This window comes from Miniopterus natalensis, chromosome 1, assembly GCF_054644295.1.
Source record: "Miniopterus natalensis isolate mMinNat1 chromosome 1, mMinNat1.hap1, whole genome shotgun sequence".
NCBI lineage: Eukaryota > Metazoa > Chordata > Mammalia > Chiroptera > Miniopteridae > Miniopterus > Miniopterus natalensis.
This window is the reverse complement of record NC_142081.1, coordinates 37,664,204-37,772,978: the sequence shown is the minus strand read 5'-3', so window position 1 is coordinate 37,772,978 and position 108,775 is coordinate 37,664,204. Positions and strand designations below refer to the sequence as shown.

General features: G+C 41.7%; 3 protein-coding genes across 7 annotated transcripts; 1 reads left to right on the top strand and 2 right to left on the bottom strand.

Annotated features, from left to right (window-relative positions):
• Positions 1-2,488: 2,488 nt before the first annotated feature.
• L2HGDH (L-2-hydroxyglutarate dehydrogenase) lies at positions 2,489-34,224 on the bottom strand. Of its 2 annotated transcripts, XM_016198089.2 has the most exons (10): positions 34,085-34,224; positions 30,491-30,606; positions 29,676-29,827; positions 27,508-27,639; positions 23,518-23,680; positions 22,320-22,354; positions 15,990-16,157; positions 14,906-15,063; positions 13,431-13,562; positions 2,489-3,945 (listed from the first exon to the last, which is right to left on the bottom strand). In XM_016198089.2, exons 1-10 carry the CDS (start codon positions 34,222-34,224, stop codon positions 3,750-3,752), a joined length of 1,392 nt encoding a protein of 463 aa, XP_016053575.2. In that variant the 3' UTR covers positions 2,489-3,749. The 2 variants fall into 2 exon arrangements, with proteins under 2 accessions (XP_016053575.2, XP_087676720.1); XM_087820594.1 differs by lacking the exons at positions 29,676-29,827; positions 34,085-34,224 and having other exon boundaries at positions 30,491-32,615.
• Positions 34,225-34,930: 706 nt separating this feature from the next.
• DMAC2L (distal membrane arm assembly component 2 like) lies at positions 34,931-43,314 on the top strand. Of its 4 annotated transcripts, XM_016198091.2 has the most exons (6): positions 34,931-35,389; positions 39,221-39,403; positions 39,800-39,911; positions 41,256-41,464; positions 42,037-42,208; positions 43,106-43,314. In XM_016198091.2, the coding sequence occupies exons 3-6, from the start codon at positions 39,808-39,810 to the stop codon at positions 43,236-43,238; spliced, it is 618 nt and encodes a 205-aa protein (XP_016053577.1). In that variant the 5' UTR covers positions 34,931-35,389; positions 39,221-39,403; positions 39,800-39,807; the 3' UTR covers positions 43,239-43,314. The 4 variants fall into 4 exon arrangements, with proteins under 4 accessions (XP_016053577.1, XP_016053578.1, XP_016053576.1 ...); XM_016198092.2 differs by lacking the exon at positions 39,221-39,403; XM_016198090.2 differs by lacking the exons at positions 34,931-35,389; positions 39,221-39,403 and having other exon boundaries at positions 39,746-39,911.
• A 921-nt stretch (positions 43,315-44,235) lies between these two features.
• On the bottom strand, positions 44,236-94,332 carry CDKL1 (cyclin dependent kinase like 1). The gene is made up of 10 exons (XM_087820568.1): positions 94,296-94,332; positions 93,414-93,700; positions 71,197-71,318; positions 61,531-61,603; positions 59,159-59,249; positions 58,379-58,579; positions 56,252-56,334; positions 52,959-53,015; positions 48,095-48,250; positions 44,236-46,458 (listed from the first exon to the last, which is right to left on the bottom strand). Exons 2-10 carry the CDS (start codon positions 93,579-93,581, stop codon positions 46,351-46,353), a joined length of 1,059 nt encoding a protein of 352 aa, XP_087676694.1. The 5' UTR covers positions 93,582-93,700; positions 94,296-94,332; the 3' UTR covers positions 44,236-46,350.
• Positions 94,333-108,775: the final 14,443 nt, after the last annotated feature.

The window sequence follows — 108,775 nt, the reverse complement described above, 5'->3', positions numbered from 1 at the left end:
AGTGTAAACTAGTTCAACTTCTATCAAGGACAACTTTACAATATGAAAGTTGCAAAGGCACATACCCTTTGACCTAGCAAACTCTAGGAATTTGTCCCATAGGTATACTTGCTCAAATGTGAAATGACTTACCACAAGATTACTCATTGCAGTACTGTTGTAGCAAAAACAAAACAAAAATACCCTGGAAATAAACAATTTAAATAATCATCAGTAAGAATAAGGGACTGGTTCAACAAAAAATAGTAAATCCATAGAATGGAACCTATCAAGTCATTTTAAAAGAACCAGATCACTGTGTTCAGGCCACTTGAATGTTCTCAAAGTTACACTACAAAGTGAAAAGAGCAAGATGTATAATATAGTATTCAGAGTATGCTACCACTTACATCAAAAAATGAAGGCAATGTATTTTATTATATATAAATATTTCTGCGAAGTTGCACAAGATAGTGACAATTCTTGTTGCCTCAGGAATGAGGACCAGGTGGCTTGAGGAGGGAGGACTTTTCACTGTGAACTTTCTTGTGATTTTCAACCATACGAATGTTGTATTTATTCAAAACATTATTTAAAAACCTTTTTTTTTTTCTCTCTCCCCATGCCCCAACTTGTGCCAGTGTTATAACTCACAGTGTGTCTTTACACACTGGATAAAAGCTATTTTTAAGTAAAAATTTTCTAACCTCATTATAAGTACCTATTCCAAGTGTTAAAAAAAAATGCAGCTATTGCCCTGGCTGGGTGGCTCAGTTGGTTGGAGTGTCATCCCATACACCAAAAGGTTGCAGGTTCGATTTCTGGTCAGAGTACATGCCTAGGTCGTGGGTTCAATCCCTGCTCAGGGTGCTTGCTGGAGGCAACCAATCTATGTTTTTCTCACATCAGTGTTTCTCCCTCTCTCTCTCCTGCTCCCCCACCCCGCTTCCTCACTCTCTAAAATCAATGAAAACATATCCTTGAGTGAGGATTTTAAAAAATGCAACTATTAAACACACTAATACTATAAGAGGGAGGGCCTGTGGATATATAACAAAAAGCTCAATCATAAATTTGAATTAAAATTAATATGCTATCATAGTAATAATTTGATAGTAATTTTAACTTTTTAAAATTTAGAATATCTTTTGGGAGACAACTTGAATGACCCAAGCACATCTCAGATTTTAAAAGGCAGTTGAAATTTTACCACCAATATTCTCCCACTGAAAGCATTTTCGAGAAGTACTTACTCAACATTTCTCCCATGTACTCTCTCTTCCTCAATTTATTTAAAGCTACAAGTGCTGTCAGTCAGTAGCAAACCAAAGCAACACCACAGGAAACAATAAATGTCATTGTCACTCACTTTCATGGTTCGTTGCTGTAGCTAACTTTGGTTCTCTTACAGTCCACCTGCTGGAAATAATTTGGAACAGGTAATCAGACAGATTGTTTGCCCTGTAATGGGAGGCTGATGCCCAGAAGCCCAACCCCCTGTAAGAGATAACATGCCAGAAATGTCTTCCCAAGAACTTTAATTTTTAATAAATTTCCAAAAGATTGATTATTTAACTCTCTTCCCCCCAACCTCCACCCAACAGAAAGCACTGTGTGTTTATATGCTATAGACATTCTGCTATGAAACAAAAATAATGTCCTTTGGTGCTCTGCGGTATAAAGATGACAGAGGTCAGCCAGATATTGCCACCATCAGAAATCCATTTTTGTAAGTGGGCAAGTGCTCCACTTTTTACCCAAAATATCAACTACTCTACCTCATTTCTATATTATATTCAAATACAGAAGGTTTTTGTTTTTACTTTTAAGATTGGCTGCTATCTAAAGCTAGTTCAAGTTTTACACACAAAACATTTATTTGAATCAGAGTTTTTATGAAACTAAAACTCATGTTCACAACACCAAGGCTCATTAAAATATTTTTAATATTAATATACATTTTCTTCTCTTTCAGTAATACACAAAACTTTTAAATATTTTATTAGTGTTACATAACAAAACCCAATTGACATAAATACAAAATGTTTTACAAGAGAATAACACATATTCAAGACACTTTAATTTTTTTCACTTGTATTTTTGGGAGGTATAGTACAGACCCACCTGGAATGAGGGTTGCTTTAATTAGGGCAGTTATTTTTGTAATTTCAGTCTTTCACAGCTTAGTGCATATGCAATCTTACTGTTGGTGAAATAGAGAATTGTAATATTTTCCATTTCTTAACAGTCTTGTTATGGAACAGAAAAATATCCTGTCACATTTCTTGCAGGAATCAGTTGTTATGAAGAACCATTAGGGCTTGTTTCTTCTGTGAATGGTTTCTGAATGCTTTAAATATGCTCATCCCAAGTTTTGAATAATTGCCTAGCCTATTTACCTGGGATGCGCTTCTTTTTGAACATAAGCAGATGATGTGTAGCCTTTCAAATTAATGGGTGAGGTAGTTCGATCAGTGTAATCAAGGAGGCTTGATGTGAAAGGAAAAAAACAAAAAAGCTTTTTCTATCAACCAAAGTGCACATACCTCTAACTCATCCATCACACGTCTTTGGAGTGATAAGAGGAAAGAAATAACAAAGAGGGTATGGTTAACCCTGAGAGAGTACAGGTGAGGGAATGGGTGAAAATCTCACCTAAGAGGTGGTTCCGTAATAAGTTTCCCCAATCAGTAGGCAGCCTTATTTTCATTTATATTTCTATTTTCCAACTTTCTGAATTGCAAGAATCCTTTCAACAGATACCACACACATTACACAGTATATAATATAAAGTATGGCACTGGCCAACGATTTAAAATACTCATGAAGTACACATGAATGTAAGGCACTTGCGCGGTTTATAAAAGTGAATGCCTCAAAGTCAGGTATTTTCCAAAAATGAAGAAATATCCTCATAAAGTTGACAGGAGCCCTGAAAAACCAAGTTGGCATGAATTGTTAGTGACCTTGGCCAACATCTGAGAACCTTGGTGTAACTCAAGAGCAGAGATAAGAGGTAAATGGTTTTTAAATTAGAGTTCTGTATATCAGTGCCAGGATTCTAAAGCTGTTCTCATAAAAACCTATTGGTTCTATGTTCTTTCAGCTTCTCAACAACAGAAAACTGACGAGTCGGCAACAACCATTCATAGTGTACTGCTGCTGTTTAGATTTGGTGATGACACCACCCCAAGTCAGTTATAAAGAGACTGGCAATAAAAAAGGCTTTGAGTTTCTCTGCAAATATTACAGCTCAGTAGAATCTTACTCAAACTACTTAAAAATGTGAAATTTCATGTATTTTTTTAAAATCAAGAATTCCCAAGTACAAATATTGTTGCTCTAAATATGAGCTTTTCTATAACTTCAAAATTAAAAGGTTTGCAACTTATAATACATTATATTTTCCTGCCTATAAGAGACAAAAAAGCTTAGACATTATATAGGCAAAAAGTTAAGGAAATATGCAAATCTCTATGCCATCATTCGGAGAAATTCCAAAAGAGCCAAATCTCTAGATCATGGTTAGTGAGGACAGGTCATTAAAAAAGTCAAGGATTCAGGACAGATGCCACTGTACCTTTCCTCTTTATTCACAAAGTAAAAGAGCATGGATTTTAAAGTTATTACTATGTTACATCAGTTTAACAATTCAGTGGTTATTAAATGAGATAACTAAATATGCTATTTTCAAACCATTTTTCTTAAAGAATGTAATTAGTACATTCTTGTGGATGTTGCTGAATGTGGAGACTAGCTCCTTTCATTATTTACAATTTAAATCTTTGTTGCACTTCATCTGCAATCATTCCAGAAATTGCAAGGGAAGAAGTTGCAGCAGGGGAAGGTGCATTTCTCACATGAAGAATGCGTTCTCCAATAACCCCAACTCCTCCATCAAATACAAAATCTTCTACAAGATTTCCATCTTGATCCAGAGCTTGGGCTCTTACTCCAGCTGGACCTCTGCAAAACCAAGAGTGGCAGTCAACTTACTGGAAGAGACAGGATACTTTATAAGTCAGTGATCTCAAAGTATTCTTAAAGCATTAAAATCTTTATTCTTCTAAATGCACAATCATGTGGAAACCCAAGAGGTTTGTCAGTCATAGCCTGTAAAACTTATGTCCTCAGTCTACAGCATAATGCCTGCCACACAACAGTGCCAATAAATGCTTATTGAATGAATATACAAATGGGTTAGTTATAAATATCTGTTCTTTCCAAAAGTAGCAGATAAATCCATATTTAATTAGAATAAATGTACTTTTATTTAAATTTATAAAATGAATTTATTATAAAACAAATCAATGAAAATAATAAGGCTCTTCTGATTAATACAAAGCAATTAAAAATAGGAGATATGTATATCTGTGCATTCTTATATCCACTACAGAATTCTATTTTTGTGTTTTGTTTTGATTGTACACTATTACAATTTATGGAGAAATATATTTGGAAATGGCAGCAAGTTCTTATTTTGTAGTTTGTTTAAATTTTCAATAGTTTAGCCTTCAATATCAGGCTAACCTTCAATTAATTAAACAGAAGTAACAGGATAAGGTAAAAAATAAATTAACTTAATAGTAAGTTAATACAGTAAGAGTCTTTATTACTAAAAGTGCTGTTTTATAACACTTGAGTTTACAAATTAGATTTTTTGTTTTTAAAATAGTTTAAAAATTTACAGATGAAATCTGAATAAAATATTTCTGGAATCTAAAAGTGCCTTCATTGAATCTGCTCAAGAAAACAGAGTTTGAAAACATTGCCTTATACACACCACCAAGACTCAAGAAATCAGACAATAATATGAAACATTTTTATTGATTCTGGACCAGTGTAGATAAGTACTTGAGGAACATACAGAGAACAATATGGGAACACTGCCCTCTAAGACCTTGGCCTGGCTGAGAGAGAGTGATAATAATAGCTATTATTTACCAAGTGCTTACTCAGTGTTAGGAATTCTTTCATTTAATCCTTGCAACAACTCTAAGAGGCTGATAACAGTTTATATTTAACGGTGAAGAAACACAGAGTGATTAAGTAACTTGTCTGAAGTTACACAGCTATACCATTCAGTTGTAGAGAAGTAAGTAAAGATTACAACAAGGGTGAAAGTTTCTACAATAAAAGTAAGGAATCTGCCCTATAGAAGCCTGCAGGGAATCTGGACAAGAGAGTTTTGAGCTTAAGGATTTCCAAGAAAGAATGAGATACAATACTTAGAACACAACAAGATACAGATGGCCAACAGACATATGAAAAGATGCTCAACATCACTAATAACCTGTGAAATGCAAATTAAAACCACAATGAGATACTAACTCACACCTTTCAGAATGGCTATCATCAATAAATCAACAAACAACAAGTGCTGGTGAGGATGTGGAATAAAGAGAAACCTCGTGCCTTGTTGGTGGGAATGAAGATTGGTGCAGTCACTGCATGGAGTTCCCTCAAAAAATTAAAAATAAAACTGCCTTTTGACCCAGCAATTCTACTTCTAGGAATATATCTGAAACACTAATTTGAAAGAATTATGCACCCCTATGTTCACTGTAGCATTATTTACAATAGCCAAGATTTGGAAGCAGCCCATATGCCCATCAGTAGATGAGTGGATAAAAAAGCTTGGTACATTTAAAAATGGAGTACTACTAGGCCATAAAAAGGAGAAGGAAATCTTACCCTTTGTAAAAGTATGGATGGACTTGAAGAATATTGTAACAATGGTGATTGTAACCCTCCCAATCATTCTTTTGACATTGTTTATGTAAATACTGACTCTGACTAATGTGTAGCTTGTAGATAAACAGCATGTTTGTATAAGAATCCTAGAAACTAACTTCAGAAGATAGAGATATGCTGACCTTCAAATGTAAAACCAGGATGACCTAGAACCAGGATGACACAGAAGCAGACAGACATCAGACCATCATGTGACCAGATTCAAGGTCCTTATTGGAATGGACTGTGCTAGACTGCACATAGAGAACTTTTCACCCCCCTCCCCTTGGTTTCTTTGTTCTGCTTTCCCTCTCCCTCCTTATAAAAACCTCTGCGTGCACTGATATGTTGAGATGGGCTTTGCAACAAGAGTTCCCCATCTTCTCAGGTAACTGGCACTTAAATAAACCACTTTCCTTTTTCACTAGCATCTGTCTCATGAGTTTGGTTTTTGTGGCAGCAGACAGCCAAACTTGGGTTAGGGTTACAGTATTATGCTAAGTAAAATAAACCAGTCAGAGAAAGACAAGTACCATATGATTTCACTTATATGTGGAATCTAATGAACAAAATAAACTAACAAAATAGAAACAGACTCATAGATACAGAGAACAGACTGACAGCTGTCAGAAGGAAGGGGATAGAGGGCTGGGTGAAAAAGGTAAAGAGATTAAGGGGGGAAAAATAAAAGCCTCATAGACTAACAACAGTACGGTGATTACCAGAGAGAAAAGGGGGTGGGGGGAGGTAGGAGAGGGTAAGGTGGAGAGAAATAGTGATGGAAGGAGACTTGACTTGGGGTGGTGAACACAGTACAATACACAGATGATGTATTATAGAATTGTACCCCTGAAATCCATAATTTTATTAACCAATGTCACCCCAATAAATTCAATTAAAAAAAAAAGTCACATCTTAAGACACCATTTAAAAAAAAAAAAGAACACAGCAAGATGGAATGGGACTGAAGCTAAAATTTCTTAAGGTAAGGATCCATATCAGTGTATCATTTTGTACATTCTGTATTTGAAGCTCATCTCATCAAAGCAACATTTCTCCCCTTTTCCTGGAAAATGCAGCTGTTTCTATTGAGAGTATCACTATGAGTTACTTGTCGCTCTCCTTTTATCTGACAGAAGACCAACATGTAGGGGATACACAGTGCCATAACCAGGCACTGATGTTGTGTGGAAAATTTCCTTTATACGAAGGTTTAGTTAGAACATTCCCCTTAGTCCTTCTAAACAAACAGAAGTTAATAGTCATTAACTACAATTAAAAATGTATCTACTTTTGCCCTGGCCGGTTTGGCTCAGTGGTTAGAGTGTCAGCCCATGGACTGAAGGGTCTCAGGTTTGATTCAGGCCAAGGACACGTACCTAGGTTGTAGGCTCGATCTCCAGCCCTGGTCAAGGCACGTGCAGGAGGCAACCAATAGATGTGTCTTTCTCACATCGATGTTTTTCTCTTTCCCTTCCACTCTCTCTGAAAACCAATGGAAAAATCCTCAGGTGAGGATTAAAATAAATAAGTATATATATATATACACACACACTTATTTTTCTTGCAGCACCAATTATGTTCTCAATACCCCCTACATTCCTGCCCAAGTGTTCAAAAGACCTATAATCCAAACTGTAAAAAACTATGCAATATTAAGTTTTTCTAAGGATCTCACTTTAGTTCAAACTAAAGTAACTATATAACATGAAATATTTAAGCTACCAAATTCTTCAGTTCCCTATTCAGCACTTGATGCAACTTCAGTGTTGTTGTTGTTTTGCATGACTACATACAGGCTTTTTCCCTCAAAACACCTCAGCTTGAGGTATTATAATTTGAAATTTCAGGTTAAGAGAAACCATAATTGTCTTGAGGGCCAGTACAGGATCTTGTACAATCCCACTATTTCACCCCCATGTCTAGATGTGTACCTTGTATATAGTAAGCATTCAATAAGGCTAGAAACTTTTAATTTTTGAATTTCTAATTTTAAAAATTCTATTTTAATAGCTGAAAGAATAACCCATCAAACTTAATATATGTGAATTTCACCACATTTTTTTAGTGTTTATAGCCGCGTATTTTATTATATTGGTAGCTACATTTAATGCGAATGTACATCTTAGACCTTAAACATGTCCAGAAACAACAGGTGAATATATAACTAATGGCTTCACTCATCAGAGAAGTACTGTATTTACTGTTTTATCATTCTGTGGCAGGCATTATCCTGTGGGCTGGAAAACAGCTATGACAGGCTACAGCTGACATCTTTGGCCAGTTCCAAATAGGCCAATTTAGTATTTTACAAAACTCACCATGGGATCTGTTAATCTAAAAGTAGAAGTTCACATGAGCATATTTAAAGTAGGAATGGTGGTATGGAGAAAGTAAACCATTCCATCTTAATTTCCAAACATAAAGGAAGGATATTTTGGCTACTAATCTTCAACCTAACTGGATTATGACAAGAGAACTTGGTTTTTTTATGCCCAATTTTTGAATTTTGTTGAGAACTTGGCTTATGACTTAGAACACTTTGAGCCTTTGTAAATGTTTTGTGAGGGTTTGAATAACACAAGTATTCTGTAACAGGGGTGGGAGAGTTATATGAATCCACTAAATCAAGTGTTATTTAAATCTGTATTTTACCTGCTTGATCTCTTCTACCAATAGACATAAAATCATCCACCACAGTTGTGCATTTGTTGATTTCTGCTTGCAGTTATGCCAATTTTTGTTTCCTGTACTTCATATTATGTATATGCAATAAGTTTATGGTGACCCTCTTTATCTCTAATAATAATTTTGGCCTTATGGTGTATTTTATCTGAAATGGACCTAGTACTCTATTAAGTACATTTACATTTGTAATTACTGATATGTTTGATTTCTACCATATTATTAGGCTTTCCCATCTCCTTTCTTGACTTACTGAATTTTCTATATTCTTTTTTCCTCCTTTACTGACTTGGAAGTTATATAATCAATTTCCATTCTTGCATTTAGTTTTATTTATTCAGATGGGACTCACTGTGCATCCTGAATTTTGTCTTTTTTGTCAACTCTAGAAAATTCTCAAATATTCTTCAAAGTACTGCCTCTTCTCAATTTCTCTGGAACCCTTATAAGATATAGCCTAGAATCTTTTCATTTTCTTCTTGATATCTTTTATTATCCACATGATGCATCTGTATCTTGCAACACTGTTCTCTAAATGCTTCAGATTTTAATTTACTAGTATCTCTTAGGGTCTAACTCAGCTGTTTAAGTTTTAAAATTTAAGAACTATACTTTTATTTCTAGGAATTCTAATTACTTGGTTTCCAAAGTTGCCTGAGGTTTTGTTGTTGTTTTTGGTTGTTTGTTTTATTCATGTTTTCCATTCCTTTTAATTCACTGAAGCACATTTGCTTTACGGTTTCTAATATTACTATTACCCACAGTTATGAGGGGTCTCATTCTGATATTTATTCTATCTACTTACTCTCACTTCTGGTGTTTTGTAACTTTTGATGGTGAGTTTCTGTTCGGCAGGACTTCGTCTGGGAGAATACTGTGGGATCTGGGTTGAGGTTTTGTCCCTCCATAGAGGTCTTACATTTGCTTCTACCAGGTGCTCCAGGGATATTACCAGCCTGGGAACACTTATTTTTTAAATGTACAAAAATAGAATGAACAATATAATAAACTCTCATGTATGTATTACCCACATTCAATAATAATCAACACAGCCAATCTTGTTTTATCTATATAACCACTCACTGTCCATCTCTCTCCCCTGTACTATTTTAAAGCAAATCCCAGGTGGCACATCGTTTCACTTCAATGTTTATTTCTTTTAAAAGGATTCTTAAAATAATAATAATAATAGTAATCAAGTAATTGCTGCTTAGTATTATCAATAATCAGTCTGTGGTCAAATTACCGATTTTCTCTCTCTCCCTGTGTCTCTCTCTTGGTCTGTCATTCTCTCCCTCTCTCCCTCCCTCCCTCTCCTACTTAAAGTGAGAGAAGGAGTAAGAGAAAGAAATAGTTTGAAGGAGGATCCGAACAAGTCTGGACCTACTTTTTAAATCAGTTTCTCAGCATAAAGTTCCTAGATCAAACTGGGTGGTATAAATTCAAACTACAAGCACTTGTGAGGAGAAGCCTAGGGTTCTAGATTTTTAGGAGATTCTACCAGCCCTACTTTCCCTCTTCCCTCAAGATGAGGACAGGCAAAATTCCTTAACACTTCCTGGTGCCAAGGGGAGTTTTTTTTAAGGCTTCCTTTTCACTGAGAGTGTAGCCCTTCAAGAGTCCCTGGATTAACACAGGGGTCTCAGTTCCAACTTTCAACCTTTTATAGGCCCATGCCTCCCTTCCAGCACTTGGGTGGCAATTAAAATATAAGTCCCTAATGTTTGGTATCTTGTTTTGTGTGGTTGATACATGAGTTTATACAACTGTCGAAATTCAGTGAACATTTAAGATCTGCATTATTTTACTGTATGTAAATTACAAAGCAATTAAAAATAAAAGTTATATTGATATAAAAATCAGCAAATCCTTCCACCCCTCCAGGACAGCATCAGCACCAATTCTTCTCAGTATTTGGGTTTTCTACTTCCCCTGCATTTTTGCTCCTGGGATTCCCTTTACTTTCTTGCACTCTCAGCAATATGTATTTCAAAGGATTTTTATTGTATTTTCTCCAGACTTTCTTAGTATTTTGTAGTATAAGGGTTAGCAAATTCCCTAGATTAGTGGTTCTCAACCGAGGGAGATTTTGCCCCCTAGAGGACATTTGGCAGTGTCTGCAGACACTTTAGGTTGTCATAACTAGGGAAGTACTGCCGGCATCTAGTCAATAGAGGTTAGGGTTGTTGCTAAACATCCTACAATGAACTGGACAGTCTCCCACAACAAAGGCTTATTTGGCCCCAAATGTGAATAGTGCCAAGACTGGCAAACCCTGGTCTAGATCACCTCTATTGTGGGAATATTTGGCTTTCACTTTTATATTTCACAATGACACAGTATAGCCTTTAGCTACCACTTGGGATGAAAACATCTTGCCTAAAAATTTACTCTAGAATTCCCCAAATAAGAAATTTTTCAAAGTGAAGAACAGGGAAAGAGGAGATCTTAATATATATGTTTTCATCTTTTACATCCTTACAATGCTAACAGATACAAACTACTATTAGATTTCCATGTCCAAATTAATCACAGAACAAATTAAAGGACTTTAGAGCTAAAATTAAGTATCTTAGAAATCATGATTTAACAATGAGTTTATATGCCGGATGCATATATTTGACAGATTATAACTTTACATTCCAATCTAATGTTCACCGGTAAATTACTGTCCAAGTTACTGTCAAGCTGGATTCCCATTGCTGGTTACGGCAATTGAAGAACATCACCCTGAGCTAAATATCCCACTAAAAGTGCTGCTTCAGTTCTCTTTGACTATCTACAACTGCTTAATAGGCTTCTGCCTCAATATTAATGACAAAGCATCTATGGTTTTAATAGACTGGGTAGCAAGATAAGCAAGAATTGGACTTCAAAATGTGGGAAAGGCTAAAGGGACATCTGTAATATTTTAAACAAAAATAAAATTTAAAAAAAAGTGAGAAAGGCTACTGATCTTTATTATTATTATTATTATTATTTAATATTTCAGGCATATGACAAGATACAAAGAATAATATAATGAACACCTGTTTTCTTACCAAACATCTTAAGAAATAAAGCATTATAGATATGATAATAGCCCCTGTGGAACTCTCTGGATCCCATTCTCTTTTCTCCCCAGAGGTAACCGCTCTCCTGAATTAGGTGTTTATCACTATGTTTGTTTTCATTTTCACATTACATGTACAATCCATAAATAATATGAGGTTCTGTTTAAACCTATATAAATGGTATCAAACATATCTTCTACAACTTCCTTTTTGTTACTGATAATTTCCCACATTTAATAGCTATAGGAATGGAATAAAAGGGAAGGAGTAAATGGAATTGCTAAATGTGCTTAGCTTCTCTATCTCTAAAGAGAAACTTATCTGTGATTGGGTTGAATTAGTCCCCAAATGCACCTGCCTACAGTGCTGTGTACCCTTGTCTACTGCATGCTAATGAAACTGGTAACTGAAATTGACACCTTTACAGGCAGAGACAGAGGAGTGGTCACCAAAACCCACAGGCCCCAGTCCAGCTCTACCATATGAAATCCACTGGTCTAAAGAGTTTTCCTCAGGCTTCTACAAAAGGGTGGCAATCAAATATGAGTAGTGAATTCACTGCAACTGCTTATACACAGGATTTGTTATCCCCACCTATTGTATTTTCCAAGGAATATTAATAGCAGTAAGACACCAGATTTGACCAACCTTTTTTCAGATATAATACATAACAAGTTGGCTAAAGCAGACCACTGAAAACATAATAGCCTTTATTTATAGGTGAGTGAAAGAAAATAAAGCCTAGGTTTTTTATCCCTTCCATTTCAGAAGGTAAGTAAAGGGGTGAGAGAGATAAGAGTAAAAACATGAGCTGGGTTTTAACAGTTCTAAAGATTCAAAGAGACAGCTCTGAGATGATATATTAGAGTGAGATTTAGACCAAGACACTCCCCTAAGGTAGACAGCTGACATGATTATTGCCCTCTTCCCAGATAGAGTCAAGCTGCTGACATTTTACACCGGGCAAGTTCAGCAGCTGTTACTGAGGTGACAGGCACTTAGTTCTCTAGTGATTCATGGGATGGATGCATGGAGGGGGAGTACCTCAAAGTATACTGCTGATTAGGCTTGTTCAGGGAAAAAGGTGAACACCCTAAAAATATCACCAAAGAGAAAAGGAAATAGGCTTGGGTAGTATTTAGAACAATTTACAGATCAAGCCCAGAAAGCCTTTTACCTTTAAGAAAAAAAAATTTTTTTAAGTAATTCTTCTCTGCCCCACATCCTTGTTACCCCTGTAACAAGAACTCAGATTGATGGTTACCACACTACTTCCCACTTCTGTCCTGAAAGTAGAGTCCCTGAGTGGAGTAGGACCCAAACTAGAAAAGAAGCAGTAGAGAAGCAGCAAGGTAAGATGCCAAGTACAGGAGTGTGTTTCTAAAAGGAAACAGCCCATCAATGTTTCTTTCTCATTGATGTTTCTCTCTCTCTCCCCCTCTCCCTTTCTCTCTCTCTAAAAATCAATAGAAAACAAACACAGAAAAACATATGTAAAACATAAAAAGAATCAATCAAAATAGAATGTTTTGATGTGTTTCTTACCTAATTAGTTAATATGGTGCTCAACGATCTTATACACAATTAAAGTCAAGAGGCTTTGGAATCACAACAGATAGAGGCCAGGGAGAGTTAAAAAATTTCAGGCAAGATGTTTTTTATCATGAGTGATAGCTAGACACAAAGATGAAGGTGGAATATCAATATAGCAGCAATGGAGATTTCAGTTTAATGCTGTAAGGTAGTCTAGATAATTATAAATGGTAGATGCAGTTCAAGCACTAAGGGTCGTGATGCAGCAATGCCCAACTCATGCACTGCAAAGGGAATGCAACAACTTGTTGGGAAAGAGAGAGCACACAAAGATTCAGTGCACACGCTGACTGAAAGGGTGCCTATGAATCACCAAGTCAGACCCACCTCCCAAGTTCACTGAAGTCATGACTGGATGTATTTACAATCCTTATGGCTTTTCCTTACCTAAGTATATCACTGACAGTAATTTCAGGAATAAACTTTTGAAGGTGCTTCACTGTTGCACTGAGAAAACAGGCTTTATACATTTCACTGACTCCATAGGAGAAATTCTGGGACACCAGTTTAATCAGGCCACTGAAAGCAAAGAAAATAAAATCTTTATGAGAGAAAGGAATCCTTTATTACTATTAAACAACTTTACGACTATTAGATGTGGGCAGGGAGGGCTCACATAAATCTAGGCAAAGTCAGAAAAACCACGTATTAAAAGAAAATCAATAAAAGAAGGAAACTTCATCAAAGGAATACTCTCTGAAGTCCAAAGGCAAACACCTTTCAAACTCAAATTACCAGGGAATGCTGGTTTCAAACTAGGATTCTATAAAGCCTGCCAACAAAAAGGCTTTCTGATACAAATGTTACATGCTTTCAAAATGCACCTAAAAGGCATAAGCAGATGTTTAAATCAGGACATTAAAGAAGTAAGATAGATTATTTACCCTACTTTTTTTTTTTATCAGCCAGAGGTAAGATACTCTACTAGTGATTCTCAATTATCTTAATGACAGCAATTTCTCCAGTGGAGCCTATGTATATACTTATTTTTAAAAGCAGACATGCTAGCCTGGCCAGTGTGGCTCACTTGGTTGAGCACTGTCCCATGCAACAAGAGGTCGCTGGCACAATTCCCAGTCAGGGCACATGCCCGGGGTTGAGGGCTCAATACCCAGAAGGGGGCATGCAGGAGGCAGCCAATGGATGTTTCTGTCTCATCGATGTTTCTATCTTTCTCTCCCTCTCCCTTCTCTCTAAAAAAATAAAAAATAAACCTATATAAAGCATATTTAAAACAACAACAAAAAGCACACATGCTTGAAAATTCTATCCCAAACCTGTTTCAGAATCTGTAGAAAGTGAATCTCAAGTATGCCTTAAAAAGCTTTCTAGTAATTTTGATGTGAAACTCTCTGGAGCGCAACACTGCTGAAAGGACCAAAAAACAAAAAAACAAAAAACCTCACTGAGCTCTTACAATACAGTAAAGATTCTGTGTCCAGGGTCAATGCATTGTTATTTTTCCACAAAAGGAAACAACTTTGGTTATCAGCAATTTCTCCAGTGGTTTTCATAATGATGGTGACTGGCTTGAAATCACTTTATCAAAGTGAGCCATCTACTGATTTTGAGAGAAACAATTTTTTTCAAACGCAGCTAGGTTAGCAAAACAGATCTAGATTGTCAGATATATGACTGGGTCTTGTTCTTTTTAACCAAGACTTCAGCCTGGATCATCAGAATTTTCTTGAAGTAGTTAAACATTATGCTTATTCCATAAAGCTCTTAATTTGGATTAATAAAATCAATGTTAATCACAAATGCGAGGATTTACCCAATAAATAGACTATCAAGAAAGACAAAATTTCCCACATTAAAAATATAAACACATGAAATCATTTTTTTTAAGTAAATAAAGTTACCTCTTGGTAATTACATCCATAACATCTCTGGCACTGAAGTCAAAGGGTTTGTAGCCCTCTCGTTTAAAGGCAAGAACTGCATTAGGCCCTAGCCAAATACTGCCATCCATCCTCGGCGTGAAGTGAACTCCTAAGAAAGGAAACCGGCTATCTGGGACCTACAGATTTAACACAGCAAAGAACAGTTAGCCCCACTTCATACTGCATTTTACTATGCATTCAAATAATCAACTGGTAATATAAATCACTTTCTTCCCATGCATTTAATTTGTATTATTTTGACCTGTACTGAGATACATTTTTCATTTACATGCTTCAGCCTAGAAATGCCACATAGGAAACACTGATGCTATTGACACTAACATACACTCCCATCTACTCCTCTTTCTGGGTAAAGAAAAAAAAAAGAACTGCCCTGCTTCAGGTTATTCCCCCCCGCCCTCCCACCCTGCCCCCAACGAGGGATGTATGTGGCTGGCAAGTAAAATCAGAGCTGCCAAAAAAAAAACCACAACGCACTCATAGCACAGGTTCTTGTCAAGTTGGAATGTATTGGGTTGGAGCACATGAAATGGTTATTTTGGCAAGGTCAAAAACATTAAGTAGCTGAATATTGGTACTTTCATCTGGTTCAATCTAGTAGTTCCATACAGAATGAGCTCTTCTTAAAGGGCTCTGTGTTCTACATTGTGAAACTACAGAGTGGCCACAACCTCTTTTCTGCACCTGTAGGCAGTGAGCTGAGAAAGAGGGCTGAGTATCTGGGCATGCAAAAAGGGAAAGTTCTCTTTTGAGTGCTCCTTCTACCAGACAGGAGGAAGAATTGGGTTCTTTCTTGAGAGCCCTTCCCATGGTGTACCCATGCTTTCTGAAGACATGTACTTGTGGACAATTAAGTATAAGTTAATGCCTATGATATCAGAATAAAGAATTAGGACTCTAACCATAAGGGAAAAACACGAAATGCTTGCACAAAAAGCCCTTCAGAATATCTTAGTTCTGACCTGGATAAGAGTTTTTTGTTTCATTCCCTTTCTGCCCAGTCATTATGAGAAGGATGAGCGAGCAAAAGCATCACACCTACCGGATAAATATTTCCTTTCACAAGATAGCATTTTTCTGGCCTCAAGAGCAGGTAATCTCCCCGGAATGGTACAATTCGAGGATCGGGATTGCAGCCACTCAGCTCGGAAATACGGTCTGAGTAAAGTCCTGCACATGTCACAACATACTGACATTGAACTTCCTCTCCCTAAGAGAAGAGCAGTGATATGAGTACGCAGATTGGAGAACAGGTCAAGGGCAGAAAACAGGTGATAGAAGAGACAATAAGGACACAGAAAAGGACTTTTTTTCTTTTTAATCCCTTTTAAATGAGGAAATTAAATACAAGTATCAGCAAAATAAATTCTTCAGCATTTAGGTGGTGGCTAGAAACTTAGGGTAGTGGTGTGCAAGAGGATGCCACCTTGAATTCTGTACTTTAAATTAAATTAGGTTCAGGATTCAATGGCTGACCTACCAAGTGAGGATATTTAACAAGACACACACACACTTTACTAAGATCATGGAAATATTCTTAACTATTTATTGCATGAAGAAACAAACTTCATGTAGATGGCCCCCACCAATTTGGCGTCCTCTGTATTTCGGACAGCTTCTCCTGTCTTATCTATGAGTAATTATCCTGTTATTCTCAGGTTGCTTCATACTACAACTGTAACCCACCACCAGCCAATTTCTCCTTCCTGATCAATATCTACTTTGCAGACTGAGGCTACTTTCAAAACCCCATTCATTCAATACACATTTACTCAGAACACACACTACAGTCAAGGTTTGCTTTAACAACCAGGAGACTGCCAATCTTAGGCTGTTGCATTTTCCTACAAGTTTTATTTTGTGATTATTATCTACATACTTTTAGATTAGCCCTATTAGGGTTAGCCAATTTACCACCCTATTTCCTAAATAATTTCATTTAACCCCGATTCACCACCACACTCCAATTCCCATCTCTTTACTTCTTACACAGTAAACAACCTTGCTCCAGGTAATTTTTTGTTCTTAGATTTCCTCCCAGAAGACCTGTTTCTGAAGCCTCGGAGTTCTCACCTGTCTCAATAGTCCCTTTCTTTTCAGCCTGTAGTGATTCAACTTATTCCATCTTTGTATGCATCCTATTTTTGCCTAGTTACAAAAGTAAGCCTCTTTTCAAGAGTTATTCAAGTCACACTTCTGACAAAAATCAGATGAAACTTCTCTGCAGTGAGTTCAAATTAGCTAGACTAAACCATGATAGTTTAAAGACACTTGAAGTCAAAGAGTTATGCCAACAAGAAAAACATGACTTCTAAATTGGTTAATATCTTTCCTGTTCATCTAGAGTTATATAACAGAAGTACAAGAAATAATTTTTATGTGATATAAATCTACTAGTCCTTACTTGAAATGTCAGCAATTCTTTTATTCTTAGAACATAAAATGTAGATAAGCCATATGATAAATGTAATGATAAGAGAATTTGTAGAATGGTACCGGTATGCTAATAATGCAAAAGTTCTCTTTAAAAACTCAAGGAACAGTTTCAAAGGAAGAAATGATTAAACACTATCACAAGCCTCTGAAATCATTTTATGGTATATAAGAAACAATAATTAAATTCAGTAACACACTAATTTCACATTGAAAATGTAAATTTAGATAAACGTTGAATGATACATTTGTTAAAAAATACATTTCTTAAAAAAAATTAAACAATGAATCTGTACTGCTATTTAAAAAAGTGAAACAGACTTTTCTCCTATATGCAATCTATAAATTTTAGCTTCTAAATCCTCTCCCCAAAACTTTATTTTTTAAAATTCCTTTTCTTTTAACCTCATAAAAGCATAGATGTTCAACTCAATAAGTTGACTCAAATTCTTAAATTATCATTTAACTATACTAAAGGAAAATGCCAAAATAAAAGGCAGCAACTATAGCAACTGTGGGTGAAACATATTTCCATTGGTATCCCATAGGCCCCTATACATCATTCATCATATGATGCCATATTCTAGTGAAAATATCCCTTAAATGAGGGTAGGGGCAGAAACAGACTTTTAATTCTTTGTTTTTGTTTTTTAAATCCTCACCTGAGGATATTTTTCCATTGCTTTCCGGACAGAGTAGAAGGGAGAGGGAGAGGGAGAGGGAGAGGGAGAGGGAGAGAGGGAGAGAGGGAGAAGGGGAGAGAGAGAGAGAGAAACACATCAAGTGGTTGCCTCCTGCAAATCAAGCCTGTAACCAAGGTACATGACGTTGGCCGGAATCGAGCCCAGGACCCTTTGGTTCAAGGGCTGATGCTCTAACCACTAGGCCAAACCAGCTAGGGCAATCCTTCTTTGAATGGAGACCCTGGTTGCTCTGCCAGCACATCTGATAGTAATCAAAGTGTCTGTGGTAGATAGGGATATTTTATAGAGACTTTGGTAGGCCCCTGTAGGCGAAATCCAAGCACAGAACTTTAGGACTTTGGAGGAAAGTTATACCATCCTCTGCAGATAACTATCCTCCTTTTGAGAAAGTGCTTCTGGCTTTGAGTCAACACTTGACCACAGGTCACTGAGTTACCATGTGAACTACCCGTTATTAAGAGGGTATTGTCTGACTCACCAAAGCCACAAAATCGGGTGTGTACGGCAGCACTCTGTCATCAAGAGGAAGTAGAATATACAAGATTAGGGTTGTATAGGTCCTGAAGGCACAAATAAGTTGCAGAGGCGAGTGGCTGAAATTCCCACGATCCCTACTCCTACTAAATTACCTCCTCCTGCCCTGCTCCGTGTGGCTTAACGGTTAGAGTGTCGCCCCATGCACCAAAGGGTCTCGGGTTTGATTCCCAGTCAGGGCACATACCTGGATTGCAGGTTTGACCCCTGGTCCCTACTGGGTTGCATGTGGGAGGCAACCAATTGATATGTCTCTCTCACATAGATGTTTCTCTCTCTCTCTCTAAAAATCAATGGAAAAAATATCCACAGTGAGGATTAACAACAACAAAATTACCTCCTCCCTCTCAACTTGCCCCTGTGGCCCCATGGGAAGTTCTCTATAATCAGTTGGACAAGGAAGAAAAAATACAGGCCTGGTTTACAAATGGTTCTGCACAACATTCTGGCCCCACTTGAAGGTAAACAGCAATAGCACTATAGCCCCACTTGGGAGTAGCCCTAAAGGACTGTGGTGAAGGGGCCTGCTCCAAGCACGCAGAACTTTGAATACCATATGGTTGTTTATCTCACCTAGAAGGAGAGATGGCTACAAGTATGCATCTACACAGTTTCATGTGCAATGACTAATGGTTTGGCTGGATGGTCAGGAAAAGCAGCTCTGGAGAAGAGGTATGTGAATGGACTTCTCCAAACACGCTAAAGGTATTTCAGTTCCATATGAATGCTCACTGAAGAGTAACAGGGGCAGAGGAAGATTTTAATAATCAGTAGGCAAGATGAACTGCTCTGTGAACATTAGTTAGCCTCTTTCCCCAGCCACCCCTGTCCTTACCCTATGGCTTCTCAAACTAAGTGATTATGGCAGCAAGGATGGAGGTGATGTGTGGGCTCATCAACATGGCCTTACTCACTACAGCCCCTGCTGAATGCTCAATCTCCCGACAGCAGAAATCAAAAGAGCCACTGATATGATCCCTGGACCACTTCAATTTAAAAAAAGGGGAGAGGGGTGCAGTACTTAGTCCTTGCTCTGGATATAGATCTGTCTTCCTTGCCCACAATGCTTCTGGGGAAACCACCATCTGTGAACTTACTGGATGCCTTGTTCAACATAATGGTATTTTACCCAGAAGCATTACTTCTGATCAGTGAGGTTATTTTATAGTAAATGAAGTGTAACAATAGGCTCATGCTTACGGAATTTACTGATTTTATCATTTCCCCCACCATTCTGAAGCTACTGGGTGACAAAGTGGAATGGACTTTTGAAGATTCAATTAACAACACTAGCCAGCCGGCAATACCCTGCAGGGCTGGGGCAATGTCTTCCAGGACCTTCTATATGCTCTAAATCAGTGACTAATATATGGTGTTTCTCTCACAGCCAGGATTCACAGTTCTGGAAATCAAGAGGGGGAAATGGGAGTAGCTCCTTACAATAATCCACTAATTTCTGCTCCTAATCCAAATTTCTGCTGCCTAGGCCCACAACTTTGGGCTCTAATGGTTTAGAAGTCTTAGCTGCCAAGGCAAAAATGCTTCCATTATGGAAGCAATGGTTCCATTATGCTAGAAGTTGATACTATCACACCTGGCCACTTTGGGTTCCTCGTGACAGTGAATCAACAGGCAGAGATTACTGTACTGAATGGAGGTTACTGATCCTGACTCACAGGAGCAATAGAGTTGCTACCACACAGAGAACTTGGGGATGATAAAGAGGAGTGTGTCTGGAATATAGATCTCCTAGGCTATCTCTTTGTATCCCCACGCATTGTTATAAAAGTTAATGGAAACCACTACAACACAAAACAGGCAGGGCTGCTAATGGCAGAGACACTTCAGGAATAAAAGTTTGAGTTACCATACCAAACTAGGAGCCATAACCAGCTGAGATGCTTGCCGAGGGCCAAGGGACTATGGAATGGATAGTGGAAGAAGGGAATTATAAATATCAGTTATGATATGCCCACATGATTGGTGAAATAAATGAGGAATGTAGTAGTTATTTCTTCCTTACTGTGAAACAAATATACTTGTCTATAATTATCCAAATCTTTTTCTTCATTGTTATAATATGAATCATGTCCCCCTCCCCCCCAAATTCATATGTTGAGGCCTTAACTCCCAATGTGACTATATCTGGAGACAGAGCTCTTAGGGAGGTAATTAAGGTTAAATGAGGTCACAGGAGTGAAGCCCTAATCTGATAAGATGGTGTCCTAATAAGAGAGACACCAAAAATTGTGAATGCTTTCATTCTCATTCTCTCTCTCTCCTCCCCCTTCCCTCTCCCACACGAGCACGCAGAGAAGACCATGTGCGGACACAATGAGAAGGCAGCCATCTATAAGCCAAGAGAGTTTTCACCAGAAAGCAACCCTGATGGCACCTTGATCTTGGACTTCTAGCCTCCAGAAATGTGACAAAATAAACTTCTTCTGTTTAAGCCTATGATACTCTGTTATGGTAGAAAGCATGTATGTCTTCAGTTGTATGAAAGATAGTTGAACCTTGTAGGTGGAAGCATAATTTTACTACTGCCTTTATTTGGAAATTAAATGTGGTTATAAGAAGTGCGAATGGATGGTAAATTGGAAAGGGATCGAGTGTGGGGGTTTATACTGTGTCAATTTGGTTACCCTGGAAACTACCCTCGACAGAATCCCCTTCCCTATATGGTTCCAACTTAAAGTTGACCAAAACAAGAATTGCATATGATTTGACAGGCAGAAGTAAAACTGTAGCCACTATTCTCTGAAGGTGATTCTAGGCCAATGTGGTGACAAACACCCACTGCCAAGTGAATTATAGCTCCATATCCAGCTCTGCTTCCCATTTACTGATCCTACTGACCAACCGCTGCCCTCGCCTACTACCTGGGTGTAGAAAAGGGCTCCCCCAGATCTCCTCATGAGCTTCTGATTTGCAGTTTCACTTCAGCAGCTGGATACACTTGGTTCTCAGTCTAGCTGGATACACTTCTGATCTACCAACTCTCCTTCTAAACCTTGGCTTTCCCAGGTCCTTTCACAATTGTGTGAGGCCTAATTCCTGTGATAAATCCTGCTACACTCATTAAATACTCAGAAACCTAAGCATATACGTCCTTTTTTACAGGCAAAAGGAAAGAAATCATTATTTGTACAGTTGACCCTGGAAAATATATGGAGTTTGTATGATGCTGTCTTTTAAATGCCGTCTTTTAAAGGTTAACGACTCTGCTTTCCTGGCTGAACTCTGAACCATTCAGTGAACACGCAGTGAATGCAAAACTTCTATGCCATTCAATAGTTGTTTTAGATTATGTGAAGATGAAAGGAAGCAGTCCATCTCCCTCTGTACAATCTGTGTCACCCAACCCCACCTAAATTTTCTCATTAGTAGAGAGCTAAGTTAATGTAGAAGAGCAGGTAGAACAATCAAATATCCATCAGTTTTGCCTTAAAATTAAACACTCCAAGTACTTAGAATCCTATTCCTTGCTGGCACTGTCACTATATGAATACATTTCCAAGTTGAAACCCTTCTTAGAATGAAAACTTTTACACTGCTCTCAAAGAATTTCTCTCAAAATAACTTTACACTAGACAAATTTCATTCAGTGACAGAAAATAAAGCACTGTGGCTAATTCAACTTTTTAAGAAAGGAGAGGGAATGAATATAGATATAAGGAATTTTGCTTAAGAATCTTTACCTTTGTATTCCTTATAACAATTGGATATTTCATCCCTGGGGGGGGGAAAAAGGAATTAGTGATTTATTTTTAGTAAAAAGAAGGCTTACAGTATTTGAAATATACTAATAACAAATTTAAATGAGTTTCTTCAGTCACAACCATGATTACTTTCCACATTTCATTCTGAAGCTTTTACCAAGCAACAAGATTAAACTAGTTCATATTTGACAATATATAAAACTCTGGCATGTTTTTTAGATTATTTTATATGAATTTATTTAATCTATGATTATCAACCTTTCCCCACTTCAGCTCCAACAGAGGCAGTCCCAGCTTTTCTCTGAACCACAAACCTAGAAACCATGCTATAAAATGCATCATTGTAAGTCAATATGTATTTTCCCCCAGAACTAATGCTATGACATTTGTTGTTCAAATGCTGGTTGCTGAATCTTTGTAGATTCCAGGTTGTGAAACGAAGCAAGAGTTATTAAAACACTAAAATTTCCAATAATAAAGTATTTAAAAAATTAGTTTCCAATCAGATAGTGGGGATCTCAAAGTCTTATAAAGCACATGTACAACAGGTAAAGAATATAATCTACTTGTACCATAAACAAATTTGATTGATTATGCTACCTACCTATAAAAATCTTAATTATTTAACAATTTTGCTCATAATCTTAGAATTTAGTAGGACACTAGGAGAATGATTCGTATGGCCTAAATCTCCTAAAAAGAAAACATGTTAAGTAAGAATAAACTCAGCACTACATTTTTCTTCATTCAAATTTCCCAAAAGCAAATTCAAAATTTACATTTCTTTTTTTTTTTTTTTAAAGAAGTCTCCAAAGTTCAGAATGGCTAAGTCATGCCCTAACCCCAGACAGTCTGATTCAGTAAGACTGGGTATTGCTAAAGTCTGCATTTTTAACAAACATCTCCAAGGAATTCTGACCCTAACCTACATATAAACAGGCTTGGCAGCTCAGGTTTTAGCACTAGTCAGAAGTGTCTGATCAGTGTCTCGTTCTATCAACACTCAACTCACTGGAAGTCCCAGTTCACCCACATCTAGCCTTACCCTCTGCACCTGCCTCCAGCTCTGTGCCCTACTCTAGCCCAGCTCCTGGCAGACTTCTCCCAGCCAAAAACAGTCCCCAATTTGTTTAGAAGTCAATACAAACATTCAAAAGAAAAGACAAGGATGGCTTACCATCTTCGCATCTTGAAGGACTTTCTCTAGCCATTTCAATATCTTTTACTTCAAAATTGGTCAAGACAGAGCCACCTGCATCTTGGAAATCCTGGGCAAATGACAAAGCCACCTGACGATAGTCCACAATGCCAGTATAAGGGCAATCAATGGCCATTAGTCCCTGGGACAGAATTATGTAAAAGTCAAGATAATACAACTAAAAATCATTAAGAACAGTTTGTTCAATAAATTTTATTTTGTGCTGAAAATTTTTACTGTTTATTTTGATGGGTAACACACATTATGGTTCCTTAGAAAAAAAATCTCATAGTTTTAAAGAAAAGTAAAATAATAACTTGCTCTGTAGTGCCTGAATTTAAACTTGAGTACACTGGCTGGGGCAAAAGTAGGTTTACAATTGTTCCTATGGAAAATAATACAATAATTAAGAATATATACAAGAATAAACTCTGTGTTTCACAACCTCACAACTGTAAACCTACTTTTGCCCCACCCTGTATGATGTATGTATACAGACACACACACAGTATGTCTAATAGATATACGAGTTAAATAAGAAAATCTCTATAATCAGAAATAATTCTCCTGCTTAAAGAGTTCATTTTGCCAGGCTCCTCCAACTACTACAATGCCTTTTTCAGTTTTATTCATCCTTCATCCTATCTGATTCCAATTCATATCTGATTGAGTCGAATTCTATATCACTAAACAATTATGTTTTAAATAAACTCCACTGAGTTTTCCCAGTAGTGGATCGTATGCCATACACGCTCAGTGAGAAAGCTGAATCGCTCACACATTTGCAGAGCGTTGATCTGATTTGCTGCAGACTCTATTTTCAAGACTGCAAATATCGAATGGAGGTTGCATGTGGTTAATTCAAACTTTCTCTTCAGGCAACATGAGAAATTAACAGCGTGGGGTTTTTGTTGTTGCCAAGATATGTTCAAACTCTACAGATAAATGATCTACAAGAATACTTACTTAATTTTTTGGAATAAATGTATCCTTTCCTAATTCTGAAGAAAAGGATAAGAATAGAATTCCACACACGAAGTACTGATTACAATTTGGGGAATCCTTTGTAATAGTTACATTTTCTCTTGCCTTATTGTGCATGAGAATATCAGTTTTGCCAATCAATCTCCCCCCTAAGAGGGCTGCCTGGTTCCCAGGATAACTAAGACCCAGAAGCTGAGTGCAACCAGCAAATGCTGCCGTCTTCTTGTTTGGCCAGCACAGCATGTCATTGTTGTGGTTTTGAAGTAATATTTTATAATAGTATTTTAAATATTTTATTCCTATAGTGCCCCACCCCTACCCCCAATACATTTACCTACTTATCCTTTCAAAGCTTTAGACTTTGCCACCCACCCCTGATCGCCACATAACCAGATCACACTAAGGCTCACAAAACACCCAACAGTTTCTTTTCATGCTTTTCAGTCTTGAAAGCAACATTTGAAAAACTTCACCATTTTCCTGATAATCTGCTTCCAGAATATGAGAGCATTTGCCCAAGTATAGGAAATCACTCCTTTTGTTTTGATATAGTAGATACACGTGATATTTCATTAGACCTCATGTGGTCTGACAATCCCTAAATTCACAGGTCAATAGCTATAATTCAATTTCAACCTATAAATAGTATTTTGGGTACAATAACCTTGGAATCTAAATTAGGAAAATACCAAGAGTTCAGTCACAAAAACTTCCTTGCCTAGCGTAAAACTATGTGACAAGTATAAGAATGTAAAGGTACTCCATATCAATAGTTTTTTGGAATCCCGAATATCCTCCTTATTCATATTATATTTCTATCACCTAGCACAATGCCTGACACATAGAAGGCACTTAAACATTTACTGAATGAATGAACTTTTGAGAGCTGTCTTTTTAAACATACTAGATTTTCTCCCCTCTAAACCTTTCCTAAAAGGTCTCCCTTCTTTTCTTTCCCTTTCTAGTTTTGGCTCTGCCCCTCTTCGTGAGATGCTGGTGAGCCCTACCTATGCATGTACATTGGGGAAAGGTGGAAGATGTCACTGCTGCCAAGCAATCCAATGCCCTGGCCCAGGACGGGGCTGGCGGACAGGCTAGCCCTCAGCCAGGAGCTGGGCATGCACTGTCCAGATTACCAGGTCAGAACCTGAAATCTGAGGCCACAGCAGGTCAGATGGCTAGAAAACAACCGGGCAAGCAAACAGGGAACAGAGTTAGAAGTCAGTCAGGAAGACAGAGGAATAGATAAACATGTGGTTGACCAATTAAAGAAAAGGCAGACAGATCAGTACAGCTTAGGTCAGAAGAAGCAGTCAGGATCTGCCCAGAAAGAGAGCTATCAAGAGCTATCCTTCAGAGTCAAAGTTCACAGAGGCAGTTTAAAATTTTCCAAGATGCTCCCCCGGGAGTACTTAAATCTTCTGCTGAAAGGAATCCAGTCCAAGAAGCCCTTTAGAACTGCCTTAATATGCTTTTTCTTTCTGGAGGTCCTGGAAGAAAAAGAAGTAACTCTGTTCTATATAAAATTTGCCCACCATTCCTGGTAGTGGTGGTGAGGTTAGGGGAGAAAGGAGGAATTTATTCAAGACACCTTTATGAAATAACCAAGCTATATTTTTCTACTATATATTGCCACCCCTAAATAGGCACTGAAAATTACAATGTGGCATTACATAAAGCAGGTCACTTCTTCAGTGGCCTCAGAGAAAAGCAGGATTCCTCTTTTACAAGTTACACTCCTTAGTCATCTTCCAAGTGAGAGTTCACCTCCGAGAAGGCTTTCCTGAATTCTTGGACTAAACTAAAAGCTTCCGATAAGCACTGCCTTGCAGTGACTTCAAAGTCAGACTCTTTAACACAGGTACCTGGAGTCCAGCTATTGCATAGTCAATAAAGGGTCAGTGAGGAGAGAACAGGAGATATAGCCATTCACTGAAATAGCCAGTGGAACTGGTGTTGAACTGATAGCTTCTGAAAGGCTAGCAAAGAAAGTTGATATGCAGAATATTATTATTCATGTTTCTTTCATGAATAAAAAGGAAGATCTGCTTTCCCCCACAGCATATTTTGAGCAAGATACTCTACAACCCACCCTTCATACTCATGCCAGCCTTATCTTCCTGAAATACAGATTGGATATTATAGCCACTCTCCTCAAAAATTTTCAGTGGCTTCTATGCCTACAGGATAACCTTCAAAGTTATTAGCATGAATATCAGGCCCTTCATGCAGGCCTAATCCTGACTTTCTGGTCTCACTTTTTATATTTCCCTACACGCCCTGTGACCAACCACACCTCACCACTCAGTGCTTTCCAAACATGTCATATGGTCTCAGACCTCCTCTTGCCTTTGCTTACGTTCTTCGGACCTGGTATTTTCTCATGAGTGAGAACAAAAACAGAGGTTCCATGGAAAGTAACCTCACAAGGTGATCTGATCATAAATCCCTAACTGGGCGGGTCCTGGTGGGTAGTCACGCCCCAGGAATATAACTTCTTTAGTAAAAGATTTATCTTTGCCTTGGGCAAGCCCAGTCTATTGTTCTTGTGCATTTAGGTTAACACACCATAAAAATAAACTGTAACGACCTTGTTACATAACATAATCTTGTTAACTACCATGTTATCCAATCCCTGCCTGCTTTCTCCCACCTTCCTATAATCTTCCCGCAAAATTTATTCTTCAGAGCATTTGAGATCTTGCTTCCTGGCATGTGTCGGCAGTTTGGCTCAAATAAACTCTTACAAAAATTCTCTACCAGTTTGGACATTCCTTACAACTTAGGGGAAGAAGAAATCAGGTGTCCAGAGTTTGTGGCAATGTCCTCTTCTGTTGGTCACCTTGCTGCTTTTGTGACAGGATTATCTGTTTCTATATAATTCCTTCCTCTTATAAATTCACTCTCAGCCTCCATGTTCACAAGGCTGAGCCCTAAATGAAAATATGAAAATGTCCCTGTGTGTGGAGTCAGTGAGTCACTTACCCTACAATATGGCTCCTTCTTTTTTATATCTTCCTGCTGGATCAGCCTCAGGCCCTGAACACCATTCTGCAGGCCTCTTTCATATAGGGCCTGAAGTCTGGGGATTTCTTCTTGTTCGACAGCTACTATAAGCTTCAAAAAATGATAATATGAATAAAGTTAAACATACCATCAGCTATGAAAGATAAAGTGACTAGAAAACCATAAATTGTTGCAGGACTCAAATTGGGTTGATTTAAAAAAATTTTTTTCTTTTACGTGTATCTACTTCAACCTTTCTTCATGACTTCACTGTCGTCCTCCACTGAAGAGAGTTATCTTTGCATGCCCCCTGCTGGGGATCAAGCCTGAAACCAGGGCATGTGCTCTGACCAGGAATTGAACCGTGACCTCCAAGTTCATGGGTCGACGCTCAACCATTGAGCCACGCTGAGCGGGCTGAAAAAAGTTGTCTTAAGAAAACTGCATTAAAACAAATTTTCCTTACCCAGCCGGTATTGCTCAGTGGTTGAGCATCGACCCATGCACCAGGAAGTCACAGGTTTGACTCCCAGTCAGGACACATGCTCCGGTTTTTGGCTTGATCCCTAGCAAGGGGTGTTCAGGAGGCAGATGATCGATGTTGATGTTTCTCTCTCTAAAACCCATGAAAACATATTTTTTAAAAAGTAAATGTTTTAAAAAGAAAAAGACATATAACCCAATTTAAAAAGTGGACAAATTATTTGAATAGACATTTTTTCAAAGAAGACAAATGGCCATTAGCCATTTGCAAAGAAGAATGGCCAATAAGCATAACTAGGGAAATGCAAATCAAAACCACAATGATATACGACTTCACATCCTCTAGGATGGCTAAATTTAAAAAGACAGATAATAATAGGTGTTGGTGAGAATGTGGAGGTATTAGAATCCTCATTAATTGTTGTTGGGAATGTAAAAAACAGTGCAGCACTTTGAAAAACAGTTTGGCAGCTCCTCAAATGTTAAACATGGAGTTACCTATAACCCAGCAATTCCACTCCTAGGTACGTGTCCGAGGGAAACGAAAACACAGGTTCACACAAAAACCTGTACATAAATTCCATAGCAGTGGTATTTACAATAGCCAAAAGGTGAAAACAACCCAAATACCCATCAACTATTAAATGGATAAACAAACTTTGGTATACCTACACAATGAAATTTAAGAAGGATGAAGTACTGATTCATGCTACAAGATGAATGAACCTGGGAAATATTGGGCTAAATGAAAGAAGCCACTCACAAAAGACAACATATTGTGTGATTTCATTTACATACAATATCCAGAATAGGCAAATCCAGAAAGTATATCAATGCCCAGCTGGGCGTGGCTCAGCGGTTGAGCATCGACCTAGGATCCAGGAGATCGGGGTTCGATTCCCTGGGTTGTGGGCTTGATGCCCAGTTGGGGGTGTGCAGGAGGCAGCCGATCAATGACTGTCTCATCACTGATGTTTCTCTCTCTCCCTCTCCCTTCTTCTCTCTGAAATCAATAAAGATATGTTAAAAAAAAAAAAGGAAAGTATATTAACAGTAGCCAGGGTCTGGGGAGAAGTAAGACTAGGAAGTAGGGGGAATGGGGAATGACGATTAATGGGTATACAGTTTCTTTCTGGGATAAGGAATATGGTCTAAAATTTGTGATGACAGCTACACAATTCTGTGACTACACTAAAAACTGAATTGTATACTTTAAAAGGGTGAATTATACGGTATATAAATTATGTCAATAAAGCTGTTACTTTAAAAATTACATGGAGTGCCCTGGCCAGTATGGCTCAGTTGGTTGGAGCCTGGTCCCATACACCAAAAGGCTGTGGATTTGATTCCCGGTCTGGGCACATATCCGGGTTGCGGGTTCAATCCCTGGTCGGGGTGTGTACAGAAGGTGACCAATCAATGTTTCTCTCACATTGATGTATGTTTCTCTCTCCACCCCCCTCTAAAATAAATAAAAACATACCAAAAAAATTTTTTTAAATTACATGTAGTCACACCATCTTTTTTTAAGTTATTCTCTAATTTTAGATTTTGCAAATTATATTGATATGAAGAAAGAAAAGCCCTTTTTAAAAATTCAACATTAAATATCACTAAGAAAAAGCTAGTTATAAATAAGTCAAGGTCCTAGTAAAATACCATACCTTGCCACACTGCTTGTAAGAAATTCCCTTTTGATTACAGTACTCATAGATGAGGGCTGCACCTTGTACACATAATTTAGCTTTCAGAGATTCAGGTTTATAATAAATCCCACTATGTATGACACCACTGTTATGTCCAGTCTGGTGAACAGCTACCAAACAAGAGAAACAGGATAAGAGAAAGTACATGACTCACACAAAACCTAAGAAGCAGGGGAACAAATATAGTTGAAGTGATCAGAGACCACGTTATTTAAAATTCTTACAGACAGAGCACTGGTAACTTCCTCTAGCCACCATCCCTGGTGCCTGTGTCACATTCCTCCAGTTCATCTTTGATTTCAGTTACAACTCTGGTGCACAAACTCACCTCTCACTACCAGAAAACCACTTCAAGGGCCCACTATAGCTCTCTGCATTCTGTCCCAGGGCCTTTTCTAATGTAGGGAAGGAGAACTCAACATCACTAGGGGCAATCCTCAACCAACAGGGACAGGAACTGATTGATAAATGAGCATGATCCTGGGACATGTTTATGTAGCATCTCAGAGGTCACAACGGAATCAAGCTCGTAATAGCAACTTCAATAATGTACCCTCATGTGGCTTTTTCTCCTTCCCTGTTTACTATCCCCACCTCCCTCACTCCTGTCTCCTAGATAACCTCTCAAATAAATCACCTATATCCAAGTCCTAGGCCCAGGTTCTGCTTTATAAGAATTCAAACTAGCGTTGACACTCAGCATAAACAGATGCAGAATTGAGAAAATGAGCAGGTGCTCAGGTTAAGCCCAAAGAGCAGCATAACATACATACCTAAATCTTTTTCCTTTTCCAGAACACCAATAGAAAGTGCTGGATGTCGCAGGATGAGTGCTCTGGCAGAGGCAAGCCCCACAATTCCGCCACCAATAATGACTACATCAAATGAGCTTCAAGAGAAAGTCACCTTTAGAGTAATGCACATTTACAGTAGACCTCATCAAACTTCACATGCAAAGTTTTCGTCATCTATGAACAATTAAACTATTATTTTATAATCATTAAAAACAAATATTTATTGGACTTTGTGTTATTTGGCTTCATACTCATGAAGATACCTTTAAAAGTTCCATGCATTGCTGGTCAGGAATATACCCAGCTACATGCAGCAGGCAGGGTGGCTAGTTGATTAAGTTGCTCTAAATCTCCACAGTACTCTGCCTGGGCTAGCTACATGTGTTAAGCATCATGCTCTTCTCTACCATCTATTCTTTTAATATTTGAGTACAGTGTTCTTGAAGACTAGCTAAATACATTAAGTTTTTAACACCTTAGTGCGCAAGAATTTATAATTTTTTTCTGTTGAAAGGAAAACAGCCAATTGTTTCAGAAATAGGTTTGGAACCACAATTTTAGCCACGATAAACCCTGATTATACAACCATTTCAAAAATTAGAAAGGGCTTGTATAGTCTAACTTAGCAATGAAGAGTAGAAAAGATTCCCTTTGGCACTGACCTTATGGTAAACAAATCTAGGTTTTATAGGAACATGGCCACTCTTGCTTCTTCTATACCCCGCCTATTTTATACCCTCCTGTATTAAATTATTTTGATGCAAATCCTAAACATCATCTATAATTACTTTAATATGTTATTTCTAAAAGGCCTCTGCAGAATACACACACAATACCATTATTCTAACTAAAAAATTTAACAAAAAATGTTTTATATCATCAAATATACACTATAAAACTTTTGGAGGAAAATAGAGAAAAAAATCTTTGGGATATAGGGCTAGGTGAAGAGTTTATACCAAAAACATGATCCATAAAAGAAAAAATTGATAAACTGGACTTTATAAAAATTAAAAACCTCTTCTTTGCAAAAGATCCTGTTAAAAGGATAAGAAAACAACAAATCAAGGGAAAATACTTGCAAACCACATATCTGACAAAGTATTCTTTCTAGAATATCTATAAGAACTTTCAGCCCTGGCCGGTATGGCTCAGTTGGTTGGGTGTCGTCCAGCGCACCAGGAGGTTGCCAGGTGGATTCCTGGTCAATGGCACATGCCCGGGTTGTGGGATCAATCCCTGGTAAGGGGGCGTGCAGGAGGCACCTGATCAATGCTGAGCCTTCACATCAATGTTTCTCTCTCTCTCCTTCTCCCTTCCTCTCTCTAAAAATCAATAAATTATTCATTTAAAAAAAACAAAACTTTCAAAACAAACAAACCATTTAGAAAATGGGCAAAATATACAAACAAACATATCATCAAAGAGGACAGAAATACAGATGGCAAATAAGCACATGAAAAGATGTTCAATACCATTAGTCATTAGGGAAATGCAAATTAAAACTACAATGAGATATCACTACACTCGTATCAAAATGGCTAAAATTTTAAAAAGTGATAATACCAAATGCTGGTGAGGATGAAGAAGAACTGGATCACTCATATATTATTGGTAGGAATGTAAAATAGCAGTCACTCTGGAAAAAGAATATGGTAGTTTCTTAAAAGACTGAACATGTGCTTAGTATTAGTCTTAGCGCCTACATTTATCCTAGAGGAAGGAAAAATATATTCATACAAAGACCTGTACATAAATGTTTATAGTAGCTTTATTCATAGCCAAAAACATGAAACAGCCCAGATATGCTTCAAGTGGTAAATGGTTAAACAAACTGATAGATCCATATCACATAATGCTACTTAACAATTAAAAAGAACCTCACTATCCATATAGGTAACACCTTAGATGGATCTCAAGGACATTATGCCGTGTGAAAAAAAGCCAGTCTCAAAAGATTACATACTGTGTGATTCCACTTATAGAACATTCTCAAAATGACAAAATTATAGAGCTGGGGAACAGGGTAGTGGTTGCCACAGGTTAGGAAGGTTGTAGAGATGGGATGCGAATGTATCACAGTAAATAACACAAGGGATATCTTTGTATTGACGGTACATTTCTGTTTCTGAATTGTGGCGGTAGTTACACAAATTCACACATGGTTAAGCTGCATAGAAACACACACATACACACACACAAATGAGTGCATGTAAAACTGATGAAATCGGAATAAGGTCTATGGATTGTGCCCAAGTCAACTTCCTGGTTTCAATATGGTACTATCCTTACGTAAGACGTTATCGTTGGGGTAAATTGGATGAAGGGTACATGAGAGCTCTGCTTCCTTGAAATCTTTTACGAATCCATATTATTTCAAAATAAAAAGTATAAACAAAACCATCACTAACCCTACTTCTTTTTTTAAACACTTGTATTTTTTAAAAAAATATTTGTATTGGTTTCAGCGAGAGAGGAAGGGAGAGGGAGAGAGAGATAGAGAAACATCAATGATGAGAGAGTCATTGATCAGCTGCCTCCTGCTGGGGGTGGAGCCCGCAACCCAGGCATGTGCCCTGACCAGGAACCGGAGATCTCCTGGATCATACAAGTCGAAGGTCAACCGCTGAGCCACGCCCATCCGGCTAACCCTACTTTTCTTCCCTTAAGAAAAGCTTCCCAAAATAATTGTCCACATACCCCATGATGACTTACAAACTCTATGCCATTCTAATCACCCTTCAATACAATAACATACAGCAGAGTAAATTTTTGAAACATCAGCATTTAACCACTCCTTCTTCTTAAAAACCCTTTAAAGGCCTCCCAATGTGCTTAGAATAAAGTCCAATGTGTAATTAAAATAAAAATCCTGATGTGATGTAGCCCCTCTCCTGGTGTCATTCCACATCATCTGTGATGCTAAGCTCCAGTCACACTCAACTTCCCCACTTTCTTCCTAGTTCTAGAAATAGCCAAGCTTTCCAGCTTTAAAGGCTTCGCATAAATCATCATCTCTACAGAAAGCAGGGAAAGACAGTGGTTTCCAGTGTGACCTCCAAACTTTAAGTCACAGAACACTGACTTCTGCAGGCTTTGATAAGCAACTGAGCTGTTTCGCACTGAGGTAACTCTGCAGTGTCTGCCTAGAGCTTATTTAAGACTGGTTTCAGATTTCCCAAGTAACACCAAGGATGCCAGCTAATAAACAGCGTTACTTGATTGCTTGCAGTGGGCTTGGTCTCAAAGCGATCACCTGCGGAAAAGCCTAGGATCCAATTCACAACTGAGCCTTTAAATAGCTCAAGTTAAATAGAAAGGGGGGGGGGGGGTTGTATTCAAAGACAGACTGTTGCAGACCTGTATTCAACACTCTTTTTTCCTCCAGCCCACAAACACAAAGAATAAATCCTGCAGGGAGCTCCTGAAACCCGAGCTTGGAGCCCGTGCTCCACAAGATCCCGACCTTCTCCCGCGCCTGGGGCGGGGAAGTGGAGCAAGGGCACAGGTCTAGCACGAGGCACCTCGGAGAAGATGCAGCGCAGGCGGTGGGGGCGGGCCACGGCGACTCACCTCGTGCTGGCTCTGCGGCCACCCTGGCACAGCGGCCGGGGTCTCCCCAGCGCGGGCCCGCACGCCAAGGAGAAGCCCCCGGGGAAACCTCTGCGGGCCCGTCCGCAGGCACTGCCCAGGTAACGCAGCGCGGGCACCATCGCCGGCGCCCCCTCCTCTGCCTTAGCCCCAGCTTGGCCACCTGAGCTAGGCGCTCACCGCGGGGACGCCCTCTAGCCCCGCCTCCTACGCAGGGGCCAATGAGGCGCGCGCCTTCGCCCCACGTGGGAGCGGCGCCAGTGACCAATGGGCGCGCGCGGCGGAGGGCGAAGGGCAGGCCGGCGCTGCCGTACACGCCCGGGACGTTCGCTCGCTCCCTTCCTGCGACGCTGTGAGTTGAGGAGCTAGGCCCGAGCGGGGCGGGACTAGGGTGGTGGTTACACTCGCCCTTTCCCTTCTCCCCTCGCTGGGCTTAACCGAAAACCGTCCCGCCGAGTCGCGCGTCTCTGACCGTCGCCGTCCAGTGGACTCGGGGCAGTGGGAGAAAATCTGGGATGATTACCGTGAAAACTCGTTCGCGCCGGCCCAGCGGCCTCGCTTCCGCCCGCTCGGCCCCGGCCCCGGCCCCGGCCCCGGTCCCGGTCCCGGCCAGCTCGAGGCGGGTTGCTGAGCACACGCGGTCTCGACTCCGGCCCCCGCCAAGCCGGGTGCCCACTGAAGGGGGCGCGCCGACCGCCTTAGCCTTTGCTTCAGACCGAGGCTCTTTGTCACCGCAACTCCTGACGGCCTGCGGTCTTCTGGGCTTATTTTTGTGGGGCTCCTGGTGCGGTCATTCATTCGGTTATTTATCGGTCCTGTAAATATCGTCTGTGTGAACCGGATCCCGCTCGGTCTCTGCCATCATTTAGGGATCTGTTTCCCTATCTTTAATACTGGGCCGAGATACAGCTTTAAATATGCTGTTGGGGCCTGGGAACACCGACTCACCTGTACAGGTCACATCTCCCCCGCTTCCTTGTCTGTAAAATGAGGGAGGTGGGCTATGTAATCTCTAAAATACCTGGCTACTCTAAAATTACATGGTTATCACCGTGCCAGTTTAACACCCGTTCTCTGTGCTTAATGGCAGTTAAAATTGTTTTAGGGTCAGAACAGCTGAACCGAAAAATAGAATGATACAACTTCACTGCTGGAAGGACTTGACTTGCCCGTTTGGATTTGGTGTCAGGCGGCTTCGGGAAGTCATTTCACCTCTTGGCCTGAGAGACCCCCCCGCCCTCGCCCTCGTGAACTAGGTTCTTCAGTGTTAGCACAGTGACGTGCTCGGTAAATGCTTTTATTATGCTCAAATGGTTTTACCGCCTGGGTAGTTGTACATATTTTGTGTTATTTGTGAAAACAATGTGGAATGTTACCTGCTTGTTCCATCACAGTTTTTTTTTTAAAGAGATGGTTATTTTTGAAATTTTAAAAAGTTTCGAGATAATTGTAGATTCCCATGCAGTTGTAAGAAACAATAGAAATTCTGTGCGCCATCTACTCAGTCTCCCTCAATGATGACATCTTGCGAAACTATAGTACATTACAACCAGGAAATTGACATTGACACAGTCCATGGATCTTATTTCGTTTTCCCCGCTTTTACATTTATGTGTGTATTTAATTCTGTATAGTCTTTATCACGTGTATAGGTTCTTGTATCCACCACCACAGTCAAGCAACAGCACAGTTTGGTCACAAGAATCCCTCCGTTGCCCTTTTATAACCACACTGCCCTATAGCAGGGCACCTCTTCCCCATCTGTTCTCCCTTTCCAAAATTTTTGTCACTTCAAGAATTTATATAAACAGAATTATACAGAATGTAACTTTTGGGAATTGGCTTTTTTCACTCAGCACAATCCCTTGAGATCTATCTCAATTGTTGCATGTACTGATGGTTCATTTCTTCTTATTGCCGAGAGTATTTCATGGTCCCACAGTATGGTTAACCGTTCACCCACTGAAGGACATCAGAGTTGTTGCCAGTTTTTAGCTATTTTTCTAATAAAGCTGCTGTTAACATTAGTGTATAGCTTTTTTGTGTGTGAACCTGTTTTTGTTTCTCTGGGATAAATGCCCAAGAGTCCAGTTGCTGGGTCATATGATAAGCACACATTTAGCTTTGTAAGAAACTGCCAAATTGCTTTTCCAAAGTGGCTGTACCTTTATACATTCCCACCAGCAATATTCAAGTGATCCAGTTTCTCCTGGTCACCAGCATTTGGTGGTGTCACTATTTTTTACTGTAATCATTCTGATAGGTATGTAGTGGAGATGGTTATTTTTTAGTTTGTACAGGATGTAGTTGATTTGTTACTAGATTGAATACAGAATTAAACCTTTTAAGGGTCTGTGATCAGACTTTCATGGACCATAGTAACTTTTTTACTGTTGTGATTTTCAGCACTTTCTTCTTAGTTTAGAAAGAACTCCAATACCCATGCTCTTTTTATAATTTTTTTTCTGCTTACCCTCTCCCCTAGGATTGTACAATTTGTTTCAATTAAGTAATTTCGAATCAAGGGCTCACCTTACATTTATACACCATGTAGTATCTTTGGCTAGAGACATTTGTGTTCATGATACTACCCTCAGCTGAGAGGTCTGGCCTTCTCTAAGTCACAAACATAATTGCATCTTTTAGAAACATCAGTTACAAATTTATGGCTCTAAGCCATGTTCTGATATAAGAAGTTTGTTTTTTAAAATGATTTTAATTCCTGAATTATTTACAACAGCAGTAACTTAGTGGTGGTTATTTTTAACTTGGTTTTAACTGGTTTCCTTTAATTCGTTAGAGTTAAATTCACAAATTCACCACTAGAGGTCTCCTCTTTCCCAATAGAAAGCATTTCCCCGGGTAGCTGCTTGAATTAATCAGAAATTGCTCAACTTAATTAGCAAAGTCACAGTTGAGAATATAAAAACCTACCGATTTATTTTACCTTTATTGCTAGATAAAAATTTGATTTTCATGTTTAAATTATTTTAACATAATACCCAGTATTTTTAGAGATCATAACTAAAGTAGTAAATTTGGCCTTTTCTTTAAGTTGAATTATAAGATGGGCCAAAATAAATCAAGTAAAAGAACTTCAGTTTCCACAGACCATTCAAGTTTACCTGCTTAATAGGAGTTTCACTGGTTTTACTTTTCTCCATGGAAATATATCAACCACTGAAGACTATTAGCAAATATTTATTAAATTCTTGCATTAGGGGTATGGCACTATGCTAGGTGCTAAGCAAAATGAAAATGAAAAAGATGTGACCTTTGCTCTTCCCTTTGCTCTGCATACTCTTCCTTTTTCTGCCTAACTGGAAACTTTTCATCACCCTTTAAGAGCCACCCCAAAGAAAACTAGTGTGAAGCGTTCCCTTACTCCTTTAGGCTCTGACAGAACCTTCTCACACCGCCGCTAAGACACCATGTTGCGTGTTATCTGTCTGTCTTCCGCCTTCTTCATTGGACTGTACATCCTGTGAGGACGGCAACCATGCCTTTGTCTCCTGTTTTGTTTGTTTTTTCTATCTTTCCATTGTATCTCTTGCACTAGGTATAGCAGACATTCAATAAATATTTATTGAGCGCATGAATAGATGGGTGGATGAAGATCGCATCCGAATAAGGTCTTGAAGTTGGGTAAGATTTCCACAGGCAGGATTGGGTGGGCGGGGAGGGGTGGCAAATAGAGGGCACAGCCTGAGTTGAAGCTGGAAAGCCCAGATTTATAAGTGAGGTTGGCAGCCAGCGGACTTATTAGAGGTGGGCACAGATGGAGGGAGCTTTAACAAAAAGCTGGAAAGGTCTAAGAATGTGAGAGTGATAGCAGGGTTGGGGCAGGAAAGTTTGCAGTAATGAAGGCAGTGTGATGGTGGGCAGGGGAGGAAGAGGGTAGGTGATTCTAGGTTCTGTCCTCAGATCTCCTCTCTCACTGGTCCACAACCTCAGCATCCTAAATCTCTTCCTCGGCTCTGAGGTGGTTCCCACTCAGGCCTCTTTCCAGTCCCCTTTTCCCCCCTGAGTTGCAGAACCATCCTATGACTAAGGAAAGAGCCCTGGACTGGTAGCAGCCAGAACTAGGTTCAAGTTTCAGCACTGCCACCAATTAGCCGTGAAACATTGGGCAAGTCCTTTTAAACACCTGCATTTATTAAAACCCCACCTTGTTCTGGAAAGGATGTAGGGTGTCAGCAAGTTACTTAATATCAGGGCTTCAGTTTCCTCATCTCTAAATGAGAGGTTTAGTAGAGGTGGTTTGAGTTTCTTCCAGCTCTACCATTTTGTGACTCTGTTTCTAATCATTTGTTGGTCATCTCCTCTTAGTAGTTCTGCCAACACTTCATATTTAGAATATGAAAAACTGGGGAGTAAAAAAACCCAAACCCACAACCCTGTCCTCTCACATTGATTTCTTAATGGCATCATTATCTGACCAGTGACTCAGGAGCAAAACTTAGTGTCATCTTCAGCTTCTCTGGCCCTTGCCCCTACATCTCATTTACTGAGTCATGTGGAATCCATTCTGTAATGTCTTTCCCGTTCTCCCCCGACTCGGCCCTTTCCCATGGCCACATGTAGTTGAAACCCTTGTTAGCCGTCTTTTCTGTCCTGTCCTGGTGTACTCGATCTTGATGTTGCTGTCTGAGTAATATTCCTGAAGCGTATCTCTAACAATGCCAGTGCTCTGGGCTAAAACCTGCAGAGGACAGTCCAAATTCCCTGGCTGGTTATGCCAGACCCTTTCTGATGTGACTGTGTAAATTGTCTGTCTCCTCTTCTCATTACCCCCATATGCTAACCAAACTGAAGTACATCATGCCTTAAATGTCCCTGCCTCAGCTAATTCCCTGGATTATTAAAATCCTGGTCTGTTGTTATTTTTACTCTTTTGAAGTATTTCTCAGGTTCTATATTTTAACTACTTAGTAACTTGTTTTAGCTCACTCCGCTCTGCCTTAACTTGTTATTTCCTCAAAGGCAGAGACCAAGTTTCATTTATCATTGTTTCCCTTCACACCTGGCACACTACTAGAGAAACTTGAGTTGACATAAATCAGATTGAGACCCAATTCCAAAATCATTTTCTAAACTCGTGGTTATACATTTTTACAGCTGGAAATCATCTGAACACATCATCTCATTTTACAAATGAGAAAGCCAAGGGTCAGAGAGGTGAAATTACTTACCCAGTCTTTCCCAGCTGCCCTTCCACAGTTCTTTGCACTGCTCTGGTGACACTATTTGCAGCCTTGTCATAAGAAGATCTGTTGCCATGTCATCTTTTCCTTCCTGGATGTAAGTGTGTTGACTTCGACACATTGCTCTCTAGGTGGTTTTAGTTTTCCATTTTGATACTGGAAATGTAGATTGGGAGTGGGGCTAGTTTCAATAAATTTGTAGGTGCATTTCCTGAATGAACACCAGGTGGCAACAGTGCAGACACCAGTTGAGGGTAGAACAATGGAATTTAATGTCAAGGCTGAAAGGAACCATAGAGCTCCTTGTTTTTTTTCAGTAAAAGAAAGTGGGAAACTGAGACAGGAGTGACTTGTTCAATAGCTATGGAGAGGCAAGTGAATCATCAGCTTTACTGGCACAAGAGCATTGACTTTCAAGTTGTGAAGTGACTATACGTATGTGACTCTGATCGCCAGCTGATGATCTAATATTAATACTGTTTTATGTGTCTAGATCAAAAGATGCTGTTTGGAAAAATTTCCTGGCAGTTGTGTGGCTTAAAGAAACTCCCATGGTCATGTGACTCGAGATACTTCTGGGGCTGGTTGAATGCAGTGTTTAATAAGTAAGTTACTCTGCCTGGCCGGGCGTGGCTCAGAGGTTGAGCATTGACCTAGGATCTAGGAGATTGCAGTCCGATTCCCGGTCAGGACACATGCCCAGGTTGCGGGCTGGATCCCCATTCAGGGGCGTGCAGGAGGCAGCCGATCAATGACTCCCATCATTGATGTTTCTAGCCCTCTCTCTGAAATCAATAAAGACTTTTTTTTTTTTTAAAGTAAATTACTCTAATTAAAGTGAAGAAACGTGGAGATTATTAAAGTTAAATGAATTCCCAATAGCTATTTGGTTATTTCTTGTATTTCAAGGGGGGTTTTTTGGTACAGTATGTGCAGTATTAGCCTCATTTTGTTTAAAGACAAATAAAATATATACACAAGCACTGAATAAAGACCAAATATAGATTTAAAAATATAAACGTGACTGGGTTGCAGGATTTCAGTGATTTTTATTTTATTTGGTTTTTCCATGCCTTTCAAATTTTCTAAAATGAGTACTGCTTTTATAATCAGAAAAGCTTAGTAATTATAATTTTAGAATATCTTATTTTTTTGGCTTCTTAAGGGATGTAGTTAGCCTTTTGAATACTATCAAGGGAACTCAAATATTGATTTTTATTGATTTCAGAGAGAGGAAGGGGGAGAGAGAGAGAGAGAAACATCAATGATGAGTCATTGATCGGCTGCCTCCTGCACACACCTCCTACTGGGGGTGAAGCCCGCAACCCGGGCATATGCCCTGACCGGGAATCGAACCACAATCTCCTGGATCATAGTTCGATGCTCAACCACTGAGCAACACTGGCCTGGTAGAACTCAAGTTTTTAAAAAGTTAATGATTGGCATGCTTAGAAGCATCATTTTTAAGTTGGTGAAACTAACCCCATTGCTTAATATAGCATTAACACCATAAACTAGAGAAAAAGGAGTATATAGAAATTAATAAATATCACTTAAGATTAATTTGAACATAGATCCAAAATTATTCCCTCTTTAATCTTTTATCATTAATAAAAACAATAACCAAATGTATCATTCTTTGGATACATAGTTATTGAGTACCTCCTAGTGTCAAGCACTGTGCTGCCTATGAATCAATGAAGACTCACGTCTGCCTGATAAACTCATATAAAAATAATACACTTTGACAGAGTACACTTGGAAACAAAAATAAAAGCAGGAAAGGTAGCAGGTAGAGCTATCATATGTTTTTTTACATGGAGCTCACTAATATACTTGTCTTTCTCAGTCATTTGGAAGGAAAAGTTGTTGCTATTCTGTGTTTATGTTGGTGAATACGGTTAAGCTAATGACTATAGTAAAAGCTGTTTTTGTTCTCTTTCCAACAGAGTAGACCATGAACGCATCAGGGAGGTTGGCCCCGAAAGGGCGGCCTCTGAGTGGTTGCTTCGCTGTGGGGCCATGGTACGCTACCATGGCCAGGAGAGGTGGCAGAAGGACTACAACAACCTCCCAACAGGCCCTCTGGACAAATACAAGATCCAGGCCATTGATGCCACTGACTCTTGTATCATGAACATTGGATTTGATCACATGGGTAACTACCCTATCATTTGCTTATGAAAAATGCAGGTGATTTATAGTGAGGGACATTTTGTTGCAGTTAAATATTATAATCATAGATGTGTCCTTTTTGCCTTTTCAGTTTAATCCAGTTTGTTTATTCCTACTTTTTTTTTTTAATTAGAGGTTACAAACTCCTTCCTCTCCTTTCTCCCCTTAGTAAGCTTGTCTCTACATGATTTTATTCTGTGGTTTATTTACTTAAAATTGAAGCCTGTTTGTCAAACTGTCTTTGTCAAACTTTTGTCATTGAGAAATCCTCAGTGATATAGGAATAATTATATCCACATATTCTTCTGCTTGGGTGGACATTTCTTTCCTCCAATGGATGTATGTCTGACTGCAAAATGGTCCTATGAGCACAACCTGTATAGTGAATAGTTTGTATGGTTAATAAGATGATTAATCGTTCCTGTTTTCCTGGGACTGAGAGGTTTCCCAGGACATAGGACTTTCAATCCTAAAATCCGAACAGTCCTGGGAAAACTAGGATAGTTGGTTATTTTAATGCTAAAGCAGATTCTTAAACTGCACTTTTTCCCCCAGAGGGCCTACAGTATGTTGAAAAAATAAGGCTATGCAAGTGTCATTATATTGAGGATGACTGTTTGGAGAGAATTAGTCAACTTGAAAATTTACAAAAAAGCTTGTTGGAAATGGAAATAATTTCGTGTGGGAATGTCACAGACAAAGGCATCATTGCTTTGCATCATTTAAGGTAGGTGGTCAGTGCCAAAGTGGAAACTTCATAATGATGTTAAAGTGAAAAATCAGAATTTAAAACTGTTGAGGGGTGGTATCTTGTTTTAATTCTGAAAAATATAAGAAAATGACTTAAGCCTGGCCAGGCATGGCTCAGAGGTTGAGCATTGACCTAGGATCCAGAAGATCATAGTTCGATTCCCAGTCAGGGCACATGCCCAGGTTGCGGGCTTGATCCCCAGTGGGGGGTGTGCAGGAGGCAGCCGACCAATGACTCTCTCATCATTGATGCCCCCCCCCCCTGAAATCAATAAAGATATATTTTTTAAAAAAGGGAAGAAAATGACTTTACTTTCATCTGTAATACTTTAAAACAGTTGAAATTATCAACCTTAATACATTATGATTTTATTGCATTTTTTAGGGGGCATCTTTTTAAAAAATTAAATCTACCTAAAGCACCTAGCATGGTGCTTGCTACAGTAAGCTCTCAATAAACATTAGCTATCATGCTTCCTCTCCATCGTTTAAATTAATTTCCACCACGTTCTGCCAATAACCTATACAGGAAGCTGGAGAAATTTTAAACATTAGAACCAAAAATACTAGATTGTTTGTTTCTTACATTAGTTGAGGCTTAAGGCTTCATCTTGAGTTCCTTTAAGAACTTTCGTAATTTATTTCCCTTTCTAGATTAAGACTCATATTTTCTCTCTCTCATGCAAAAGTGTCATATGCCGTAATATACATATAGTATTTGGAAAGATTCAGCTAGAATTATCGATGTAATTCGGAACTATGTACACATTCTGTGTGTAATTTTTTTTCTAAAAATCGGTAAGTTGAGGTTAGTTTCAATGCTGTAAGAGTGAAGGCCAAACTGAAGTAGCTTCTTTTCTTTCTCTTTGTGCAGAAACCTCAAGTATTTGTTGTTGTGCGACCTTCCTGGAGTAAGAGATCAAGCGCACCTTGTCCAGGTCTTTAAGGCATTGCTGCCCGCTCTGGAGCTGAAATTGGACTTGAAGCGAAACGGTGATAATGAATAAGTGCCGTGTTCAATATAAAGTGTCGTTTAAAATTGTTGATCCTAAATAGCAACAAGTAGTATGTAATCATCAATAGAACTATCATATCATGATCTTTTAAAAGCAGAAAATCCATCATGTAGAAAATAGATATTCAGACGAGACTTACTAAAATCACTAAACTGGCAGTGATGCAAACCAGGTGACATTTTAATTATAATACTCTCCTCATTTTATATAGATATCTATATACATATCTCTTGATGTAGATACTTAGAGTTCTTTAAAGTGATTTAAATGTGCAACACATATCCTTTATTGTATTTTAACAGTAATTTATGTTGCATTTTACTTTAAAGTTATTGAAGCATGTTACTATAAATGTATGTACAATTATGAAAAATTGAAAGATAAATTTCAGATTAATTGATGAGGTCAATTACGTCTAGTCAGTGATTGTTGGGGCATTCAAGTTGCCTCCCAGGATTTGTATGCCTGTCTCATGATCCTGCATTCCTGTGTTTTTTACAACATACACTCTTTCTCTGAATGAGTATTTTCTGGCTAATTTGTCTATTTGCTAAACTTAGTCTGGTGTTTTATTAAAAGTAGGTGTAAATACTTGGTTGAATTCAAATAGTTGTGCTGATTGCAGTATAACAGAGGAAACAGTCATGAAGACCAGCACTTTTTGCCTAAATTAAAAAATTGCTTTAAACAGAAAATTTTAACATGCCAATTAGAAACTGATTTTTATTCTCCCATATATGTTGGATACTATTTCCTGTGAGCTCAAGAGACATCATGAAGAAGTATAAGCACAAAATTCATTTTATATCTAGAAAACAGTGATAAAGAATATCATTAAATAGATAAAAACATATATTTTTACCTGCTTGAAGTGGCCCTGATTCAATTATTGTTAGTTATATGCCAACTTGTTTGTGGATTTCTATACATTTTGTTTGAATATAACTTTGGAAATAATTTCAAAATAAACACTTTCTATGATACAGCATTCAGGTAGAAAAATCAATTTTAATTGTATTTAGATTTAGAAACCAGTTTAGGTAAATAACACATACCATAAATGATATACTGCTTACTAATATAATTGCCACTGTGGTTTTAAAAAAATCAGAAAATAGTACATTTTTTAAAAAGATGATATAGAACAGTCTCATGCGAAACAGTGATGATCCCATGTGAAGAAAGAACTGTAAATATGATTAAGCGTACATTTCATAGAACTCATTAGAAAAAATAAGCACTTTTGTCCCAAGTTTGATTACTGTGTAATGAGGCAACTGATTCACCACAGTTTAGCCTGGAGCTACTTTTCTATTCTGAATGCTTTTCTGTAAAACTATTAGATGAATTAGGCAGTTATAGTCATCTGCCTTGTCAAGTGCATTGTTTTGGGTTAAGGAAAAGAAGAAAAACACAAAATGTAAACTATTTACAGAAGTTGGATATCCTCCTTTGTCATTTGAATCAAGACTACATAACAAGAATTAGATAATACTGGGATTAGTAGTCAGTTTACTATCAGCTCTATGCAAGAAGCTACATACATCAGGAAGACTTTGGATATCATTAAACTAGCTGGGGTAACCAAAATGATTGAACAGTTACCAGAATTTGACGGATTACTTAGCTGTATGTGGATAAGGTCGAATGCTCTCATGAACAAAATTAACATAGCAGTAAACAGGGTCCAGAAGAAATGTTCCAAAGATACAGTAAAATACAACTTTCCAAAACCGTGGCTGAGAACTGCTAGAAAATAGTAGCAGCACATCAACCAAAAATGGCTTTGAGTTATAAGAAACAGACATGACCTTTACATCGCCCTTGTGTCCTGGTGGCAGGGATGAAAAGGCTGTTTGCATAGGAGCAACAGGCCAAATCAAAGCTAACTATGTCATCATTTAAGTATCACTGCAAAGCTAGGAATCCTCAATAATATCATTTTGGACTACATTTTTATTATTAATTGTTAGCACAGTATACACAAACACATATACAGGGTGGGGCAAAAGTAGGTTTACAGTTATGAGTACGGGAAACTCAGTTTATTCTTATATTATGACTTATTATTGTATTACTTTCCATACAAACAACTTTTGCCCCCCTCCCAACACACACACATGATATTTCAGGGAAAACATCAGTTTACAACCTAATGTCTTTCATGACCCAAGTAAAAGCTCACAAGCAATTTCTTCCAAAACCCAGATCACTACAGTCCTGCCTGTAGATCTGTCTCGAAGTCTGAGGCTGAGCTGGAGAGAATGAAGTTCTAAATACTTTTAGGCTGGCACGCTCAGTTCCTGCTAAGCCTGTAAGTTTTGTTCTACCCTTGATCACCTTGGTCAGCTGCCAATCTTCATGCCATTGTTCGCAAGGAGAATTGAGTGAACAAATGTAGATGGAGTACAGTAAATCTATCTTGCCTGAAAAAGTGACTAAGATGCAGCCTTTACTAAAGGTAAAGACAAAAGTATATGTGAGAAATGTCTATAAACATATCATTAAGTATATAAGCATCTAAGTCTTTTTACAATAATCCATGATTTTAAATATTTTGAACAACTTAAATGTTCCAAAAAATGTTTTAAAATGTAAAAACCAAGAGATAGAGCAAGCATGAAATGGAATTTTAAATATTTTGATTTCAAGAACTAAAACTCGCCTTAAATATGATGTTGAAACAATCTGAAAAGGTAGGAGATAAGACTCAAGGCAACAGAGATCCAAGGAAATACATATGGGTGTTTTGTAATCCATTTTTAACTTGTTGCATATGGTAAATTGAGGCATAAATCTCTTTTACTTGTCTAATTTTGCCAGAGGAATGGGCAGTGGATACCATTTATATATCTGTCCGTAAGTTCAGCTACTTAGATACAAAAACACAAGTGGAAATCCAAACGAGTTTTTCCTTTTTGTTCTGGATACCATCATCGAGCATGGAAGACTGCTTCTGGAATTTCCCTTCAGATCTTGACAAGCGGTCTCCCCCAGTTAGTTATTTATGTTTTCTCAAAATTGTGATGGTTTTCAATCAAATGTATGTTTTATTTTCTTGGAGTTACGATCAGTTCTTTTCTTATCATCAATCTCTAAGCCCTTAAATGTTTGGGAAATGGTAGTTCAGTTTCTTGGTATTATAATAGTACCTCTTACTATCCAATGCTGGAAGGATGCTGCTGCTAGTCAGCTGAGGTAGGTACTGCAACTGAAAATACAAAACGCAGAATTAGGTTCGATGCCATGCACTTTTTTCACTATTGATAACGCATCACAAAAGAGGTAAATAAGTACAATTTTCAGCACAGAAATACTTTCTCTGCAGAGAATCCAGAACTTGAGAAAGGACGAAATGTTTAAATTTGGTCTCCACTTTTCCTTTTAGAGGTTTATTTCATATTAAAAAGAAAAACATGCCCACTAAAGAAAATTTAGGAAATACAAAAAACGAAAAATCTACATGTTAACATTGGAAAAAAGCATATATGCACAGGACCAAGCATATATTCACAGGACCTTAGGGATCATTTAAGCCAATGCCTTGTTTTATAGCAAAGAAAACTGATGCCTGGAGCACTTCGGCGATTTGCCCACTTACTCCTTAGTTAAAAAGACTAAACTCCCTTCATGCTGCCAAAAAATGTTTGAATTTATTGTAAATGTCAAGTGAAAGTAAGAACACACATATATTTTTTGTATTGTACTATATGGCCTTAGATATCTAAAAAGCAGGTACTTTTTATTACTTTTAAATAAAACAGTTGAGCCCTTCAGTACTTACAAGCAATACACAAATTAGTGGGATTCCCATATTGTTTCAAGTAAAAATATTTCCACCAAGACCTTTTACTCTTGGAACACAAAGAAACAGCAAGATAAGGGGTAACTCTGGGGAGAAAGTCTATTACCAGCCTGTTTTGCTACCTGGATCACATATGATAGGGAATAAAAGCATTCTGAATAGTGCAACTCTGGTCTATCTCAGGGCCCTGGAGTTCATGCAGTACCTGTTCCTAATGGCCTGTACACCCTCTTCCCTCCTCCAAGCCTCACGCACACCACCAGACACCGCTCAGTGTGCTATGTGGTGGAGGCTGCAAAAGGAAAGTTTAAGGCAAGATCATATAGCTTAAGGAGTATCTAGACAGTTCCAGTTACCAGGGGCAGCCAGCTCATCTTAGTTGTGGTTCCAACTACAGTCCATTCTAAATTATTACAGCTTTCAGCTTATGACAAGACACTTAATGTAAGGCCACTCTGCCAGTTTACACCAATTATGATTCTGCACAGGCTCCCAGTGTACAGTTTGGGTGCTATTCTTTGGTTCCATGTACTGTTCTGCTGCTGACACTGAAGGCACTCATCACTGCATTTGCCTGAGCCAACTCTGACAAAGGACCAGGATGGAAAACAGTTCCTTTTGGGGATAAGCCTGGAATGTCAATTAATACTGAAGGTAAACAAGATGACAGAGAGCTGCCTGGGATAAATCTGGTTTCATTTTCCAAAGCACAAGAGGCATGCTCAGCTAGACTCACACCCAGGCACCTGGCTGAAACCTGTGCTCATGCATGCCCCAAACCCTGGCCCGCGTGGCAGCTGGGAACTGCAGGGCAAGGACACCTATAGGACTCAGGGAGAAGGGACCTTAGGAGGCTGCTGCCTCTGGGGCCCTAGTTGGTAAATCATGCGACCAGTGTCCTGGGGCTGGAAGGAGGTGCTGGAGCTGCAAGCAACAATTCCCACCCCAAATATAGGTTCAGACTCTTTAACCAGGTGGCAGGTATGAGGTCATTTGCAGCTGCAACCTTGGATGCTTTTGTAAAGCAGTGCCCCATTTTTACCCCAGGAAGGTGCTTTCGGTTCTGTCTCAGAGTCTTCTTTGTTGGTTTGTCGTGATCTTTTGCCAAATCCCCTATTTCTCTGATGCTGTCAAAATATGGGTGCTGCAACAGCTGTTCACACGTCAGTCTCTCAGCAGGATTCATGTGAAGACAGCCCTAGAAGAAGAGAAGATTCCATCTTCTTACTCTTGAAAAATAATACTAACTTATTAATATCATTTTTTTCTTCTTTATAAGATTAAACTTACAGTTTAATTGGTTGGTAACAAGATGTGGGGGGAGGGTAGAGAGAAAAAAACAATCATGATTTTAGTTCCTTCCATGATCATTCCTAAATGGGTAACCACATAATAGTTTCTAGAAATAGTAACAAAAAATAATTTTCACCACTTTATTCTCTTCTTGAGGCAGTTGGTGCTCTGCCGTGAGAGAGAGGGATACAGTTCATCTCAGTGTCCACTTAGCTTGTTTGGTCCCTTCTATATATACTTTGTAAAAACTAGGTGTTTTTGTTTTTTTTTTAATCTATTTAACAAACAATACCTACATATGGTAAAAATAAAATGCCTACAAGATTCAGCAAAGCCTCTCTACCACTCTAGTTCTTCCATTCCCCCTTCTAAAATCAGATTTATTTTTGTATAGTCTTTTTTTTTTTTAATATGTCATTATTGGTTTCAGAGAGAAGAAGAGAGAGAGAGAGAGAAACATCAATGATGAGAGAGTCATTGACTAGCTGCCTCCTGCACGCCCCTGACTGGGGATCCAGCCTGCAACCTGGGCACGTGCCCTGACTGGGAATCGAACCTCGATCTCATGGATCCTAGGCTGATGCTCAACTGCTGAGCCACGCCCAGCTGGGCTATTTTTGTATATTCTTTCAGAAATAGTATATGCATTACAAGCATGTGTCTGCATGGAAGGAGGTATAATATACACCCCTTTACATTACACCATTCTTTTTTTTTCTTTTTAATATATTGATTTCAGAGAGAGGAAGGGAGAGGGAGAGAGAGAAACATCAATGATGAGAGTCATTGATCAGCTGCCTCCTGCACCCCCCCAACTGGGGATCAAGCCTGCAACCCAGGCATGTGCCCTGACCGAACCATGATCTCCTACATCCTAGGTCGATGCTTACATCATTCTTAATTATTTGCTTTGCCAGTAAGTAGGCCGTAGGCTCATAATTGTATGATAGTCAGTTAGACAGACATGAGCAGAGCAAGGATGATGGGTGAAGTACAGAAGGTCACGAGGATGGAAAGCCCAGGTGCCTAGCCAAGACAATTATAGGGTGGGACCTCGCCCCCAGGGTGGCCTTTCCTCCTCTAGCATATCGGTCAAGCGGTTTGGACCCCCTGACCTTCCCTCCCTAGAGATAACATCCTAGGCCTCAGTTGTTTCAGCTCCAGGCCCAGAAGAGCAACAAAACCAGCCACAGCTGACCTCAGGACCAGCTTGAAGGACATAACTGTGATCTCTTTCCTCCCTGCATCTTGTCCTCTGGCCTTGGGGTTGTCTCTCTAGTTCTTTCTTTGTCTCCTCCCCCCCCCCCCCCCCAGCAGATTGCCGCACTGTGTGGGCACAGGTCCAGCATTTAAAAGCCGTTAGGGCACTAGCCGCTAGAAGACGCCAGTGACGGGTCATGGGCTGGAGAAGTTTGCACTAGGCACCCGCCAACTGCAAGACAAAGCCCACGCACCCAGGAACACTGTAAAATCACATGAGGCCCTTCCCCTCCGCTTTCCCGGGTCAGGTTACTCGTTCCAATGGAGAGAGAGGGAAAGATCCTCGCCCTTTGGCTGGAAGGAAGTTCTTTTCTTCCCTTTCTCTTCCTTCCTTTGTGTCGAGTTAAATTCAGGCTGGCTGAATTTGACCTTTTTGAAATTCTCAAGGTGGAGCTAAGGGTTAAGTGGGGAGAGACCCTAGACTATAGATAAGGGTCCAAATAACCAAGGACAGGAAAAGAAAAACAGATGGCTGCCTTTTAACTTTGGCTTTTCAATTGGAATTGCTTTATGAGGGTCTGAACAGAGACTTTTGCTGGATAAATGAGAGCCTAAACTCATGTGGATGGAAAATAAGGGACACCTGGCATTTTCTAATCTTCCTAGAGAAGGCTAAGAGGATTTGCACTCAGGGCCCGAGGTGGTGTCTCCATCTCTGGCCAGCTAACATGCATAGGTCACTAGGAATCTTCTCTGGTCCCTGAGACCAACTTCTATTAGAGCCTCAGGGATAACTTAACAGGGGCTCTCCCTTCCCTTCGAGAGGTGGCTGCTGCTCTCTCTCCCAGGCCTCTTAAAGGACCGGTGCTTTTGGGAACATGAAAGGAAGGGCAACACAGCCCAAGTACTAAAGACGAGACTTGTGGGACCAGTTTTCTAGGTACCCCTTGTAAGAAGAGATACCACAGGGGGACCTCCGATGGCTGGCTAAGTCTGGAGGCAGACGGCAGGGACGCCTTGCTTGGGACTGGTTTCGTGTACAGCGGAGGCCACCTGTCTGAGCGGAGTGAGTCCATCGTTACAGTGCCCAGCCATCGCTGCAACCGCTGGTAAGTCTGCCCTCAGGACACAGGGTAAAACTACGTCTGGGTGGCACCCAGATGGCAGGATATCCCTGTGGAGTGGAGTCCATCTTCCCGATGACTGGCCATCACGAGGACCACTGGTAAGCCCGCTGTCAGGGCACGGGCATTTCCACACCCTGGGTATTTCCAGGGTGAGAGGGAACCCGTGATACTGTGGTACTCGGACCACAGGACAACGACCCAGGACAGCCCAGAGACTAGCAGGGACACCTCTAACGCTCGGCTGGGAATTTATCTGTCTCTGTATATGGAAAACCAGTCCACAGTGTTTCGAGATACCCCTTTGAGTGAATCTTGACCAGGTCCCTCAAGCTTCTTTTGCAACATAGCCTGGCCCCACTATAAAGTGGGCAATAGAGAGGTCTGGCCAGTTAATGGCACCATGAAGTTTAATACTATCCTCAGTTAGACCTGTTTTGCCATTTCCAAGGGAAGTGGAAGGAGGATGAGGCCTCCTTACATCAATGTCTTTTCCATATATGCAAGCTCTTAGAAACGACCCTCGGCTACCTGTAAAAACACACCCGGATGGAAAGAAACATTCCAAAGAAAGGATGAATGAATTCGTTAGTCCTTTGCCAACATTTGCCAATCCTTGAGGAATTAAAAATGACTGTCCTTGTTTTACAAATAAAGTCTTTACAGGGCCAGAGGTGTGGCTCCAGAATATCAAAGTCCACTAAATCCTTTTACCTTCCCAATGCACACCCCCCCCCCTTCCCTCAAAATGCTTATAGATGATTGGCTTTATGAAACCAAAGTCCTAGGACCTTTGAAACGCAAACACCTGGTCAAAAGCTCTTATCTAGGTCATCTTTTAAAATGCAAGTTTCTGGGAAGTAACCCTTAATGAAGGGAAAAAGTCTTAGCCATTGAAGTAAATCAATGTAATTTATTTCAACTGTGTATTCCTTTTTAAATTTGTGAATTTTTAATTAAAGTTTTTGAATATCTAGATATTTTGAAATAACATGAAACACTGAATCACTGATTGCTAGACAAGTCTTGGGTTCATCTGCTTTTGGCTTTTTATTGGGGAAAGCCTACAAAGTGGATTTGGCGATGTTGATGTAATTAATGTCTTGTGCTTTGTTGAAGGTGTTTCTTAAAACTGAGGGTGTGTTTAAAATGTCATAAAAGTCAATCTAAAGAATGCTAATTGTTAACTTTATAGTGGTCACTAAAAATCAAAAGTTTTTAAGAGTTAAGAATTTTAATTAATTAGAAAAAAATTATATGGTTTTGGTAATAGAAGGTACAAGATATGGAAAGATATTTTAAAGGAAAAAGAAAGTGAGTTCTAAAGCTGGTTATTTCTCAATAGGTAAAAAAGATTTGTGAAAGTTATAGAAGTTTGTAAAAGAGAAATGTTAAAAGGAAACTGTGTAAGTGAGACAGGCCAGTGAGCCAGGACAAGCAGAATAGGAAAACAGAGACATAGTACCAAGGTTGCTGAACCCAAGCCCGGTCTGACCCCACTGGACTAACACCCAGTGCTGTTCCCACCACCTATAACAACTGGATAGATTAAATCTCATGACCCTATATCCCAAGGAACTGTGTCACTTTTTAAATTACATTATAAATGCATCAGTAAATGTATTAAATACTTTTTGAAATGGGTGGGACATTGATAGTAACTTGCAAATATTTTAATTGGTACCTCGTTTACATAAAACCTATATATTTCTGAAAATATGTAAGTATATAAAGTTTTAAAATCAAAATCTACTTCAAGTACGCTAGGAAGTTGGCTCTTTAAAAGGATCCTATGGCTAAACATTTTTTGAAGAAAAGGATCCTTTTTTAAAACAAACACCACTTCTCTGCAATTTCTATTTTGTGTAAATTTATAAGTCAAATACAATGTTATGTTTATTTAAAGTGAAAAACATGCCCCGGCCAGTGTGGCTCAGCTGGCTGGTGTCACCCTGTGTACTGAAAGGCTGCTGGTTTGATTCCTGGTCAGCGCACATGGCGGGGTTGCAGGCTCGATCCCCACTAGGGGGCGCGCAGGAGGCAGCCAACTTGTTTCCTCTCACATAGATGTTTCTCTCCACCCCCCCCAAAAAAAATCAATAAAAAAATTCTCTAAAGTGAAAAACACAGATGTTTGTACTATAATAGAATATAACCCATTTTAAAAACTGAAAATATTTATACTTTTCAAAGGGGAAGAATTCTAAAAGGAACACTTTTCAGTCTGTGGGTTGCTCAATGACTACAGCTGCTGTGTGCTTCCTGGTCAGCTGGAAGCCATGATTTTACCTTCAAGAGCCCCAGGGCAGGATAAGAGATGTTTGGAAATTTTAATTCAAGTGGTTCCTGTTTAAAAAAAAGAAAAGGGAGGTTTTATTTACAGCATGCATTCAAATATGAGGTTATTTCAGATTGCATTTCTTTTGAGTGAGAGAAGCACCTTCCTGGCCTCCTCCACTCTCCACCCACCAAACCTGTCACCTGCCACAACCTCCCTATGCCTATTTCACAAGCTCTTTCTCTCCTCTCCCCACCTCCAAACTGCTTTCCAAATTTTCTTCCTAACCACTCCTTTCACTTCCTGAAGAACTGATACAGGTAGCAAATTATGAGGAAACAAGACTAGTGAAAGAAAAAAAAAAACTGTCGAGCAACTGTTATTTCCTTTTTTTCGGCCTTAATCTATATAACTTGCTTTGCCTCAGAATAATTTTTCACACTGATTTTGGCTTTTATATAAAGGGGCCCAATTATTGCATTTATTGACATTCACAAAAATGGAGCTTCAAAATAGATTTTTTTGTTACCCAGGTGAACAGATGTTTCTTGGTTTTCTGAAATAAACACTGTTGTCTCCTCCTGCAAGAGCCTGCTGTTTCCCTAACCGCCCTGCTGTTTAAAGTGTCTCCCAAGCAGATATTCATCAAACTCTGGCCACATAAGACTATTTTACTCCAGTCACATGCTGGAGTCAGTGAGAAATAACAAACAGGATAAAGTGGGAGGAATGCCCAATGTCAGACAGATGGACAGGCCAGTTAGAGAGATATACTATTGACAAAGAGGCTAACCAGAGAGGGGAGCTGAGAAAGTAAGAGCCAGCAAGCCGCGTAAAACAGATGACAGCTGTGCCGAGTGTACAAAGGTGGCAGCGGGGGGCAGGAGGCTGGAGCGCTGGCCAGGCTCGGGAAGGAAACGCGACCCCTGTGCGGCCAGCACTGTTACTCTGGAGAGGGAACCGGCCAACAGCCACCAGTTCCCAAGTGTGCACTTATCAATCACTGATAAGAGTAAGAGACAAGAGCCTCGGTTTTGGAATTCCCTATGATATACAGGGAGAAAAAAACTTAAAGCAGAAAACATGTGATACCTGACTATTCAGTCAGGAGCACTGACCTCTTTCCTTAGATTGTTTAAAAAAAAAAAAAAAAAAGTAGAAAGGACAGCCCTAGAGGCCTGGCTCAGTGGTTGGAGCATCGGCCTGGGGACTGAGGGGTCCAGGGTTCAATTCCGGCCAGGGGCATGTGCCTCGGTTGCAGGCTTAACCCTCGGCCCCGGTCTGGGCCTGCTGTGGGGGGCAACCAATTGGTGTGTCTTTCTCTCTCTCTCTCTCTTCCGCTCTCTCTGAAAAGCAATGGAAAAAATATCCTCGGGGGAGGATTAAAAAAAATACAAATAGCATCCGACACAACAATAGCCACCCGGTGTGAACCAATCAAAATTACACCTATTTTTTTGGTCAGATTGGCAAAAAATATGTATTTTTTGATGTGCTGCAGAATTTTAGTAATTAGCTTATGTGTGTTATGAGATGAAAAAGGTTGAAAATCGCTGGCTTAAGTATTTCTCTTGCTCTTTCTGTGTGTTGAACCTGAGCACGGCTGGGGATTGATCTGCCACCGCTGCCACCGAGCTCTGCTGTCTCAGCAACACGCCTGCGATGAGGCCGGCTGGCTGGACAGTGCGCCCATCCTGCCTGCTGAGCCAGTTTTCCCGGGCCCAGAAGCAAGCAGGTCCCTCTCCAGCAGGGTTACTGACCGGCAGAGGGACTCAGGCACAGCTGTTAAAGCAGCACATCCCCTCTGCTGCGTCTTCCTGTGTTTCTGTCAACAGGAAATCCCCTGCAGGACAACCTCTGGGAATCCATGGGAAGCCTTTTACATTTATAAAACCTGGGTTGTTTCTGAGGCCTCACGGGTAGACCAGGGAACAGGAAATCCCTAAGGGATATTTAGTGTGGAACTGGGAATGTCCAGGTCACTAGGGAGCCACTTGGGTCACCTCCCATATGCCAGGTGTCATTCCTGCCTCTGTCCCAGTGTGCTCCCAGCATGACCCACTTTTCCTCTTGCTAGTGGCTGCAGGAGTGGGGAGAGGATGCCTTCACTGTGAGATAAGCCAAGGGGCTGAGGGAACAGACAGCCCAAATGGAGCCTGATGGAACTTCCATGTGGAAACTGAGCAATGGGAGGGTTAGTTTCCATTTGAAAGTACCTTTCTTAAACAGAAGAAACTCAGGATTTCACAAACCTTAATTGTGCTCTGAAATGTTTTTTATTATTATACAAACTCATAAAAAATATTCAAACTCACAAAGACATAAAAAATATTCAAAAGCCATAAAGAAAGAAAAAATTACCCCACCACAGAGAGATATACACTGTTAATATTTTTGTATATATCCTTGCAGCCATTTATTTCACAAATGTAAAAAGCTTTGCATGATTTTCCAAAGGTTGTCTTATTATTTTATACTTATATATAAATATATGTATTGTGTATTACTTATTAAAATTATGTCAAATTATATATACTGTTTTATAACCATTTTTTTCATTTAGCAATATGTTGTGAACTTATTTTCAGGTGAATACATAAAAATGTATTTTTACTGGCTATGTGTATTTCTATTGTAAGGATATACCATAAGTTATTTAATCCCCTACTGATGGGACACTAAAGGAAATTATTTCTATTAAAGAATGCTATGTCTTTGTCTAATGATTTCATTGGAATAAATTCTTGAAAGTGGACTGAGGCTATGCACATTTTAAATTTTTCATTTTTTTTTTAGAATGAGTGTGTTCCCCACGTTAGCTATAGAGGACAGGAACCAGAGTGAGGCTGGCCATGCAAGTTCATTACTTTTTCCCCCCATGGTCCTGGGAGTAAGAGCATAGTAGAGTAGGGGATTTGGTCAGTGCTGGATTTTCCTGGATAAGTCATTGTCTAAAAGTTGATTGGCTCTGAGCTATCTAGCTTCAACTGCTGAAAATGATGAAAGAAGGTGAGGCTAGGGCAGACACTCAGCATTCCCGTCCATCATGCTTGCTAACCTCTGCTGTCAGCAGCCTCTACATTAGCACTGACGGCCAGGGTCTTGCTAGCCAATCTGCCCCAATTTTTTTTTTTACTCTTAGACTGACTTTCCAGGGTAGACTGGGCCATGGGGCTTGGGCAAGTGAGTAACTGACCAAACTAGCTGGCCTGCAGCTCCCCATGGAAACACAACGATCACCACTTAAACACCCTGGTAACCTCAGCCCTGACATGCAGAATTCTTTCCAAAATGGGTCACTCACCATATCTTCAGGGTCTGGGATTTTCACCCCACTGAAGTACTGATTGGTGCTAAATACTTGCTGGTGCCTAGGAATGAGATCTCCTTTGGAGAAAAAGGAAGGTAAAATGAGCTGGGTGAGCAAGCACTGACCTGTGATTTCCGTCGCTGGTGCTGTGCCTGTCTGCCTACACCTACCGAGGCTGCAGTGCACAGTCCCACTCGGGGAGAGGCCTCCAGGCAGCCTCGACAGCCTGTACTGAGACCCGCAGGGCGCCGAGTGCCAAGCTCTGTTAGGCACGGAGGAGGAGTGCACAGAAACGGAAGGCTCCAAGGCTCCTGCCCCTCAAGGCTCAGAGTGTATTCAAGGACTCCAAACCAAACAACTCAGAAGCACACACACAAATCAAAGAACATCCCCCTTTTTAAACAGCAAAAGTGCAACAACGATAAATCAAAATCATGTTAACTGAATCCTAATGGGTTAAGACAAAAGTGTATTAGCCCAACAGAACAGTGCCTGACACACAGCGAGCACTCAATAAATATTTGAGGAAGGAAGGGAGGGAATAAAAGGGGAAGGAAGGAAGGGAGGAAGGAAGGGAGGAAGAAAAGGAGGGGAACAATGGAAGATGGAGCCAAAAAGAATACATTTCTAAACTGGAACCAACTTTCCTTGTTTCACCAAGTAGCTATCACCTGAAAATCCCATTTTCTCTACTGTTTAGAAGCACTTACGATGTGAAGCAATGAAACAAAAGGAGCATTTCTATATTCTGGGGATTGTGTGAGGCTCATTCTACCCACATTTCAGCCAAATCAGCTGAAATCGCCCTCACATAAAATTCTAAGGATAGTACACTCGAAGAGGAATTTTGTTTAGAGAACACAAGGAGATGCTCAGAAAGGGCATCCCTGAGGCACACCCAGGCCCACTTCCCAGAGCAGAGTGGACAAAACCCCTCCAAACCAGGACCCAGAAATGCTGCTATTGAACTGTGCTGGAGTTCCTACCCCAGGGTGTCAAGTTGTCTAATTTTACCAATTTGGTTTGGAACTTTACCTCTCACTCAAATCCAAAAGCTGCTGTCCAACCGCTATTTTGGATGAGCAGCCAAAATATACTCTGTAATGCCTTGCCTGAGACCTCAGAGAGCTTCCTTCATCATGATCTCAGTGCCTGGACCTTAATAACCGTCTTCCATCAGAGCTTGGGTGGGGGTGGGGAGTGGCATGGAGAGGGTGTCCTAAAATCACCAGGGGAAGCAGAGCACAGGAAGGCTGAGTGCCCCTGGCAGGGCTCCCAGGTCCCTTACACGTCCTCAACGAAAGCCACCAGTAAATATTTACTGCCTACTCTGTGTAGACGTTGATGGACAGAATGAAATAAAAGACGTGATCTCACCCTCAGGCAGCTTACAGCACATTTGGGGAGGTAAAAGGACAGGACATGATGGCAGGTGCTACAAGAGGGTAGGAGAGGACAAGTGGCCTTTAAATTGGGACACTCGGGGAGCCGTAGCTAAACTCCCTGACTTTTGAAGAGGACAATCACTGCCTCCAGGTCTTTTCACCCGCCCCTCTCCTGCCCTCTCTCCTCCTCCCCTTGCCTCCTCCACCCCAAGAGTAGAAAGAACGGAAGGGGGCTGGGGTGGGAAAGCAAGGCGAGAAGAGTCACATTAGAAGAATGACTTTCTTCCTGACACACAGAAGGCTGAGAACCTTTCTCTATAGCATCAGAATAATCCACACCAGCCTGGCAGGCTGGAGTCCCAGACAACCCATGAATGAACTGCCCCATCGTCCTAAAGGAAATGAAACCCACCAGCATTCCGTAAACTGCTAGGCCCTTAGAGAAATCTATGTTGTTATTGTTGCTATGATCACTGTTCAGAGTTTAACTTGATCCAAACTATGCGAAGAGAGAACCGTGTCTTTTTGGACAATTAGTACATACTCAAAATTGTGGATTCTTTCCATTAAAACAAATGTGGATACATTTAATGGAGTCATTTAAATGAGACGTTGAGAGTGTCCCTCCTTCGTAACAGTAAAGGGCGTTAGGTGAGACTAGGAACTTGGCTCTACCCTGCACTGCTTGGGTAAATCTACCCAGCTTCCCAAAAGGTGGGACAGAGGCACCACTTACCTAAGGTTTTCCTGATCAGATAGAGCTGATCCACGTCTGATTTTCCTGGCCACAGAGGCAGCCCTGATAGCAGCTCAGCAAAGACACAGCCAATTGCCCAAACATCTACTGGGGGGCCATACTGCGTGTCCCCGACCAACAGCTCTGGGGAGCGGTACCACCTGGTAGCCACGTAGTCGGTGTAGTAGTCACTTGGTCCAGCTGGCCAGGGATGAGACGTGGGAAACAGAGAGAGCAGTCGAAACAAGGACTCAAAACCGCGAGGGGGAAGACCTAAGACATCCAGCTTGTGCCCCATCTTGTGGCTTTTCTAAATCAGTGCTTCTCCATACTACTTGCACATTAAAATCCATTGGAATGCAGAATTTTTAAAATTACTGACGCTTGGGCCCCACCCACGTCTGATTAAACCACAATCCCTGGGCGGGAGAATCAGTATAGTTTTCACAGTTACAGTTCCCCATGTGGTTTAAACCTGCAGCCAAACTTAAAAACCACTCTTCTAAAATATTACTTTTCAGAAGTACTGTTTTAGCAAAAAATGGTAGAAACCAGGAGGGTAACATACTTTTTAATAACCTCTTCGCTGTGGTATAATTTACATATAGCAAACATTTTAAACCACTGTATGTATCGACATGTTTTCAGTAATTACATCTTTGTAATTTATAGCAAGCTTAGGCCCTAAACATCCAGGAACTAGCTTTCCATAGCATTTAGATCCTTTATTATATAAAGAATCTTTTCATCTTTCATACTTAAGAGAAACTTCATACTCACTCAAAAGCCGAGCAAATCCGAAGTCACAAAGCTTAATCACTGAATGTTTTGTGATGAGGATGTTTTCTGGCTTCACGTCTCTATGTATGCACTAGTCACAAAAATCGAACCAAAACAGATCATTAAAGAGCAATTATAATATGTGGGATAAATAGGACACACAAATAACTAGTAAATAATTGAGAAATTATTTGAATCTCTCACTGGCCTTTTGGATAATAGGCTGCAAAATACCCAAATTTGCAAAACAGCAGCATGAAATAAATCTAATACATTACCTATCATGGCCTGAGTCATTCCAAATTCCTGAAGGGCCCCAAAGGCCCAACAAGGATACCCAGGTAAATTTAAATTTTAGTTAAAAAATTATTTAAAAAAAAAATTGTTTAGTATGTCTCATGTAGTGTTGGGCATGTATTTAACCTGGCAACCCCAGATGAAAGGGAAATGTCAAAAGGCTCTGGACGAGGCCTCCACCACCATGGCTGGAGCTGCAAGTTGGTGCCTAAGCAGGATTCACAATTCAGTTGTTTAACAACAGAACACAGTCGCCTGGTAAACAGGACAAGCCCTGGGCCTGCTGAGATAAGCTGGGGAAGAGAAGGGCGGGAACCGAGTTGCTGAGAGACCTCCCTTCCAGCTCTGACATTTGTCCTGACGAGATAAACAAGAGCAGGCTGCACTCACCCTCTGGAGAGTGTCGCTAGATGTCAGCTCCGTCCCACACACAAGTGTTCTTAGAGCTGCATCCCCGCCACAGTTTAGACTCAGATCACCTGTGGTTCCCAAACCACAGCTGTGTGGTTCCCAAACATTCTTCTAACAGGGAGATGTTAGAAGAATGTTTAAGAATCTTCACATGATTTTCTTATTAAATAATTTTCTTGGCAAAGAACAAATCAACAACCTGATTAACAATTACATAAAAACAGCTGGGTTAAAATACTTCTCAGGGTTCCTAATAACTTTCCCCTCTTCCAAGCCTTTTCCTCTCTGGGGAAGAATGCTGGATCCTTCTGCAATGAGAGACCCCCTCTGGCTCGCAGCTGAAACCCTGGGGCATTCTTGACTTTCTAGAATTTGGAAAGAGGGCCCTGCCTAGTACTCACTCCAAAAGACCTTTGGGGTGAGAGGTCAGTGTCAGTGTTTCCCCAAAGGGGTATTCATTACTCCGGAAAAAATCTCAGGAGACAATTTCTGAATTATTTTATTACAATCTATCTGGTTCTCAGCAATTAATGGCCCTGAGATCTCTCCCCTCTTTTACCACTGGCTTCACATGTTACTATAAATGGGTAAGACCGTGGATATCATGGTGACAAATGGTCAGCAGTACTTGTAAGCAAGAATGTGCTCCTACTCTGTTCTGGGAATTCTTTACAAGTTTCTACACCCTCCCCCATCAGCACATGTGGCCAAACAGAGTGGTCAGGGGCTCTCCAGGGAGCTGTGGTATGCATTTGTCTTCAGTGTCTCTGATTTTCCTCACAAGGGCCTGTATGTAGTTTCTCTTGTTCCCCTATCCTGAGACTTACTCTCAGGAAGGCACTAACCCTCACTCCCAGAAAAGAGCAATATAAGGCGTCCATGCTCCCTGCTCTGCATGCATTCTGACAAGGACTGTAGCCTTCAGTGAGGTGGAGACTCAGTGGAAGAAGTGCTGACTACTGTCATATTTCCTGCTTCTGGGAAGGCAAAGTCGGGAAAAATCATGTAGGACAGCTTAAAAACGAGGATTCAGTCCCACCAGCTAAACTGACCCTGGCGGCCGGTAGATGGACATATTGCAGTCAGACTGCCCTTGTGGCCAAAATGAAGCTCTAATACCGGAATCTGGCTTCTGTGTGCAGGGAGTGGGCAGTGTTGTGTTCAAGGGGGCAGCAGGGTTCTCAGCATCTGTGAAGTCACACCAGCTGGGGCCACTGCCTCTGCCAGGCCTTGCTGTGGCCGGGAGTGTCACAGGCTTCCACTGGCACTCGTATCTCAGCAAAGCAGATGCTACCATTTGGGCGTCCTGCTTGGCACTCCACCTACTGCCACTGAACAGGCATGAGTCACATGGGGTTCCCCTCCCCAATTTCAGAGCCTTTGGAGGGTAGCAGACCTATACAAACTCCAAGTGGATGGGATGCCACCTTAAATCTGCATAGCTTCTGATAAGTATAAAACATAAAAATACATCTTTTATGTGACCTGAACAAGAAAGAATAGTTAGGTTGGCATTTTTAACTTCTACTTACCCCAGCCAGGCTTAAGAAGATTTGGATAAAAAATTATACCCACAAAAGCATGATATAAACTTTGAACAAAGGCTCCACCTCAGGTCAAGGGCAGCCTCCTGATTTTTTTTTAACGGAGATCATAAGACTTACATTGCGTTTATGGCAAAAATTTACAGCTTGCAGTGTCTGCCAAGTTATGCTCTTCACGAGATGTTCTGGTACCCTAGTGAAAGTAAAGAAGCAACACAAACACATTCTTTAGTGTAGCCATGGAATTCAGCTCAAAAAATAAAAATAAAAAAGTAAACTAAGACAGACTTTCATAGTGGAAAATCCTCGGTGGCACGTAGAGTCATCTAACTCATTGAGATGGCATTCCACAGGTCCAAAAGAACATGTGACCCGCACACTGCTGAGCTCAAGGGACAGCAAGCTCACAACAATACAATCATCTGCTTCTACAGGGAGGGACCGTGAGGGCCCACTGGGACTTCACCGACCTTAATATCTGTGACACCCCTGGGAACCTGCCTGCTAGCTTGAGCTCCATTTCTATAAGAAGTTTTTTGTTGCTGGAAAGTTAGTTAATATACAGCATAAAATATGTTGTTTGTTTTTTCAAGTTGCCCCAAACTAATGGCCTTGCAGCAGAACTTATCGTCTATGTGTGGTTTCTCCAGGCTCCCTAGGCAGAATTTTTTTTTTTAAGGTAATGAAGATTTTGCTGAAGACAGGGAAGAGGTTTACATTGTACATCATGTAACAAAAGTTAACAACAATTAAAAACTCACATAGACAGCTTGGTTCTTTCCCCACTGCTCCCCCCGGTAGCTGACTGCATCCCCCCCTCATCTTTCCGCATCTAAACTTGATGTCACATTCCCAGCACTTCTTCCCTGACTTTAAACTTATAATTGGGCAGCCAGTAGTCCCAGCAGCTCCTCTGTGCAAATCAGAATAAAGCACCTCCTGGGGGAGAATTTGTTTTCATTCGGCAGTGAGTGAAATGGGCTACAGAAAGTGTATGTTTATTTTCAGAGGCCCCCATCCCCAGCTGGACCTAGTGTTCTTGCGAATCAAACATTAAACAACGTTGTTGTGCTCCTCGGGCAGAAGGAAGAACCAAGCTGGGGAGGAAACTCTTGAATAGTTGTGTTGCGGTGACCAAAAAAAGGGCACTTCCAGCCTCTGCGAGGAGCTGCAAGGTCACTGTTGTCACAGAGCAGATGTTTAGGAAATCCTTTCGGGCAGATAAGAGGATGCTTCGACAGTGGGACGTGGAAGAGGCCACGTCCAGGAAGACTAGTGGGGACATTCCACACCAGAACTATGTCCCTGGGCTTCAAGCAGCTTCTCTCCAGTTTCTCTTCCTTATTCTAGGGGCACAGGTGCTAGAAAAATGCCCCTGTCTAGAAAAATACAACTAAGAAGGGAACATTTCAGGGGAAAAGCTTTCCTTCAGCCTCCAATTTTTGGCCAGAAAAATGGATATATTTTGATTATTTATTGAATTAACTATTAATAGAAGGTTATCAATCCCAGGCAACTTTAGTCTCTAAGAATGTTTCCCGAAAGAAATTATTTAAAAGGAGCATTTACAACTAAGTTATAATAGCATATCATTAATGTTCCTCTAAGGCTGAGGAACATTACACAATTCCCAAGTGTGAAAGCTCTGTACAATCTACCTCGTGTTGTTCTGGGTTCGCTACTCATTTCACTTTTTTAGTACTCCATTTCTTTTCTTGTCTTTTTTTTTTTTTTTAAATATATCTTTATTGATTTCAGAGAGAGGAAGGGAGAAGGAGAGAGAGAGAGAGAAACATCAATGATGAGAGAGTCATTGATTGGCTGCAGCCCGCAACCCGGGCATGTGCCCTGACCAGGAATCGAACCCCGATCTCTTGGATCTTAGGTCGATGCTCAACCGCTGAGCCACGCCCGGCTGGGCTCTTTTCTTTTTTTTAGTTGATTTTTTTAGAGAGAGAGGAAAGGAGATGGAGAGAGAGAGAAACATCAATGTGAGAGAGAAACATCGATCGGTTGCCTCCCATATGTGCCCTGCCTAGGACTCAAACCTGCAACTTTTGGTGTATGGGACTGTGCTCCAACCAACTGAGCCGCCCGGCCGGGGCAATCCCTAAGGTTCTTGTTAGCTGCTGATGACAGGAGCCAGGTTTTTCACTGCCTGAGAGGGGAGTAGCAAACATGGAAAGGGAGGAAAGTGGGATCTATTCTGTGGTGCTGGACTGGAACTGGAGGCACACACATGCACAGAGGTGCTGCGCTGGAAGGGCTGCTGTTTCACACAGTGTTCCAGGGAGCTTCTCTCCGTCACTGCATCAGCCACAGCGGTTCAGTGATGGGACCAGACTTAGGCTATGTTTTAAAAATGGTCTTCAGGATTTTCTGGGGGACTGGATGTGAGGAAAGGAGAGAAAACAGGGAGCCCGGCCAGGCGTGGCTCAGCGGTTGAGCGTCAACCTAGGATCCAGGCGATTGGGGTTCGATTCCCAATCAGGGCACATGCCCGGGTTGTGGGCTCGATCAATGACTCTCTCATCATTGATGTTTCTATCTCTGTCTCCCTCTCCCTTCCTCTCTCTGAAATCAATAAAAAAGATATATTTTAAAAAAAACAAAAAAAAAAACGGAATGACGAGGGTTAGTGTGAGTAGCTGGTTCGTGATGGGCCTTTCACTTAGGAGAATGCCAGGGGGTGGGGGGGTACCTGGTTCAGGGGAGGGGGGGGATAAAATGAGATGGTTTGGGGACATCCAAGGGAAGGCTCTAAGGAGGCGGCTCTGAATTCAGGAGGAAGGTCCTGCTGGAAGTATAAATTTGGCAAGTACATGCACACCAATGGCACTCAGGACCCTAGGACTAGAGGGGGCCACTTGAGAAGTGAATACAGAAAAAAAGGAGGAGACTGAAGCCCAGAGGCCCTGAAACTTGTAGAGGTCACACAGAGCAGGGGGGACCCAGCAAGAGACGAGAGCTGAACCTCAAGAGAACTAAGGCGACACTCAGGAGAATGGTGTCACTGAAGCCCACTGAAGAGAGTGTTTCGAGGGACTTCTGAATTAAGGCGGTGGAGTGGACAAACCCATCTAATTTCACTCCCTCCCCAAACCTGATTAGAACTACATTGAGAGATTTTTTTTAAGCTTTTATTTGTTAATCCTCACTGGAGGATATTTTTTCCATTGATTTTTATTTTTTAATTTTTATTTACTTTATTTTTTAAATTTTCCATTGATTTTTAGAGCGAGTGGAAGGGTAGGAGGGAGGGGGAGAGAGACAGACCAGTGTGAGAGAGCCACATCGACTGGTTGCCTCCTGCACGTGCCCTGATGGGGGGGATCAAACCTGCAACCCAGGTACGTGCCCTTGTCTGGGAATCAAACCCACGGCCCTTGGGTGCGTGGCATGATGCTCTAACCACTGCGCAACACTGGCCAGGGCATGGAGAGCTTTAGAAAACCCTACATGGTCAGAGAGAACAGAAAAAGAGATAACACCACATTTTGGAATCCAAAAGCAATCAGATGACTGATGACTGAAAACAGATCCTAGAAAGCTGAAAGCTAAGCCCGGAGAGCGGAGTGTGGAGGACCAGCCGGTTTACCCCAGTGAATCCTCAGAAGGCTCAGGAACCAGCGGCTAAGGTCTCCATGGAAGCGGGAGGAAGGAGTGTGGGAAAACCTGTTTGGGAAACAAACCCCCAGACTCCCTCCCCTAGTCGAATCCAGTAGGGGATACTCCTCCCCTCCTTAGTAGAAGGCGACAGTTTTGTTTTCTGGGGGGGACAAAACAGAGGGCACCCGGTACAGTTGAGACCGTGGATACTGCTCCACAAGCAGGGGTTAAGTGACTGTAAACATATGAAGTATGGAATGCGGAGGCTCCCCAGCCCCCTTCCTGCACTAGGTCCCGAGAAAGCTGACAGCCAGATTTTACTCTTTAGGCAAAGTATTGGAAGGCATGCCCTGCCCTGTTTGGCTCAGGGGGTTGGATGTCATCCCATGCACTGAAAGGTCACTGGTTCGATTCCTGGTCAGGGCACATGCCCAGGATTGAGTGCTCGATCCCTGGTAGGAGGCAGACAGTCAATGTTTTTTTTCTCCCTTTCTCTCTCCCTTTCTCTTCCCCTCTCTCTGAAAATTAAAAAAAAAAAAAAAAAATCTTTAAAAAAAGACTTTTTTAGTGGAAGCTCAGGAGGAAAAATCTGAAGATTGGTGCTTCCCCAGCAAATGGCCCAGCCAGATGACCCCATAGTGAAGTCGAGAGCTTCCAAGGGTTCCCTACTGTAAGCCATAGACAAACAAGATTACATTTGCCCAAGAAAGTCTCAAATAAGAAAGAGAAACAAACAAAAAGAAAGCAACTCAAAAGAAACAGAAACTATGGAGAGTGAAGAGAACATTGGAAAAACAACAACATTAATATCCTTAGGGAGGACGGCAACAGGAAAGCTGTTGCATCTGTGGAAGAAGAACAGGCCATTATAAGGAAACAACAGGACCAGAGTCAGACCTCCGAATAACAGAAGGTCCCGGAAAAGAGAAAACAGAGGATAGGAAATCAGTAACAAAACAATTCAAAAAATGTTTTTTCTCAGACAGAAAGGGTCCACCAAGTGCCAGGATAATGGGTGAGAAACAAGGCCCAGGATTTTCACCAAAAACAAACAACATACAAGTCAAGTGTGAAGAGAAAATACGTTTTAAACATGCAAGAGAACGGTCCCAGTCTCTCCCTCCCTCCCTCTCTCTCTCTCTCTCCCCCTCCCTCCTATGCCCTTTCTCGGGAAGGCCCCTGGAGGATGCACTCCAACAAAAAGGCGTAAACTATCAGAGAAGAGGACAGGACGCAGGGAGGCCGGAGGCCTGGCGCCGGATGGCAGCCGCAGGAGCTTCCAGGAGGAGGAGACGGTAAGTGACAGGACAACGGCTGCATCCCGGGCGCAGAAACAGCCCGTCCAGACAGGAACAGCGTGACTCAAGAGCCAGGCACGTCGAGGGTTGTCATCACCGTGCCCTCTGCCTTATACCATCTTAAATAAATAGGAAAATACTTAACAAACAAACTCAGAAGCTTTGGGAGGGCCTGGGTGTCTGGCCAGACCCTTCAGGCTGATGCAGACGTTCTGCAGGCTGCAGCTTATGCTGGCGAGGGAAGGAATTCCCTCCACTCCACAGTGTGTTTCCCAACTGGTGGCAGATGGTGCTCGTGCCGGGCCCTGGGGCCGAGCGAGGCAGGGAAGGGGCCGTTCTCTCTCCCTCTTCCCTGCCTCTAAGAGCCCCCGTTGGGATTCTAGCTCAAAGACAAGCTGTCCCTTCAGAGGAACCATGTAGAAGCTCAACCGCAGGCTGCGAGGAAGTGGAGTTTGAGGTTTTCTCCTGGGCCTGGGTCTCCTCCCCCGTGAGATCAGGCGCGTGAACAAACCAGGTCCCCATCTCCTCCTCCCAGGGAACAGCGCTCCAGGGGCGCGTCCAGCCTGGGCCTCTTGGACTCCCAGGCAGCGGCCGGCCTCCTGGGGCTTGTACTCCTGAAGATGTCAGCTGCCCAGACCTAGACACGCAGGTCTAAGCAGGGTCTGCGAAAACTGACCAAGGACACTCGCTATATTTTCTGTCCCAAACCAAGGCGGGAGGGGCTCAGCAAGGCGGGTCTTCATTGCCTGGGTCGCCACCCTGCTGGGTGGCCTCCCTGGGGCTCTTTAGTCAGCTGGCTCATGGAGCTGCGACTGCTCCTCCGAAGCCCACTGGGCGCCCCTGGGCTCAGCAGGGGCGCTCCTCCCCGGGAGCGTGGAAGGGGACCCACTTCCACTGGTAGGAAGGGTGGAGGGGCGTGCTCCTGAGCCCTCGCCGTGTGCCCTCCTGCCTGCTTTGGGAATTGTTTCACCTCCAGGAACAGGAGGGGATTCCGAGTGACTGACTCCAAGGGGAAATGAGGAGCAGGGGATGGGATATCGTAGAAATGTCTGTAGTCTAGATTTCTGTGTGACTGTGCCATCTTTTTAAAGGATTGGAGATGGATGTACTTGGCCAAAATAAGTAAATAAACCCAGAAAGAGGAAGACAGGAGATCGGGGAAGCGGTAAATCCAACCATAGAGAAATGCAGTGGGATTCCAAGGATGACAGCAAAGGGAAGCCTCAGGAAGACAGCTGGATGACAGGCTTTGAGCACAAGCCAGGCAGAGGGAGAATGGGTTTTCTAAAGACAGGAGGTCGCAAAAAGAAAAAGAAAAAGAAAAAGAAAAAGAAAAAGAAAAAGAAAAAGAAAAAGAAAAAGAAAAAGAAAAAGGAATGAATGGATTATGTGATGTGATTATCCTGTGGGAAAGTATATTGAGAGGCTAATAGAGAGAGTGAGAAAAGTTAGCAATAGGGTTAAAGGATATTAAGCAAATTTAAAAACCATGGCAAATATTAATTTGCAGAAAAAGTACGAAAGGAAACCCTGTACGGTAAGATGCTCAGCCGTAAGTAATATTTACATAGGCATCATAATGGAAACAGTGAATACTGAATTAATAAAATCTTAATGTAACTATTTTGGGGGAGTAGAAAAGGGAAACAGAGTGTAATGGTGTAAGAAAGTTAAATTCTCATCTATCATGAGACGAGAGAGATGAAGAGAGAACACGGACCTCTTCCTGGCATTCTCCATACAGCACCGCTGTTTCCACTACTGCTTTTCTAACACTGTGACATTACAAGAAGCCAAACAACCAAAGCTTCACTTCTACACAAGACTACAAGAAAGTTGGAGAAGAAAGGGCTGGCTAAGCTCCTGTAGAAATAATATGTTCTTAGGAATTTATCCTATAAAACTACTTATGCAAGTGGTTGTTTACTGTAGAAAACTAGAAACAATCTAAATATTTATCAATGGGGGATTGAGTAAAGAAATTATGGTATATTTGTACAATGAAATTCCATACAGCCACTTAAAAAATATAAAAGAAAATATGCATAAATAGGGGGACAGCTCCCAAATACACATAAAAATGCAGAATAGTATGTAGAGTATAATTTTTTTAGATATATATGCATAAAAATAATTAAAATAAAATTTTAAACTAATTATGTTTCTTTCTAGATGTCGCTGTGGTACTTTAAAAATTTTACAACAAACAATGTATCACTTTTAATTAGAAAAAAGAGAGAGCCCGGCCAGCATGGCTCAGCGGTTGAGCATTGACCTATGATCCAGGAGATGGTGGTTCCATTCCCGGTCAAGGCACATGCCAGGGCTGCGGGCTCGATCTCCAGCAGGGGGTGTGCAGGAGGCAGTCAATCAATGACTCTCTCATCATTGATGTTTCTCTCTCTCTCCCCCTCTCTCTGAAATCAATAAAGATGTATTTTTAAAAAAGAGAGAGACTTTTAGGGCTCTATAAAGTTTGGGAATTCTACTGAAGGAGAATGAAAATTTGTAGTGACAACCTTTACCCACCACATGTTCTTTGAACAAACTATACCAGAGACAGAGGAGGAGCTGGTGGTAATAGAATCTGCCCAGGGGAGAATCTGTGAAGTATTGCATCTGGCTGCATTTCTAGAGGAGCAGAAAAATAAGGAGAGAATGCTTAAACTAGTCATTTATGAAACTTTGAGATATGAGAGAGCAATAGTTATATAATAGTAAGTACAAAGCATATTAAAGCCTACAGAAGATAAGGAATGGTAAGATTCTTGTATGAGAGCAAATATGAACAACAGAAACACAGCACTGGAAATTATAATAGATACATATTTGTGTCAGTGCAGCAGGATACCTATTCTATCTTGTGGCATAAATTGGCTTGTTAGTATCAACATGAATCTGAATCTTCTCCAAAATAACTCTAATCATTCTTGTCCTATCCCTTTTTCCTTCTGCTCAAACTGTATGCCAAAAAGAAGTGACTCCCTATTGCTTTCAACCTCCCACTAATCAGTGTTTCCAGGTGACTCAATCTAATGTGATTAATCAAACTCCCTGCAACACCTCCCTTGTACCAACCACAAAGCCACAAGTAACTTATACTTATAAATTTCATTGAAATGTCACTTCTAAGCATCCAAAGAGCAAATATCAACAATACTCAAGGTTTTCTCCCTTGAACACATTTCTCTGTATCAATGACTTTCTGAAGGGAGGTGTCTGTTCTCTTGGCTCTCTGGTTGTGTAAATTAACATGAAAAGCCTATGCCATGGTCACTAACAAACTATAAACCACTTTAATCCCACTTGCCTGGAGGTCATGGTAGATAATATATAACCGCCACTACATGGCCTTGGGCCAGGCTTGAAAGCATTGTTAAAAGAGCCTCAGCCTCCAGCCACTGAGTGTGAGTGTGACTGGGATGGGACCTCATTCCACCATTCTGATCTACAATACACTCTGCATATTGTCCCCAGCCAAAGTTGGGCTCCCAGGAGCAGAGCAAAAGGAGAGATGGAATATCCTTTCCTGCTTAACTTCTCTTAAATCTCCTCATCTTTCAACCCAAAGGCCACCTCCTCCATGAAGTCTTCCTTGACTGACCTGCTTTGAATCGTATCTCTCAGGGCATGCTAATCATTGCACTCTTTCCTTCTGGCCACAGGGATAGTTGCATCACCTGAGCTGAGCCACTTAGAGTCTTCCACTGGACTTTATATGTAGATGCTACCTTCTTCTAGAACTTCCTTTCTTCTAGAATGGCTATATAGGTTGATAAAAGCTTGCAGCCATGCTTTCTATCATATTTTCCCCTTCCTAACTCTTCCCATCCCACACCACACACTCCTCACACACACCCTCCAAAATTCACCTTATAAGGGAGACTCTCCTGCAAAGCAGAATGAAGCCAACACAAAGAAGAGTTGAGCCCAGCCCGTGTGGCTCAGAGGTTGAGCATCGGCCTATGATCCAGGAGAGCGCGGTTCGATTCCTGGTCGGGGCACATGCCCAGGTTTCGGGCTCCATCCCCAGTAGGGGGCATGCAGGAGACAGCCGATCAATGACTCTCATCATTAATGTTTCTCTCTCCCCCTCCCCCGAAATCAATAAAAACACATTTAAAAAAAAAGAAGAGTTGAGAGAGCGAACAGCCACCACCTATGGCACGCTACCTTAAGACATCTAGCTGAGGAGTGGGTGGGAGCCAAAATCCAGCCTGCATTCTGCTCGCCCTGGCAAGGGCTACCCTCAACCAGAGGACCCCCCCCCCCCAAGCCTTCTTCTAATGCACACGGAAGAGTTGCATATGCTAGAGGGATGTGATAAGATCAGCGAAGCCTTTAAAGTCACCCACAGTCCTTCCTAGTCACAGCCACCAACACATGCCTTTTTGACCTGCACTTGCTTCCGCTGGGTTTTTGTCACTTATAACCAAAGAAGCCCTGATGAAGACAGCAGAAGGGACATCCGGACTGCTTTGGATGCGGCGACACGTTCTTTAGCCATCAACTTCCCAGCAGCCATTGTCTTTGGAATCTTCCTTTCAATCTCCACGTCCTCACACTTCCCTGGTCAGGCAGAGAATAACTAATATCCTTCCTTTTCTTTCTTAGAGACTCGGGCAGCTTCTTGGGTAGTGCAGAGGTAATGCCCTAAAGAGATCAAGTCAGACCTAATAATGCTGCGGTTGCTCTCTCCACGAAAATGATTCCACGTGGCCCCTCTCCTAACACTTTCGGTAACTCCTCCGTCGGCCCAGCAGCGGAGCACGCTGTCCAGACCCTGGCTCCTCTCGCCTCACCTGACAAGGGTCGCTGCTAACGTCCCCGCACAGTCCCGGTGCGCGTGCTGGGTTTTGTTTGGGGGATGCTCACTCACCCTCTCCGGTGTCTGTCCAACTCATGCAGAACCGTGTGGTCGCAGTACTCAAAGACCAGGTGCAGCCTCCGCTTCCTCCGGAAAGCTTCGATCAGGTTGACGAGGTTGGGATGCTTGAGTTGCTGAAAACAGGAAAAACAAGGCTTTAAATGTGAGTCAGGAAAGAGCTCTCTCTAGTTGTGATCAAATAAAAAGAAAGCTGTTTGTCCTTTCGGACGCTTCTGTCTTGGCTGAAGTGGCCTGTAAATGGTATTATCTTGCTTCTCTTCATGGGCTGTTTTGTTAGCAGCTTGTAAGTGAAATGTGATTAACCCAGGTGGTTGGTGAAGGCAGAGAGAGATAAGAAAGGAGAGTGAAAGGGAGGGGGGAATTTTTAGTAAATACAAACTCACCCTTTACGGCTCGGATGAAATGTCCCTTCCTAAGGAGGTGTCCCCTGACCTCCCCCGTCTGGCTTGTAGCTCCCCTGAAGCATGTAGTAATTACAAAGTGAGAATGTCTCAGTTGATTGTTTAATGTCCTCTGCTATCAATACATAGAATGTAAGGACCATCTCAGGGTCTGTGTTCTCTTGTTTACTCAGAATAAAGTTGTTGTACCCCCCGGAATGGGGCCTTGATAATTATTTGTGAATGAATAAGCATATCGTGATTCCTAAGTTGATGAAACATTTTAAAACAGGAAACGCGGAAGACTCTTCAACCTGATGTGCCAGAAGGTATGAATCTAGAACATGGACCTGGGCAGAGGCAAGACAGATGGTGAGAAAGGCAGTGTTCAGAGATATTCTCTGTTATTAGAATAATCAGATGTGGTGATGGGCTGGCGGTGAGGGAGGGGGAAGAGGGGGATCTAAGGATGACCAAAGGTCTCTAGAATGGGGCAGATGGTGGGACCAACAGTAAGAGAGGGAACAGGTTTTGGGGCGAAGAAACTACTGTTTGGGGCATGTTGGGTTGGTGGGGACTCTGAGATACCAAGGTGGAATCTTCAGGCTGGCTGGAGTTTGAGCTGAAGATAAAAGCTGGAGTCAGCACGAGTGTAAGTGAGGCCATGGGCAGATGCGACTGCCCTGAAGAGGGAGTGAGAAGGGAAGAGACCCAAGGAACCCCTGCACCCAGATGCGTGCTGATGAGAAGGAAGCAGAGTAGGAGAGAGGGAAGAAGGTCCCCAAGGTAAGTGCGAAGGTAACAGAAGATGATGCCATGATGCCACGGGCATAACCTGGCAGAACAAAGGAGTCTCAAGGATGACCAAAGGTCTGTTTAATGGGGCAGATGGTGGGACCATCAGTGAGAGAGGGACCAGGTCTGCGGTGATGGATGCTGGATGCTGCTGAAAGGTCAGGTGGGGAGAGGCCTGCGAGCGCCTGGCTGGTTCCCCCAGCAGAGGCCGTGTGACCTCCCTGGAAGCAGTGTCAGTGCAGCCAGATCCTGTGGGTTTAGCTTCTCAAACCACATTACTCCCCTCTCTCTGTTGACTCCAGTGCCAGAGCTCAGAGAGGCACCTCTAATCTTGAAACCAGTTTGCAATCAGTAGCCTGGAGGTTTTGATTATAGCTCAACATTCACAGTGCTGCCTGCACTCACGAGGGTTTGGATGTTTCCACTTTAATACTGAAGGGGCTTCTTTAGAAACATACAGAGGAATTAGATGAGAAGAACCAAGCAACATGATGGATGGACGGTCACGGGCTTATTCAACATGTTTATTACACATACAAGTCACTTTAATAGAACAGGCTAAATTACCATATATACTACAAAGATGTAGTTCAGGGCTCATTTAATTACAATCCCTTTGTCTTTATGAGTATGTGAAGCCAAAGTCTCAGACCCAGTCTCATTCCTCAGCATTCTGAGCTGGGCTGGCCCAATCTGGAGGGTTCCAGAGGTTCTTACCAGGCCAGTCACCGCCATCCTCCAGCTAGACTATATCTAGAAGGCTAGGCCGCTCAGACATGGATGTAGTTTCTTGTGTATAAAGTTTCCACCTTTGCTGCTGCAATTATACTTTGGTCTCCCTTTTCTCTTTGTATTTTAAATACTGGATTAGAGTTGGAGACATCGTATGAACTCATGTTTAGTTTAATACAAATACAGATGATTACATACAGAAATAACTGTAGACATGTTTGTATACATGGGTTGGTACACACACATAGATCACCTTGCTCTGTCAGGTCAAAGGGCCTAGAAGCAACCATACCCCAGTAGCAACAAGTACACCTAGAGCTCAGATCTTGGCTGCTAATACTCTTCTCCAACAAAGGAAACCAGGGCTCCTGGGAGATATGGATGATTCTAGGTAGGGCAGGAAAAATACAAGATGAGGCTGGAGCATCTTGTAGTGCTAAAAAGTAAGGAAATGCTAAAACAAAAACAAACTCTACTTTGATGGGGGTATGTAAAATATCCATGAGTCCATACTGATATAAATGAATGATTGACTGAATGAATAAATAAACAGGGGAGAATAAATAAATCTCCGATGTAGAAGAATTCCAAATAATTCCTGCAGATACCCTGCCTTCATGGAGGAGAGCCTAACTTCCCACTCGTGATGTGTGGGCTGCATACAGTGTCCTCCTTCCGAAGAGTACAGGATGGAGACAGGACAAGAGCAACTGCCTAGTGGAGAAACCTGCAAGCACTATCTCAGCCAGGTAATGTGGTTTTCCTCCCGAAACCCATGACTATAGTCTAACCATGAGAAAAACACCAAATTCCAACACGGGTGCATTGTACAAAACACCTGACCAGTACTCCTCAAAACTGTCATGGCCATCAAAAGCACAGACAATCTGAAACTGTCACAGCCAAGAGAAGCCCGGGACACATGAGGAGTAAATATAATGTAGTATCCTACGCGGGATCCTGGAACAGGAAAAGGACATTCGACTGACACTAAGGAAATCTGAATCAAATATGGGCCTTAGTTAATGATAATGTATAAATACTAGTTCATTAATTATAACAAATGTACCATACTAATGCAAGAGGTTAATAATACGTGAAACCAGCCCGGCCGGGCGTGGCTCAGAGGTTGAGCGTCAACCTAGGATCCAGGCGATCGGGGTTCGATTCCCGGTCAGGGCACATGCCCAGGTTGTGGGCTCGATCCATGACTCTCTCATCATTGACGTTTCTGTCTCTTTCTCTCCCTCTCTTTTCCTCTCTCTGAAATTAATAAAGATATATTTAAAATAAATAAATAAATAATATGTGAAACCAGGTGGACAGTATATGGGAACTCTCTATATGATGGTCTCAGATTTCTGTAAATCAAAACTGTTTTAAAAAATAAAGTCTCTTGAAGCTAAGATCTGGAAACAACCCAAGTGCCCATCAGTAGATGAGTGGGTAAAAAAGCTGTGGTACATTTATGCCATGGAATACTACGCAGCTGTAAAGAAGAAGGATCTCTTACCCTTTGGGACAGCATGGAGGGACCTGGAAAGTATTATGCTAAGTGAAATAAGCCAGGCAGAGAAAGACAAATACAACATGATCTCACTCCTATGTGGAATCTAATGAACAAAATAAACTGATGAACAAAATAGATCCAGAGACACAGAAGCACTGGAACAGACTAAGGGATCTCAGAGGGAAGGTGGGGATGGCGGAGTTGGTGGGGAGAGATTAATCAAAGAACTTATATGCGTATATGTATAATCTATGGACACACTGTTATGGGGAAGGCCTGGGGGTGAGGTAGATGCGGGGTGGAGGGGATCAATGGGGAAAAAAGGGGACATCTGTAACACTTTCAACAATAAAGATAAATTTAAAAATAAAAAAATAAAGTCTACTGAAACACACGTACACACACACACACATACACACACACACACACACACACCCTTCTACCCAGCACACCACTTCTGGGAATATACCTTATATAAATAAAAGCACCACTACATAAAAATACATGTACAAGGATATTTATTGAAGTATTGTTTGTGTAGGTAAAAAGTTGGAAATAACACAAATGTCCTTTGATAGAAGAGGGTGGCTAAATAAATAGTGGTACATTTAAACAATGAAATATTAAGTACTGTGCAGCTATTAAAAAGAATGAAATTAATAGAGGCCTCTCTATTGATCTTTGACAATGATGTATGTCAGGTGAAGGAGGCAAGCTATTGAGTAATCTGATGAAAATAAATCAAAACAGAAAGGACACTAAGATATGTGCAAAACATTCTATTTTCACATATTCACTTGTTATAGATTATTATTTGAAACATATACTGAGTCCTACTGGGTGCCAGACATTATTCTAAGCTCTGAAACTACAATATTTAGCAAAGCTGACAAAAATCTCTGCTGCCGGGAGCTTATAAAGAGGTGGACAAAAGTAGGTTTACAATTGTGAGTACACAAAACACAGTTTATTCTTGTATTATTATTTATTATTACTTTCCATAAGAACTGTAAACCTATATTTTCTCACCTCTGTATCTGAGCACACTAGATGGTGACAAGTAAATAAAGTAAGTAGGAGACATAATCTGATGGGGGGCTGCATTTAAACAGAGTGATCAGAGAAGACCTCACTGAAAAGGAGACACATGACGAAAGATCTGGAGAAGGTGGTCCTGAGGATGTCCAGAGATGTTCCAGGCAGACAGAACTACTATCCCAAAGGCTCTTCTGTGGGATCTTGCCTGGAATGTTTGCAGATTAGCAACAAGGTGTTAGTTGCCTCTCCTGTCCTGCTTCCCCTCCTTGCAGGGCAGCTTTGAATTTAACCGTTTCTGTAGCAACCAGGTTTGCGCCATGTAGTCTGCAGCCCCTCACCTCTGCTGCGCTCTGTGTCTTTGGTTTTCTGCCCCAGGGCTTCTGGGAAACTGAGATTTGGGATGCTGGTGGGTTGAATCTAACATGTGGAAGGTAAAACTCCATGGGGGGATCCCTTGACCAACGGAGGACAGGAACTGGTGGGTAAATCCCGCTCTTCTAGTCCTCGGACTCCTTGCAGAGCCCTGGCAGAAGGAGTCCCTGCTGCCCCTTGCACTGGCTTTGCCTCCTTCCCTATTTCCCTCTCTCCTGTCCCCTACTGCTGCTCCCCGGTATCACTTCCCAAAACAGGCTACTAACAGAGTCCCTTGTCTCAGACTTTGCTTTCTGGAGGTGTACAGGCTGAGAGAGCTGGTACTAGACGTGGCCCTCGCTAGCAGACCTTCAGAATAGGATTCTGGAACTGGATCAATCACCAGGCAGATGGCAACCAGGCCCCCAAGGCCCCCACTGCTGGAGGTAAGTGGGGCGAGAGGGAGCCCTGGGGAGGTGCGGCAACACAATTACTGACTTTCATTAGTGCTGCTCCTGCATGAGGGGCGGGCTGGCTTGTGCAACAGCCGTGGCACATGACTAATATGGGGCAGTGGTAATTACGGGGATTATCGAATGAGCCGGCTTTTGTTAACACCTTTAAGTTGTTGAAAAAAGAAAACAGAGAATGATAGATGGGTTCCGGTTAGTCATCCATCAACTGGGGGAGTCAGAAGGCCTCTACGGCAGTACTTAAAGAGACAGTTATCTCCTGTAGACCCAGGACGGACTGTGCTAAAATCGGGCTCAGGACTTAAAGTTTAAGAGTAGCAGAGAGACAAAAGAGATGACGTACTGCCTCAACACGTCTCTTAAGCCAAAGTCAGGGCCCCGGTGAAAAAAGCGAGGGACCCAGAAATCTGGGATAGGGACATTTAGGAAGATAACCCTGAGAGTCTTAGACCCTCAAACTTCTCTGAGCCCTAAAAGCAGCCTCTGCCCCTTTGCCGAAGGTGAAATGCTTCCTCTCCCATGGAGAGCTGAAAATACCTCAGTGAGTCAGGTGGCTCCTGACTCGATCCCCTCCTCCTCCCAGGGCCCACAGACCTATAACCAGGGTGAGGCTGTAACAGCCTGAGCAAGGCAATATGGTTCTTGCTCCAGGAGGAAATAACTGTTCTCAGGGAATTCCAAGACCTGGCTCATATGTACCAGCTGGAATCTTGAGGGTGCCGGACCATGGCAGTGGAGAAGTAGAAGCTGGACAGGGGGAAATTCACTGGCGTGGGAGCACTGTCCCGTGACTTGGGACTTAATTCCTGACAAGGACACCTGGTAAGTCCTTAGTAGAGACTGAGCACCTGACCATGGGACATCAGGTGATTCTGTGACCCAGAGCTGCCCCTGCGAACTGGGTAACAGAGACACGCTATCATAAGGCTGCAAGGATGCACCAGCCATCCACCAAACTGAAACCTATACATTTGTGATCCAGCTCCAGAAGGGGGGGGAGGGGAGACACAAGCAAGTTACAAAAAGTGGTGGCTTATTCTATGTCATCTGCTTTGTTGCACTGTCACCCCTCCGTCAATGACATACACGTATGGTTCAATGGGAGTTTCCAGATAATGAAAGAGAAAAACCCCAAGTCGAGGTCACAGATGGATCAGCTCACTATGCTGGCACCAGTTGAAAATGGTCGGCCGCCATGCTATTGCCCCCCCTTGGCAGAGGCTTTAAAGGACAGCAATGAAAGGGGATCCTCCCTCTGAGCGAGCTTCAGGCAGTGTGCTGGATGGTTCACTTTGCATGAGGAAGAAAGGCCTTAGGTAAGCCTGGGCCTGTGGGTAGTGGCAAATAGTTTGTCTTGTCAAACTATTTAAGTCTGGAAGGGGCGAGGTTGAAAGAGCATTTGGAGAAGAGGCATAAATTGTACTTGTGGGAGTGAGCACAGAGCTTGAGGGTCTTTGGGCCTCATATTGATGCCGAGGGAGCCGTGAGCAACCAGGCAGAGGGTGTGTTCTCCGGTGGATGCCAGCCTGCTCTGTCCTTGGCCACCCCAGTGCTTGTGCAATTGATCCATGAACAGGGAGCCACGGCTGCAGGGGTGGTGGTGACACATGGCCCCGCAGCACTGGCTCCCTCTCCAAGGCTGATCTGGCTCCTGCTGCTGCTGACCGGGCCTGCCTGACCCTTAGGCATCGCTATGCACTGTCCCTGGAGGAGACCGGCTGCCACGCGGAAGGGGTTGCGATCTGTTCTTACCGGAACTGACACTAACTCTAGACATGGGGCGTACCTTTCCTGCCCGCCCCACAGTCACAGGCTTAGAGAGTGTTTGCCTTTCCAGTATGGGAGTCCACACATCAGACCAGAGGCCCACTTTACTGCAAAGGAGGAATGATTATTAGCACACAGCTAAGGAACCCACCCATCGGTTCTCCCATAAACCCCATCACCTACCACCAGCCAGCCGAAGGAACGATGGCATCTGTACCCCAGCCTTCGGGGACACATGCACTGAATCAGCCGCCACCATGCGGTATGGCATCTTCATTTCAGCAGCTTCTCTGTGGGTTTGGGAAGCAGGAGGGAAGCAGAACTGGGTTCTCATCATCCCTCCCACAATCCACTTACAGAGAAATCCTGCCTCCTGCCCCCATATTCTCTCCAACTTTCAGAGCTCGATGTATACACAATTAGCCAATGGGAAAAGCCAAATGTTCATTAATAGGTGAGTAGTTAAATAAACGGTAGGACTTTATAGTACATTCGAATGATAAAATAGTATGCAGCTGTTAAAAAGAGTAAGTCATATCAGTATGTGCTGACTCATAAAGATGTCCGAGATATACTGTTAAATGTAAAAAGGAAATCACAGGATAGCATATTCAGTATGATAGCATTTGTGTCTGTTTTTAAGGAGGAAATGTATGTCCTTGTACAAGCATAAAAATCCTCTGGGATGACATATGAGAGATGGTGGGTGGGGCCAGGGGGTGAGAATGGAGCATGAAGGGCAAGATAGGCTTCCCTTTTCACTTTACAGTCTTCTGTAACTTCAGCTTTTTTCTTACATAAGCACATTACTGTATCATACAAATGTCTTTTAAATGATTTGCATAGGTCTCTTCACTGTATTGTCAAACCAAGATAGATATTTTGAAGTTAGTTTCAGAGAGCTAGTTAATACATCAGCTGTGGAGAAGGAAAAGCTATTTTCATTATTTAAAAAGCTATTTAATTGTTACCATCCTGTCCAGCCTAGAGGGAAATATTCCACACCCATTATGGTGTTGCTGAGGAATCATTCTTTAATACTTTCTTTTGGTTTAAAAAAAGGTGCCTTGATCCCATATTTCCTCCAAATGCCAAGAACCCCCATGGCAGATACATACCCTGGCTATGTTTTGTTTCAAGGATGACTAGAGAAGGAAAGGGTGTGATGTATGAAGTGAAGGAGTGCTGAAAACGCTGAAGTCACCCTGGCCGGTGTTGCTCAGTGGTTAGAGCTTGGGTCCGCGCACCTAAACTCGGGGGATAATTCCAGTCAAAGGCACATACCTGGGTTGCAGGTTCCATCCCCGGCCCCAGTCCTGGTGTGTGTGGGAGGTAACCAATCGATGTGTCTCTAACAACTCTCTCTCTCTTCCTCCCTCCCTTTCCATCCTTTCCTTCCACTCTGTCTAAAAATCAATGGAAAAAATATCCTTGGGTGAGGTTTAACAACAACAAAAAGCTGGAATCATGGGTGGAAAGGTAGAGGGGACCTGTAGTTTATTCATTTTAGATTTGCTGTGGACAACACGGACAGGACAGAATGTGCCAGGCTGGTGCGCTGGCCAGAGACCTGGGCTGTGATCTCTTCTGGATTCCTCTCTAGACCCAGCACGGGCTGAGAACATGCACAGTGGATGCTGAATCTGTTTTACTGTGACTAACGAAGTAGAGTGTATGAAAAGTACCAGGAAAGAAGCAATAGTACAGATGTAACCAAAATGAAAATGAACGACGACGCAGTCACTAATGAATGCAGCAATGTACTGACAGTTATAAAACACATTATTTGTTTGGTTTTTACATATGGTTGATAGCATCAGTTGATTTAGATACTCACCTTTCATTATTCTAACTAAAAAAGGAATGGAGTTCAAAGATTTTCAACCAGGCAATTTTATCCAACAGCATTTTTACTACAGTGCTTTTAAAGTTGATAAGTAATAAAGAAGGTTAATAATTAGCAAGAAAATATTCCCGCTGAAGGCAGATTTGTGGCCTAAAAGGTCTAAAACATTAATCCTGCCAAATAAAAAGGCAAATTAAAACATTTAGAACATTTAAAGTGAAAGAAACAAGCCTGGTCCATTCAAAAAATTTTCCATTCCATATAAAAAAGTACTGCTCTCTAGTGTGGTTTGAATGTTCTATAAAGGGAGCCCTAGTATACTGCTGGTGGGAATGCAGACTGGTGCAGCCATTATGGAACAGTAAGGAGTTTCCTCAAAAAATTAAAAATGGAACTGCCATTTGTCCCAGTGATTCCACTTGTAGGAATATATCTTAAGATTCCTGAAACACCAATCAGAAAGAATACATGCACCCCTATGTTCATAGCAGCGTAATTTATAATAGCTAAGATCTGGAAACAGCCCAAGTGCCCATCAGTAGATGAGGGGATAAAAAAGCTGTGGGACATTTATGCCATAGAATACTACGCAGCTGTAAAAAAGAAGGAGCTCTTACTCTTTGAGACAGGACGGAGGGACCTGGAGAGTATTATGCTAAGTGAAATAAGCCAGTCAGAGAAAGACAAGTACCACATGATGTTACTCATATGAGGAATCTAATGAACAAAATAAACTGATGAACAAAACAGATCCAGAGACAGAAGCATGGAACAGGCTGAGGGATCTCAGAGGGAAGGCGGGGGGTGAGGGGTTGGAAGAGATTAACCAGAATTTATAGGATATATGCATAACCCATGGACATACACAATAGTGTGGTGAAGGCCTGGAGTGGGGGGAGGGAGTCAATGGGGAAAAAAGGGAGACATCTGTAATACTTTCAACAATAAAGATAAATTTAAAAAAGAACTATACAGAGTGGGGCAAAAGTAGTTGTGAGTACACGAAACACAGTTTACTCTTGTATTATTAGTTATTAATTATTGTATTATTTTCCCCATGAACAATTGTAAACGTACTTTTGCCCCACCATGTGTATAACACAGGTCGTCTACCTATGAATTTTATTTGCTGGAAATAAAAATAACTTAAGTGGTAAAAAAAAAAAAAAAAAAAAAGCAATAGCAACATTTATTCATCAGTGTGCATTATATAACCACGGATCCTGCCTCCTCCTGCTCTATGGCATTTTATTTTCTAGAGTTTAAGATGTGTGGTAGGATGTGCGGAGGAGCATTTAGGGCAGATGGTATGTGTTTAATCCCCTGACAAACTGGGTGTCTTTAAGTAGGTAATGAACCAGCTTGTTGATTTCTGCTTCTTTTGTTCTTGAATACCTGTGTGGCAGCTTTATTACTTAGGAGTTCACTACACAGCAGGAACATAATCTTTCTAGATAAACACATTATGAGCTAAGGCAAAAAAATCTTCTAATAAACAAACAAAACAGTCTGTTACTATTTGCAGTTATTATGCTATCTTGTAAAAATAAAATTAAACAGGTCTCCACTTGTTGAACAAATAAGTAGAGATGATGATAAGGGGACTGTTTGGTTTCTATCACTGTGGGCAAGGGAATGCTCTGCCTTCTCTTCCATGCTGTTGACAACCAGTTTCCACAAACGGCCAGCATCTATGTTCTAGCAATGGACAGCGAGGGGCCGGAGCTGCCGTTCTCTGACGACAGCATCTGCATGTCATGAAAGCTGCACAATCTGAAGGCCCAAAACTAAGCCTGCAGGCCAACCAATGTCTGCGGATGTGTTCTGTTTGGCTTGAATGGTGTTTAAATTTTTTTTTTTAATTACATGTTAATGTTTTAAAGTCAGATTTCATTCTCACTAAAAGGAAGTGGTTCTCCTTGGAAGAATGGCTGGTTCCAGAGCTGGGGCAGAATGAGCTTGAGATATTCTGTTGTGCACATAGCAAAGACACTTAAGGAATGATGGGCATCTGGGAGGACAAAGGACCAGGAGCCAAGGAGCCCAAGTGTCCAAATGCGTGCAATTTGAGAATCCGAAAGAATAATAACAGTGATGGTTTCTAACATGCTGGAAAAACCCCCCACGAATTCAGTGATGCTAGAAAATATATGTATGGGGGGGGGGCTCTTTGTTTACTGAAAAATGATAACTAATGAATATAGAAAGAATTATTGAAAAATCACCATTTTACAATAACTCTTACTATAACTGATTGAGACAAGGATTGCTGGGTCAAAGTTATTGGGGAACAAGTTAGTCACACAGTTGCAGATGATAACCCCACAGATTACTTATTAATTTTAAAGGGGAAAAAGTTTCTTTATGATTGAGGAATATGACAGACCCATCTTAACCATGAGATTAAAACTGAGAGCACTGATTATGGGGAAAACTGACACCATGATCTTCCCGCGGGGAACTGGTGTGATGGACACATCCTCACCCATGCAGTATCCCGCTGAAAACATTTACTCTGCAGCACATCATGTGGGAACGGCCTCACAGCCTGTCAAGGCACAGTCTGCAGAACTACTGGCCTAGACGCTTCAAAAATGCCACATCATGAAAGACCAAAAAAAGAATTAAAAAGTTGTGGAACTGTTTTAGATTAAAGGTATTCTAAAGAGACATGACAACTAAATGCAATGTACGGCCATTGATTAGATCCTGGATTTTATTTATATATATACATATGTATGTATTTTATATATAAATATATATATATTTATATATAAAATCCAAGATCTAATCATTCATATATACATATATATATATATATAATTATATAAGTATATGGGGACAATATAAGAAATTTGAGCACAGACTGTATATTAAATAATATTGTGTCAATAATAAATTTCTTGAGTGTAGAAATTATATTATACTTACACAGAAGAATGTCTTTGTTCTAGGAGATTCATACTACATACTTGGGAAAATAATTCAGCCAAAAGTGTGTGAAAGAGACAGAAGAAAATGAAGACTTCTAACAACTGATTAATGAGTCTAGATAAGTGTATGTAGGTATATATTGTATTATTCTTTCCACTTCTTTATATTTTGAAATTGTTTTCAAAATAAAAAGTTGTGAAGAACAACCAAGATTTTACATAAAATTCTGATTTCTGGCTTTTTAAAGAAAGACTCTGAAAATCTAGCCCCCTGGGCTTGCAGTCTGTGGAGCTGAGCAGTGGCCACCCACTTTACATGAGACATGAAGTCTCCAGTTTGCCCCAGTCTCCACCTCTCCATCTTGTCCTGCATTCAGCCTGTTTCACTCATTTATGTGATCGTTGTGGTTTGTAATGTCATATAAAACATAACAGAGATTGCTGAACATAGCTAACACAACTTACAGGAATATTACTAATCCATTTCAACCAGCTAACTAAACAATTTGAAGAGAAAGACCTAAAAATTAGCACCATTTAGCAACAGCAGGATTAAATTCTTAAAGAAGTCACAGAATTTCCCATTGAGACTTTTTTTGAGTTGGGAAATACTATTCAACTACTCGTGGGGAAGCAGAAGCCTTTAAAACTTATGAAAGCTCTAACTAGATTCTAGTGCTAGGGAGCTTCTCCACAGTACTCCGCTAGCATTTAGTGGAATGGGGTCCTGGCATGGGAGCACATGGAATTAAGCACTTAACTAATGCTTTGGATAACAGGGAACCCTGACAGTCATCCTTCCCACTACACATTACTGTCACCAGGACAGTAACTCGCCCAGCGGTATTTCTGGTCTGGAATTTGAAAGCAGCAAACCTCCTGGGGGCGACTGAAGTGCATCACCCCCAGCGCCTCCTTTTGTACTAGTGCCTGTGTTTAAATCCCACCTTTCTGCCTTCCCACCTGTGTGTTTCTCTCTCCTATGCTACTGCTCTTGTTATTCACTGAATTTATTGGGGTGGCATTGGTTAATAAAATTGTATAGGTTTCAGGTGTACAATTCTATAATACATCATCTGTACATCGTATTGTGTGTTCACCACCCCAAGTCATTATCCCCCTTTACCCCCTTCTATCTCCCCCACCCCCCTTCCCCTCTGTAATCACCATATCGTTGTCTGTGTCTATGAATTTTGTTTTCTTAATGCCTTCACCTTTTTCACCCAGCCCTGCAACCTACCTCCCCTCTGACAGCTGTCAGTCTGTTCTCTGTATCTGAGTCTGTTTCTGTTTTGTTAGTTTATTTTGTTCATTAGATTCCACATATAACTGAAATCATATGGTACTTGTCTTTCTCTGACTGGCTTATTTCATTTAGCATGATACTCTCCAGGTCCATCCATGCTGTCACAAAAGGTAAGATTTCCTTCCTTTTTAAGGCTGAGTAGTATTTTCTTGTGCAAATCTCCCACAGCTTTTTCATCCGCTCATCTACTGATGGGCACTTGGGCTGCTTCCAGATCCTGGCTATTGTAAATAACGCTGCAATGAACATAGGAGTGCAAATACTCTTTTGAATTAGTGTTCTGGGTTTCTGCAGGTATATTCCCAGAAGTGGAATTGCTGGGTCATAGGCAGTTCCATTTGTAATTTTTTGATACCTCAAAAAATACTGCTTTCCACGGTGGCTGCACCAGTCTCCTGCTCTTTTTGACTCTCGTCTTTCCTGCCCTTGCAGCCTCAAGGTGGCTTGACCGCTAGCGGGTGTTTGGCCCAAGAGTACTCTGCTCCCCTCAGCAAAAAGTCAGCAAAGCGACGCCAAACAGAGACATAAATCACGGAGATAAGGCGGGCCAGGTTCCAGGAGGCACTGGAGCTTACCCAAGGTCACCCAGCAGCTTTGAGCCAGATCAGAAACTGCATTCCTAACTATGGCCCCGTCCCTGTGCAGTCACACAGCCGGCAGCCTCACCGCAAGGTTACTGAACGCGAGGAGACAGTAGGAAAAACGGGGGTGCTCCGAACATTCGGCGGGTATTACTATTCACAACCACAAAGTCCCATTCCGCATTCCCACCTTCCCCTACCCTATGGACCTTTTCTTCATATTTGTCCCCCAAAGAAGTCTTTTTACATTTCCTAATCATTTCCCAATGAAATTTTAGTACCACAGATATACTGTATATCTGTATATATACTGTTTGTATATGTGCTTTATAGAATACAAAAGCTCGACTTTTTTGCCTCCTGCTCCCCAGAACCAATTATCATCCTTTCTGGGGGTGATGTGTGTGTTACGTGCCGTTGAGCCAGCTCTGAGTCCTGGGGACCCTACGACTGAGTGATGTCCCCAATGCCCTGTCCTAAACAGCCCTGCTCAGCTGGAGGCTCAGCCTACGGCGTCTTTCATGGAGTCAATCCATCTCACGTTGGGCCTTCCTCTTTTCCTGCTTTACTGACCTTTTCCCAGCATTACTGACCTTTCCAAAGAACCCTGCCTTCTCACCATGTGCCCGAAGTAGGACAGCTTCAGTTTTGTCATTTTTGCCTCCAGCAACGTTTTAGGCTTAATTTCCTCTAGGACTGCTTGTTCGTCTTTCTGGAGGTCCAGGGTATCTGTAGAGCTCCCCTCCAACACCATATTTCAAATGAATCAATATTTTTCCATCAGCCTTCTTCGCTGTTCAACTTTCACATCTGTACATAGTAACTGGGAATATGAGGGTGTGGGTGATCTCAGCCTTGGTCTCTAATGACACATCTTGGTTCTTGGTGACCTTGCCTAATTCTTCCATTGCTGCCTTCCAAGTCTGTCTTCTCTGGATTTCTTGGCTGCAGTCTTTATTTGAACTAATGAATGAACCACTGTAAGCAAAATCTTTAACAATTTCAATGTCTTAATTGTGTATTTCTAGTCGTAATTTTTGTCTCTTGATGTTCAAATGCAGTCCTGCTTTGACACTTTCTTCTTTGACTTTCATCAGAAGTTGTTTCAAATCATTGCTAATTTTCTGCCAGTAAGATGGTGTCATCTGCATATTTTAAGTGATACTGTTCTCATGATGAATGCATGTGCTTTATTGTAATGTATATAGCAAAGTTTTAAATAGACACTTTACTCCATGGTTATTCTTATCTTTGTTGGTGGTAAGCCCTAACTTTTTTTGCCTTCTAAAATAATCTGCCTAGTTGGGGAATGAGAGTTAGAAAGAACTGCTATTTCAGTAAGATTCTGCACCCAGGCATCCATGGAAGCTGTAAGTGCCACAGGTAAGGCCCTGACGGAGCAAGGGCAAGATAAACGCTGAGGACCAGTCACTGGGAGGCTTCAGAGTGTGGTGTGCGGTGTAACGTGATGGTTCTGATGGGAGTGTGGGAGCAGCAGGGCATGGACTTGGGGACAGAGAGAACTGTGTCTGCATCCCATCTTACTAACCAGGAGGCCATGGCAAATCACTAACCATCCCAAACCCATTTGTAAAATGGGATAACAATACCCTGTAGGCTGTATAACTTGAGCCTCCTAGGTAAGGATGCATGGCACTTTGCTCAAGTCTACTGGGTGACCAAATGGCAATAGGTAATTCCTTCTCCTTGCCGATTCTCATTCTTCTTCTCTCCTGGAGGGTGGGTTATCACAGACAATGTCTAGCTGCTGCTTTCAGCTCTCGATGGATGTTGGTCTGATCTAGTCTACGGGCCCCGTCCCATCTCCCACTCTGCTGGAGGTCTGCCCACACGCCTCATAGGGACACTCTCCTGTCCTTCACCTCAGCTCCTCTAGGAGCATCTGTTCTTTCCACCCCTGCTGGTTGGAAGCTTTTGTTTCCTCTTCCAATGGTTCTACCATTTTCATTCCACAGAGAGAAGGTTCAGCATCACAGAGGCTTGGGAACTTAGTAATATAATTATCCTGGCTTGGTTGGTTTGTGTTTGTTTTGCAACACACAGCTCTTTTCTTGTTGGACACATAGTTATTCCCTAGGGGGCTGGGTTGGGTTCAAGTACAGTCAACTTTATGCAGAAACAATGCCATGTCCCATCACAGGGCCCGCGATGACTCCAGCCTATCATGCCAGATTTCCTGATTTAAGGTCATTTTCTTTCAGGGACTTTGTCTCCCTCTGAAATCTGGTTTCTGCCATGACTGCCTCACCTCCCATCCAAAATATCTTATGCTTGAATCCCAGTTATGAAAAGGGATTGAATTCTTTTCTGTAGGGTTCGTGGGTAATATGCAAATCAGAAGATGTCATACATACTGGTGGAGGAAGTTCTACACCCATGGTTTGAAGATAGCTGTGGGTCATGCTACATAAAGATTAAGGGTAGTGTCTGTAAAGAACCCAGCAACATTACAAATAAAATAAGAGGCAGCCTAACGTCCTAGCTGGTCCAGGAATTGGTCTTTTATTGTGCTATTATGGCTATATTTTTTGGTCATGGTCCAAGTTAGTAACCCAACGTCATGGCCCTAGAAATTCTCTCCCTCCACTGCCATCATTTTCTCTTTACTGGATTAATACCATCAGCATACAAATATACTTATATTTCCCATGTTAAAAACAACAGCAACAAAAACTCCCTTGACCATACATCCTTCCAAGTGCCTGCTGCCCTATTTCTCAGCTCCCTTTTATGATAAAATTCATCAAAAGATTTGTTTATATCACTGTCTCTACTTTTTACTTCTCATTCTCTCTTGACCTTCTTTGATGAAGCTCTTTCCTACCACACCCCCCAAACAGTTCTTGTGAAGATCTCAGATGACCCTAACATTTTCTAAGTCTATACTAATGATGACCTTTGATACCATTGCCCATTCCCGCATTCTTGAAACATTTTCTTCACTAAGCTTGTGAGAACATTGCTCTTGGGATTTTTCTACCTCATCAGTCACCCCGTCTTGCCTCCCTTGCTGGCTCCTCCTCATCTTTCTGACCTCCAAATGCTGGAGCTCCAGGGTTCAGTCTTGGATATTGGTGTCTCCATTCCCTATGGTGACTCAGTCCCATGGCTTTAAATACCATTGCTATGCTGATGTCTCCCAACTTAATATCTGCAACCTGGACTTTCCCCTTAATGCCAGACTTGTATATATAATTGCCCACTTTACCGTCTCCTTGGATTTACATCCCAAACTTAACATATTCAAAGTAGACCTCTTGATTTCCTTCCCCCCAAATTTGCACTTCAGTCTCCCTACCTCTTTGTTTTTCCAGTTACTCAGGTCAAGAAGGTTGGAGTCATTCTTGGTTCCTCATCCAACCACCAGACTCCTATATGCTTTTCTCTCAGAATAAATCTAGAACCTGACCCCATCATCTCACACCTGGAGATGTCTTCCAAATGATCTTCCTGATTGTGGAGCTGGAGCAACCAGCAGCTAGAGGAATCCTTCTAGGATATAAGACACGCTGAGGCATCCCTCTATTCAAAACACTCTGCTGACTCCCATTCCACTCAAAGTAAGATCCACAGTCCCTATCATGGTCCACCAGGCCCTCATGTCTGACCCCCTTACCTCTCTAACTTCATCTCCTATGACCCTCACCCTTACTCACCCTGCTCCAGACACACTGATCTATTTGCTCCTCCTAGAACACACCAGAACATGGGTAGAACCATCACTTGATCCTGCTTTGGGGCCTTTGTACTTGTTCCCTCTGCCTGGAATGGTTATCCCCTGGATAGCTACATGAGTCTTCCCTTCACGTTTCCTTCTAGTCTCTCTTCACATGTCATTCTTCAGAAAGGCCTTTCCTCACCACCCTAAATAAAAAACAAGCCCCTCCATTTCTCCTTCTCCCTTATCTTGTTTTATTTTTCACCATTTGTTTACTCTCAGGCTCTCCTTTCCTATGAGAAAAGGGGCCAAGAATAGTGCCTGGTACATGGCAAGAGTTCTGTAAAAACTTGCCAAATGAACACGTGTTGGCTAGAGTACGCACAGGTGCTTCATCAAAGCGCTAACTGAAAATATTATATTTATTCCTTTTTCCCAAATGAGTTTGACCAACCAACAAATAAAAAATCCTCACTGACACAGACATCAATATGGTGGTTACCAGAGGGGAAAGGGGGTGGAGAGAAGTTGAAGCCGGTAAGGGGGTCAAATATATGGTGACGGAAGGAGATTAAACATTGGGTGGTGAGCACACACTGCAATATACAGATGAGGTATTACAGAACTGCGCACTTAAAACTTATACTATCTTATTAACCAGTGTCACCCCAATAAATGTAATTGTAAAAAAAGAAAATGAGTTTGAGAAAGGGTAGGATAGTTGCTTTGAGCTCAGGTATTGCAGTATAATTTTATTACTGTCACTAGAATAGAACTTAATTTGTTCTTCGAATATGAGTTGACCGATTTTAACTGGATGACTGCTTATTCTTTAATAAAGCCTAATTATCTAATGTGGATAAAATATAATTCAAAATTAAAACATTAAAGGGCTGACTACAATAGGAACTTTGGTAAAGAGTGATTATATTTAATTCAAGAAGCAGTTTATTAGTACAAATACTAAATTTTTCTCATAAAAATGTGTCACCTATTTTCCCCCCCAAATGGCACAAAATAATAGCATTTGAGAAGTGTTTTAACTTTACAGAAAAAAATGTTTTCTAAAAATATTAGCAAAACAGATTTCTTGATTATAATTACCACCTGCCAAAGCATGTACTAATGGATAATGACATTTTCATATATACTTTCACACAAAGGACTGGAAGCATTATAGATGTGCTGCCTTAAAAATTACAGTCAATTGCTAAACAAATCACTCCTACAAGCCAAATCTGCTTAAGAAGAAACAAATATTTTTAAGAGTCCAACAGCAACTATTGGGAGTTGCTTTAAATTGTTAAATAAACAGTTTTAAAAACAAACACACTAGGACTTCTCTGAGGATTGATACAGGCCAAATTCTATTACAAACTCCAAGGGGCCATTCAGTTCTTTTGTACTGTTAGTATTTTGTTGTATCAGATATAGACCTTATTAAGCAGGATATTACCTGATCTGAGGAATCTTTTTGTTCCCAGACATAGTGCTTAGTTTCATGAGATTTAGGCCTCACAAAACAAATGATGTCGCCAACGTCATCAATGGATAGTGAAATGAGAAAAATAAGGGCAATGATAACACACACATACACACAAACTGTACACATACACCCACAGGCACCTGAGAAATGAATGTATATAAGTGTTATTTATGGTTATCAACTTCTCTCTTTTGGGAAGATTGGGCTTTTTTTCTAAAATTGTGTCTTTCCTAGTTTAAAAAAAATATTAAAATATCCTTTCTTTTATGAAGTGATGGTGATAGTAGTTGGTAGTTGTTTTTTTAAAATACTGACAACTCTGCCTTGGCTGGATAGCTCAGCTGGTTGTAGCATTGTCCCATACATTAAAAGGGTGCAGGTTCGACCCCCAGTCGGGGCACATACAGGAGGCAACCGATCAATGCTTCTCTTTCACATCAGTGTTTCTGTCTGTCTCTTTCTGTCTCTCTCTAAATGCTGACAACCCTATCCCAATCTGTAAAAACAACTTTTTTTTTTTTTTTTAATATTACTTGGTTCATGAAATCCAAAAATCCACAAATGACAACTTTCTAAACAAACAAACAAAAATTTTGGCTAGCTTCCCTTCTTTATAGGAGAAAGCCAAACTCCTTAGCCTGGCATTCAGTCTTGCACATCCAGCCTTGAGCTATCTTTCTAGCTTTCCTAATCACAATGGGAACAGTCAGGCGATCAGCACCTACCTGTGCTCACCTGCTTTGGCTAAGGTCACTGGGGTACCTTCAACCTTAGTCCTCCTGCTCCTAGTTCCTGACCTTAGCAGGGGTCATTTAAAGCCCCAGCTCCATGAGGGATGTTCAAGGAAAACCCTAGGAACTTAAACTCACTGAGACACTGAGCTGCAGCCTTCCCCTGGGCCCGAGGAACTGCGTTTTGCTCAGCTTGGTAATCCTCCTTCCCGTGGGCACTAAAGCTCTATTCAGTTCAATTCCAGTTCAGATGAGACCCTAAAACACTTGCCTGCATCTCACCAATTTCCTGTTCTCAGGGGCTACAACACATGCCCTGGAGTCAGGCTCCAAACCCCAAAGCTGGGTGCTAACCATCACACCCCAGGGCCAGACCTGTGTTCCAGGAAAATGCTCAAACTCCCTTCCACTGGGCCCTGGCTTCCTTTCCTTCCCTTCTCTACCTGGCCTGTTAGCATCCAGCAGGCATGTTGGCCAAGATTTTGGAGTTATTACTTGTGTCCCTCAATACACTGCTATCCACTTATGCACCTTTTCCCTGGATAGACTGTCTGCCCTGAATGCTTTCTTTTTATTCCATGCTTCCCTAAACATCTCAAAGTCTAACTCAAACATGCCTCCTGACACTTTATTTTCACTATTCAACAAACATTTAGAGGGTTCTTGCCAGGCCTGGGGACACAAGGTGAATGACACAGGCCCTGCCCATTAGGAACCCAGTCTCTCCTGAGTGAGAGCCGAGGGGAAATTACTTCCCTTCCACAAGTTAACGTCTGAAAGGGTATACTTGGTGTAAACATTGTTTTAGGCACAGTGGGGCTCTATAAGTATTTACTGAAAAATAAATGGAAAAACATGGCTATATTTAACATACCCTCAATTCATTTATTCAGCAAGTATTTATTAAGTGCCCATTATGTGCTAGGAATATCACAGGATTCTGAAAGTTAGGGCTTAAAGGGACAGTCTCTACAGAAATCTAGTCCCATCACTGCATACAAATCAGGGGAGTCTACATCTGTGCACTTGATTTTGGAGAGTGGGGTGCTGCCTGCTTTGAAATCAGGCTCCTGTGCACACAACTATCCTTGAGAGCACATCAATATTCACTTACTCAGGAGAACACGTCTGACTCCTTAACTTATTGGCAACACCTACCCTTTCTAAGAGCCTATTTTTTAAACCTTTTTAAAAAATCCAACAACAACATTTATTGGAGGCAAACTACATGCCATGTCGTTGATACAGAGGTGAGGTCCCCATCCTGGGGGAACTCAAGTAATTACGGGAGCTACACCTGCAAACACAATATTGCTAAAGAGTGGTGAGAGATTTCAAAGAGGCATCACGGGGGACCTTCAGAATCAGAAAAAGAGTATCTCTCCACTAGAAAGAAGATTCTTTTTCTTGGAGTAAAGGAACCCTTTGAAATACAGCTATCACCTTCTCCAGGAAAGCCTGAGAGAGTGAGACCCTGCCCAGCAGCCAGAGAAATGGTGAGGACGCCTCCCTGTGCAGAGGGAGGGGAGGGCAGAGGGGCCCTGGCGTGAACACTGCTGGTCTCACCCCTTCCCAGGGGAGCCCTTCGGGAAGGGGGGTGGTTGGAAGTCTTTTCTCAGAATAGATAACATCCTGCTGGTAAAGAGCATCCTGAACCCAAGGAAGAAAGTGTTCCCATTATCCACTCACTTTAATTTATCCAAAGCCTGCTGCTGCTTCCCATTCAGGGTCCTTATCCAGAGATAACACAATTCAGGGGGAAGGAAGACTTGTTTAGAGAGGCCTGGAGAAATGCAGACGCAGGGATAAGAGGAGATCCCGTGCTTTCTGTCATCTCCCCTGAGGGAGATGCTCCTTCCTTGTCATATAGTTGTTAGTCAACATGTTAGAACACAGGCCTTAGCTATTTAAAACCAAGTTAACCCCCACTGCATTCATCACATGTCACAGTCTACCTTTCAGTTTGGGTTTCATTCTCACAGAAATTCAGAAAAGAAGCCTCTTTCCATTAGAGAAAAAAAAATAGTTTTTAGCTTGTAATAAACAGCCCCCTCCCTGTTTGATATGACGATCTCCTAGGGTTAACTAACAAACATTTTTAAAGTGATCATTTCACTTCTTTGAAAAGAATCCTTCTTGAGACAGGACATTATGATGCTCAGCAGTAGATAAATGTGAGGTGTAATGAAAACCTGTCAGCTTCCTAACAATTTGAAAACAGGTGAAGGATTAATTCTTAATGGACTGAGAACACTGACAGAAGGTAGCCTAGGAGCGTGAAAATCATGAATGCTAACAAACCTGAGCTGTGGTAAGTTCTTGGACTATCGAAGTTGAAGATCTACAGGTAACATGGAAGAGAATTGGGAAGAAAAATGAGCCCACAGCATCTCCGAAAGGGAACAGCGCCTTGCCCTGCACTTACCCCTCTGCTTTCTAGTTCATTACATAACTGGTGACTCGTGAACAGACGACCCATTTGTGTCACAAGACAAAAGTCCACGAAGGAAGTAGATGCAACCACATCTCAAGGCATTCATTTAACATAACATGACTGCAATTTTTTAGTCCCTGAAAATTCACTGGAAAGAATCCATTACCTTGAGCATGCGGATTTCTCGAAGGGCGATTTTCTTTATGACAGGGTCATCTTCTGATTCCAGAAACCTCTTGATGGCCACGATCTGACCCGTGTCCCTGCTTCTGCATTTGAAAACAACTCCATACGATCCTTCGCCAATTTTCCCAATTTTTTCATACTTCTCCATCACAGAGGAATAAACCTTCTGAAAATGGGTCTTCACATAGCTTGAAAATCCGCTTATAAAATATTGGCACAGACTGACCGCAGTGGAGCCCCACTCAACGATGGGTCTTTGTCAAGGGCCTGGAGCAGAACAAGGGCACCTGTTCAAGAATTAGGAATTGACCCAGGAGCTTTAAAGCCTCGCCCTTCAGCAATGGCAACGTGACCAGATGACAGCCTAGAGCGAGGTAACCCAGTTTCAACCGTCTGTTACACACGCCCTGCAAGTTAAAATGTAACCCATCATCCTAAAACGAGCCGAGTGGTAAGATAACCTATCTTTTTAATGTTATAGTCCATCCGATCTAGGACACATGAGCGGGCTGAGGTCGAGGAAGACGAAGGGCTTCCCCGGCTCCAATTTCAGGTCTGATTTCCCCGCAGCAAGAAGACACCGCCGGGCTCCCAGCGGGGGCGGCGGCGAGGCCCGAGGAGCGGAGACTGCGCCCCGAGAGGCGTCCGCCCCGCGCCCCCCCCGCCCCGCCGCCCTCGGGCCGCCCCTCCCGCCCGGCGCTGACTCGCGGCCGCGGGAAGACGCTCGGGCCTCCCCCCGCGCCCCGCCCGGCGCCGCGCCGCTTCGAGCGGCGCCACGTGGCGGCCAGGCCCGCCCGCCCGGCCCGCGCCTCCCTCCCGACCCGCACTCGGGGCGCCGCGCCGCGCCCGGCCCCGCGCTCACCTCGCCGACTCCCGCCCGCTCCGCTCTCCGCCCGCCGGGCCCTCGCTCCCTGCGGGAACCGGCGCCCGCCCCGGGCTGGCCTGGGCGGGGCCGGCGCGCCCGGCTGCCCAGCTGCCCCGGGGCCGTGGTCCCCGCGGCGCCGAGGGCCCTGGGGGTGGTCCCGGGGCCCCGCACGGACGCCCCGCGGCCCCTCTGCGGGAGAGAGGCCTGCGAGATGCGCACTCCCGCAGGCCGGGAACACGCGGCTGGAGCGGAGTCTGCTGGGAAGACGCCCGCGCCGGGAGCGCCCCCACCTTCGTGCATCGCGGGCCTGGCGGTTCCCACCTCGGGGAACAACTGTGATCCCCTCGTCTCTCCTGCGAGACTGTAGACGCCTCGAGGGAAGCTGTGTCTGTCCGGATCCGTGGCAGCAGCCAGTCAGTGGACGGACGGACGGACGGACGGACGGATGAATGAATGAATGAATGAATGAATGAATGAATGAATGAATGAGAAACAGGGAGAGAAAGGCAAAGATGAAATGGGTTAAAGTCAGCCGTCAGTCCCTTAGCGGGGACGGTGGGGTGCTCCGGGGCCCTGACTGCCTCCGCAGCCGGCCTCCTCCGTGGGAGACGGAGGCTCAGGGAGCCGCCTCGCTCCCGTCCTTCCCCGGCTCGCTCCTGCTTGCCCAGGTTTGAGCTCAGAGGCGGCGTTCACATATGGGGAAATCACGAAATAAGGTCATTTCCCACTCGCCGGACCGCCTCAGTACTTGACCGTCTATCCCATTTCATCTGCCCGGCGCTGAGGCGGGCGTGTGCCCTAGAATAACACCGGAGGAGAGAAAATTAACATACTGTCGGTGAAACAGGGACCAGCCCCTTGCCGAGCAGCGAGCGGCTGCATGTGCTTCAGGATAGGAGCTGGGAGGCGAGGGACTGGTGGCTGCCTTGACAATGGCGTAGCATATAGATGGGGGGCCGGGGTGGACTAGAGGCCATCTGTGCACCTCCCAGAAATTGTCTGTAAATGGCAACCACTGATGTGTTTTCTGTCTCTACAGTTTTGCCTTTTCCAGAATGTCATGCCAATGGAATTGTATATTTTGTAGCCTTTTGAGCTAAGCTGCTTTCACTTAACATAAATCATTTGAGATTCATCCATTTTGTTGCGTTTGTCAGTAGTTTACTCCTTTTTATTGCTGAGTAATATTCCATTGTATGGATGTACCATGGCTTGTTTACCCATTCGCACTTGAACATTTGAGTCATTTCCAGTTTTGGTGATTATGCCAAGCCACTATAAACATTCATGCATGGTCTTTTGTGTGAACATATGTTTTCATCTCTTGGGAAAATAATACTTAGGAGGAGTACTGCTGGGTCATATGATAAGTATATGTTATTGAAGTGACTGTTTTCCAAAGAGACTGTACCATTTTACATTCCTGCCAGCAATATTCTAATTACTTTGCATCTTTGTCAGCACTCAGTATGTCAGATCTTATTTCAACCATTTTAATATGCGGGTAGTGGTCTGTTGTGGCTTTAATTTGCATTTCCCTAATGACTAATGTTGAACATTTTTTCATATACTTATTTGCCATCTGGATGTTTTCTCACTTATAAATTGTAGGAAATTTTTTGTAAATTCCTTGGGATTTTCTATGTGGACAATCATGTCATCTGCAAATAGGGACAGTTTTAGTTCTTCCTAACTGGTATGCCTTTTATTTCTTTTTCTTGCCTTATTACACTTGGTAGGTCCTCCATGGTGAACTCAAATAGGAGTGGCGAGAGCAGATGTCCTTATTACGATCTCAGGAGGAAAGCATTCAGTCTTGCACCACTAGGTATGATGCTAGCTAGACTCCTTTGTAGATACTGTGGCAGACAGCGTCTAAGATGGGCCTAATGACCCCTGCCTCTTGGTATTCATGCCCTTGTGTGCCCCGCACTTGACCTTGTGACTTTCTTCTAAGGAATGGAACATGTCAAAAGTAATGTAATCTCTCTTCTGAGGTTAGATTATGAAGAGATTGTAATTTCCACCTTGAGGTCCCACCTGTGCTCTCACTTACTTGCTCTGAGGGAATACAGATGCCATGTTGTGAGCTGCCCTATGGCAAGGGACTGAGGAAGCCAACACCAAGAAGAACTTAGGCACTAGTCCGATATTCTGTGAGGAAATGAATCCTGCCAACAACGTGAGTGAGCCTGGAAATAGATCTTCCCCCTGCCCCACACCACCATTCCAGTGAGCCCTCAGATGAGACGTAGCCTCAAACATAAGTTAGCTGACAAACGTAAGTTCAATCTCGTGAGAGGCCTTGATCCAGAGGCACCTAGCTAAGTCTTCAGTGGATTCCTGACCTCCAGAAACTGTGAGATAATAAATGTTTGATATTTATGTTTTGGGGTTACTTGTTACGCAGCAAATAGAACTAATACAGAGGCCCTTTATTAGACTGAGAAAGTTCTTTTTCATTCCAATTTGCTGAGAGGTGTTTTTTAAATAATGAATTGATGTTGAATTTTGCCAAATGCTTTTCTACACCTGTTGAGATGATCCTGTGATTTTTCTTTTTTTTTATCATATGATTTTTCTTAGTCTGTTGATATAGTGAATTATATTGATTGGATTTTAAATGTTCAACTAACCTTGCATTCCTGGGATAAAACCAATTTGGTTATGATATTCTATCATTTTGATACATTGTTGGCCTTGATTCATAACACTTTATTGAGTATTTTTGCATTAATGTTACTGAGATATATTGATCTATGGTTTTCTTGTGATGTATTTGTCTAGTTTTGGTATTAGGGTAATGAATGGGAAGTGTTTTCTTTAATATCTTCTGGAGACATTTATACTAAATTGGTATTATTTATTCCTTAAGTATCTGGTAGAATTTGCCAGTAAAGCAACCTGGGCTTGGAGTTTTCATTGTTGAAATATTTTAAATTACAAATTCTATTTCTTTAATAAAATATAGGACTATTCAGTATATTTGGTTCTTCTCGAATGAGCTTTGGTAGTTTGTGTCTTTTAAGGAATTTGCCTATTTTATCTAGATATTTGAATTTATGAGCACAAAGTTGTTCATATATAAAAATTATACATTATCATATTTTTAATGTTATTCATATGTAATATTACATTATCCTTTTTATGTCCTATAGGATATATAGTATTTCCTGTGTCATTCTTGATATTAGAAATTTTTTCCCTCTTTTTCGCTGATCAGTTTGACTAAGCTTATCAATTTTATTGATCTTTCAAAGAAACAGCTTTTGATTTAATTGATTTCATCTGTTTTTTCTGTTTTTCAATTTTGTTGATTTCATCTCTTTATTATTTTCTTCCTTCTGCTTGCTTTGTCTTTGCCTGCTTTTTCTAGTTTTTTTTAGATGGAAGCTTATGCCATTCATTTTAGATCTTTCTTCTTTTCTAATATAAGCCTTGAATGCCACAAAATTTCCTCTAAGCACCACTGTAAATGTATTCCAAAAATCTTTTTTTTTTTTTTTTTTTAATATATCTTTATTGATTTCAGAGAGAAGAAGGGAGAGGGAGAGAGAGAAATATCAATGATGAGAGTCACTGATCAGCTGCCTCCTGCAGGCCTCCCACTGGAGATCGAGCCCACAACCCGGGCATGTGCCCCGACCGGGAACTGAACCGTGATCTCCTGGATCTTTGGTCAATGCTCAACTGCTGAGCTACACTTGGCTAGGCCCAAAAATCTTGATGTGTCGTATTTTCATTTTCATTCAGCTTAAAATATTTATTTTTATTTTTATTTATTGATTTGTGTGTGAGAGACATCAATTTGTTGTTCCACTTATTTATGCATTCATTGGTTGCTTCTTGTAAGTGCCCTGACCAGGGGTAAAACCCTCAACCTTGGTGTATCAGGACAACATTCTAACCAACTGAGCTACCCAGCCAGGGCCAAAATATTTTCTAATTTCCCTTGAGACTTCCTATTTGACCTGTGGGTTATTTTGAAGCGTGTTTAATTTCCAACTACTTGGGGATTTTCCAGACATTTTTCTGTTACTGATTTCTAGTTTAATTCCATTGTTCACAGAGAAATCCCTTTGTATGATATAAATTCCTTGAAATGTGTTGAAGTTTGCTTCATGACCCAGAATATGGTATATGTTGGTGAATGTTTCTTTTTGACAATTGAAAAATTATTTTAAGATGAAATGGGAAAGTCAACATGAACTTCTCCAGAGCTACCTTGTCTGAAGTTCACACCAGGCCAATGTGAGTCTGGAAAATTAACTTTATGGTTCAGTACCCAAGGATCCTGGGGCTATGCCAAGCCCAGTGGTAGTTAAAGGAGGGAGAAGTGCACACCAGTTATTTACGCCAAGTAGGCAGTGAACCAGAAAGCTAGCGTGTCTTGCAGCTGCACCAGTTGTTTTGTTTGGAGGAAGTTGGATTAAAATATAAGAGAACAACTCTGAAAGGGAGACAGACAGTTGATGTCACCATTTAGTGCCCAAAAGAGAGGATACTATGGCCTCTGTACTGTCAAATCACAGCCGTCTTTTTAGTCGGCAGGACTGAACTTGGTTTTGATATCAAAGAATTATCACTCCTGTGCAGTATAGTTCTCGGGAAGCTGAAGATTGTGGGCTGTTTTTCTCAAGCAAGTGCAAAAGAACCGTGAAACATTATTATTTTCCACTTACAGTGATCTTAAAAAAATTTTTTTATTTGCAGCTCTCCATAATCAGAGAATACTTCCGTGTCCCTGGATAACACAAACAGTACTATGGTATTTTAATCATTTAAGAAAGCAATAGGCATTCAGTAGACTAACACATGGTGGGAGAAAGAGCCTGGGATTTGGAATCAGAAGACAGGATTTCTGCCTTTTTACTGGTGTTTGATCTTGTGCAAGATAATTACTATTGCCTGCACAACCACCACAGTGACTATTTAATTAGTGCTTACTTCGTGGCAGGCATTATGCAAAGGATATTTTATACAGGAGCCTCACCACAACCCTAGGAGAGGGGCGTCAGTGTTACCCTGAGGTTTCAGATGAGGAGAGCGTTAGGATGGGTGAGGGAGGGTTAGAGTGAGAGAGGGAGGGTTGGAGTGGGTGAGGGAGGGTTAGAGTGGGAGAGGGAGGGTTGGAGTGGGTGAGGGAGGGTTGGAGTGGGTCAGGGAGCGTTGGAGTGGGTGAGGGAGGGTTAGAGTGGGAGAGGGAGGGTTGGAGTGGGTGAGGGAGGGTTAGAGTGGGAGAGGGAGGGTTGGAGTGGGTGAGGGAGGGTTGGAGTGGGTCAGGGAGCGTTGGAGTGGGTGAGGGAGGGTTGGAGTGGGTGAGGGAGGGTTAGAGTGGGTGAGGGAGGGTTGGAGTGGGTGAGGGAGGGTTAGAGTGGGTGAGGGAGGGTTGGAGTGGGTGAGGGAGGGTTAGAGTGGGTGAGGGAGGGTTGGAGTGGGTCAGGGAGCGTTGGAGTGGGTGAGGGAGGGTTGGAGTGGGTGAGGGAGGGTTGGAGTGGGTGAGGGAGGGCTGGAGTGGGTGAGGGAGGGTTCGAATGGGTGAGCAAGGACACAGCGCTGGTGGGTGGTGAAGCGGGGCCTGGGACCCTGGCAGTCTGACTCCAGAACCTTTGCTCCCACCCATTTTGCTAATCCTACCAGACACAGGGCTGGTTGTCAGGCTGTTTGAGTTACAAGGTTAGGACATTGGGAGTTGGCCTAAAATACTTATAATGCACAAGGCAGTGCCCTCCTTTTTAAGCTGCCGGGAGGATGAGCCTTGGCCTTACGCTCCCTCCCCACAGGCTCAGTGCCTTCATCTGTGCGCAGCCTGACTCTCCGGGAACAGTTCTCCACGAGGCTGGCTCCTCAGGAGCGCTGAACTCAGGGGCGAGGCTTGAAGCTCCCCCCCAATTATGTTTCCTGTAAGGAAAAGAGTTGCGTCACTGTGATTTTAAAACGACACTATAAAACTGCTTTAGGAAATACTTGAATTTACTTTCCCTGCTTTAAGTGGATTTGGAAAGGAAATAGTTTCCAGGGCACATACAGAAAATAGTTAATAACTCCATTTAGGGGCACTTATGTTTCAGGCTTAATAGCCACATTATCTCTAATCTTTATAACAATCCCACATGGTTGGATTTATTAACTGGTTCGGATTATTATTAAGTGCTCAGTTTTATAAATGAAGAAGCTAAGACTCTGAGAGGCTGGTTAATGTAGACAAGGCCACCCAGCTCTCCAGGGCTGAAAGCAGGTTTCGCACCCAGCTCCACCTCCGTCCAAGCCCAGGCTCTGCCAGTGGCGAGTGGAGTTCTGACAACAACGAACACCCTGAGAAAGGTCCTGAGAAAGGTCCTGTGTCTTCAGATGCTCAAGAGAGCTGACAATCCTGATACACAACAACCTAAAGAGGAGCCAGCTGTCAGCCAAGTTCTTCCCGACCAGTCACCTCTAAATGTTACGAAAGCAGGTGTGTAAATAACTTTCCCCCTTATCGGGAGATAGTAAAGCCTGGTGAGTCTATTTAAATAAATTTAAATATAAGAGCCTGTCACCCTTGAGTTTATACGTGGGCCAAACCAACATAAAATGTTTTCATCCCTAATTAACATAGCCTTAGTTATTTTGTGTGTATTTTCCCCTTAAAGTGGAGAATTGCATTTTATATATGGCCAGCCATCCTTTTCAAGCATCTCTTCCCCTAAAAACTTTCCTTTCTCAGCCTTCCTTTAACCACCCCAACATTCTTTGCATTTTCAGATTTTAAAACCACCACCCAATACTTTCACCAGTACTTTCACCAATGCCGTGGTTGCTCAGCAGTATTAACACTAACGCCCTGGAGGGTTAATCACCAGAGGGCGGTGAGTCAATGTATATGACAATCCTTTTGGAAATAAGTCTCGGAACCTCAAGGTGGACATCTCTTTGCCACTTTGGACAGTTTATTGTTAACTATACTTACTCATAAGGCAATCTAAGTACATTCTGTGCTTTTATGCTTTTTGAATATGTAAACTTATGAGACAGTAAATAGGAAAGAACATTAATAACTTTCTGAACTACAGCTTAAAGCTGGGACGCAGGGAGCTGTTTGGAGAGCAGACATGTACTGGGTGCTGACACGTATCAGACACCACGCTGGGCACTGGAGACAAAGATCCCCAAGGTCCCCAAGATCGAACACACTGTGTATCAATGCACAGAGCCAGTTCTCCTGCCTCCTGCCCAGTGGGTTTCCTCCAGGAGGAAACTAGTTGGGAGAACTTGGAGGGCTGGTGTTTAAATGATACTTTTACTTTTTAAAATACTTCACAAGGGTTTGTGAAAGAGAGAGGGCACATTTGGCATTTGAGGAAACAGATACAGAAAATTTAAATGACTGTTCAGAGTAAAAGAAAATTTGTTCTAGGCAATAAACGGGCGTAAGACCAGGTTCTCAACTCTGACTTGTATTCTTTCTATTTGCTGTACCACACTGTGGCTTCAGATTAGACAACTCTAATTATGTGGTTAAAGAAGTATAGACCAGCTTAAGAAAACCTAGTATCAAAATAGAAATATCTGTGTTTATGACAAGGTGAGGGAGGAAGGAAGGAGAGGACAAGAAGTATAACATTTTTTGCATCTAAAAATATTCTTCACTATAATGAGATTTCTTTTCGTACAGATTGTTTTGGAAACGCATCCATTTCTTGGAGTTCATACTCTTAAGTCCTCTCAACTCTTCTCTTGTAGAAATTTTGTGATGTTCATTCATTGGTATCTAAATAACTCTTTGTACAAACAGAAACTCCTGGCACCTTAGATACATTCCCCAGCTCAACCACTAAATTTTTAGGCGTCTATTGAACCAAAAGATCTAAGTAGTTTCGTAAGGTCACCTTTAAGCTGCATGCATGCCGAAGATTGAATGAAGATTATAGTTACACCCCTATGCAGAAATCCTATCACTGTAAATAGCTTTCATGGGAATGGCCCATCGTCAGATATTAGTAGTGAGATATTACTGAGGCATCTAAAGTAAATCCACGTGTAGATTCTTATAAATAAAAAAATATTCATTTAAACATTCCCCCAGAACAAGAAATCCTTCACCTTAAACATCAACCTCTTTATTTTTCTACAGTATCATCTGACCTGATTTTCCCGGTAAGAGCATGAACTCTAGAGCTAGACCACCCGGGATCAGGCCCAGCCCCGCTGTGGACCACCTGCGAGACCTAGAGCCGGTCGCTCAGCCCCCTCACGCTGCATTTGTGTCATCTGCGACTTAGAAGCTAATTAGCTCCTAAAGTTGTGAGGATAGATCCACGTCGGCTTTCATTGTTATTGTCGTGATAGTAATCGTCTCAGTGTATTCATTTTTCTGTTCGGATGGAAATTTCATTTATCGTATTGTATACTTTCCTGGAAACATGTAAGTTTACAGGTTCACTTAAGGCCTACCAATCAAGGAGAATCATCTCCTCAGCCACTCAGAGCCCTGAGCAACACTGCGGGGGGCTATTCAGGAAGCCAGTGCTTCCCGTGGCCAGGGCAGCCTCTTCCCACCACGTCACGCCCCGTCGCATGGGACAGTCCCTAAGGAGACAGCATGTGGTGCAGGGCAGGGCAGGATTGCGTTCCAATCTGGATCCTACCCTTTTTGGCTGGGTGAAACCAGGAAAATTACTTCCTGTGTTGGTCTGGGTTTTTTGTTTTGTTTTAGTGTTTTTTATTTTGAGGTAACTGTAGATTCACAGTCAGTTGTAAGAAACAGCACACAGACATCTCAAAGTCTTTACCACTTTCCCTCAGTAAGATCTTGCACATCTATTGCACAATAGCACAATTTGCTATTCACACTGATAAAGTCAAGCTCTGAAACTTCTGTCACCACAATTATCCCTCACGTTGCCTTTTCCCCCACCTCTGTCCCTGGTCGTGAACAAGGTTTTCTGTGGACCTACGTGCCCGCTTTTCCTGGGGAAATACCTAGAATTGAAATGGCTTGGCTGGATGGTGAATGAATGTTGAATTTCTAAGTTCCTGCCCGCGGTGTGGTTTTCCGAAATGGCTCACCATGTTGCATTCTGAGCAGCAGTCTGAGGGTTCCACATCAGGCCAGCACCTGGCGCTGTCATTGTTTTTAATAGTAGGAAAACACACATAACCTAATGTGCATGGCGGCTTAAGACGGGACTCCTTAAAAGCGTTATAAAATCAATGGCAGATAAGACTTCGTGGACTAAGTATCCTGAAATTCTCTCCTGATGTGGACAGGATAGACCTAGATTCCCACTGCTAACTGAAGTTATTTCCTTTCTATGCTCCGTTCTTTAGTTTTATAATCTGCTTCACTCGTATCTTTGATCTACCATCTGTGCCGCAGCTTCATTTTGCCTGTGTGACAGGAACAGTCTACAAAATACTGTCTGGTGCATAGTAGGGACCTAATTAAAATTTGCTGAATAAAAATGCCAGTTCTGCACCAGGAGAGGCCTTCAGTGCATTAGCCGTTCTCTGGTATTCATGGCCCTGACTCAGTCCAAAGGCGACTGCTCAGGAATCATAGGAATAGGTGTTTTATACAATACCTACTGAGACATTGGCCTCTCAGGCAAAAACCCTGCAGTCCGATGTAAATTCACAGGAAAAGATTCTTTGTCCCTGCTTGTACTAAATGTTCATGAAAGTAATGGAAATTAATTATTTATTGAGGAATGACTTCCTGTAACAGACTGTAGATATCAAGTTAAGTGAGCACAGTCCTTTCCCCAGGTATCAATTCCAGACAGGAAAACAGAAATATAAGTAATTAGCAGTGAGTGTGGCAACTCTTAATACAAACTACTAAGTGTGGTATTATATTAAGTTATTTGCATTTTGGAGAGTTATATATGGAAAGGCCAACAACTAAAGAATATTTCTTCAGGTTTTCTGTAGTTTGGCTCCACCACTACTCTCTTAATATCAAGTATAAACAGTTTGATCAAAGGAGAGTGCATATGTGTAAATCTAACACACGCACACACGCACACACACACTGCATTGTTTCAAGTTGGGAAGACGACTTAGCTTTCAGTGTGACATGAACCACCCCTGCCTGGGTGGCCCAGGTGGTTGGAGCGTCGTCCTGTACACCAAAAGGCTGCGGGTTCAATTTCCGGCCAAGGCGCACACCGAGGTGGCGGGTAGGTTGGGGCACGTACAGGGGGCCATTGATCTTTCTCTCTCTCTCTCTCTCTCTCCCCCCCCGCCCCTCTCTAAAAATCAATAAATCACATCCTCAGGTGAGGACCCCCCCGCACTCTTTCAGAGTGTCACATTATTCTATATTGCCACTAGCAACGTGCAAGCACTGGCTGCTTCACAGCCTCAGCGGCGTGTGCTTTCCCGTTAGCCACCTTGGTGGTGTATGAAAGTTCTGCACTGCTGAACTGGCATCTCTGATAACCAAGGAAGATGAAAGAATGTCTGACTACTTGGATGTTACCTTCCGTGGAGTGCCTGTTCAAAATCTTTGGGCCATTTTTCTATTGGGCTGTTTGCCTTTTTCTTGAATTCTTTTAATCTTCTGGGGAGGTCTTTTGTAGATACATGCAGTGCAAGCTTCTTTTCCACTCTGCGCCTGATCTTCTCATTCTCATAAAGGTGTCCTTAAATGAACGAGCATGTTCATTTCAGTTAAGTCCATCTTACCAACCTCTTCTTTTATAGTCAAAGGCTTTTCTATTTAGGAAATCTTTGCTTACCCCAAGTTCATGAAGATACTTTTCTTTCCTTTTAAATACGTCTTTATTGATTTCAGAGAGGAAGGGAGGGAGAGGGAGAGAAACATCAATGAGGAGTCCGTGACTGGCTGTCTTCTGCATGTGCCCTGCCCCGGAATGGAACTGCTATCTCTTGGGTAAGTTGATGCTCAACTGCTGAGCCAGGCCGGCTGGCGATAACTTTCTTTTTAAAAGCTTTTTAGTTTTATATATTTTAGATTTATAATCTATTGGGTATTTATATTTATTTAATTTATATATATATATCTTTATTGATTTCAGAGAGAGGAAAGGAAGGGGAGAAAGAGAGATAGAAACATCAATGATAAGAGTCATTGATTGGCTGCCTAGCCCCCAACCTGGGCACGTGCCCTGACCGGGAATCGAACCCCGATCTCCTGGATCCTAGGTCAATGCTCAACTGCTGAGCCATGCCCCATTCTATATTTAAATTCTAAATATAGAATTTAATATGTGAGGTAGTAAAGATTCATTTGATTTTCATTATTTTCAATAAAATTTATTGAAAAGACTCTTTTCCTTCACTCCACTGCACTGTATCTGTCATACATAAGGTGACTACGTGTGGGTCTGTTTCAGGACTCTTAGTGTGTTTGTCTATGTCAGTGTCACACTGTCTTAATTGCTGTGGCAGCTTTATCATAACCCTTGAAATCTGGTAGCGTAAGACTCCCAGGTTTTTCTTATTCAAAACTGGCTTGACTATTCCTGTCCCTGCACATTTCATATAATTTTAGAATCAGCTTATCAATTTCCATAAAATATCTGCGAGCATCACACTGAATCTTTAAATCAACTGGCATCATTATATCAAATCTTCAAACTCATTAACATAGTTTATTAACATAATGACAATCTGTTATTTAAGTCTTTAATTTCTTTCAGTGATGTCTTGTAGTTTAAATATAGAGATTTTGTATTTCGTTTTATTTCTCCTTAGGTATTTGATGATTTCGTATATTATAAATGGTATCTTTAAAAAAAAGTTATCAGTTATATGCATAGTTTTTTGTTGTTAATCCTCGCCTGAGGATATTTTTTCCACTGCTTTTTAGAAAGAATGGGAGGGAGGGAGGGAGGGAGGGAGGGAGGGAGGGAGGGAGGGAGGGAGGGAGGGAAATATCGATGTGAGAGAAGCACATTGATTGGTTGCGCCCTGCACACGCCCCGACTGAGTGGGGGATGGACCTGCAACCAGGTATGTGCCCTTAACTGGGAATCGAACCCGTGATCCTTCAGTGCAAGGGCTAACGTTCTACTAAGCCACAAAAGGGCAAGGCTAATTTTTTACGTTGACAGTGCACCAAGCTGCTTCCCCAAATTCACTTAAAATTTCTAATAGTTTACTTGCAAATAATGTCATTTTTATTCCTTTCCAAATCTTCTATCTTTACTTTTTCTTAGGTGTCTTGTTTTATTGGACTAGGACCTTCAGGACAATGAATAACAAGTGGTGAGATTGAGAATATTAGACTCATTCCTGTTGTCAATATAGATTTTTAATAAACGTTTCTTACTCTCCGAAGTAAGGTCCACTGGGAACAGTTTAAAATTCTCAGTAAAACCTAAAATGATCTCTTCTGCTAGGGTTGTTATGGGAGTTTCTTGGACCTTTGACACAAGATGCCTGTCATTTCTCTAATGAAAAAACATGTAAGGAACTTGAAAAAGAGCAAAATTTTAAAAGCCCCATAAGTCTGCCAACGTGTAACATACTGAAAGGAACTCAAGAATGAAAATGTACTTTTTGCCCTTAATTAACTACTTGGTGACAAATAAAGGAGCCTTTTTTTTTCTCTTACAATGAGCAAGAAACTTTAATTCACATCTCACTTAACTCTAACACCCATGGGAAGTGACCGTTATTTTCAGTCGACAGGTAAGGCAGTGGAGGCCTAGACGCCCTAGGGAGCTAAGGTGAGTGCTAAATGCTAAGTCGTTTTGCTAGGCGGCAACGGAGTGTTAGTTACATCAACGTGTAATGTAGACTTGCTACAGAAATTCTGAAAAGCAGAAAACAGTTCGGGCTTAGTGCTGTCACATAAAAGTTGTATCTTGAACTGAGTGCTTCGAGTGAAGTAAAGAACTTAAATTTTGGGTGAAAAATCAGAATTTCAGGATGGGAGAGCCATTATGAGGCAAGCACTGAGGGTGGGATGATCATGGCCTCTCCGTGCCAGTGTTCCGGGGTGATGGGGGCAGTGGGAGAGAAGGCTGCATGGGAGGCTTAGCCAAACAAAAGTACTTTGATGAAAATGCTCTCTCTCACAAGACCTTCTGGATTTACTTATCCAGTCCCTCCCCCACCCCAATTACTTTGTCTCCTTCCATGTTATGCATACATGAGCTATAATCAATATTTATTGCCTAGTATGTGTAAGGTACATAGTAAGAAGCTGGACTTACATGTTTGTTCATGCTATTTGTCCTGTAACGAATGTTTTTACTTAAAATTTTTTTACATGATAGAAATCAAAGGTAGGCATGCACATAACCAAAGTCCTGTAAGAGTTGCCACCAAAAAACCATGCCCTCCCATTTCTCTCCTCCCAAAAACACTTTTCCTTCTTTTAGCTGACTATTTCCTTGTCACTAAATAAGTTTGTTTTTTTTTTTAACAATAAACACCCTTATTACATGAGCTCAGATAGGAGGGAATTTATAAATCCGCAGATAGGATTTGCCTTTCGGGGCCTTGATTTCCCTCAGACAGAACTCCAGCTCCTTACCCTCCAGCACGTGGCCCTCTGTGGCCGCGGGGCCTGGCCTGAAGCGCTGCACGCCAGAGTCTTGCCCGCTGGAACTGCTCCGTGAGAAGGCTGCTGATTCTGGCTTTCTTTTTCATCGTATTTCTTCTGAATTTTCTTTGACCGTTTTTGTTTAAAGTCTCTTCCTTCTCAGGAGTCAGCCTGGCCCCCTTCTTGCGGCCCAGGGGCAGCGCCTAGTGGGACTCGACCATTGTCTGTGTGGCGTGTCAGTGAGCAGGGTACAGTTCTTTATTTGGGGCGTGGTGGGGACCAGGTCACTGTCGGATGCATTGTAGACATCAGTAATCCTTGTTTTGCACGTACAACACTCTGAGCCCCCGAAGTTGCCCATGTCCAGCCTCAAGGCACAGAGCCTTCTTGTTGCCTCCTCACGTGAGCTGTGTACGCGGTGGTGCCAACCTTGATGCTGGCAGCAGGGCACCGCGGCTCATGCTTTCGCTCCTTGTGGTGGGGCTTTCTCTTGCTCCAGGTCTTGCGGTGCTCGTGCCAGTTGTCCCGAGATGCCCAGCCCACAGCTCAGCTTCAGCTAGAAAGAGCTACTTCTTGATTTTTAATTTTTTGGTATCACCCATTGATTTTCCACTGTGGAAGATGAGGACTTATAGAAAACTTGCCTACCTCAGCTCCAAAACACTATGTTCTCTCCCAATATAATTATGCTGCAATTTTGATTAGATTAATTTACTGTTAACATTATGCCATTCAATCACGGGTCATAGTTTACTTTTTTTTTCTAATACAACATTTTGCTTTCCTGGAGTTAATAACGGCCAGTTTTCTGTTTGATTTCAACCTTAGATCTAAGTTTTTGCTTAGAAACGAAGTTTTGTTCATGCTGTTTGTCCTGTAACAAATGTTTTTACTTAAAATTTTTTGAACTGGTTGAACCCTTGGGGCTTGAAGAACATCCCCTCCACCCACCTCTGATTTTAGCCACAGAGGAAGTGGG

Excerpts from the sequence above, each read along its gene's own strand:
- L2HGDH (XM_016198089.2), bottom strand. The coding sequence starts at position 34,224 with ATGGTGCCCGCGCTGCGTTACCTGGGCAGTGCCTGCGGACGGGCCCGC. Across the intron at positions 27,640-29,675 it reads CTTACAAGCAGTGTGGCAAG|CTTATAGTAGCTGTCGAACA; the intron begins GTATGGTATTTT and ends CATTTTTTGAAG. Across the intron at positions 15,064-15,989 it reads TGAAAGGAAATATTTATCCG|GTCCCAGATAGCCGGTTTCC; the intron begins GTAGGTGTGATG and ends TTAAATCTGTAG.
- DMAC2L (XM_016198090.2), top strand. The coding sequence starts at position 39,790 with ATGTGTCTAGATCAAAAGATGCTGTTTGGAAAAATTTCCTGGCAGTTG. Across the intron at positions 39,912-41,255 it reads TTGAATGCAGTGTTTAATAA|AGTAGACCATGAACGCATCA; the intron begins GTAAGTTACTCT and ends TCTTTCCAACAG. Across the intron at positions 42,209-43,105 it reads ATTGCTTTGCATCATTTAAG|AAACCTCAAGTATTTGTTGT; the intron begins GTAGGTGGTCAG and ends CTCTTTGTGCAG.
- CDKL1 (XM_087820568.1), bottom strand. The coding sequence starts at position 93,581 with ATGGAGAAGTATGAAAAAATTGGGAAAATTGGCGAAGGATCGTATGGA. Across the intron at positions 61,604-71,196 it reads TTGGACAGACACCGGAGAGG|GGTACCAGAACATCTCGTGA; the intron begins GTGAGTGAGCAT and ends TACTTTCACTAG. Across the intron at positions 46,459-48,094 it reads ACCGAAAGCACCTTCCTGGG|TTGCAGTACCTACCTCAGCT; the intron begins GTAAAAATGGGG and ends TTGTATTTTCAG.